The sequence below is a fragment of the Oryctolagus cuniculus genome, chromosome 17 (genome assembly GCF_051225735.1).
Source record: "Oryctolagus cuniculus isolate XC-2025 breed Fujian yellow rabbit chromosome 17, ASM5122573v1, whole genome shotgun sequence".
Lineage (NCBI taxonomy): Eukaryota > Metazoa > Chordata > Mammalia > Lagomorpha > Leporidae > Oryctolagus > Oryctolagus cuniculus.
Window position 1 is genome coordinate 9613682 of NC_142883.1, and position 138669 is coordinate 9752350.

General features: G+C 39.0%; 1 protein-coding gene across 3 annotated transcripts; it reads right to left on the bottom strand.

The window, feature by feature from the left end:
• Positions 1-4774: 4774 nt before the first annotated feature.
• On the bottom strand, positions 4775-67905 carry KCNJ16 (potassium inwardly rectifying channel subfamily J member 16). Of its 3 annotated transcripts, XM_008271761.5 has the most exons (3): positions 66452-67905; positions 54498-54622; positions 4775-8311 (listed from the first exon to the last, which is right to left on the bottom strand). In XM_008271761.5, exon 3 carries the CDS (start codon positions 8238-8240, stop codon positions 6981-6983), a length of 1260 nt encoding a protein of 419 aa, XP_008269983.2. In that variant the 5' UTR covers positions 8241-8311; positions 54498-54622; positions 66452-67905; the 3' UTR covers positions 4775-6980. The 3 variants fall into 3 exon arrangements, with proteins under 3 accessions (XP_008269983.2, XP_008269982.2, XP_051681862.2); XM_008271760.5 differs by lacking the exon at positions 54498-54622; XM_051825902.3 differs by lacking the exons at positions 54498-54622; positions 66452-67905 and adding an exon at positions 31878-32380.
• Positions 67906-138669: the final 70764 nt, after the last annotated feature.

A 138669-nucleotide genomic window follows, 5' to 3' on the forward strand; every position in this document is an offset into this window, starting at 1 on the left:
TTCCAGAGTGTCTTGGCTTTCCATGCCTGAAATACTCTCATGGGCTCTTCAGCCAGATCTGAATGCCTTAAGGGCTGATTCTGAGGCCAGAGTGCTGTTTAGGACATCTGCCCTTCTATGAGTCTGCTGTGTATCCCGCTTCCCATGTTGGATCGTTCTCTCCCTTTTAAATTCTATCAGTTAGTATTAGCAGACACTAGTCTTGTTTATGTGATCCCTTTGATTCTCCCTTGGTTTGGTATTGCTTGCTAACTTTTATATGTCTCTTAGTAGAGTAGAATTTTACTCTCAAAGCACCATTTTACTGAGCATGTTGCCTCACACCATGAAGAGGAAGTGTGACTTAGGTAATCAGAAGTGATTTGGGGAAGACAGTTCAGGAATCATTTACATTAGGATGGGAATAATTTATATTTCTTCTGTCAAATGACTGCATGATCACTCCTTTTAAATTTTGTTTGTTTGCTTATGTTTTGGCCTAGCTCAATGTTAAAAACTGAAAAAAATACAAAATGACAAAGCCTAAAAGAGAATGAATTTGCAGCTGGCAATAGTACTGATAGTTTATATTTTATTCACTCTTCCTTTGGGCCAAGCATTGTTCTCAAGGCTTACAGATATTTTCCCACTTAATCCTTACAATTATCAAGTGGGGACTATGATTTTTCTTATTTTATAGCTGAGGAAACTTGAGTACAGAGAGGTTAAGTAAATTACCCAAAGTCACACAGCAAAAAAAAAAAAAAAAAAAAAAAAAGAAATCATATTCAAGCATTGGCAATTAACCCTGCACTTTTAATGATAGCTTTAAAAAGCAACAAAAACTGAAGATAAAAAAAAAAATGAAAAACCAGGGAAGCCAGCTGAGCTGCCTCAGGTCCCACAGTTCCTAGGATGATAGGATGAGCAGCTGTGCCAGCGCAAGTCTCTGTCAGTCTCAGGTCAGGCTCCTGGAAGAAAAACCTGCTGTTCATTGTGTTTGCTTTTCCCTAAAGCTGGCCCTTCCAGAGGACTGGATGTTCCAGCTTCCAAGGTGAAAGGCTTGGCAGCAATGGATCCGTGTACATGGATGTGCCTTCCTAAGCATCAGCATTTCCCTAACAAGGGGCAAGTTTGTTTTCATTCAATCGTTTTTGTTTGAATACATTTTGAAGAAGATGACCCTCATTCATGGTGACTTTCCCACCTATTTCTCTCATTTCCCTCCTTGCCCAGCCTCCATAAAGTATTGGACCAGTCAACACTTTGGTAATAACTTGTACTTAACAAAGAATCTTAGAATGGTCATTTCTTTTAATGACTTAGAATAACAATATCTTAGCTTTGGGGAGCAAGAGGACTGTTTATTTCCTATAGTGATTCAAAGAGCCCGTGGCTGGTCATTGGTAACCATGGTTCTGTCACTCAAGTTGTCTCTCTTTGGACAGAAAAGGAGGCTTCTTCCTTTGTAAACAGATCTGGTTGAATAAGTTGATGTCCCACTGATGTCCTACAAATCTTGGTCCTAGAACTGGCAGCACGCAGAGGCTATTTCTGCCCTTAGCCTGGCCCCTATGGCCAGCCTCTCTTCATTCCCCAGGCAAACTAATGTCAGAAAGCATCAACCAGCAGCACCATAAATAATTGATCTGCAACATGTGCTTCTAATTCAAGCAAAGGGAGTTTAACCACAGAGAGCACTGCATGTGATTGAAGTATTTTATGTGGAAATTTGAAGGTTTCTGATAACTTTTTGTAAAGACGGTTTCACAGTGACTAAACCTCTTGGGCCTTTTCCTGTCTCAAGTTCAAGTTACTTAGATAGTGATTAAGGATGTTTTATGGGCCCCTGGAGGTAAATGATAGCATAGAGAAAAAGGTTTTCTCAGGCTGTGTAATTTAGCAAGACTTAATCTATTTGTTTGAGTTTTCATCCGTGGGGCTTGCTTAAATTCTCTCAATAATTAACCTGTTTCTCTGCAGCCTGAGGAGTCTTCAAAGTTTCCACCCAGGGCTGGGGATGAGCGATTGCCCTGCACAGCTTGCCTTATTTATTTAGAGGACTCTCAGTCTCAGCCAGCTGCTTTTTGCCTGGGACGACAGACAATTCTAGCCACAGTATCCCCTTCCCTTAAAGTATTTATAAAATAGAATAAATCAATGCAATCAAACAGCCAAAGGCAGGAGCTTATTTTATTCATTTTTTTAAAAAAAATTTCTCTGCTAGGTATTCAGCAACACAGAGTCTACAGAAATGCAGGAATACATATGGGCCGATCTAAGCTTCCACACTCCTCACAGAACAGCCCTTCGGCAGGTGCAGACCTTCCCAAGGAAAGGAATATGGAGTTGGATGCTGTCCCCCTCAAAATCTCGGAACCTGGCAACATAGTCCTTAGAAAAGCGTGTTAAGTTGCTTTAGTAAATGGACAGCAGTGAAAGAGTGAAGCAAGTGGGAATTCACATGGAGTTAGTATTCCCTACTGAAGACACTCTCCACCAATGCAGCCCGACAATGACTTCTCAGCATCGCTATCATTCTGTCTCTTTAGGAAAATGACCCCTGTTGGGGCCTTGCTTTCTCTGCGCCTGCAAATGTATCTGAACCGAGTCTGAGTTACTTGCCGTCATTTCCAAAGGTCTCAGATTCAGGAGAAGCTTTGCCGAGCGTCTGCCAGGTGCCCCTGCTGCCTAGTCTGTGCGTGCTGTGTTCCTCCCTACTTGCATGTGGTATGTGGTGCCCAGAGTCCTTTTCTCTGGAGTGCAGGTCATGCTGCTCCTTTAAAAATGAAAGTGAGAGGAATGAAAGTGATTTCAGAACGAAGTCAGGGCTCTGTGATTTAGAGCACACTGTGGGTGTGTAGGCATGGTTTCCAGAAATCCACAGGCAAGGCTTACCTTAAAAAACAGAGAACTCATCACAGGCCTTGCAGGCCATTCAGAACATAAACACCAGGGTTTGCAATGGATGGGACTGATAGAATGTTTTAAAATGAGTAAAATTTGATGCTTAGTCATTTAAATAGGAGTGGCCCTTGCACACAGCCCAGGCATTCAGAAATCATGCGAGCACTTAGAATAAGGTCCTAGGGTCCTTGGCATGTCTTTCAGCTCCCTTGAAATGCTAAACTGATGCATTTTGCTCTCAGTAGGAGGAAAGGGGGAGTCTTGAGACAGTATTAGCAGAGTTTTCTCATGTTTTAATATTTCTTTTTTTTGCTTTCTTTGGTTTTTCTTTTTCTTCTTCTTTTTGTTTAATTTGGAAGGCAGAGTAACAGAGAAGGAGAGACAGAGATTTTTCCATTAGCTGGGCCAGGCTGAAGACAGGAGCCAGGAGTCCATGCAGGTCTCCCATGTTGGTGACAGGGACTCATGCACTTGGGCCATCTTCCGCTGCCCCCCAGGATGCACATCAGCTGGACTGGAAACAGGGTAGCTAGGACTTGGATATGGGATGCAGGTGTCCCAAGGGGTGTCTTAGCCTGCTGCCCCATGCCACCCACCCATGGAATTTTCTTGTTTGCCCAAGCCTTCCAATGCTTGTTTTGTCTGGGGCCTCTGTGGATTTCAGGCCATTAGCTCAAGTGAAAGTCCCAGGAAAGCCTGGAATGTCGTTCTGAGTGGGAAAGGGAGAAGATGAAGAGCAGTCTGACAGCGGATTTCTGTCCAGGCCACTCAGTCATCCCTGTCTTAACAGGATTTCCAGGCCAAAAGCAATTAATTTGTGTTTATTTTACAATAATAATGGCATTTCCTCAGCTTCCCAGAAAATATGTGGTTTCTCCAGTGACCAGCTCCATTAAACGTCATGTACAAGTTGCACTTAAGTTGCACCTCATTTTGCTCTCAGCGGCCTTATATCCTGGATAGTTCCCCTTGGACACTGTGCTCACTGTGTCAGTTAGAGATCGTGTTTATGTGTGCACAAGAAGTCTGGAGGCAAGCCATCCCCGACTGCTCTCTGCTCCGTCTTTCCCTTTTCCCTCGTAGGAGATGTCTTCGATTTACATTCTCACAAAATGGCCACAGGGGTGTCAGCTGTCAAGTCTGAGGCCCAGACTCTGGGGAGAGTGAAAGGGCAGTGCCCACTGCCAGCGCCTATACGAGAGCTTTCATAAAGACCACACCCGGGACTTTCTGCTGACGTCTCATGGTCTAGGATTGTACCACTTCAGCCCCCCAGTTGCAAGGGGATTAGAAAGCATGATCATGATTTTGTCAATCTAAGCACATTGTTGTCCAGTTAGGAATTTATTTTTGGAAAAAGCAAATTAATTGGAAGTTTGATGGAATGTCTTGTTATGGGAACTCAATACATCTATAAAACTTAGTAACCCTTAAAGAGCTGGTGACATAAAAAAATCCTATTTCCTTCTCTCCCCTTCCTTACTCACTCCTCAAGGTCCCCACTCACAGGCCACAACACACAGCAGATCAATGCCTTGATGCCACACTTTGTTTTCCATCTAATTAACTCCACTACATAATTTCATTTTTTAGGGACAAAGTAAATGGTATAAGAAAAAATATTCAGTCTACTTATCATTGATAGAGTGTCTGAAACTGGGAATACCATTTTGCACAGGGCTTTTTTTGGTAATGCTTACATAAGCAACTAATTGTTATTTCACATATAGGTGTTCTAAAAGCTGTTAAAAGCCCATAAAAATGGTTTATGATGATGCCTATGGTCTGATTATACGAAGTAGCATTCTCTTTTTTGGTGCACTGCACCCAGTGCTGACCAGCTCAGCTGAAAGCATTTGTACAATGGAAGATAGGATATATGCACACATTTTCTGCCATGTTTTAAGACCTTTATTAAGTTGCTCATTTGAAGGTATGTTTTAAAGTATGATATAAATCTACTTGGAAATTAAAGATGAGTATTACATGTGAATGCTGATTTAACATTCTACTTGGGCTTTGAAGATTGGATTGTGGGGACATATTTAATTGACTATTAGTGCTCCCATTATAATACCAGCAAGGCAAGCATCATGGACAGGCAAAGTACAAGAAGCAAAGCAAACCAAAATATAACTAGATGTGAGTGAACAAGCTAACAAAGGGGAAAAAAGCAGTTTTGCTTACTGTCATGGTGATTGTTTTCCTACTGAGGAGACTGTAGTACTCTAGCTAAGTAATTGCTGATAGAAAATCCAAATTGACACTGTGTGTAAAATTTTTAAAAATGGAGTTGGCATTCCCGAACTAAGATAGAGAAGTGCATTATTTAGATTTGTGATAATAACCTTGAGGACTGCCTAGCAACTTACAACCTAAACCTTTTATTCATGAAGCAATAGAAATAAAAGATTTGAACATATACATGTATATTGAAATGTAACTTTATTGCTCCTAGGCAAAAGAACGAGGGAAACAAGAAGGAAGAAAGGCAAGGAGTGAGGGAGAGGGAGGAAAAAGAAATAAGAAGAAAGAAAACAAAAGTATTTTTCATATCTATATATTTTGCTTTTATTGGCAATCTTGGACTATATTATTCAGTTTGGTTTACATGTGTGGTTCATTTAAATTAACAAACACACATACAGACACACATGCACACACACACTGAAAGGGAGAGAGAGAGGAAAAAAGAAAACTTTCCAGAAAATACAAAAGACAATGTGTGTATTTAAATAAAATAAACAAATAAAAGCAATTACTGCCAACTCAGTAACAATTTTAAAAGTGCACAAATGAATCTGAATGTGCCTAATAACTCCTTAATTTACAAAGCTTAAAGTGACTTGGTGATTGGCTTTTTACTTAAAGTAATTAGGATTAACATCTCGTTTAACATGGCAATACAGTATACATATTTATCTCAAGTCCTATAATTTAAAAAATTCCATAGGACTCAGATTATCCAATTAATGTGCATTAAAACACTGATTTTATTGTATTTCACAAAATTGCCCACTTAAATTATTGTTGCAAGTTCAGAGAGTTTCTCAAAACCCTAAACTCAAGTCATTTACCTACTTTAAGGTGATAAAGATGGAAAGTGATTGTTTCTGAATACAAATAAATACCTCCCTTGCTCTCCCCTCCCCCATCCAAAGAAAGGTTGTATCCCTTACCTAGCAGCCAAAAGTTTAGTGTTTCAGGACACAGGAGGGTAACATTTTCTCCCAAAGGATTTGGGACTGTTTATTGCAACTCTGCAATAGCTACCTTACCTCTGTCATCCTGTCCCTTAAAAAAGTGAGAGGTGAGCTAGGACCTGCCCTTATCAGAGAACTGAGAAAGGTTGACTTGTTTCTGTCCCTGATTTTTGGAGTCAACAAGGACATTTAAGAGAGAAACACTGCTCCAAATAGTGATGCCAACTTTTCTTCTCCCGCGTGGATTAAAGAAAAAAAAAAAAAAACAGCTTCTAGAACTCATTGAAAATGCATTGACTGGACAAGAGGCTGTGGAAACTAATTTGGTGGCATTGTCAGTTTCCCAGGGCTACTACCTCTGCCTGCTGATAGCAAAACACTATGAGAGAAAAACACAGTGATTTGAACTGGTCAGTAGATTTCAGAGCTACATATCTCAACAATACTCTCTGCTAAATGTATAGCTTGCATTGCATACCTTGGTTAGATGATATGGAGCTTTTTATGGGAAATCACTCATATTATTAATTTTGATACATTTAAAAATTTATTATTTATGTTGGCTTTATGTTTCATAATTCAATGTTGCATCTCTAATTTAAGATACATAATAAAAGATCTAATAAAAGGAGCTGAAATTTCATCAATTAAGCTTCTTCATAGTATTCCTAATATAAAAAATTTGATAGCAAAAGCAAATTTTAGTCATTGAAAGTCATGGAATTTTTAGATTTTCTATTTTGTGAAGTTTCACCTACTCTATATACCCATCATCCCCATAAGACATGGCTATCACATTTCTAAAAAGCTCTGTGTACACATACTTGCCTTACAGTGATTGGCAGGAAGGTCAAATGATTGGAGTGGGAGCCCCCAAAATGACAAGGTAAGTTACATTTGTGATTCTACAGAGATTCTATTTAAAGTCAGCACAGCCTTCTGATAAGGTGGTTCCTTACACTCATCAGTGGAGGAGGTGGTCGTCTCTTCGGGGTTTTCACAGCTGCTGACAATGGCAACTGCACTAAATGACCTTCGCCTGACCTTGGTGTCTGATGTACAGGATCCTCGGACTGGAGGGGCTTTTTCCATGTTGTTGAGCTGCTGGTCTTTCCAGTCCAATTGTTTGGCACTGCAAAAAGGAGCATACACTTCAACACTGCCCTCAAACTGTAAGCAGTTCACTTTGTAGTACTTCCTCTTAACTTCTAAGACATCATTAAACCTGTGACCCCAGAGAATTTCTCGGGGAACATAGGAACTTCTAGATTGGTGGGATGTACCAGTGGAATCACCAGTATAGATAAATGTTACCAAAATTTCGAAGTTATCTTTGGCCACTGCTTTACGGTCAAGGGCATACAGAGGACTCTCATGGTCAATTTCATGAACGATAGTTACTGGGGTGACCAGGATAATCTGGTCGTTGACTAATTTGAGATCTTTAAATGCCATTGTCATCCGTCCTTCACTATCTTCTGTGTACCGGAGAAGCTGGGCTCTCACTGTTCCTTCTACCACATGGTTTGGTCGGAAATCACCTATGCGCCACATGAGGCACAACTTCCCATCTCGCATGCCTATGAGTGCAAAATAACTGAAGCGAATGGTTTGGGCTCTCTTCCGAGCAGTTGCCATTTTGGCCAAGGCAGCTCCAATGATGAAGGTATTAATGATGCAACTTAAGATGGACTGAAGGATCACCATGAGCACGGCCACGGAGCATTCTTCAGTGACACAACGGTATCCATACCCTATGGTGGTCTGGGTCTCGAGGGAGAATAAAAATGCTGCTGTGAAAGAATGGACGTTGTCCACACAAGGGGTGATGTCTGGGTCATTTAACAGATCTCCGTGATGAAAGGCTATCAGCCAAAAGATGGAGCCAAATATCAACCAGGAGAGAATATAAGATAAAGAAAATATCACAAACATATGGCGCCACTTGGTGTCCACAAGCGTGGTGAAAATGTCGACCACGTAGCTCCCCCATTCTCCAAAAATGTGCTTGAAGTACACGTTGCAGCTGCCGTCTTTGTGGAGCAGACGTCTCCTGGCTCTTCGCTTCTCAGCTATGATGTGCTCTGGGGGGTAGCCTGGGTATTTTGTGTCCACGTTTACTACCTGGTAGCTGCTGCCGTAATAGCTCATTCTTAAGGCACCCAGGTAAGCTTTGTATTAGGAGTTATGGGTGAGTTGGTATTAAAATTTTCAGTTAAAACCTGAAAAAAGAAAAAAAATGATAAGTTAAACATACTTTAGCTTTAGCATTCAATTTCCATCTTTACAGCAATTAGCCAAATTTGGAGCAATTTTATGCCATCTAAAACAGCTAAGACTGCATCTGAACCCTGGAAACACTCAGTATTGATTACTCATTTCAGTTCAGAATTCAACTCAATCATTACAGGAACAAAATATGCAATTAGAGAAAATAACATTTTTATATATGCACAAAGCTTGAATAAACATTATCATTATCCCAAATGACGCCTCATTGCCTTTTCTGACCTAACATAAATAAAAACATTTACTTTACTTTTGTAGACTCTTCTTGCATGAGGCCATTTAGAAAACACAGTAATCTATAATATAAAAAGGCAAAATAGAATCCAGATATTTTTCCTTGCAGTCTTATAAACTTTCTGTTAAAATTATATGGTGTTTCATAAAAGAAGGGTGCCATCGAGAGTTTCTGCCTTCATGCTATGATGGACTTATATGCTGGCTGCTATCACAGGGAGCCCCTCACCTTCAGCACCTGTCACGTCCTCTCTCTTGCATGGAGCCTTATCTTCTTCCTGCACTTCTCAGGACAGCACAGGACCTACAGAGATACTCATTCCAGAATAACCTCTTTTCCCCTAGCTCCACCTTTAGTCTGCAGTGGAAAAGTTATCTTTAACCTCAGAGGAGTTAAAACCACTCCCATGTAAGCTTTCAATAAGGTGTAAAATTGCATCTGTCTTTGTCTCACATTCATCCTTTTTGTATTCAACACTGGCAACTCTTCTCTTTCTCTGTGAATAGAAGTCGAAAATTTGCCAAAGTTGCTAATCTTGCTTTCCTCTTAAAGGGCACATACAACACTCTGACTCTTCTCTCTGGCTCTTCAGTGTTTTCATGATGCTTTCAATCCATGCCTAGGAAAAAAAAATTTTCTCCCTCCAAAAATTCAATCCTGAAAACATGTAGTTCTTGTCATTTTTAGCATCCATGGTATAGGCCAAAGGTTTCCCAACTAAAGTCAAAAAGCAGATTTTAAAAATGCCATGTCAAAATCGTCTTTGGTTATTTCAGGTTAAAATAGAGAAAGTGAAGTAACTACAACCCAATTTCAACAGTTTGGTAATTATTAGTGAATTTGGTAATTAATAGTTTGGTAATTATTAGAAATCCTACACAGTGAATTTCTACTAAATGGAAAAAGGGAAAGTAAAAAGGATACTTTAGACTATAGGATCCTGCCATTCTGCTGCATAGAAAATTCAGTATATGTCTATACTATTTCTAACACTGAAATCCCAGGAACTAGCCGGGGAAATTAATCACTAAATACTTATCCAGCACCTTCCTTGATAGGAAAGGGCAGAAAGAGTTAACTTCTCTTCAGTGAAAAAGAATCATTTTTCTCCTCTGAGGATCAGGCCCATTTACAATAAGCTCTTTGTTTAATGAACCACTTGCAAGGATGGACTCTGCTTACAGGCAAAAAAATTCCTGTGGTGCATGGGTGGATTTCTCTGTCCTGTCGCCCACCCCTCAGCCATGTCACCTGCCCATCCTCCTTATGGATTTTGAGAAGTTCCATCCTGTCTCTGATCTTTCTGTTTCCAGAACATGACCCAGAGCTGCCAAAATGCTTACTAGCATATGGAGCAAAAAATATTCCTACAAGTTTTATCTGTGACATTCACCAGTCATTGAAGGTGCCCGTCTGTCTTGTCATTGGATGACTATTGACAAACAGAAGAAGCTGTTCCAGGATTCTCAGTCCTCGTACTCTTTCACCTAATCCTACAAGGCCTGAGAATGGAGGGAATCCTATCAAAGGCACACAGGATTTCTCATCAGGAGGCGGATTTGGAGATAGAGTTGCCTTTTTGTGAAAGGCTTCCAACCCATTCCCTAAAGGGAGCTACACACATCGTGGGAGGCAGAGAGTTAGAAAACACAGTTCATAAATCAAGAGCTACTGTATGACTCTGCTTTTTCCCATGCCAAAAGAAAAAAAAGTTTTTTTTTTGAAATGGCATTCAACTGGCATCATTCTGGACTCCAGTGGTGCCAGCAAATGTTAGAAACAAGCCACTTCTAAAACACCTTCCCAAGTGTGCTAATTACTGAATGAAGTTTCAATTAATACAAATACAAAGTGAGAAAATTGGAGTGTGTAGAAAATTTGTTTGCAGAGCAGCGTAACTGTTCCACAGAGACGAGTTACCACTGTGAAAATTCTGCCCCCAGTTCACCCCATCTTCTGCTCTGTATCATCATTGTGAGTTTTAATGCCAGTTATCCAAAGATGAGAATTCAGACTGTGAGTAGTTTTGAACACTATCTTTATCTATTCTTTGAATCTTTTTTTAAACTTTTATTTAATAAATATAAATTTCCAAGGTACAGTTTATGGATTACAATGGCTTCCCCCCCCCCCATAACTTCCCTCCCACCCGCAACCCTCCCATCTCCCACTCCCTCTATTCTTTGAATCTTTAAACACTTAGATTTTTACAAAGCAATCTCAAAAATGACTTTTTTTTTAAATGTAATTGTGTTTAAGCAAAACAATTGTTCATAATCAAACTTATTGTATTCTGTCTTACTCATTTCTCAGTCTACACAATAAGCCAAGAAGTTTATGGAAACCCCTTCATCAAAATGGCTAGACATAATTAAAAAACTTACTAATCTCTTGCTTATATTACATGAACTTGGACACTTTTCCAACTGTTTGCCATTCAGTAACAGAGGATAGCGCTTGTCAGTTGCTTGGAACTTTATTTTTAATACTTGTGTTTCTTATGATTCAAAGTGAATCTTAAAAGTATCTTAGTGCTTTGATAATCATCTTGTCATCACCAATCCTAGCACAAAAAACATTTACAATATTCCTATTTCTGGATTGCTTTTTGCATGCTGCTCTCTACAGACAGCTGTTGGCTATTTCGTAGGTTTCAAAATTCCTTTTTAAATTTTTTTTAATTTATTTGAAAGGTAGAGTTACAGAAAAAGGGGGAAAGAGAAAGAAAGAGAAAGAGAGAGAGAGAGAGAAAAAACTCTTCCATCTGCTGGTTCATTTCCCAAATGGCCACAATGATCCAGGCTGGGCTAGGTCAAAGCTAGGAGACAAGAGCCTCCTCCAAGTCTCCTGTGTAGGTGCAGGAGCTCAAGAACTTGGACCATCCTCTGCTGCTTTTCCTAGGCCATTAACAGGGAGCTGGATCAGAAGTAGAGCAACTGGGTCTTGAACCAGTGCCCAGATGGGATGTTGATGTTGCAGGTAACGGCTTTACCTGTTTTGCCACAGCATTGGTCCCCAAAACTCATTTTTTAATTTGGAATGGAAATTAGGTCAACTACAATTACAAAGTTGTGGAGTACAAAGTTCAAAGGTAAATGCTGAATCTGGTAAAGTCAGTTTTCCGGGGAATTAGTAACAAAGCATTGTGATACCTTTGCCATGCATGGAGTTCTTTGTATAGATAGAGCTGGAGTAAGAGGCAATACATAGCCAGGGTGATGGATCCTCACCATGTAATGGAAGCTCACTGAAATGTCCAAACTTATTTACAAAGCCATGCAGGTTCCACTGGTTGCCTCCATCCCATAATGAGATTTGAGAGAAAGAAAATTAGAAGGGTTACCCAACCCTTCTAATTCTTATAGCCACTTTCCCCCTCTCTTGCCATTGTATTGAGTGCAGACATAAAAGCAGTGTTTTCTAATCTACTTTGACTAGTAGGATCTGTTTTTAAGCTTTGGCTTTCAAAGACTTAGTGTGGATTTAAGGAGAAAGTTTTACCGATTTAGCACATTTCAAGTGGGCTATAAACACAGCAGGGAACATTTTCAGAAAACAACTCTGCATCCCACATCTTTGTCCCAATTTCTCAACACACAAGTGCCTCAGTCAAACTCATCAATTTTGAAGTAATTCTTGTGCCAGTTTGTCAAAGCCTCATAAACTCAGCTATTTATCAGGTAAACTACTCCTGTAGATACTAAGCTTTGCACTATCATGTTGAAGGTATGACACAATGGCTAAGACTACACAAACTTGTGTCACATTAATGTTAATATTCAATGCTTTCTCTAACATATACTTATATTCATTGTCAATTTTCTATAAGGTGAGATGCTCCACAAAAGAATAACCTAAAATACTTTTAATAGAATCCAGTTATTCATATCTACAGACTGAGAGGTTAGTTAACACTTGAGGTCATCTGTCATTAAGTTACTTTCTTGATCACTATTAGATAGGTACGTGTGGATGGAAATGTGAGAGCTGATACGGCGGAGGGTAGAACAGATGGCCTAATCCCATATGCAGGTGGCCTGTTGCCCTAGAAGACAGTCTTGGGTGTCTCTTAGTGGGGTGCAGCAGGGAAGTGGTAGAAATGGGGTCAGGACAAGGTGCATTCAGGTGGCACATATGGGTGGGCTCTGGTTGCTTGGGAGGAGAGAAAGAGGGATGTTCACTAATTAGGATAAATCCCCCAAAAGTTAGGCAATTCTGCTGTTTTGTGCAAAACCTGTTCCACAACTTCTTGGCTTGGAATTATGCTGGAGCCTTATCTTGCCTAAACTCCTCTGAAGATATTCAGAAAAACTTAGGTGGGGCTCGGCATTCATCCAGCGAACACCTGCTTCACCCAGAAGCTGCTGGGTACTGTCTGTACTTTTCCAAATTCCCCCAATTCCATAACTTCCGACAGTTTCTCCTTTATTGAAGACTCTGCATCATTCTCGGGTTTTTTTCTCAGCTGTTCTGTCTGCAGACTGGCCTAGGGAGACCTACAGCTTTTCTTTCCCTCTGTTCTTTTCTCCCTCTCAATGCTACTCTCTAACCCTCAGTGACGGCAGATTTCACCCCTGTCCTGCTATAGCATTGCAATTTGTCCTCCCAAATCAATATAACAAAGTGTTGTGCCAGTTTGTTATACAAGAACAGGTTATCATGTGTCGGGAGCAAACAATGAAGCAGAAAACAGAAGCGGGAAGAAGCACACATCAACCTTGCATCACTGATATTTTCTAGAGACCCTGCTTCTAGCTTAGTTTTTCTTTAAATAACACCTACATCCTCACAATAAATCCCACCTCACCCAAAATACCACCGTGCTTCATAAAGAAGAAATTCAAAAAATGGGATTATGTTTATTTCCTGGATGTCCAAATTGTGCCTGCATCAATCTAATCGTTACACATTATACATGAATAAAAATATCACATTTCTCTGCACTCACTATGTTGATAATTATATTTTATTGACAATAAAATTAAAAATCATTTCAAAATAATAGGAAATATAATTCCAAATTATCTGAGTTTAACTAAATTAATTAACTTAATAAGAAATAGTCTAAGATCTAGATGAAAAAAACATATTTTACATTCAAGGTATGCATTCCCAATTATGTTAGTTATAATTTTCTCTAATGTTACCCAAATAAGAAATTATATTTACTATGACTTATACAGGTTTAACTACTATACTTATGTTGAAATTTTGCTCACCTAATTTACAATGTGGGTGGTGGTAGTAGTGGTAATATTACCTATTTCACTGAATTGCTTTGAGTTTTTAATGAAGTCATTAATAGGAAGCCACTGTGCACAGTGCCAGGCACAGTATAATTACTCAAAAAGTATTGCTTGAATCTGGACCCCATGAGGACTCTCATGTCCTGCTTTGTAGAACATCGGAGCATTTGCTTTAACCCTCTCAAGGAGTTTTCCACTGCCATAACACTAGAGAAGACAGTACGTGGCTCCCAAGAGATTTTCTACCTAATTCAGGGATGGTATCACTCACAGGGGCCACTTCCATCTTTCCACAAATTGCCCAAATCCCGAGAGACCAGGCAATATCCCTTTCTTTTTCACAACTGTCGCCATATGGAAGGTACCTTGTTTCTTGTTTTATACACACGTGTGTGCACACAGACACACATCTGTACCTTCAACTCGGTTTAAGAATCTTATTGCTATTTATTCTGAGGAACGAGCCTACAGGAAACAAGACAGACAAGCTTGGCAAAGTTTTAACAGGTTAAAAAAATGTCACAAGGTGATTATCATGGCTAATTCTTCGTCTTGAATTGTGTGTACATGTTTTGCTAAGGTGGTTCTGAAGATTTCTCTTGTTCTTATCTTGAAAATCAGCCTGCCTGCCCTTTCTTGGTTGGATGCTGGCCTGCCTTGCCTGGATTTTAGCTTAAAGTGGAACTGGCTGTGTGCAGAAGTCAGAGATCATGAGATCCTATGTCATTTTAAAAGCCCACAGTTCAATTTCTCCTCTTTGTGTAAGGAAACAGTCCCCCGATGACATCTCACTTTCACATTGGAGAATTTGTTCCTGATTTGTCTCATCCAAGTTTTATTTTTAATTCATGTTTTTAGGCTGAATTTCTATCATGTGCCAGACGCCCACTTCTAAGGCGCTCAGAACAGAATAATCAAGTAGAAATGTACTCCAGTTGTGGGTCAGTTCTCAATTCCTGACAATGTTGTGCAAGTGACTTTCCCCTGGTCCTCAGTACATTTATCCATGCTATGGGTGGTGGCAGTAGTGATAATATCTGTATCGCTGAATCATGCAGTCTGCATTTGAGAGCTGGGCCTGGGTAAACATGAAAACAGTAAAGTGAGATGCTCTTTGATGGTAATAACTACCACGGAAATGGCAAACTAGAGCGCTCGTGTGGAGAATGCTGGGAGCAAAGAAGGAGGTGGCTGTTTAACCAGGGGCATCCCAGAAGGTTTGGTCCAATACCTGGCATTCATGTTGAGAACAAGGTGTTCACACCTAGCTGTGGGTAGAAATGCCCTTCACTCAGATCTGTTCTCTATCCTATTTTGTTTGTTTGAGGCACAGTCACTGTCTGGTTGTTAAGGCCGTCATTTTTTATTTTATTTATTTATTTATTTTTTGACAGGCAGAGTGGACAGTGAGAGAGAGAGACAGAGAGAAAGGTCTTCCTTTGCCGTTGGTTCAACCTCCAATGGCTGCCACAGCCGGCACGCTGCGACTGGTGCACCGCACTGATCCGATGGCAGGAGCCAGGTACTTATCCTGGTCTCCCATGGGGTGCAGGGCCCAAGGACTTGGGCCATCCTCCACTGCACTCCCTGGCCACAGCAGAGAGCTGGCCTGGAAGAGGGGCAACCGGGACAGAATCCGGCACCCCGACCGGGACTAGAACCCGGGGTGCTGGCGCCGCAAGGTGGAGGATTAGCCGCGGCGCCGGCCAAGGCCGTCATTATTTATAGGTATAGCTTAGCTGCTGCATCCCTTGCTCTAAGCTAATTTTGAGACCTAGTTCTCAAAAGAACTTATCATTACAGGAACTCACGTGCATTATTTATTTTATCACTGAATGCAGGCCTTCTTCACTCTTTGCTTGCTTCTCCTGGTTTAACAGCCTTCTCACTCAGTTTCTAGCCTCTCTCATCCAGTGTGATCATTCCCATCCTGATTATAAGAACTCTCCTCCTGCTACCATGGGCACTGTCCATATTATTACCTTACAGTAGAATGGGTAAAGACTGGGATATGGATTGAAGACTTGGATTCTGGCTATGGTTCTGCACATTGTAGCTGTGTGATATCAGTCTCTTTCAATTATCTTTAAACCTCATTGTATGCATTAAAAGCATTCAATCATCGATTTGTCTCAAAATGTTTTTGTGAAGAATTAGTGAAAAAATATGAAATTACAATAGTCAGCACCTTTGAAGCTCTCTCCTTCTATAGTCTTCCTTTAACCCTTCACTTGAATAAATCTCTCCACTGGTAGCTTATCATCCTATGTCCTTATCTAGTCTGGGTGAGATAGATGTTCAAGATATCATCTGAAATAAGAATAGGGGCTAACCAGATACGTCAAGGACATAGCATTTGAAAAGTCTCTAACTCAAAGATGCATAGGGTCTGCTTTCCAAAGAACATGGACAGGAGTTGAGTGGGGAAAAAATAGAGGCTACAAAGAGAGAGAGAGCAGAATGTAAAATATTTTGTTGGTGGAAACAAAGATTTGGGCCGTTTTTCCACAAGAACAGAGAAAACTCTTAAAGTACAAGACCACTGGAGTCCAGGGAAGCAGACATAATTCACAGTTCCTTGGGGGTTGATCCCTGAGACCATTTGCTTCTGCCCAAATATGGTTCTCTCTGTCTCCTATAAGTTATCTCTGCTTATGTTAGGGAGGGACAGATTTTGTTGCTTGAGCAACAATAAAATAAGTTAAATTTCAGCTTAACAAGTGTTTAAAACATTTCTCCTATGTACAGGAGTACAGTCTAATCACTGTCCTTTATTCCTTTGTGCAGTAGGTCCTGGGAGTTTACCTTTAAAGCAGGTCTTTGGGGATGGCACTGTGGTGTAGCGGGTAAAGCTGCGGCCTGCAGTGCCGGCATCCCATATGGGCACTAGTTCAAGCCCTGGCTGCTGGCACCGGTTTGAGTCCCAGCTACTCTATTTCTGATCCAGCTCTCTGCTATGGACTGGGAAAGCAGCAGAAAATGGCCCAAGTCCTTGGGCCCCTACCCCCACGTGGGAGACCTGGAAGAAGCTCCTGGCTCCTGGCTTTGAATGGGCCCAGCTCCTGCCATTGCAGCCATCTGGGGAGTGAACCACAGGATGGAAGACTTCTCTCTGTGTGTCTGCCTCTCTGTGACTCTGCCTTTCAAATAAAAATAAATAAATATATTTTTAAAAAGCAGGTCTTTTTTTAAAGATTTATTTATGTATTTATTTGAAAGGTAGAGTCACAGAGCTAGAGAGAGGGAGAGGCAAAGAGAAAGGCTTCAATCTGCTGGTTCACTCCCCAAATACCTGCAATGGCTGGAGCTGGACTGATCCAAAGCCAGGAACAAAGAGCTTCTTCCAGGTCTCCACTCTGGGTACAGGGGCCCTAACAGTTGGGCCATCTTCTACTGCTTTCCCAGTCCATAGCAGAGAGCTGAATCAGAAGTGAAACAGCCAGGACTCGAACTGGCACCATATAGGACGCCAGTGCCATAGATGGTAGTTTTATCTGATATAACCACAGCGTCTGCCCCTAAAGCAGGTCTTAAATCTTACCACTTCTCATTGTCAAAACCACCATGTTTTCAAGGAGCCTCATCTTCGGTGGATCATGGTAATAACTTCCAAGAGGCCTTCTACAGCTACCTTTTGTGCCCTTCTATCCATCCTCTTGTAAAAATAAAGTCAAAGCATGCTACAGAGCATGTAGTGAGTTTAGGATGCCTGCATCCTATGTCAAGAGTGTCTAGGTTTGATTCCTGGTTCTGGGTCCTGACTCCAGTTTCCTGCCAATGCAGGACCCTGGGAGTCAATTGTGAGCTCAAATAATTGGGCTCCTGCCACTCACATGAGAGACCTGCATTGCTTGCCTGCTCTCCTGCTCTCAAATGAATTGTAAATAATTGAACAAATAAAAACATGTTTCAGAGAGGTCACTAAGCACAGTGGTGAAGAGATCTGCATCCTACACCAGAGTGAGTTTGGTCCCTGGCTCTGGGTTTCTCACCCGTGCAGACCTAGGGAGGCTGTGCTGACATCTCAGTAACTGGATTACTGTTTCTCATACGGGAGACCTGCACTGCATTCTCCACATCTACCTCTGGCTCCAACAATGCCATGGGTGTAGTGGGCATTTGCCTTTTCTGTTTAATTTTTCTGTATTCAGCTTTTGTAATAGACTCAGTTATTAAGCCCTAAAGGCAGAGGGAAGTTTTTCCCTTCCCTATATCATGTGTACCTGCAGAGTCGAGTAATTGCAACAGAGACCATGTGGTTCACAAACATAACATATTTATTATCTTAACTATTATCTTATTTTCTTTGGCTCTTTACAGGAAGGTTAGTCAAACCTGCTTTAATACCCAAATATGTTCCCCTGGTGACTGGTTTATTTGTCTACTGGATTGCCTCATGTAATAAATGGTAAGCTTCATGAGAAAAAAATCTCAGTTGTGTGATGCAGCACTATATTAGAGCAATAGGTGACACAAAGACATTCAGTAATTGCACGTTGAAGGAATGAATGGATAGATAATTGAGTGATATATAAAGATGATATTTATCCTCAAGGAAATTTCAGAACTAGTAAGAGAATCAAATTCTCAGAAATGAAGAAACATCAATGTTGACAATTCTCCAAACACCAGCTCTCAACTCCTTCCATTAATCCCATCTCTCCCTTTTCACAGCAGTCAGTTAATAGACAATTAAGCAAAAGTCATACTATTGGGTTTTGTAGCAGCTTCAGTAATATTGACAATAAATATCAGTATTATGATGTTATTATGTTGAAGAAATCTCTGGAGATCTGGAGCTCTAAAAACAATGTGCCTGGCATGAAAAACTGGGGCAGGTTTATGGTGTGATGGCTTAAATCCCCCAATTGAGATACTCATATCCTATATCAGAGACACTTGCTAAGTTCTGGCCATTGCTACTTCAGATTCGGCTTCCTGTTAATGCATATACTGGGAGGCAACAAATGATGGCTTAAGTATTTTATTCTCTGCCTCTCATGTGGGAGACCTGGGTGGAGTTCTAGACTCCCGGCTTCAGCCTGACTCTGCCCTTATTGTTTCAGGCATTTAGAGAGTAACCAACTGATGGAAGATACCTCTTTCTCTTTCTCTTTCTCTCTCTCTCTCTCTCTCTCTCTCTCTGTCTGTCTTTCAAATAAAATGAAAATAATCTTTATAAAAATGATTTAATTGAATTTGTTATTTGAATTATTAAAAATGTAACTCCTTCAATAATAAAGTACATTAAGTTGTCATTTTGAAGCTATAATAACAATATATGTATACATTTATTGTTAACTGTTTCTGAAGGTGCTGTAGTTTGTATATGATTTGGCTCCCCAACTCATGACAATGTTTAAATGCCAAAGTTTCATGTTAATGGTACTAAGAGGTACAGACTTGAAGCAGTTATGGTGTCTTAGTGTGGGGACTTTGGGATTGGATTGAGCTGCTGGGGTACAGCCCCATCACTGACTCACGATGCCTTTATAAGGGGAGACCCTGTGGAGGATTGCGCTGCCTTTGCCTCTGCTTCCTGGATCACCTTGTGATCCTTTTTCTGCACTTCTTCCACCATCCACCACCTTCGTAGGTATCAGACCAGCAGGTTTCCCAGTCTGGACCATGAACCTCAAAAAGTGTTAGGTGAGGGACAGGTGTTTGATACAGTAGTTAAGGCATTGTTTGGGAAAACTGCATCCCTTATGACAATGCCTGGGTTCAAGACCCAAGTCCAATCCAGCTTCCTACCATTGCCTACATGGGAGGCAACAGATAATGGCTCAAATACATCTATGTCAGAGACTTGGATTGACTTTTCAGCTCCTGAATGCAGCCTGGCCTAGCCACAGTTACTGTGGGCATTTGGGGAGTAGAGCAGCAGATGGAAGATTTCTGTCTGTCCCTCACTTGCTGTCTTTTTCTCTCTATCTCTCAATCATTCAAATAAAAAAAAATAGTGTAAGCGGAAATAAACTTCCATTCATAAATACCTTCTCCTAGATATTTTGGTTACAGTAAATAAAAGCTGACAAATACAGAAAGTGCGTTAGTTATATGTGATAATAGTTTGTGAATGTGTTATACTTTCCTCGCTTAGCAGTACACTGGCAAAACATTTCTTCTAAAGAAACCATCAAAGATGAATACAAGAGCCCGACTACACTGAGGTCGATTTGTAGTGACAAAATTTGGCTGTGACCAAGCCATCTAATAAATGTAAAATTGGTCACATAGGTAATGGTACAATCATATAATCACAGTATACCCATTAAAAGTGAGGCAGTAGAAGAATGACAGGAAAAACTTAAACCATGTGGTTCAATAAAAATAAAAACAGAACCATAAAACAGTTTGTCCAATATAATTTTTAAGTTTGAATATATTTAAACACAGAGGAAATACAGAATGATATACAACAAAACGTTGAGGTCCTGTTTGTTTGGTTTGAATATTTTATCTCCTCTTTTTTCTTCTATTTACTTATTTCTATTTTTTAAATGTTACAATAAATATTCGTGACTTTTACAAAAGCAAAACAGCTACTTTCAGTTAATATGGTGAAGCATGCCCATGCCGAGGCTCCATAAAGGGAAAACAAACCAATAGTAATCTAAAAGCATTTATTAGACCTTTTAAAAGGCAGCTATAAATAGCCAGAAAGGCAGACATTCTTACAGACGTTTAAAGTCAGACGTGGATGCTGTAATTTTTGCTGGAACAATTCACAGAAACAAATATAGTGACATTTAATTCATCTAAGTAAAACCAGATCTCATTTAAAACAAGGAGGTGGGGGGAAGAGGGAGTCGGATCAGATTTGGCCACTGGAGACCAATTGGAGAAATCATGAAAGCAGCTGGTAACAAATCAGGGCTACATAAAGCAGAGTCAGAATTAAACAGGCATCAAAATACAGTTCCCCCTCGCAGTGCCCCCTTTTGTCTTTCCCCATTCCAAACCATATTAAACTGCCAATACCTTCATTTCTTGGCTTGGTATAGGAAAATCTGTTTTAGGAATCTTTTATCTTAATATTTGCAATAACTTTGAAAAGAAAATGTTAAAAATCATGGTATTGTGCAACTTTATTGCTTTAAGGTCCACACTGATAGACTTTTAAAACCCAAGGAAATATCTTTTAAATGGATAAATGCTGAGGAGGGTAATTGTATGTTTATGATGCAGATTTGCCTAAACAGCTGGCACTACCCAATCCTGACTAAACACATATTCAGGAACTACTCCCTTCAGTGGACTAGCAGTGTAGTGTGGCCATGTTTTTGAGAATGTAGTCTGTTAATCATGTGCTTTAAAAGTTCCAGAGAGCATTTTACCCATGAAAACCTTCAAGTTCTACCGCAACTGTTCCCACCTGGGTCCTCCCCAGTGGATTCCTATGTCTCCTCAAGATTGAGATCTACTATCTAAAAATTTTAAGAGGGAGACTCTGGATTCTTGTTTAAATTATTACTAATTTATTGATTTAAAAGGTAGAGATACAGAGAGAGAAGAAGAGAGAGAGGTTTTTCCATCCCATGGTTCACTCTCCAAATGGCAGCAATGGCTGCAGCTGGACCTGGACTGATCTGAAACCAGGAGCCAAGAGCTTTTTCCAGGTCTCCTATGTGGGTACAGGGGCCCAAGCACTTGGGCTATCTTCCACTGCTTTCCCAGGTGCATTATCACGGAGCTGGATCAGAAGTGGAGCAGCCAGGACTTGAACCCTCACTCATAAGGGATGCTGGCACTGCAGGCTGAGCTTACCCTTCTATGCCACAGCACCATCTCCAAGTCTCTGAATTCCAATAGACATGGATTTGAGGGCAAATGCCTGCTTGATCGTTTGATCTCTTTTTTGCATAACTCAATCAGCCTCTTGAGCCCTTATTTGCCCACCTGAAAAGTCAAAGAGTCACATCTCCAAAGCTGTGACCTGAACCCTTTTAGCCACATTTAAACAATATAGGAAAGTGCTGGATTGCTGAGAGTAGGATAAAGCTATGCTCCCAAATCTCCTTTCCTAGTACCTGGTATTCAATGAGTATTCAATCACTGTGCTGTGGCTCTCACTATAATCAAATGATTCAAAAAATGAGAAATGGAACCATCTTATGCAGATCAACATTTTCATTCAAATAGAGATTCAAATGAAGAGCCAGAGAAAGAGAGAAAGAGAGACAACTGTCATTTTTCCCACTGTGAATTATGAAATTGGCAATTTCCCAGATTTGTTGGAGAGCTTCTTTTAGCATCTCAACACCTTGACCTTTATATCCTCTTTCAGGCAGACATGACAGAGTTGCGCAGAACTGCAGGTATTACTAAGCAGAAAAGTCATTGTACTAGTTACTCACTTTGCTTTCTTCAGCTACCTGACAAGCACATACCCCATTATGTTCTTAAATGCCAGGTTATCTGTGATTGATGTTTAATAGCTCTCATATAGATTTATTTAGGAGCTGCCTTGGTTAAACCTAACCATTCATTCCAAAATAAATGTAATTTATAGAAATCATTTGTCTCATGAGTTTTGGCTTTTTCAAAGTTTGGTATTTATGGTATTTCAACAAAAAAATCCAAGTTATTTATTTTTGTTATTATTTTCCTATTTGTGAGAATTTTCAGAGAATCTATGTATTAGTCTATTCAGTCTTCTGGGAATCATTGAACTCACAGATGTGATTTGCTTATAAGACCGGGAACTCCCTGGATAGTTCCTACAACTTCTTTGACATTTAAATGATTGAATTTCTGCTTTCAACTGTCAAAATGAAAACTCAGGACATCTTTATTGAGGTGGAAAACAAAGCAAGTGTTATTGGCTGTTGGCTCAATTTCCATGTTCCCTGTGGATGCAGATAAATTGAAAAAACCTTAAAGTCCAAGACAAAAGGTCTTCCTAGGAAGATTCAGATACCCAGCATTTTGAGACAATACTGTAAACTGTATGTTGTCTGTCACACAAGATTAGCTTTCTGTTGGTGCGTGCTTCTCAAGGCCATTTGGCTGGGAAGTATTGCCAAATACAACAGATAATAGAAGATTTAAGTAATTGACAAGACTTAATGTATTTGATAGACTCTTGAATTTCCACTCATCTAATTTTGTATGCTTCTCTACCAGTTACACTTTTGTTTCTACTACAGTGCTGTAGAAGAATGAATCATTTTGTCTTGATTTGCAAGGTTTGAATTTCATTATCCATGAATGCCTATACAAACAGTGGCAACCCAAGATACAAATGCTTTTAGTAACACTGTTCCCAGTGTTTCACTGACTGAAATACTCATTTTGATGGGCACTGGAGAGCTGAGTTTGGGGCAGATAGAGAACTTTTCTCTTAAACTTCACGGTAAGATGTTTAAACATTCACTGTGAAAGTCTCTGTAGTTTAGTTAACTATACCAATGCCTTTCATGGTGTAGAAGCAATCAGGGAAGTGAATTTTGTGCTTTCTTTAGTTCAATGAATATTTAACTATATCTGAGACATTGTAAAGACTATGAGTAAGGAGTACAAGAACTGCTACTTGGTTCAGTTCTTGATCGACCCAGTCTTACCACATCTCCTTCTGAGAATACAGAGTTACTACAAGGATATTGCAGGAGAATATTATCTAAATGAGCATCATGCTATCAGATCCAACAGAAAGGTGGTTAAGGTTGAGAACTGTAAAACATTTAAGGAGCAAAGGAACTTTCCCAGCACTCTGTGGTTGAGGTTTTTTATTGATTTCTAAGTTAATGAAGTAAATTATACCATCGGCAAGCTATAAAAAAGTAATAAGACATCAATTTGCATTTAACTTAGAATAAATCATATACTTTGGAAAGAATGCTGTATTACTATACATTGCTGATTATTAAAAATGATTTTCTATTTCATGATTTCATGCTGTAAGAACAAGATATAATCAAAGTGAATTTTTGGATAGTTAAGCACAAGTCAGTTTAAGATTTTTAATTTTAATTAATCGAGTTTCTTCATCCAGTAGATAATCTCCCTAGGGAAATCTGAGTGCTGCTTGGCTTGTACAAAGAGATTTCCCATATCTACATCAAAATTCTTTCATATACATGAATGCACAAAGCATACTATTTGGAGGAAAACTTATAATATATTCTGAAAAGTCAATAATTTAAAGTACTTATCTTATTAAAATTATTTATAACAATTTCAGTATAACTCACATGGTTTCCTTTTATTGAAATCTGATTGAACAGGAAAGAGAAATTAGAAACATGTTTTTTCAGGTAATAAAATTACTTTTTGCTTTTTTTAAAGATTTATTTAAAGTCAGAGTTACACAGAGAGAAGGAGAAGCATAAAGAGAGAGAGAGAGGTCTTTCATCCACCGGTTCACTCCCCAGTTGGCCGCAACAGCCGGAGCTGTGCCGATCCAAACCCAGGAGCCAGGAGCTTCCTCTGGGTCTTCCCACATGGGTGCAGGGGCCCATGGACTTGGGCCATCTTCTACTGCTTTCCCAGGCCGTAGCAGAGAGCTGGATCAGAAATGGAGCAGCCAGGAATTGAACCAGTGCCTAAATGGGATGCCAGTACAATAAGCAGTGGCTTTACCTACTATGCCACAGCACGCGCCCCGCCCTTTGCTTTAATTTAATCAAAATTCCATTTTGTACCCCTGAGTGGTAGATAATATTTATGAAAAATTCACTCAACTGATGAGTATTTGCAAGAATTTAAAAGATTATGAGAAAATAATATAATGCAAACTAATTTTTTCCCATTCATACAGTTTAGGACTTCTTAGCTATGAAGTATAAACATCACTGGCATTTGAACTCCCAAATCTCATGTAACTTTCCTGTAGAAAAATAGATTAGACCTCTCAGTTGACAAAAAATTAGGAACTCATCCCCAAAGACAGATGTACAATAATTTGTGAGTATGTTTATGTAAGTTCCCACACCCACAAACTTTTAACAGAAGATGTCTAATAGTCTGAGTGAATATTTGTCCCGTTAGTCATCTATACTTAGCTAAATGGCACTAAAATCTCATGGAAACCACAGAAAGTACAAGGTCCTGCCCCTCACCTCCCAGTTCCCCAGAGCTTCCACTTGGTTCTTCCATGCCTGGGCTATCGAGCAAGGCGGATCTCTACTTCTCTCCAGAGTAGGGCCACTCATCTTCCCTATCCTCATTGGAATGAAAGCATGCTGTTTATGAAAAGCAATGCACCGAGATTCCCAACCTCACCTTTCTTTGTTCATGTTTGCCTAGTCCTTTTTCTTAAGGGAATTTTCTGTTTGTTCAATAAAATAGCATTAATTAAAATCTCAGCTCTCTAAAGAGTGATGGCCCAGAAGTTGAAAAGTATAACCTAGTATTTGGTGGGGTGCAAGCTGAGAGGTTCAGTCCATAGGCAACTGCTGATGCTAATGAAGATGTTTCTATGTGCTCCTGATACTCATTTTTACAAACCCTTTCCCCTCCGCCCAGAATGATTTCTTCTTTTAGAAGCTCAGTGCTGTGCCACTCTCCTCTAATTCTAACAGCAATCTTGGAAAGAAAATATTATTATATCTTAGTTTTTGTTTTTGTAAACTAATAATCTAAGCCTAAGTTAATTGTACACCATATTCTTGCTAAAGAAATGGAATTACAACCTAAGTTTCTATAACAAGATTTTAAATGGCACGTAAATGTTAGTATTATGCCCTTGGATGTATAGATCTTCTGTATATAAAGCTTGATCCAGGTTTTCTACAATTAGATTATGTAGTAGTCTAATAATTACATAGTAGTCTAATAATTTCAGACACTAGGCTCCAGGAAATATAACACTTCATTTGAGGTGGTTTTCAAAACTTCTACTAATGAGATCGAGCTTTGATAAACACATCAATACACTGTAGTACAAAAAGATAGCCCAACCAGAAAACCTCTATCAGATCAAATCACTAAGGTTCAACAGATACCAAAACTTGAGATAATATGATCAATGAGAGTTAACTAGGTGATGCACATTCTTGGACAAGAATGTATCCAATTGTGAGGTTAAACAGCTGGTGGATGAGCTAGAGGGAAGGCTTGTTGTCTTCAGAAGTCCTCTGGAATTCAAAGTGTTTTAACACAAAGAGAAAAACAATGCAGTTGGAGTGATGTCACAGAGCATCCTGAGGAAAGCTGCAAGGATAAGGCTTCCTACTGCGTGGATCCAATGTACACAGAATCATCTTGACATTATTCCCTTTGCAGCCAAAAGCTTGGCTCATATGGCAGAATTAGCCCTAATCATAAAGACTCAATGCTGCAAAGGAAGAGTGTGTGTGTGCCTGTGTGGTTCCTGATAAGTGAAGTAGAGATCAACATTCAATCTCTCCTCCACACAAGCTCCAAGTTATCACTGAGGTGGACAAAAAATTGACTTGCTCTTCCTAGGGGTATTTTTAAACTGTGTTCAGAAATTTTCCTTTGGATTGTAATGCTGATTATTATATATGAGAAGTATGGTGGTGGGGAAGAATGAGCCAAAATGAAAGGAGCGTATGTCAATGGCAGCCCAGTATCAAAAAATAAAGGGAAGTTCATCACATCACACGTGACTAAGAATGATCTGTTTGGCTGATAAAATCAGATGAAAAAAATACCTGCAGTTTCTGTTGGTCAAAGGACAGAAAATGTCAGTTGTGCAGAAAGAATAAGTTCAAGAGATCTATTATATAACACAGTGACTACACTGTGTTCTTGAAAATTGCTTAAAAAGTAGATTATTAATGTTCCTATTGCACCAAAAAATGATCAAAAGGTGAGATGAGATTATGCTATTAACTCCATCCAGCCATCCCACAAAGTGAGCACATTATAAAATATGTGTACAATGAATATATGTAATTTTTATTCATTAATACAAAATTATAAATAAGTAAATAAATTAAACCTAAGGCTGGGAAGTTAAAAGCACATTTCTAGGCCGGCGCTGCGGCTCACTAGGCTAATTCTCCGCCTGCAGCACAGGCACACCGGGTTCTAGTCCCGGTCTGGGCGCTGGATTCTGTCCCAGGTGCCCCTCTTCCAAGCCAGCTCTCTGCTGTGGCCCGGGAGTGCAGTGGAGGATGGCCCAAGTGCTTGAGCCCTGCACCCCATGGGAGACCAGGAGAAGCACCTGGCTCCTGCCTTCAGATCAGCGCGGCGCGCTGGCTTCAGTGACCATTGGAGGGTGAACCAACGGCAAAGGAAGACCTTTCTCTCTGTCTCTCTCTCTCTTACTGTCCACTGTGCCTGTAAAAAAAAAAAAAAAAAAAAAAAAGCACATTTCTATCTTCATTTTCTAAGACATTCTGTGAGAATAAAGCACAAATTATCACTATAGCCCAGCACAGAACTTTACTGGTGAAACAGCACCTTCCAGTTTGGTGAGGTGTTATCTGCCAGCATTGTACACTGAGGACAGCTTGTGTTCTGAGTCTTTCAGCCTTGAGAGTCCATTGCTTAGGCTAGTCAGGCCACAGGTTGTTGATTGCCACTGTCATGGCTCCTTCTCTACAGCTCGTTGGCCTGGGGACCTGAGAGGATGATCCCAATGGCTGGGTATATTTATTTATGAAAACAATAATTTCATCTTGTAAGCATAAAACCGGAAGCGTCTGGATTAACAGGAAATGGAACACCCAGACTACTGAAATCCGAAGCCGAACTTTAGGATAATCCATCAAAGTGGGGCATGTGCTATACGTGGGGCAGGTCTGGGCTTTTATTTTAGGAGGACAGAAGTCCAGCTCAGCTGCTGGAGAGTACTATAAGGAGAGAAGGGTGGCAGTGCTTTAGTTTATCAGCTTAACCGACATCCAGTGGTAGAACAAGGGAACAAGAGGAAGGGATAATAATGTTGTATGGGGAAGTGAGGGTGAGCAACACATGGATATCCAGGAAGACAAGCATCCCACACCAGAGGGATAAGTCCAAAAGTGATCCCGCAGGCACCAGGTATGGAGCTGGGGTTTAGAATCTCCATGCTGAGAGGGAGATGAGGACCAGATGCATTTCTCAGCCAGAGAAGAAATATTATGCCCATGCTTTTGTTTAAACTTCCCAGTAACCCTGAGAACCAAGTATCAAAATTATCTCTACTTTAAGACTAAAGTGTAGAGGCTTCATGAGTTTGATAAATTCATTTGGGGCCACATAGGCAAGGTTTAAGCCTTAATTAGAAAAGGTGTTATTGGAGGCAGAATCAGAATGAAGATGAATCTTTAGGCCTGAATCCAGGAAAAAGAGAAAACTAGGGCTCAAGTCAGCTAAAACCACTGGCTGAGTCCCCTGCAATGAGTTTTGGAGACACTTATTTAAGGGTCTGAAGAAATGATCTATCTCAGAACACAGAGCCCAGGGTCTGCTTGTGAGATCATACAGTGCTATGGTTTAGAGAAATTCCTATGCAGGGACATTTGGGGAATTGATTACACTAAAACCCAATCAATATTCACTTTACAAGCCTAGCAAAGATGAACAGCAAGAAAGGAAGGAGTAGTGGATGGGGTTAAAAATATATCTTTTCAAGAAACTCAAGGATAAGATTCAACAAAAATAGTTTTTCATCCACACAGAATTTCCAGGGAAAGTTATAAATGTTTTGTTTTGTTTCATTTGCAAGGAGAGACAGAGAAAGAGAAAAAAAGAGAGACAGAAAGACATAGAGAAATTCCCTTTTTCAATGGTTTAATCCTCAAATGCTCACAACAGCCAGAGCTGGGTCAGACCAAAGCAAGGAGTCTGGAACTCAATCTGGTTTTCTGACATGGGTTAGAGAAACACAGCATTTGAGCCATCACCTCCTCTGTCCCAGGGCACACATTAGCACAAAGCTGGGCATGAAGCACAGAGGCAGGAATTGAACCCAGGTCTTAGATATGGGGCAGGGCATCTAAACTGGCACCATATACTGATAGGTCAATTATCAATCCTAAAAATTTGTTTTATTGGAGATTTTATATCTGAGGTGTGGTGTCTAACTCTTGGTAGTGTCTTGTTCGCTAAGCGAAGTCAAGAAGTTTGTCAAGAGAAGTTCAGGTGAAGAGGTAGAGCAGGCGTTCATAGAAGAAGAATAGAAGGAAGGAGGAACTATTTAAAAAGATACGCACTCGTGTATTCAAAGCCTTTATTGAGCACCAACTGTGTTCCCTAGATATTCAGAGATACATAAAACATTAAGCTGTTCCAAGTAGCTCACGCCCTTGAATGTAGGGGTGGGATACCCAATATTTATGTAATAGAGATGAGACCCTTCTGTGTGATGCTGGAGGGGGTGAGATTAAGATCTGCCTATGAACCTGTAGGGATGTAGATTTAATGTCTTTATAAACAAGAATGTTGTTACCAACAGCATCTGCACTGATGAAAACAATCCATTGTAGATAAGGACTGTTTATTCAGAAGTCAGATAATCAGCTAGAAGAATTTATGCAACAATTTCCTGAATTTGTTGGGAGGTTAAACTAGAAGACTCTGAAGCTCTGTTTTAACGCTAAGACATAAAGGTTTTATATTATCTTATTCTCACTAATTAATAAATTGCATTCACACCAATTTTATGAGTGGCATTCAGTATCTCCTAGAGGATTAAAAATAAGCAATGTCAAAATGACTTCATCTTCTCAGTAAAGTCAGAACACTGGAATCTTCTATTTTTAAAAATAATTATAAGCTGTATTTGTCAAGTCAACAGGAAAGATCACCCTGCTTCACATTTTCATAGCATCAATGCCTTTTCTCATTTCACTGATTTAAAAAAAATAGCTAGCCCATTTTCATTGTTTGTTTTGAATTCTGTGTGTGTGTTCAAATCTCAAAAAAAAAAAAAAAAAAAAAACTCATACTAGATCACGGATTTTGTGAGCAAGAGTTAAAGGAAACCCAGGACAGTGGCTGACAGAGAAATTTCCAAGGATTGATGGTTCCTGATGTGCGACGTGTGTTCCAGGGTGCCCTTGAGGCCCAAAGTGATGTTGGGTGCTGCTTCCTGGAGTGAACCAAATTCAGGTCTTGATGGTCTGGATCTCATAAGGGCCTCAGTGGGTTCTTATTGCAACTTGTCATTCCAGATATATGATTTGTGTAATGCAAACAAGTTATGCCTTTACCTTAACACTGAGATTTGATTTTTGGAGTCAGACTTAGTTGTGTTGGAATTTCATCTCTGCCATTTACAACTATATGAACTCAGACCAGTTATTTTACCTCTTTAATCCCCATCCATTTAATAAGGGTAATTATGAGAATTAAATCAGATAGCATTGGAAAATAGTAGGTGTCTCATACACGTCTGTAGTTTTCACCTGAAGCTGAATCACTCGGACAAAACAAAACTTCTACCTTGGCTGATTTGAATCAGTCACTATGACAATGGTAAAAAAGGCCATTGGAATATAGCTACATTAAGTCAGGAAAGATTGAAATGTGAAATAACTAATGTGTCTTTATTAAACTATGTACACACAAAAGAATGTCCTTGGCCAAAATTCTCTTCTTGACCCTCATTACCCCTCTTGCCAGCCCATCCCAACATACCTTCCCTGACCTCAGCTATTGCCTGCAGACACTCGGCTCATCAGAGGGGTGAGGCTCAGGGATGGAATGTGGATGTCCAAAAACCAAAAGCTGAATACCACTGGTCAGAAAACCATGGCAGAAGCAGGTCAGGGCTGGTATAAATTGCCTGAACTACCTCTGATATTCCCACTGTACTCTACTTTCCTTGTTACAGAATTACAGTTGCCTTGTGTTTTCTTAAACCTGAGAACAAAACATGTGTTCCTTGGAGTTGAGCCATTTAGAGTATTACTCCAGGCTTAGCTATTAACTCACTATCACTCTATATATCAGAGTTTTCCTTCTCTCTAAAATGGAGCTAAGAATTGTCTCCAATTAGTTTATGTTCCCTTTGTGTCAGACATCATATCAAGTTAGATTAAATACTATCTAAGAGATAGACACAATTAGGTGGTTTTGTAAGGAAGGTAGACAGAGGCTGACTAACCTAGGAAGGTCACATTGCTATTGAGTAGCCAGGTTGAGCTCTACCTTCTGGATTGTGAGCTTCTACAATCCATGGGAATATTCCTCCTGGTTCATTCTGAGTGTTCGGATTATTTAAAGACTCACAGGAAACAAAAGAAGAATAAAACAACCTTCAAATAGACAAACTTAAGATTTTTAACCAATCATAGCCTTATGTTTAAACCCATGGCCATACATCTATGTCTTAGAATTTCCACATAGACAAGCTGTTTTCTTTCAACCTGCGTTACTTTTACTAGGGAAATTAAAACCTGAAGGTATTCACTTCAGTAGGTATTAGTTACTATATATTAACAGTTCAGATTTTAAATGGAAGGAAAATGCTAAGTAGAAGAAAAATATTAAAAGCTAAAATCCCAGTGCTTTTATACCTAATCAGACTTCAATACTTGAGCTGCTTAATATTTATTGAAGCAACTTTTCTGCAGTCATTTCCATACAGATTTTACAGTATTTCTGTCTGTATTTTTAGTTGTGAAGATGTAATTAATTCCAAATCGATGACAACACATTTTATCACGCAGTTTCAGATTTTTAATACCACTCTTGTCAATTTGCGACAGAGCAGGAGAGACAGAGGGAAAAAATGGTTTTATGAATGACTGTTTCCACAGGAAATTAAAGATTCACTTCTTCCACGTTGTCCCACGTCAATAACTAATATTCAGCTGGTTAAGTCATCATCCTTTTAAGTCTCTCTCTCTCTCTCTGAATGTTACTTCCCTTAATAGATCTATAAATGGCCCTGGCATTCTTAATCTCTTTAGTTCAGCACTCCCCAGAGATTATATGAGAGAAAGAATAACTATTCCCAGCCCTAGACGGCACAGCAAGAAAGCATACTACTGAGCCAAAGGGAGCATCATAAAGGTGCCTATTAGCAGACATGCCCACAAAAAGAATGAGTTTATGAGAGCAGACAAGCAATTAGTTCAGGTTGGGATCATTTTGCAATCCACTCCATGGTCTTACCTTAGTTACAGATAATGAAGTTCAGATTCAAACCCTTTGTCCTTTTCATCTTGTAGGAGCACCGCACTCAGGCATCTCAGGACTCTTTCTCTTTGCCCTTTTCCTGCTCTGTCTGCGGCTGTCGGCACCTACCACCATGGAGATGAGAAGCCCCACAGGAGAATCTCACTCCTCTTTGCCTTTCCGCACACATTCACCACAGACAAAGGCTACTGAGTTCTCAGCTTCACTCCAGTGAATTGACACTTTCTTTAACTGGTTCCCATGCCTACACATACTTGACAGTTTCTCCAGTGGTGGCTGACAGAAAAGAGAAATCGAGGAGAAATATCCTTCCTCCATACTCAGTTACATCTCCATATTTTGATCCAATCTCTGTGACCTCATTCAATCTTATTCAAGGATCTCCCCAGATCACAAAATAGCCACAAATTGCTCCTAGACTACTTATTGTGTTCAAGAGGGCTAGATTTTCTCTCCCTAAGAACTCCAGGGCTTGTCCAACTTCTACAGAACATATTCTTAAGTGTAGGCATTCTATTATTGTCAGAGTAAAGATTTTTCTATGCAAACACACACCCTGTCTGACTATGCAATTCTACACCTAAGACAAACAACCTCTTGCCCAACATCATTTCATCTGGGTCCCAAGAAAGTGTGTACCCCTAGGAAAACTGTTGGTAACTTCAGTGGCAAAGTTTAATAGCTCAACCTCAAGGGCAAAGTTTAATAGCTAGCTTTCTCTTGTAGCTTTCTGTTTGCTTTTTCTTTTGTTTGGGTTAAGAAAGGGAATAAGTAAATTTGTTGAACATCCATCTCCCACCTATCTAGAGATCTTATAATTTAGAATGAGCTAGTCATAAAATGTTGACTTTTAAATGTAGGTGCCATTTATTGAGATGATAGAACTGGATGAGAAGGAATTTAAAGTGGAAGACTCAGTAGTTGACATTGTGTTGTGGTAAATTTGATATGCTTCTAATAACACAATGAAAATGTCATGTAGGAATACACTATTAATCTGGAACTTAGGAGAACATTCTAGAGTGGCAGCATAATAATGGAAGTTATCAGTACATACATGATATTTAAAACTAGGAACATGGAAGAGATCCGACTTGGAAAAGAGGGGCATTAAAATGACTAAGATCTGGGACAATCCAAGCTGAAGCTGAGAAGATGAGGAGGGTCCCATAAAGATTTCTAAGAAGAAGGATTGTCTGAAGTAAGAGTGTTATCACGAGGTGTGGCATGAAGTGAAGAAAGTGCTACAAGAATAGGAGAGTGACCATCAGTATTGACCAATGGATTAGGCAACGTTGTGTCCTTGGTGACCTTGATGAAAGATGTCCCAGTAGAGTGTAGTAGAAAAATGCCTGATTAGATTAGAAATAAGAGAACAGCTTGACAGAAAGTTGAGAGAGCATACACCAAACTTTCAGTGACTTCTGCTGTCAATTGGATTTGAAAATATGGTGATACATGGGAAGGAATGCAAGGATCGAGAGTAGCTTATTAGCCGGCACTGCGGCTCACTAGGCTAATCCTTCGCCTTGTGGCGCAGGCACACCAGGTTCTAGTCCCAGTTGGGGTGCCGGATTCTGTTCCGGTTGCCCCTCTTCCAGGCCAGCTCTCTGCTGTGGCCAGGGAGTGCAGTGGAGGATGGCCCAAGTGCTTGGGCCCTGCACCCCATGGGAGACCAGGAGAAGCACCTGGCTCCTGCCATCGGATCAGCGCAGTGCGCCGGCCGCAGCACGCCGGCCATGGCGGCCATTGGAGGGTGAACCAACGGCAAAGGAAGACCTTTCTCTCTGTCTCTCTCTCTCACTGTCCACTTTGCCTGTCAAAAAAAAAAAAAAATAGAGTAGCTTATTTTTCAAAGAAAAATTGTTTCTTATGTTTTAATGTGGGAGATGTAATTTGACACATCTGAACAATATTGCTAACTTATTAATTTTTAAATTAAGTAAATATTCTTCAATTATTCTTGTATGTCATTTCTTTTTGTAAACAAATGTACAATGAGTGCATCTTATACTTTATTTTATTTTAATTAATTTACTTAGGCATTTGAGAGGCAGGCAGACAGACAGAGCTCCCATCCAATGGTTCACTCCTCAAATGACACCAACAGCTGGGGCTGGGCTGGGTGAAGACTGAAGCTGGAAACCAACCACAACTCCCACATGGATAGCAGGAACCAAGTTACTTGAGCCTTCACCTGTTGCCTCCTAGGGTCTGCAGTAGCAGGAAGCTGGAGCCAAGAGCTGGAGCTAGGTAACAAACCCAAGTACTTTGATATGGGATGCAGTGGTCTCATCCATGAGGCCCAACACTCATTCTCTGCATGCCATTTCTATTAAAAATCAGTAGTTTTGGTTAACATAAAGATATCCAGTTTGTTCTCATAGCTTCATTGAGAAGAAATAGAGAAAGAATGGAATATGACTGTTGGGTGGATTAATGGGTCATCTTTGTGCATGTGATGTAACTATTAGTTTTAACTAACTGTGTGCAAAATGAATTATTAATCAACTATTTTCAATCTTTGTTTTTTCCATATTGCATAAAATAGATTACTTAATTTAATCTAGATAAAACATTGATTGCTTTTATAATTGTGCAAAACAGCATAAACTATGAACGACGTAAATCTTTTCACAATGAATTTTCAGTAACTCTTAAGGTAATATACACACAAATCCAGATATCAATCATAACCTAACCTTAAAGTACTTACACACCTAGAACATTGCCTGGTGTACAGTGATGTTTGATACTTATTTCTTCTTTAAAATTAAAAATGAGTGTATGAGTGAATAGCAAAGCACTTAAGAGATATGCAATTATAACCATTTACCTTAAAAGTTACATGGGTAGTGACTGGGGGGGAGGGTGTTTGGTGCAGCAATTAAGTTCACACTTGTGAACTCACATCTGACATTGGAATGCTTGGTTCAAGTCCCCAGCTCTGATTCAGAACTTCCTGCTAACACACACCCTGGGAGGCAGTAGGTGATGGCTCAAGGTCAAGTCCCTCCCGTATGGAGGCCCAGATTCAATGTTTGGCTCCTGGCTCAGCACTCACAGTTGTGGGTATTTGGGGGGGGGGGGGGGAGGGTGGCGGGTAGCCCAGCAGATGGCAAATTTCTTTATCTGTCTCTCAAACATTTTTTTAATGCACTGATTGTACTGAATATCTTAGACCTAGGCCTTTCAATCTAATATTTTGGACCAGATAATTCTTTGTTCTGAAAATACGTCCTGTTTTTATAGGATGTTTTGCATGCCTGTGAACTCTTCCCACTGGGTGCCAGTATGACTCAAATCCCTGGTTATGACTTTGCCAAATGTTCTGTGGTGAGCAAAATTGAGAAATAATTGTCCTTAAACTCAAAGAAAAAAGTCAATGGATTTTTTTCTTGGTTTGTCAAATCTATAATGCATAAATGTCATTTCTTTCATTAAACACTATAAAACTGTATTCTTGAGAGTGCAAGTGTAAAATGTGTATGACATCAACTTTAGCACTAGTCTGTGGTAAAGTTTATGAAAATTTGCATTATGTAGAAATGACTCTAGGTAATGGGTTTGTAATATAGCACATTTCCATGGGGGGAGTAATTTTAACACTATTTTTTCAGAGAATCATGTTAAGATTGGTTTAATTGCCAATTAAAGCAGAAACAGACATTGTGACACACCCAAATAAGCCACCTCTTGCATTCCAAATCTGAATGCCAATTCAAGTCCAGTCTGCTCTGCTTCCCACCGAATTCCCTGCTAAATGTGCTGGGGAGGCAGTGGATGATGGACCAAGTGCTTGCATTTCTGATGCTCTAATGGTGTACCTAGTTCCTGGTTTCACTTTGACTCTATTCCAGCTATTGTAGTCACTGGTGAATGAATCAGCAGGTGGTAGCTCACGCTCTCTCTCTCTCTTTCTCCCTCTCTCTCTCTTTCTCTCTCTCTCTCTGCCACTCTGCCCTTCAAATAAATAATCTTCTAAAAATAAATAAAATACAGTAAAAAGTAACACAGTAGTTAAGAATTGAGACAGAGTGCTACTCTGCCAACCAGAATCCTGTTCTTAGCTGCTTTATTTAATAACCCCTTGACTCACCACCCCATCTGTAAAAGAAATATTATAAAAATGTCTAATTCATATAGTTCTTAGCAAAACCAAGTGAATTAACACTTCTAAAGCACTTAACACAGTAACAGGCAAAAAAGACCAATCTAAGTGTTTGTTTAGTAAATATGATTGGGAGATTTGAAGAGAAATACATGGAGGTTGGAGGATGAGCATAAAGCTTTACAGGTGATGCAAAGACAAACAGAAAATGGAAAGAATTGGAGGAGCTTATATGGCTGAGGGCATGGGCAGAGGAGTGTTAGGTAAAACTAAAGATATGCAAATGAAAGGAATTGATCTTGGAGAAAAATCATACAAAATATTCTTCTGATCATCATATGATAACCAAACTAATTCAATAAAGTAATTGGAAATAGAGGGAAAAAAACCTGACTGACGTTTTATTCATGTAGACATTAGATAATGAATGGAATATTTATTTAGTTGATTGCTCATACCCAATGAAAATTTTAAGTTAGTACTTACAAGGGAGTCTATGCTAAAACCATGATTTCAGACAGACCAAAACAAACTTCACAGGTGCCATTTTTGCTGGTCTGACGGCTTCCTGTTATTCTAACTGCCTGGCTACCGTAGGATATGGAGGAAGTGTCTAAAGTTGTCACTACTAAACAGTGCGTTCCTTCTGAAAGTCTCCCCCACTGCTTATGATTCTAAAGTAATTTGAGCCTCACTGATGCATTTTCCTTCCTTTGGCCAAACTGTGTTGCAGTAAATTATTCTAATAGATTGCAAAACCTGAAGCCATAAATAAATCAGTCATGAGATGACTAGTGTGTCATTCCTCTCAAACACCACTCAAAACTGAAGAGTTAAGCTTCACAGGAGTTTCTGTTTGGTATTTTCATTTTCTGAATTTTAATGAATTGTTTGACAAGCTGGTCATTGTGCCCACTCACAAACACACAAATTACTGGCAAAGACCCTCCCATCTGGGAATTTCAAAATGAGAAGATTCAACTTGCAATATGAATCAGCAGAAGGGCATTGATACAGCAAGAATTCATTGCAGGAGCCCCTCTACAGTCCCCTCTCAGGGTAACTCTCAACCTCTCCTTGATCATTTCCAACAGCCAGAACTCCCTGACCCTCACGTGTTCTGTTTCTTTTCTATGATGACTCAACAGCACCAAAGAGGAAGTCCTTCCTTAAACTCAGATAAAAATGTGTCTCCCCATAGCTTTCCCAAGGCTTTCCTGGCCTCATGTCGTTTCCTAAAAGTCTGCAAAACAAATCTTGTACTACTTCCAACAGCCATTTCTTCAGATAAATTAAGATAAGAATCATATAGCTGTAACTTACCTACTAACTCAGGTTTCCTACTAACCAATATTAATCAGTGTCTCCTATTTCTGATATTGATCATGACAATTCTACCTGCTACTTTTGATGGTGAAAGGCCAGGAATAAATTGTAAAATAATGAGTCACCAGAATAGCAAGTTATCAACTAGGACTACTGGACATATGGTCAGCTTACTCAGAAGTTGACTGTCTAGGGTGGAAGAAGGGGCTTATTTGTAGTTTCCTATTGCTGGGGTATAAATAATCCAATCATGGCTGATTTCAAGTTACTGATAAAGAGTCTTAGAAGTGTACACAATTGGCTCTTGAGTGTTAGTACTGGAGCTGGCACAACACTGTAAGCTATGTAATGTCTTAGAATTTTTTTAATATCCTTGTTGTTCTCAGGAAGGCTCTCTTAAGATGTGATACATTGAGGGCTGGTGCCATGGTGGAGTGGGTTAATCCTCCGCCCTTGGAACCAGCATCCCATATGGGCGCCGGTTCTAGTCCCAGCTGCTCTCTTCCAATCTAGCTCTCTGCTATGGCCTGGGAAAGCAGTGGAAGATGGTCCAAGTGCTTGGGCCCCTGCACCTGCATGGGAGAACGGGAAGAGGCACCTGGCTCCTGGCTTTGGATCGGCACAGCTCCAGCCGTTGTGGCCATTTGGGGAGTGAACCAACGGACAGAAGACCTTTCTCTCTGTCTCTCCCTCTCACTGTCTGTAACTCTACCTCTCAAATAAATAAATAAATTTTTTTTAAAAAAAGATGTGATATATTTTTATTTGTAATTATTAGGTTGTTCTTTGACTATGCCAGAATCAGATCAGATTCCAATCAAAATTTCACTGAAAAGGTCCAGTTAAGCTCAAAATTCAAATACAAAGCTATTATGTAGAGGGGAAGTATCTAAAGTCACAGAGAGCCTCTGGCTTCTAATTTTTGGATTAGATAAAAATGGTCTTTGCTGTCAGTACAAGAAAAAAAACTGGATTGAGTTAATACATCAGTGTATGGGCTCATTAAATTGTGCATACCTCTGAGCAATTATTTTACACCACTAAACTATAATTAAAGTTTTTTTTTTAATGAAAGAGAACAGAAACTGAATTTAAACTATTGTGTTGTTAAGAATGATTTATTTTAGCTTCTAAATATTTTCTTATAATCCAGTAATCATTTAAATCTTTATTGTATATTAAGAAAATTCTATAAATAATCTACTTAAACCCTACTAATGAAAAAACTTACTTTCCTGTTTAACCTTTTCCACTCTTGGATGAGTTCCTAATTTCTTAAAAGCCATGAATATGTTTGTTTTTGTTCCCTACTGAATGCATTCTACAGTAGTTACTTGTTGAGTCACATTTTCCCAAGGGTGTAATTTTCACCCCTACTCTATTCATACTGAATGAAACTGCTTCAGATAAACTGTTAGCACTGAATAAGAGGTAGCTAGAAAAATAAAAATGTTTATTTGGCTTGATGCTGGGATCTAAAATGCAGAGAACTCTGAAAGAAAGAGATGGAGGAGTAAGCAGCATCTAATTAGTCATTACAAATAATTCGTGTCATTCTAAGGGAAAATGAAAAGCCTTTGATCAGCAAAGTAACACAATTGGATTAGTATCAATATAAGATTAGAATTTACCATTCTGATTCTGTTGGTGAAAGAGATAGGGACAAGACTGTTGGACCAGAGATAGGGATGGTGGTAAGGAGGACATTGTGCAATCTCAGGGAATAAATCATGAAAATCCACAATCCGAGGTGGGGCACAGTCAGTGGAGGGAGGGAATCCAAGGTGCAGGGTGGACTGTGGAGGGAGGAGGCTGAGGTGCAAGTGGAGGGTGGAAAAGTGCCAAGAATATTTCTGAAGAAGCAATGGATTCAGATGTAATCGATTCTAGGTTGGGTGACATGAAATTTCTGTTGTTAAGCAGAAAGGGTTGGTGGTTGGAAGACACAGTAAAGATTTTAAAAGAATGGAAAATATTTTAAATAGTCACTGTAGGGTAGTTGAAAAATAGATTATATGGGAATGCTTTGAGGGCTTGTTCTAAGTTGCATTTCTTCAATAATGTAATAGAATATGTTTAAAAAAGAGTCCTGGTGCTCCTGAGATGCCTCACCATGGCTGAGCTGCTCTATGAATTTCTACTACTGAGACCAACCAAACATAATAAACTTATTTTGAGTTAAGAATTTTAATATGGTAACTCATTCCAGTCCATTCTTGGTTTCCGGTTTGATCACTAAATAGCCTTTGTGACAAGGAACAGTGAAATTCCCACAAAATATTTGTTTCCAAAACATTTGCTGGAGACCACCTGGAACAAATCACTGACATCAGAGATGAGACAGGAGCACACAGGCAGCGCAATTGACACTGCCCTTTGTGGGCATCCCAGTAATTTAGTCAAGGAACAAATCCCCAGTGAGGTCATGTCTCAGTTGGGATTGAATGGCTAACTCTGTATCTATGATCACATTAACAAAAATGCACATAAATTGTCCAGGAATTTTTCCTTTGTTTGATTCACAAATTAAACTTGCATACGTCATGTCTGCAAAATGAGCACTTCAGATTATTTCTTTGACTGTAATGAGGTTCAAGTGAGAATAAAGAGCATTTAATACATTAGGACATGCTACCTCTTTGGTTGATTGTGTCATGAACCTGCCTGCACTTAATGAGCATTGGTTTTTAAATGTAGATTAGTCTAGGTCTTCAAAAATAGTTTATACCTCAAAACTGTGAAAAAATGACTAGCTGTAACCTGCTTAATCAGTAGAAGCCATTGCAAATGCTGAAGTCAAAATATGTTCCTAATTATCTAATGTCAAACCATACTAGTTCTGAGAGGCCTGATTTCAGTAGTAGAAAGTTTCCATCTACTAAATTATAATGATGCCTTCATCCTCCACATCACTTAAAGTCTATATTTTCTTTCAGCAGTGCTGTGCAATGCCTAATAAAATCTGAAAAAGTATCATGCTTTCAGCATTTTTAAATCTTTACCTTGAATGCTGTGTCTGGTCAGATGTACAAAAGATTGCTTATCTGGTTTTATATTATGCAATAATAATAGTAATAATTATAGTAATAGCTTATTGAATAGGTATTACCTATTAAAACCTCAGTAAAAATTTTATAGAATTTTAATTCTTAAGCAATCCTATTAGGTACTATTGTCACTATAGCGATATTTAAATAAGCAAATTGAGATAAATATGTTAACATATTCTTCTAAAGTTACATGATGAACAAATGTTGGCAGAATTTGAATGGAAACTCTAAATATCAGACAAAAACTTCTCAGTTAATAAAGGCAAGGTAGACCTTAAAGAAGTAGAGCTAAGGTGAACTATCTACAGATGAATGTCATATCATCTCTGAGCAGTTCCACAAGAAGAACATCCAACCAGAGTGTATGCTGGAGACTCACAAGCAATGATTCTTCCTGAGATAACCTGGAATGAAGACTGAGTAATGCAAATGTCAATTGAAGAGTTCTGAGCTAGGCCAAAGGAATCTTGACACAAAGTTGAGTCTGTTCTAACCATTTTTCTACCTTCCAGAATCGTTGGTGATGCATTTGATATTCGGTGGCCCTAAATGATTTTCTAAACCTGAGCAGGGCTAAGCTTGCTATTTAAAAAATCTGTGTAGAGATAATAACAAATATGATAGAAATAGACAGAGGCAATCGTAATCAGAGAAAGCAGAAGTTATTTTTCAGAGCTTGCTGCAACCAGGGAGTCAGGTACTATCATTTCGTTTGGCAGAGACACAAAAGCAGGCAGAGGAGGGGGAAAGCTTTGTCATGGAAACAAGGGAAGGATTCGTGTGTGACCTGTTCAGACATTGCAGGCATGGGAAATGGGAGTTGAGCTAACCAGAAGCAGAGTGTCCTTTGTGGTTGGTTGGAGCAGCATGTTTTCCTTTTCTCGTTTGTCCTGACTTCAAAGTGGGGACAAAAATTAAGGAAGCTGGCAGTCACAGCCAAATGTTAACCATTTGGGGCCAGTTGCTGCAAATGTGGTGAGGGGGCTTCCCAAGACAGTTGTTTCAGAAACTGTGGGTCAAGGAGTCAGTGCTATGATGCAGAGGGTTAAGCCACCGCTGCCTGCAATGCTGCCATCCCATATGGGCACTGGTTTGTGTCCAGGCTGCTCCACTTCTGACCCAGCTCCCTGCTAATGCACCTGGGAAAAGGAGGAGAAGACGGCCTAAGTGCTTGGCCCTCTGCCATCCACGTGGGCAACCCAGATGAAGTCCTGGATCCTGGCTTTGGCCTGGTTCAGCCCTGGCTGTTGGGGCCTTTTGGGGAATGAACCAGTGGACTGAAGATCTCTCTCTCTCTCTGTCTTTCCCTCTTTCGGCCTTTAACTCTGACTTTCAAACAAATAAATTATTAAAAAAGAAAGAAAGGAACTGTGGGTCCAAGTTGTTTTGTCTGACCATCATTCAGCCTCTCAAGTAAACAGCACAATATGGTGGCAAACGAAGTATGACACAGCTACTTTACACATATATACTTCTTGAACATATAGCCTCCAACAAATACTTATAAATTTATTTATTTGTGAATAAAACAAAAAATAAATTATTCAGAAGCTGCCAAAAGCAAAAAAAAAAAAACAAGTATTGAATGTAATTATAATCGAATCTTTCTGATATTCTCTTTAAAAGTTTTTATTTATTTATGTGAAAGTCAGTTATAGGAAAAAAAAAAGTAGAGAGAGAGAGATCTTCCATCTGGGGTTCACTCCCCAGATGGCTGCACTGACCAGGGATGAGTCAGGCCAAAGCTAGAGCCAGTAACTTCTTTCAGGACTCTCATGTGTGTCACAGGGACCCAAGCACTTGGGTCATCTTCCACTGCTTTTCCCAGATCATTAGTTGGGGCACATTAGGTAGAACACAAACTGGCACCCATGCAGGATGCCGGCATCACAGGCAGTGGCTTTACTTGCTGTGCCACAAAGCTGGCCCCAAATCTTTCTGATCTCAGTGAAAACTACTGTAACAAATGCTCAGTGATGACAATTTTCTGTGGACAAATTCTATGCCAATACAAGGATTTTGGGAGCAATATTTTCTGCTATCTCTTGGAACTGGTAACCTGTGGCAAGTCATAAGCACCATGTTCAGGAAACATGACATTGTTCCTACTTAGTATTTACTTTCAAGTGTGACTTCTTGTAGTATCTATGGGGACATTGGTATAATACATTTCAATCTTGTTAAATCTATCAATTATAATTTATTTAAAACACAAAGATGTTACATAAAAGTATTTTACTATGTCTGCCACCTTGTTTGCTGGTTGTATTTCTCTTCCTTATTCCTTTATTGAGTCATTGGATTGTTATAGTGATTTAAATATCTTTTTTTTTTTCTTTTTTGACAGGCAGAGTGGACAGTGAGAGAGAGACAGAGAGAAAGGTCTTCCTTTTGCCATTGGTTCACCCTCCAGTGGCTGCTGCGGCTGGCGTGCTGCGGCTGGCGCGCTGCGGCTGGCGCACCGCGCTGATCCGATGGCAGGAGCCAGGTACTTATCCTGGTCTCCCATGGGGTGCAGGGCCTAAGTACCAGGGCCATCCTCCATTGCACTCCCTGGCCACAGCAGAGAGCTGGCCTGGAAGATGGGCAACAGGGACAGAACCCAGCGCCCCAACCGGGACTAGAACCCGGTGTGCCGGTGCCGCAAGGCGGAGGATTAGCCTAGTGAGCTGCGGCGCCGGCTGTGATTTAAATATCTTACTAGCCTAACTTTTCAATCCAGAAGGCATCTGACTATACAATACACACTTTCACTTAATGCTAGCCACTCAAATTCTTTCAACTTCAAATTAACAAATGCAACTCTGACTGACTAATCAATAATCTTTTCAGCTAGAACATGTTTTCTCATAGAATATTCAACTGATATTCCTACTTTTCCAACCACTAACTCCCTTCACCGCCTGAGAATATTGCTATTGCTGCCATGAAAATAAGGACCAAAAGGTAGTCTTGGCCAAAATAAGTGAGTTAGTTATTCCACAGAGACACTTCTTACGGTTTCTTTTATTTTCACTTTGACTTTTTCCAAAGCCTTAAGTAAATGCAAATGTTCCTATTGTTATTTCTCTTTAGGCTAGGAAGTCTGGAAAATATAGAGGAAGCTTCGGAACACAGGGCTGGCTGGGACCTAAGAGAAGTTATGGAAGAAAACCTGAGTCAGAGCTGTTGCGTCAATATCCAAATCCCAATTTTCTCCATGTTTATGGGATAACTATTTTTGAGAATGTGGTATGTCTTTCACCTTTATCCAAATCCACGGTTAATTGTTCCTTTTTTTTTTTCTTTTTATTTGGTCTTTCTCTTGTGAGACTTGTTCTTCCATTTCATTTATTATACGTACTAAGATTGCCTACTTACTGCCATCTAGTCAAATTCAAATAGTAGTGACAAGTTACAGAACGGTGGTCAGCATGCTAATAAGAGTCATACAATAAATAAGTAAACAAGTGTTTTTGTCTTGCATCCCATAAAATCCAAGAACTCAGAAAACCCAAGAACGGAAAAAAAGAATTATTAGAATGGAAATGAATGCAAATTCCTTCTTCATTTCATGGCATTTCTTTACTGAGGAACATGTTGAGTCTCCCGTCTGCATCACCATCTTTTACAGGTTGAATGTGGAAATGGATCTTTGTAAATGTAATTAAGGTACGATCATGCCAATGGTGTGGGGCCTCAATCCAATGTGCCCGGTATCCTTGTAAAAAAAATCTGGACACAGAGAAGGCCACAATAAGTTGGATGCAGAGATTGGAGTTAAGCGACCAAAAACCAAGAAATAGCTGCAGCTACCTGACGCCAGAAGGTGTAAAGGACCATCCAGAGGAGGAATGACCCCATCAACACCCGGATTAGATTTCTCATCTCCTAAATTCTCAAAAAATAAACTTCTGGGGTGGGCATTGTGGGTGGTGCAGCAGGTAAAGCTGCTGCTTAGAATGTCTGCCTCTCATGACGAAGTGCTGGTTGGAGTTTCTGCACCTCCATTTCTGATTCAGCTTCCTGCTAATGTGCATCCCAGGAGACAGCAAAGACAGCTCAACTGCTTGGACCCCTGTCACCCATGTACGAGACCTAAATGTTGCTCCAGACTCCTGGTTCTGAACTGGCCCAGGCCTGATTATTGTGGGTATTTGGGAAGTGAACTAAAAGATGGCAGATATCCTCTCTCTCTCTCTCTCTCTTTCTTTCTGTGTCATTTTGCCTTTCAAGTAGATGAAACTGAATAAATAAACGGAAATAAATATTGAAAAAGAAATTCTCCTTTCTTAAGCCATCCAGTTTGTTGTACTTTGTTATACCAGCCTTAGGAAACTAGTATGGCATCCACATTTGAATTTGAAAGGCTATTTTACATTTTTAAAATTTTATTCCATCTACCCCTTCCTTTCTGAAGAATCTTTTACTACCTTTCAACCTTTGCAGATTGATGGGTGTAATGATTACTTTTAGTTCATCAACTTGACTGGGCTAAAGGGTGCTTAGCTGATAAAGCATTCCAGTTGTTTGTGAGAATGTTCCCAGAAGATATTAGCCTTTGTATTAGTCAACTGATGGAAAAGATCATCTTCACCAATGTGAGTGGGCTTCATCCAATCCATTCAGGACTGGACAAATAAGAAAATGGAGAAAAAGTGAATTCACTCTCTATTCTAGAGCTAAGAAACCCCTCTTCTCTTGCTTCCATACATCAGAGCTCCAGGTTCTTAAGGCTTTGGACTCAGATTAAATATTTCACTAATGGCTGCCCTGGTTCTAAGGCCATTGGAATCAGACTGAATTACTCACCGGCCTGCCTAACTCTCAAGCAGCAGATGGTGTACCCTGGGAATTCCTGGCTTCCATAATTGCATGAGTCAGTTTCCATAATAAATCTCCTCTTTATCTTATCCGTCTGTCAATCCACCTACCTACCTATCTACGTACCTATCCATCCATTCATTCACCGATCTATCCTACTGTGTCTGTTTCTCTGGAAAACCTTTATAATATGATTGACTAGTACATATTTTAATTACTTCCAACTGTAGAACTAGATGTCCAAGTATGTAACTCATACTCTGGGTTTGTTTTCCACAAATATGACTCTAGGTATTTGGCTTAGTCTTAAGATGTCACATTATAAAGAGGTGATGGAAATGTTAAGATATTGCTCTTTGACCTTATACACTTTCTACTGATCACTGGATATGTCTTTCTGGGGAATAAACCAATAGTTTATTCCACATTCTGAATATGCAGGCTAATGGTAGCAAAAGCATACCTGATAGAAGTTAAGTTATTTTGATCCTATATGAAAACTAAGATGAATAAAATGATTAAAACAATAAAATTAAAAATAAAAGGTTTGCTATTGTTCATCCCAATGTGTTTCTAGGGAGATATTTTAGAATTATATAATTTATACTGAAGAACAAATTTTGAATTTTTTATATTATTCATTGTTCTGGTTTGTGAATCATGCATATAACATTCTTTCCTACCTACCCTAAATTTCATCTCTCATCAAGGCTGATGTAGTAAAAGGGTAATTCAAAAGACTTTGTGAAAAAACAGAATTAAAGTTTATTTTAAAGCAAAAATTTTTGAAATCCACAGATAATTTTTTCCAATATTCATTTCCATGAATTTTTGAAGACAATTGTATATAATTTTCAAAAGTTTTTTTCACTGAAAGATACCTTTAATTTCATTTTCCATGAACCTTCTGAAGTTCTCTGCTACACACTTGACATCAATTCATTGAAAGATTGATGTCCCTCAACCCTCAAGTTAAATGAATATATCGCATAGAAAGGTGAATAAAGGAGAGGAGAGTCTTGATAGAGTGGGGCATCTGGACGATTCGAGGGGATAGGCTCAGCTCAAGCACAGCAGCCTCTAAGTGTCTACTAATGCCCTGCTGAGTAACAGTAGGGACTCAACACCCCTCTGGGACAATTGCAGAGAACTAGTCTTGCAAACTGCAGAACAGATGGAATAAAAGCATCAGGAGGAGGGCAGTGTGTGTGTGCGTGTGTGTGTGTGTGTCTATGATAGTGTGTACACGTGTGTTTTAGTGTATACTGGGGTTAGGTTTCTTGAGAGAAAGAAGGGCTCCAAATGAATACTGCATGTTTTCAACTTGTTTGCCGCATATGCTGTCAATTAGAAAATCCTATTATATGTCATTCCTAGGTCTTATTTTTTATTCTTTACCCCAAAGAAATAAATGTGATTCATTAGACTTCCCCATTATACTGAAGGAAGGTAATGATGTTAGAAAATTCAAGTTTTCAGAAGTGATCTGTGTACACAGGAAGTTAGTAAGCAATTTAAAGACAAGGTTCAAACAATAGAAACTATCTTATCGTCTAAATTGTATTTTCATTTTGGTTTTACTTTAGATAACAGTCAAATGAGTGGCAGATGGTCACAAGAGAATATAGTATTAACAGGAAGGGAAGTAGATACCATGAATGAACTCAGTGGAGGACATACACCTTGCTTAATTCATCTGGGAAGACATGATGTCAAAAGCAGGTTTGGCTATAACTCTGAAAGACATGCTTAGATGGGTGAATCATTTGGAAGGGGAATTATATTCTAACAGATGGGAGGGAAGAAGACATTTTTATAAAATCGGAAAGCTGGAGTCACCTAAGAGATGTGGCAGCAGCGAAGGCTAAAATATGACACTGGATCCAAACTGAAAGCATTCTACTTCCTGGTTAAGGATTTGGAAAGCTTTTCAACAGTCTTGATGGAATAGAGCATCTGGATGACTCAAGGGAATAGGCTCAGATCAAGCACAACAGCACCTAATTGTCTATGAATGCCCTGCAATAGTAGACACTTCACAGTTTTGTATTTAATTTATTTGAAAGAGGGAATTAGAGAGACAGGGGCAGACAGAGAGAGAGAGAGAGAGAGACAGATCTTCCATCTGCTGATTCACTCCCCAAATGACCACAACTGCTGGAGCTGGGCTGATATTACCCTAGGAGCCAGAAACGTCTTCCCTGTGACTCATGTGGGTTAAGGGGCCCAAGGACTTGGACTGTCTTCCATTGCTGTTCCAGGTGCATTAGCAGGGAGCTGGATCAGAAGAGGGCCAGCCAGGACTTGAACCAGTGCCCAAATGGAATGCTGGCACTGCAGGTGGCAGTTTTGCTCACTATGTCACAGTGCCAGCCCTAACACTTACTATTTTTAAGATGTTTATTTTATTTCCACCTACTTGATAGGCAGAGAGAGAGACAGACAGAGATCTTCCACCTGTTGGTTCACTTTGCAAATGCCTGCAACATACAGTGCTGGGCCAAGCCGAAGCCAGGTGTCTTGAGCTCCATACAGGTCTCCAAACAGGTGACAGGGGCCTATTCACTCAGACATCATGTGCTGCCTCCCGGGGTCTCATGAGCAGGAAGCTGGATCAGAAGTGGAGTAACTGGGATTTGAACTCAATACACATGTAGATGTCCCAAGTGGTCCTTAACTTGCTGCACCACAATGCCTGCTGCAGTAGCCACCTGTTATTTCTGAGGAAATGAGTTAAGCAAAATGAAGACATTTGCATTTTACAGGTGCTGTGTCTAAAAGGGATAGCAAAATTATGCAGGAACACATTCCTAGTCACCTGGGTATATCAATCACAGAATACTAATGAGAAGGTGTAGGGCCTGGTAATTCAAAACAACAGTTACAGACTTTAAGTGTTTTTCTTATGAATACATTAAATGTACCCAATGAATTGGTAACTCAGTCTGAAAGTAGAGCTATGTGCCTGAATGAAATCCCTAATTCAGGCCAGAAAAGTCCCTAGGAAAATAATGTCCTCGTATTTTCATTGACCTGCATTACCCAAATACAGAATGCAATTTTATCCTGCAGACATGTAACAAAGATCATCTGTTTTCTACTAGGTAAAGGTTTGTAAGATGGCCAACAATGTTTTTAGGTAGACTTTCCTCTTAGAGCTTTCAAACCTGTAGAATTCTCTTTAAAGGGGAAAAAGAAAACAACAGCCCAGAACAATCACCCCCATTCAATTATAAAATCACTGCATCAGCCTTTCTACCCCTGACCCCTTGGACAGAAGCAGAAGCAGCAGGCTGTGCCCAGATCAGGTTGCTCTGTTGTACCAGCACAAATTCTTGGGCAGGAAGATAAGTCAGTGATTAAATCCGAGGCAGAGCCTGGAGCATGAATGCTTGGACAAATGATTGAACAGCATTCTTGTGGAGCAATGAGGCAGCTGAGGCTGGACAGAAGTGGCTTCTACCAGTTCCCCTGTCAAGGTCTCCTTGTTGAAAACACCCGTGCAGAATTCAGTACCAGACCCAGGGTGATGTCAGCAGTTATTGCTAGGGTCAGGGAGTACTGAAGCAGTCTCCCATTCTGCCTTTACCCCAAGTGTGATGTAATTAGAGCTTCAGTTAGTCAGAGCTGTGTTCTCTGTAAATATTGGAGTGACTTCCTTTTACTCTTTTTATCTACATGTGTATTTCGTAAACAGAGATGTGTTAACCTTTCGAAAAATGTTACATGTGGTTGTTAGTCTAGTTTATAGCTAAATATTTTTGCTCCTTCCCAGTCAGTTAAGCTTATTTAAGAGTGTGTCCTTGGGTTATAGACTGCCACAATTACAGAAACCCTGTAGTTTTACACTTCAGGAACTTAAGGCATTACGTTTTTCCCACTGGCTCCTCCGAGTCAGAAACCCAATTTTTGAAACAAATAAATCAAAAAGGACTTCGGGTGGTTGTTCCCTTCTTGCATTACGAATCTGGGCATTCTGAGAGTTGCATGGAAGCAAGCACACTTCTGCTTCCTAGCAGTTTACAACACGGAAACGAGACACAATTCCTAACGCAATCTGGGAAAAAAAAAAAAAAAAAAAAAAAGCTCAGGTGGAGAATACTGGTGCTTAGACCACCCCTGCCTCTTAATTGTGTTATAGAACAGACTCCATTAAAAGACCGGATAAATGAGGGGAGGGTGGCCCCAAGCATACAGCACAGTGCTTGGCATACAGAAGGTATTTAACATCTTCTGCAGTTCTGAAGATTTTTGTAGGTCCAAGAAGAGGACAAAAATGGGGATCTGAAGGAGAAATTGGCTTGATTTCCTGTGCACACCTCTGTCCTTCTTATAGCACCATGGGGACAAAGCAGCTGCTTTAAAATGACAACAGAATAAAATTCTGAAATGTCTTGGTGAAAAAAGATTTGTAAAAATATTTAATTGAGTCTTTTTGTTCAATATATAAACTTTTTAAATTGAGGACTTTTAACCTACTGTACAATAGTCAGATATACACATTTTAAATAATTTAAACCCTGGGACAAGAACTGGCCATTGCGTAAAACTACTGTGATACAACAGCCAGAATAACATACATGAACAACAAACAAAATGATGGTGGCAGATAAGTGGTCGTGTACTCTCCAATATATTGCTAAAATTCCTGGATTAAAAAAAACTTAACTTGACTTCATTTGCTTCATTTGACTTCTTTTTTCATAAATTTATTTCTTTTAGTTTTATCATTTTTCCACATTCTACCACATTCACTTCATTTGTAATTTTTTTTTTTTGACAGGCAGAGTTAGACAGTGAGAGAGACAGACAGACAGAAAGGTCTTCCTTCTGTTGGTTCACCCCCCAAATGGCCGCTACAGTCGGCGTGCTGCACTGATCTGAAGCCAGGAGGCAGACGCTTCCTCTTGGTTTCCCATGCGGGTGCAGGGCCCAAGCACTTGGGCCATCCTCCACTGCCCTCCTGGGCCACAGCAGAGAGCTGGACTGGAACAGGAGCAACTGGGACAGAACCAGCGCCCCAGCTGGGACTAGAACCCGGGGTGCCAGTGCCGCTGGCAGAGGATTAGCCTAGTGAGCTGCGGCGCCGGCCCCATTTGTAAATATTATATAATAAACAAATATTATTTTTTCTTAAAAGTAGTTATTAATATCATACTGTGAGAGATTTATTATTATGATCATAACTTTGGAAAAAGGGTATTTTGTCATGTACATGGTAAATTCAGTGAGGCAATATTTATAACTATATGCCAAATGATATGACAACTATACAATTTTTGTACTCTACATATGAACATCCACAAACAAGAGAAATTACATGATATTTGGATTTCTGGGTCTGGTTTATTTCATAATGATCTCCACATCCATCCATTTTGTTACACATATGAGGTTTTCACTTTTTATGGCTGAGTAATATTCCATTGTTTATAAATACCACGTTTTCTTTATCCAATCAGCAATTGATGGACATTTTTGCTATTGAGAATTGTGGAGTGAAATTGACATTTTGAGATTCAATGATTGCTTACAGCCCTTGTCTCTACTATTGAAGAACAGTGTTTTTTCTTCATACACTATATATTTGTTGAATGTTTTACTTATACTTAGTGTAGTGTTAATCTTATGAGTATAAGGTAAAGTGAAAATGAATCTTTGTAAAAATTAAGAATGGGTATAGGAGAGGGAGGAGGAAGAAGGGTGGGAATGTGGGCAGGAGGGAGGGTAGGGTGGGAAGTATCACTATGTTTCTAAATCTGTAATTATGAAATGCATGAAATTTGTACACATAAAATTTTTTTTTATTATTTTTGGACAGGCAGAGTGGACAGTGAGAGAGAGAGAGACAGAGAGAAAGGTCTTCCTTTGCCGTTGGTTCACCCTCCAATGGCCACCGCGGCAGGCGCGCTGCGGCCAGCGCACCGCGCTGATCCAATAGCAGGAGCCAGGAGCCAGGTGCTTTTCCTGGTCTCCCATGGGGTGCAGGGCCCAGGCACCTGGGCCATCCTCCACTTCACTCCCTGGCCACAGCAGAGAGCTGGCCTGGAAGAGGGGCAACCGGGACAGAATCCGGCGCCCCAACCGGGACTAGAACCCGGTGTGCCGGCGCCGTTAGGCGGAGGATTAGCCTAGTGAGCCGCGGCACCGGCTTGTATACATAAAATTTTAAAAAGAGAGGGTTAAGCTGCTATAAACATGAGATTGCAAATATCTCTTCAATATGCTGATTTCACTTGCTTTGAATATATTCCCAGGAGTGGTAGATCCACTTTTATGATCTGAGGAATCTCCATACTGTTGTACCAAGGGTTGTACCAATTTGCATTCCCACCAATAGTATAGTAGCGTACCCTTTTCTCCCCAATTTCCATTTACTTTATTTTCAGTGACTGTCACTGACCACCTTGAATATATAAGAGTATTTCAAAAACTTTGTGGAGAATGGAATTGAGAGCTGTCTATTTTGGTGTAAAAATGTATCTTTTTTTCGTAATATATATTTTCATAGACTTTTTGAGCATTTTTGTAGGCATAGATTTCAAGTTTTTTTGTATGAAAATAAATTTATCTTTGAATTTCATTTTGTACAAACTTTTTGAAATATTCATGTAGCCAAAGTGTACCCGTAAGTTTCCCACCAGTAGAATTATTTATGTCTACCAAGTTTAAAAATAGTGCTGCCCACCCAGGAAAGGTGAACCTTTTGCTTCTTTTCCCATAGAGAACCATTTAAATGAATGATTTGAAATTACTCTGCCAAGAAATTTCAATCGTCCAGGAATGTTTCCATTTTTGAAGTACATTACATGTGTTAGTTGCTTCAGGTTCATTATTCCAGCCCTACTATGAGGTTTATACTGTGTGTCTCATGGACCCAACTTAAAGATAAAAACAGAAGTTTTATAGTGGTAAACTGCCTTGGCCTAGATCAGTGGTTTCCAAGCACGAATGGATACCAGGATCAGCGGGGGGATTTGTAAACAGATTTGCAAGAGGCTATGTCCAGAATTACTAAGAAATCAGGTTGCACCTGCAACCTGAGCATGCCTGTTTCTTAGAGGTTCCCAGGTGATGCTGACACTGCTAGATCCAGACCACACTTTGAAAACCACACAGCTCAGAAGTGGTAAAGTCTAGATTAGGAGCTAGGTCTGCATGATTCTAAAACACATTTTGAAGCGACACTGAAAAGGCATTTGAGGACTTCTCTACTGGAATAGAAGAGAAAAGCAGTAGCTTATAGCGATGAGATGGTGAACCCAAGAGAAACAGATACTCAAATCAAAAACTTGGGGTCTGAACTCCTGTATCTGCCATGTACTAGCACCTCATTTAATTTACCTAATCACTTGTGTTTTCATCACTGCAAAAAGAGTCCTACTATTAAACTTTCACTACTGTCATTTAATTGTTTTAAAGCTAAAATGTGACAATTGATGTAAAAGATTTTGCTTAGCCTCAAAGTACTACAACAAATGTTGTTTGTTCTTTTCTTTAGGAACCAAATCAGAGAAGAAGATGAACAAAACAAGAAAAACAAAAATACACCAGAGAGTGATCTAATCTTTGGTTTAAAAGCTGAGACTACGTAAAAGGAAATGCCAAACACAACAAAGAAGTTTATTAGAAACTTCAGAAGTTCATTCATCTCAAGATGAATGCACTAATAGTTTTTTAGGGTGGGGAAATTGCCAGATTTTTTCCCATAGTGTATTTTTATAATTTAAAGTGCATACATGCCATTTCTTTCTTAAAGAGGAATTCTTTTAACGAATGTTGAAAATTTATCAATAGGTAATCATTTTGATGTAATTATTTTTTAACCATACAAATTTAGTGCTAATAGTTTTCTTCTTTAGGCAGTGTGATTTTCTTTCTATCACAGAATACTGAAAATATTTTACACTTAAAATAAAATTTTCTTGTACTGATTACTGGCTTTTTGCTTGATGTTCTCTCTGAAGGTGTAAATTTTAATTCACTAGTAACATATGCTTTGAACCAATGAAATACAAGATTTGCTGTGCAGTAAATGGCAAACAATATTTTATAGGTGACTTCATATCATGACTACTCTTTATTAAGTAATTGAAATAAAGAATAAAATTTGAATTGCTTCTACTTTCTCATGCAAGCTCTCATTGTAAATATCTCCTTGTCATCAGACATAATTTCTAATTAAAAACTAATACTCACATATTAATAATTGTCTTGAATTAATTAAGGAGAGACTTTCTATTCTATACTAAAAAAGCTGTGGAGGTTCATTGAGCTCTATTTTTAGCTACAATTTCCTGCACAAACAAATTATGTCACTGTTCAATATTTGATATTAAAGTCAACAAAATTCCGTATGTTATTAGGACCATAAAGAATGATTGCATTTTCCCCAACAATGAAACATTATATCCTTAGATTAGATATTAAACTTGTTCAATGACGTGCAATCATTAATGATCAGCGTTAAAGTTTTATTTGTGTTTATTAGCTGTGTTGAAAATGAAAAACCCCTGTGCTGGGCTATCTAGGATTCTACTCATTAAATAAAATATACATATCTTTTCTATTTCTGAATTGTGTGTTTTTATACTTTAAGTGCCTATAGAAAGACAGAGTAATTTAAAATGTTTGATGTGCAAAATAGAATACTTCAGTAAATCAACAGGAAGAAGCATAGAATAGGATAGTGGTGGTAGGATTTGATTCTATCTTATTATAAAATGAGCATTTCTCGGAGTTCACTTTGCATTATCTACAGAGATTTCTTGACTGTTGGGTACATGAGGCCACTTCAAAAAGTTTATGGTAAAATGGAGTTTAAAGATAAGTTTATTTTTGTGTCAACAAATTTTGAAATCCACAACATTTTCTTCATAAGATTTGTTTTTTATAAAATTTTTGAATATTCCTTGTAAAATCCAAATTATGTTGTAACGTAAATTAGTACAGATATGAATTTATGGGGAATTGAGTTTCTTCAGAGGGCATAGATTAAAGGCTAAAACAAATACTTTAGAGAAAAACAATTCCAAATTCAGCTATGTCACCTACTAGCTGTGTGACTTTCAACACATTATATGACCTTTCAGTGTCCCTGCTTCCTTGTTTGTAAAAATGAAATCTGTGATAAGGATTGAAAGATCAACATTTTTAAAACACTTAGAACAATATACAGAAAGCGTTTAGAAGCCTGTGTTTGTGAAATAAAAATCAAACATACATTACAAATAAAAATTCTTCTGTAATATGATACATGTTTCTTTGCTATTTGTAAATGAACATTTCATAAATTTGTCTACGTACTCTTGTATTGTTCATGAAAGATTCCAAAATGTTTCCTTTTGATGACTTAGGAGATAGAACACATGGGATGTAGAGACAAATCCTTCAGTGAATTGTTGAGATCAGCTGTTATCATGAAGCTATCTCTGTGAATCAAAAAAATATGTCTGAAATACACAGCATCTACCAACTAGATAAAATTGATCAAAGGAAAATTGAGGATGATTAGGGTGAAAAGTTGATCAAACACATTCTAATAATGAAATAGAAAGAAAAATCTATGGAAGATGACACTGTTAAGCAAGTACTTTTCATGATGAAGCTTTGGCATAACAATAAAATGTGTTTATTCATTTTAATTTATTTGAAAGAAAGAGATAGAGAGATCTTCCATCTGGTTGTAAACTCCCCAAATGCCTGCAAGTTCTGAGCCAGGCCTAAACCAGGAGCTGGGAACTCCATGGGTCTCCCATGTAGACAATAGAAACCCACATACTCAAGCCATCATCTCTTGCCTCTCAGGGCATGTATCTACCGGAAGCTGAATCAGAGTAGAGTTGAGACAGGATCCCGGGTGCTCTGATAAGAGATGTGGGCATTCCAAGTGGTGGCTTAACTGGATGTGCCACAGCACCCACCCCCAACCCAACATTTTGAGTACTTTTTCCTATCTCAAACTTTAATGTGTTTGTATATATATATTATATATAAAATATGCATATTATTTATATATAATGAGTGGTCAAGGAATTTTGCTACTTTTTCTTAATGCATCTCTGTTGGTTTTCTCAGCTTAAAAGAGTTATAAGCTACACAAAAGTGAGACATTGAAAGAGTGGTAGGTGGCTTAGAAAAGTAGCATAATTACGTGAATTGTAGGATCTGGGTTTGTGTGCAGATTTGGTTGCTATCCATTCAGCACCACCACTCTACAAAATGATATAAAACAAAGACCAGAGAATCTTACAGAACCCAAACTTATTAAAATATCAACAAACCATTCCCTAATGTTTTGCTTTTAAAAGTGAAAGCAATCTGGCATCAGATAGCCAGAATGAGTTTCTGAAAAACCATTAAAATTTTAACACTCTGAAACTTGTTCAAGTTCAGTGCTCTTAATCCATCCTTGTAGCAAAACAACTTCATTTCTCTCCATATCTGAATGAATTAAGATTCTCTCCAACCTTTCAGTGAACTCTTTGGTATCAGAATCAATGTCTTAATTGTTTTTCTTCAGAATGGGAGTGTCAGAGGTACATACTTGGATGCTATGAATTTAGATAAATTGGACTAATTATACCAGAATTCCTTTCCCTTCCTCTTTCTGTGCTAGCCTGGGCCATGAGAGATACTAATATCCATATAGTTTTTGACAATAAAGCATAGGAAATGAGTAGATACAGAAGAAAGAATAACCCTGATAAACATATACCATGTTCTTTTGTAGAGTTAGCTGTACAATGATTCATTCCTTTGGGTAGTAGGCAAATAAAGTTGAATTCATTGGTTCCTTGCCATTGGGAAGAAACTAATAGGTTTGGAAAGTATGAGAAGTGCAGTATGCCTAGAGTGCAGAAGCAGAGCTAGAGGGATTCCTTTTGCTATCAATATCATTTGGGGCAATATAGCACAAGGAGTGAGCAACTTGAGAAGGAAGAAGAGTCTTGACAAGTAATAATCACTTTTTGTTAGAGATAGTTCTAGTTTTTAGAAAAACCTACCTTCCATCTAAACAAAAGTGTTTTCTACAAAGTGAAAAAACACCATTAATTAGCTTCTTTTATCACTTCTGCCTTCTCCACATTTCCTATTAAATTATCCCCCATTCCCAGATTCAATCCCAGTAAGAGGTAAAAGAGTTCAGTTTTAGGACTGCAGTTCTAAGCAACTTGGAAATAGAAAGGATGATGATATTAATGTCCTCCTGCATGTGCTATGACCTGGGTCCTACCCTCTCCTGTAGTCTTTGCTTTACTATTCTGCTTCCACATTCACTTCAAGAAACCTTACCAAGTGCCAGATTGAATATCTATGTTTCCTCAACACCTGTTAAGACTCTTTCAATTCAAGTAATCTTATTCTTTAAACCTAGAACACAGGAATGTTGTACTTCCATCATAAAACTTCCTTGATTCCCCAGTTACTGTGATTGTTCTGCCAATGCCTTTATCTGCTAGACTTTGACTTTCCCAAAGTAAAGGAACTGATGAAATAATCTTTATATACCTAGTGCCCAATGGACTAAACCATGGAACATACTTAGAAGGATTGAGGTGACATTTGCTCATTTCACAAAACCAAAGAGAAAAAGATAACATTGTGTCTGTTGAATTCACCATGATTACTAAATGCTAATTTTTTTAAATTTATTTATTTGTTTATTTGAAAGTCAGAATTACAGAGAGAGGAGAGGCAGAGAGAGAGAGAGAGAGAGAGAGAGAGAGAGAGAGAGGTCTTCCATCCTCTGGTTCACTCCTCAGTTGGACACAACGGCCAGAGTTGCGCCGATCTGAAGCCAGGAGCCAGGAGCTTCCTCCGGATCTCCCATATGGGTGCAGGGGTTCAAGGACTTTGGCCATCTTCTGCAGCTTTACCAGGCCATAGCAGAGAGCTGGATGGGAAGTGGAGCAGCTGGGTCTTGAATTGGCACCCATAGGGGAAGTCAGCATTTGAGGCCAGGGCATTAACCCACTGTGCCACAGTGCCAGCCCCCTGAATGTTGTATTTTGATGTCTAGAACAATTAGGTTCACAGTACTGTACTCATTATAGTAATTATCTTGTACCGTTTTGTGCACAATTAGTGTATTTTACACACAGAGACAGCCACTCACACACCAAAGGCATGGTGATTGAGTTTTGGACGTTTTTCCCTCTCTACCTGCCATCTCTGTTCACTCTGTAACCTTCTGCATCTGTTATACAAACTGCTCCAAAATATCAAAACCCAATTCCATGCATTACTGGAGAAATGTATCCACTGTTTACATCCCCAAAGGACAAGGATGAGCTGACACAGTTGTTCAGGAGAAGTACATGAGAATATTCTGCCAACAGAGTATCACATAGACACATTTTTCTGACTTTGCTGTACTTAATTGCTGTGAGTGCAAAGCAGAGTTCATTTTGCTAATGTTATGTTTTGTTTGGGTCAGTTTTTTGAAATTTTACCTTGTTCAGCTTTGTTTTTCTGAATGTTTCTTTAGCTTTTAAATTCTCAGTACAAATGGTGTGACCTCAATGTTGTTATCTAATACAATTAAATAAGTGTTTAGTCACAAGGAAATGAGATTACCTTCCATTCCCATAAAGCCCTAATTTAAATATGTGTAACTCATAAAGTCTTAGATAATTTGCTCAAATTAGCTACATGGCTTTCTCCTTGGGTGTTATATCTAGCCACCCACAACTTGGCCTAATTCCAATCTAAAAAAAAGTTAAACATACAAAAGCAGCAATCTTGATGTGACAATCCTGGTGAATAACTCATAGTGTCTCACATTCTGGCACCTTCATAAAGTTCACTTGCAAGTACAGGAAGGGTTTCATCATGTCACTTACAAATAGAACTCAATAATCCAATTACAAGAGCATTAAAAGGTCAGTTAATAACTTAATTAGTTTATCAGGGATGACTCAGCGAGCCTTTCTGGAGCTAGTTGGTGAGGATGTTCAGTTCTTGTTCTGCAGACCTATTGTGCTGCCCTCTGTTTAGGAGAGCCTTGAATCGGAGATCGGCTGGACAATTTTTGTGGTCCAGTTATTAGGTGCCTTGTTTTGTTAGGTTACTTTGGATTGTTTTACCAACGTAGAAACAGAATGTTCAGAATCACCCATTGTTTGGATCAGGCTCACATGAGATTAGAAGAGCACACAGTTGGGAAAAGCCTGGTCCAGTTTGTAGGTGAGTAGATGTTTTTCTGGAGCAGAGCCAAGTAACTAATCAAGTAGTAACCAAACCCAAGAATTTTGTCTAATAAAATCATCCTTTAATAGTGCTTCTCAAAATTTTCCATTGAAAAATCTCACAAAGTAGAAGAGAAATCAGAGTATTGCCCTTATCCTTACCAAAATCCTGAGATATCTGAGGATATAACAAAATGAAGTGCCCAAGCTCAAAAATATTCAACAGTCTTGCTATTTTTCCATGAACTGTGTGCTAGTCTTGGACTTATTACCTGAATTACAAAAAATAGTTACTGAAATTACTTGTTAGTTAAGTTATTTAATTTCCCTTACTCCCCATCCAACTATTGAGTTAAATTAATGCTACTGAAAGGTATACCATATTTATTCTATGGTTTCTTATAGCTACTGGTATACTGCTGCTACTGTGAATAGTTATTTGTAGGTTGGACTCATTATATGCAAAAAAAAAAAACAAACAAAAATGCAGTAGAGCGTGTATGATACCCAATGCATTTTATAGTCAGTGAGTTAAATGACAGAGGAGGCAAAGCCACTAAATAAAGTGTTGGACTGTAGGTTACTGTAATTTTTTAAAAATTTTGTTTATTTAGTTAAAAAGAAGGGTCTCTCTCTCTCTCTCTCTCTCTCTCACACACACACACAGAGAGAGAGAGAGAGAGAGATGGAGGTAGTATTCTGTCTGATGTGGGATGTGAGCATCCCAAGAATCAGCTTAATGTACTATGCCAAAGCACTTGCCCCTAAAATAATTGTACTTAGTCTAAATTAAAAGACATTGTTTTCTCTTTGATCAAATTGCATTATTAAAAACTATAGCACCGGGCCAGCGCTGTGGCACAGAAGGTTAATCCTCTGCCTGTGGCACCAGCATCCCATATGGGCTCCGGTTCATGTCCTGGCTTCTCCTCTTCCAATCCAGCTCTCTTCTGTGGCCTGGAGAACAGTAGAAGATGGCCCAAGTCCTTGGGCCCCTGTACCCACTTGGGAGACCAGGAAGAAGCACCTGCCTCTTGCTTCAGATCGGCGCAGCTCCAGCCTTTGTGGCCAAACGGTGAGTGAACCAACAGACGAAAGACCTTTCTCTCTGTCTCTCTCTCTCTCACTGTCTGTAACTCTACCTCTCAAATAAATAAATAAAATCTTTAAAAAAATCTATTGCACTGAAAATTCTGCATTAAATTATCATCTATGTCCACATGCAAATGATGGTGTTTTTAAGCCAATCAATATTGTGGGATTTTACACTCATATAATTAGTAAAAAGTGCAACTTTCAACTTAGGACGCCTCAAGACTGGATGGCACAACACTTGGCTCATCAGGTTGATCAAACCCCAGTCTGGATGCTGCTATAAAGTTCTGTGTTAGATGTGATGAACAGTTATCCCAAGTAGACTTTGCATAAAGCAGATGACCATTCATCATGAGTGGGCCTCATCCAATCAGCAGAGTGCCTTGAGAGGCAAGACAGGTTTTCCAAAGGAAGAAATTCTTAAGCCTGCAATTTCCCCTAAGTTTGCTTATTTGCAAATTAAGCCTCTAGACTGCAAATCTGGCCTCTAGACTACAATGTAAACCCTTATTAAAACTTGTCAGCTCCTTCACCACATAAATAAATTCTTCAAAATAAATCTTTCCTTCTCCCCTTCTTTTCTCTCTTTCTCCCTCTTTCTTGTCCTCATCCTCCTCTTCGCCATCTCCCCACCGCCCTTTCCGCTTCTGGTCTCTCTGGTTTTCCTTCTTTCTTCTCTCTAAGGACCCTGTTGCTTCTGTTCCTCTGAGAAGCCTGTGTCATGCACACAGTTACCAAACCATAGGAGGAAAAAGACAGCAACTTCAGGGTAATTGTCAGAGTGACTTTTTGCCAGTGGAAAATCCTGTAATAGAGTTGGCGATAAAAACAATATTTCAGTGTCTAAATGCTTTGAATTTCAAAGTCATGAGCAGGATAACATCAGCCTACCACAAACTTGATCACCTTCCTGCTTTCCTGGAAAAAAACTGCAATTTTTAGGGAACTCAGCACATTTCATATCATGATCATAGTAGACTACTCACTGCCCTTAATTATTTACAGATCTGTCTTTCCTGCCAGTCTCAGGGCAGGGACAATATCTTGATTATCATTGTACCCAGACTATGTAATACAGTAGGACTCAACAAATGATTCTTGATTGCATAGAAACATGGCTCTGATTTAGAATATAATTAACTTCAAACATTTGACAAAATGAAGTATATGCTTATGTCACGTTTGGTAAGACATACCATTTTCTATAAAATAATAACTAAATGTTTGTTCACTTCTGGAAAGAACAAATCTTACAAAATGTAGTCTAAAGCCATGAAGTCATTTGGAGTCTTTAAAAGTGTACTTATATGAGCAAACTGAAAAGACGAATTAGTGTGATATGTAGAACACATCAAGTTGAAAGTCACCTTCTTTATGTGGAGTTTTTGGGCAAACCCAATTTGGTGCTGTTTCTCACCTAAATAATTGACTTTTTTTTAAATAAAAGATTTATTTATTTATTTATTTATTTGAGGGGCAGAGTTATAGACAGAGAAATGGAGAGACAGAGAGAGGTCTTCCATCCACTGGTTCACTCCCCCATTGGCTGCAATGGCTGGAGCTGAGCCAATCTGAAGCCAGGAGTCAGGAGCTTCTTCTTGATCTCCCACATGGGTGCAGGGGTCCAAGCACTTGGGCCATCTTCCACTGCTTTCCCATGCCATTAGCAAAGAGCTGGATTGGAAGAGCAGCAGCTGGGACACAAACAGTGGCCCATATGAGAGGATGGCATTGCAAGTAGAGGTTTAGTTTACTATGGCACAGTGCTGGCCCCTAAAATAATTTGTACTTAGTCTAAATTAAAAGACATTGTTTTCTCTTTGATCAAATTGCATTATTAAAAACTATAGTGCCGGGCCAGCGCTGTGGCACAGAAGGTTAATCCTCAGCCTTTTTTTTTAAAAAAATAACTTTTTCTTTACACTTGTGAACAATTTCAGATTTCTGGAAGGGGTAAATGCAGAGTCAAGGTAACTGGAAAAAGTTGTGTTTACTAAGGGAAGGCCTCTAACAAAATGATACATCTATCTTACATCTGCTTCCTTGATCTTAGATAAACCACAGGAACAAGAAGAGGAATGAATTTGATTTCATCTTTTAACTTAAAATCAGCTGTAAGGAAAACAGTCATTCCCACATATGTTTAATGGAGTAAAATAGCTATGAAGCCCAGGACACAAATATCCTAAAAACGGTGATTAAGGAATTCTGTTCTCAGTCTGCAGAGCTGAGCAGCTGAGAAGGTGGGATGCAGCTGGGCCAGCACAGGAACCTTGTGCACATGATTTTCTGAGTGTAGAAAAACTATTTTTTTCTGCAGCTGGGCCCTTGGGCACAGAAACTGTAACCCAAAGTCTCTTATTTGGGGTTATTTTTTGTTTTCCGCAAGTATCTCAGAAGGACTGCTTATCTGGAGTCCCCACTACCATGATTTCCAACAAAGGAACCGATTGGAGACACCACAGCTGATGACTGTGCTTAACTGCTCTCTTCTCAGCAGAACGTGAAGAGAAGGCACATTCTAAGCAGGAGAGTTACTGGGAGAATTCACTGCCAAAGAAATCCACTTTTACTTCGTAGCTGCCCATCTGTCAGCGGCATCTGGGATGAGCCAGAGAGAGCCTGGTTCAGTCAATGGGGTTTGTGCATCCTGTATAAGTCTCCTGTTGGGGAGCACATCTTTATCTCTTCACATACAGTGATAAGACATATTTCATTTACTCTACTGGGCATGCTAGAAGTACATGTCTTCATTTACACTCAATATACATACTAACTGTGCTCATTCTCACATTTGTATTTTGTTCCTCTGCCTGTCCTGCCTGTCATCCACAATATTCTTCTTCCTCTCCCTCTCTCTCCTTTTCCTCTCCTTCCTTCTCATCACCCTCCTACCCACATTCCCTACCTCCCATAAATCCCCCCTCTTCTGGTATTTGTCAGCATCACAAAAGCATTCTCTGACACACCTGGCTTGCAAAATCTTCTCTATCTTATAAAAACTATGGCATACCCGCTGGGCCTCAGCTATGACGACTGTCACTCTTGCAACTTGGCTTTAGTCACGCTGGCTTCATTGCTGGTTCTTAAAAATGTCACAGGTACTCCTGCCTCAGGGCTGTTCTGTCTGCCTGAGTTGCTCTTCTCCAGGTCATTTACATCTCTCAACTCTTTATCACCACAGAGTCTTGGATCAAATATCATCCGTTTAGGGATGCTGGCTTATAATTGCAAATCCATTATAGGCAATTTTGAAGATGACTTCCAATGACCTTCATCTCCAGATAATAATAGATCTTTGTAAAAATTAATAGTGGGAATAGGATAAGAAGGAGAAGAAAGGTGGGGGCATGGACAGGAAGGACGTAGGGTGAGAAATATTACTATGTTCCTAAATTTGTATATATAAAATACATGAAATATGTATACCTTAAATAAAATTTAAAAAAATAAACAAATAAGAGTGTGAGCTCAACTAAGAGAATCATTTCCAGTTAAAGGTATATAACTAAAATTAGGGGCTGGCACTGTGGCATAGTAGGCAAAGCCACCGCCTGCACTGCTGGCATGTCATATAGGAGCCGGTTCAACTCCCAGCTGCTCCATTGCTTTCATTGCAGCTCTCTGCTATAGCCTGGGGAAGCGGTAGAAGACGGCCCAAGTCCTTAGACCCCTGTACCCATGTGGGAGACCCAGAGGAAGCTCCTGGCTCCTGGCCTTGGGTTGGCACAGCTCCAACTGTTGCAACAAATTGGGGAGTGAACCAGCAGATGGAAGACCTCTCTCTCTGCCTCTCCTTCCCTCTCTGTGTAACTCTGGCTTTCAAATAAACAAATCAATCTTTTAAAAAATAAAACTAAAGAATGTCAGTTGCAGGATTAAATTAGAAGATGACTGTGGTTCCTGTCCTTCTTACTCACTTGCTGTAAGAGAAGCCGGTTGTTACATGGTGAACTGTTCCACAGAGGCTCATGTAGCAAGGAACTGAGGGAGCACTCTAGTGAGTGATGAGTGGAGAATGGAGACATTCATTCAACTGAGCATGAAGGCACCAAATCCTGCCAAATACCAGTGAGTGGACTTAGTGGAAGATCACCCCTAGGCAAGACTGGAGATGCTTGCAATTCTCATGAACACTTTGACGGTAGCATGGAGCAGACTCAGACCCAAAGGATCCAAACAAGCCTGGATTCCTGGTCATAACAACTCAGATTGCAAATGCTTGTTTTTCCAAACCACTGTTTGGGGTAATTTGTAACATAACAATAGAAAACTGAAAAGTAATACAGGTATAATATTTCCACTACTCTGCCCCCACCAACAGTTCTTACTCTCATTTTATTTCTCTCCATGTCATTGACTACCATTAAGCATATTATATATTTATCTATTTATGTTATTTAATGAGTGTTCCCCAACTTCTACTAAGTTTCACAAAGGCAAGATGCTTTGTCTTTCCCTATTCATTGATATACCCTTAAGGTCTAATCAATATCTTTTACAGGGTAGGCAATCAATAAAGATCTGTAAAAAAAATGAAGTGCTGTGCTACTCAATGACAAATTCCTTAGCCTTATAACCTCAAGAGAGTGCTTTCATCAGAATACACAATGTGTCATCGACTCATGATTTAGAACTTTCTTCATCACACATAAATATTTATGGAGAGGATCAATCCGTGAAAAAATTAGCAGAAAATGTCTCTTCAGTACAGTACCAACCAAATGACTGGATGACCCATTTCAGTACCTCACAGTGGTTAGTGACCTAGAGTTTATTTTTTCCCCAAAATTTATACATCCTCCACTACAGATCCAATGATTGTGTCAATGTGCTTAGGAGAAGGGTGCTTTTGGTTACTGCAGTGAAAGCAGCCATGGTAGGTTCTCAAGGCCTAAGGCTTTGGTCACTTGGAGAGATATAGACTCTGTAAATTACAGCCACTCCATCTGTTGAAACCAGTATCTATGGAGAATATCACCCAGAGGTTCACAAGGATAGGCTATTGGCACCAGCCACGTCCATGCAGGATGAGCACACGAGGGAGATCTCTGTGTAGCTCTTCCTCTTTGCACTTTGGATCAGTGCATTAGAAAAGTTAGAATAGATTGTGACAGTGGGAAACACAGACGTTTGCAGATTCAGACAAGAATAAATTTGCATCTTAAAGGAGTTATATGACTTTTCCAATAATATACAGCCAGAAAGTGGAAAATCCAAGCCTCATGTATAAATGAATATAACAGCTCCTTTACAAGATTGAGGTGAAGATCCAGTGAATATAACATGTAGGCATCCACAGCACGGGAGGCACTTAAATGCTTATTTCCTCTCCCTGCTATAGAAACATTTATAGTCCATGTGATGCTTGAAATAATGACATTTTCCACGGACTCTTTTCTAATGTTAAGATTGAGTCCACTTTTTCTAAGACTAGGAAGTAGTACAGAGTACTGGAGCATAAATCTCATATAAGACAAAAGCTGACTGATGTGTTCAAGGATTGGTCTTTACAAACTTAACAAAGAAAATGCATAGATCTTTTGGGGTAAAACATTTACTTTAAATATACTTCATGTATCTATTATATATATTTTTCCTACAAAGAATACTATTACCAATTCCTCATTTTCAACAAAATTAAACCCAAGTGTTGTACTCTCCACTAACCTACATAATGGAAGAAATAGTTGTTTTTTTTTTTTTTTATCAATGTCCTTGAAAACTCTTCTTTTCTCTCAAGTCAAACTATTTACATAGAAAAATTCTTTAAGATAGGGTATCAAATGTCTCTCCCACTCCAATCTTTTCCTCCAATTTCAAATATTGTCATGGTTTTGTTTTGAATTGGATTTATCATAATTTATTCTAAAAATAAACAAGATTATATCTCTCCATTACTCAAGTTCTCACTCTTTTATTCTTTCCTCTGTTCTGTCATGATTTATGTTGGACTCTGGACATTGTACACTTTTAAACTCCTTCTTGGCTTAATTTCCGAAATTCCTTAAGTATATTCCACAAAACAAGTGTGGTTTAACTATTTTGTGTTACTTTGTTACTTAAAATCTGACATAAAGAGCAGCAGTCTACATTTTCTATAGTAAAGTAGCAAAGATACATCAATAGATTATTTTATTCTTAAGGACCTGACTCTTATCTGGCTGTAAGGTAATATTCTGCAGAAATAAACCAGCCCTAGTTTTCCTAAATATTTTTCAAACCATTTACTCTATAGGAGTAAAATGACATGATTAGAATTCATCTGGATTATTGAAAAGTTCTCGTCTTCCACCAAATCCACCAGCAAGGAAAATTGTTCAATTTTATAGAAGCGAATCCATGTCATTCAGAGAGCAAAGATTTTTAAGTCCACACTTCTTTTAATAGACCCTCAATGATAAAATTCTAGGATTATAAAAATAGGAGAATAAAGACATCTTTAGAGGGATTATGATGTACACAAAAAAGGAAAATTCTTTTCTTTCAATTTATGTTAAAGTAAGTCTAGAAGTATGGATGCTTTATTCCCCCTCATATCATTACATGGAACTATAGTAAAACATTAACCTATTTATAAAGCCGTATAAACTTGCATATTTTTCAGTACTGGCAGTCACACATTTATAAATGCATACACAGACAGATACAGTGATCTGCTTTTGAAAGAAGCCATAGAGTACTTCATATGGTATGCGTATGATTAAGTCACTTTTGAATGTTGACACATACAAAGGCACATAAGAGCTCCTTTTCCAACTTGCCCAAAGCTTCAAGATAACTTGAGGAATACAACACATTGTTTGACTCCTACTTAAAGTACTTGGATAAGAAATTAAATCATCTTAATTGCATTTAATATGACATAAATATTTTCATTGCTGGACACAGAGCATTGCTGCACCTGAAAGAGAGCATCAGGAGAAACCACAGGCCAAAGGACTTTGTATAACAGAAAAATAGAGCAGTACTTACCTTGATTCACTCTCCCCACAGAGGATCTGTCAGCTGGGTGCTCTCAGCTGGGCAATGGTAAGAATGTTCTTTAGTTAATGATAAAGGAAAAAAAAAAACCAGGAGACCAAGAGCCTGAGTTAACCATTGACACTGGTTTGTTCCTACAGTTTCACCCTGGTAATCCACATAGGTAGCCCCTGGCATCTTATAAAGCAGGCAACAGCCAGTCAGCTGAGACAGCATTACCTCACTGCCTCTGTGCCTCTGTGCCTCTGTACCTCTGGAAGAGGTACAGTGTGAAGGTCATTCAAGTACACCCTGACTAAGTGAAAACTTAGTCAGGGATACAAAGGAGGAAGGTTTCCTGGGCCAGAAACACACTCAACATTGCCAGTAAGTGATTCAAATATTTACAAGCAGGGTTACTGGGAACCAACCTATGGAAATGTGCATGCCAATTATCAGACACAGTGAGTGGTGCAATGGAAGCCTTCTCAGCAGAACTTTCTGTAAACATTTTAGCAGGTAAGGAGTGGGACTGCCTGCTAATGCAACCTGAGACAGGATGGCTGGTAATAGCTCAATTCATTCACTGTTTCATTCAACATGCCTTTGTTGATTATTTATCCTATGCAGCACGGTTCCATAGAAATAGCATCCTCAGTTGATTAGCCCTGATGAAGTGGAGGAAAGCAGTTGAGGATAGACAGTCCTTCCCCCAACCCCAGGAACCAGAGCTTGTATCTGAGAAGGTAAAAAAAGTGCAGGCTGTGCTACAGGTTCCCAATGAGGCTTCCCCTCACCGCACCTGTGGCTGTTCCCACACCCCCTTGAGTATTCCAGGAAAAATACCATGGAAGAACTGCACTTGAAATTGGTACACATTAGCACAAAGCTGGACTCAGAAGTAGAGTGGGCCTTGAACCCAGGCACTGCAATCTGGGGTGCAGGCATCCCAAGTAGGGTCTTCACCACTGTGACCAATGCCCACCCTTAGTTTTCATTTTTGTTTGTCTTTTGTCACTATCACATGAGTTAAATGAAATGATAAATATCTAAGTACCTAGCATAGTGCCAGGTTACTAGAACACACTGGAAAAAATGAAACTCATCTAAACTCCTTCCTATAGAAAGGCTTCTAAAAGCAACTGCCACACCTGAAGAGTTTTTAGCTGTGCTCCACAAGGCAGGGGTGCCATATCACTGTGACAAACAACATTCTCACAGAACTAAATATGGAAAAGACAGCCACCGAGGGGAAGTGAGGAAGTGCGATTTCCATTTCCCACATTTCTTTGCCATCACTTACATATGTGTGCATACACACTTTGAAAAAAAAAAAAAAAACATAGTCTGAAATTACTCTGCCTGGCAGTAAGTCCTAGTGGGTTAAACTAAATGTTAAGGTAGTCATGTAGTCCAGTGGCTCGCCCAGAAGGCAGAACCTTGAGTGATAAGGGAATAGATGAATGTAAAATACCAGAGTCAAAAGAGAGCTTCAAAAAATGTGAAAGGCAGCCATGAGGAACTAAAGAAATAAAAATCTCAAGCTCTTCTGAACCTAGAGGAGTTCAAAATTCTGGAGAGTTCAATGCAAGTATTACCCTGGCAAGGAATTAGCATGCGCTTTCCTTCCAATGAGCGTGGGCAGCCAGGGGACCTAAATCACATCTGGCTCAACTTACTCTCCAGATCTAGGGGGACTTTTCTAAGTGCTGGGCATAGTTACCATTTGGAGGGTTGTTCCATTTTTGCATCCCTCCATTTTTGTTGAATGAATACTGAGGAAGTAAGACTGGATATTAATGTTGGTACTGTCTTTTACTATCCTGTGACATTGGAAGCTGTTTAAACATTCTGCATCCCAGTTTCTTCATCTGTAAAATGAGGGTGATTAAAACAGTAATAACAGCAGCACCTACCCCAGATAAATCATCAGTGTCCTAACCTGCTATCCTTTAGTTTTTGACATTCTGATGAGAGCACGCATTTTGCAACCTGTTATACAATATCTGTAGAAGAGGAGTCTGGACTCGCCATGAGTCTTATCTTTCCAGTCACCCTATCTTTTTTTTTTTTTTTTTTGATAGGGAGAGTTAGACAGTGAGAGAGACAGAGAGAAAGCTCTTCCTTCCGTTGGTTCACCCCCTAAATGGCTGCTATAGCTGGCACGCTGCTCCGATCCAAAGCCAGGAGCCAGGTGCTTCCTCCTGGTCTCCCATGTGGGTGCAGGGCCCAGGCACTTGGGCCATCCTCCACTGCCTTCCCGAACCACAGCAGAGAGCTGGCCAGTCACCCTATCTTTTCTATCACCTGTAAATGTCAGATTAGCAGTTGAGGCAACTTTCACCGTGATTTATCCATTACAAGTCTGGCTTGATTGTTTAGTGAGTGTTTACCAATTACATTGCTTGTTTGAAAGCTGAACTCTGTTAATTAGTGTTCCACATCGAAGGGCATTTCAATGAACACAAGGAAACACACGGCTTCTACTGCTCTGGAAGGAAGATGTTAGGGACAATGGCTCTGTTTGATTGAACATTTTCATTGACCTGAGTCAATGAAGCATCTAAAATTAGCGTAAAACAAGATGACAGGAAAGATCAAGACAGGAAGCAAGATAGGGAAATGGGATGGTTTCCCAACTTCAACTGAGTCAGATGGCCTTAGAGTGGCTTCATTCCTTTGTTGGAAGTAAATTCCAAGAACATCAGACATAACCATACTCACACGTAAGTAGGAAAACACTGTCCAAAGCCAAACAAAAATGATATCTGGATTGGCTTTTCTGTTGCATGTCTATGCCTCCTCAATCTACCTGAACTGAAAATCAATCTTATTGATGTTTAACATTTGTGAACTGTAACCCTCATTGAAGCAGAAATGGAAACTGAGGCAAACTGAAGGAGCATGCTTGTTTTAAGATTTGTCAAATTACAAGATAATGAAATAATATATTATTTCAGTGTAAGAACTTTAAGTGATAGATGATTCACTTTTCAAAAATCTGTATTTTCTTATTGTCCAATGATCTTAGTAGTGGTTAGAGAGAAGTTTATATTATATTAAGGGTCTGCTGATGATGTAGGTTTTGCTAACTCTAGCTATAGCATTAGCAGACTGGCCTAATTTCAGTGCTTATAAGAACTACTAAAAATGTTTTTCACATTTTTGAATGCAAGAGAAAAAACTAAAAGAAGAACAACATTCAATGACATCAAGATTATATGAAATTCAAATTTCAATGTCCATAAATGAAATTTATTGGAACAGAGACACGCACAATCATTTATATAGTGTAATTACATACTTCCATGATACAACAGCAGAATTCAATGGTCCTCAAATTCTTGACAGGAACTGACACTCAAATTCTAAACTATTCAATATCTTGCACTTTATAGGAAAATGTGTCAACCCCTAATCTAGCCAAACCATGCAACTGACTATATTCCAAGGCAATGCTTCTCTTCCTGATTAATGGCTTTTCACACACAGTTAAATCAAAGGCAAGCCCATGTCTGTAATTTAAAATCCTGTCTTTCCTTGAAGATGCCTTTTACCAACTCCTTCCTTGCCTACTACAACCACCAACTAATAGTTTATTTTAAAAGATAAAAAGAACCAAACCTTTATAAGGCATTATTCCTTCCTATTTATATGTTATAGCTCTTTGTTACACTTATTGTTACACTTTAAATATTAGTGGGTAGGAATTCACCAAGCTATTTCCTAGAATCTAACTAAATGTCTAGAAATAAAGTATTGGGAGTGAATGCCTTCTTAATTAAGCAATATACCATGGTTGAAAAATGGTATTTTATTTTTCCTCCCCTTGACTCTTTTATTTGGTTTACTGTCTTAATGAATTTCCGAGTCATCCCTTGTATATCTCTTTTCTCTCGTGAAACCCAAGACGCCCCACCTGATATTATGATCACGACACTGTGCTTGGTGTATCCTCTCTCTCATCATCCCAGCTCTCAGAGTGGCAGCCCATTTCCACTGGAAGGACCGTGTGTGATTCAAGCCAAAATATACAGAAGAAACCGAAAAGAACAGGAAAAAAAAAACACCTTGAATTTTCTTCCTCAAGGAACAATCCAGTTCTGCATTTTCATAAGAGCATGTAAAATACTTCAACATTGATTTAAATTAAAATATTGAAATTTTCTGTATCATGCAAATGAGTCTGATATATTGATTCGTGCTAGCCGGTGAAGCTGCGTTATCTTTCTCAACTGGAAAGGGGTTGAAAGAATATTATTAAAAAATCTCTTCTAAGGATTATGTATATATGCCTGGATTCCAAAAATGTTTGCACTAAATTAAACATCTTTTAATTTCATTTTCATGAAATGGTTGAAGTCCTATCCTATGTGTTTATTGTAGATCAAATGAGTAAGTGGCAAGAACAACTAACCTCCTATTTCAATTTCCTCTGGCAAAATTATGTCCAATCTTTACCCTTATTGTTTTCAGACAAAATTGAGATTTAACTTTATGTACAATTTTGAATCTTGCTTTCTTAATCTTTGCAAAGCACTCTTGATTTAATGCAAAGGACCATATTTCTAACCATGGAATGTCCAACACCCAGGAGACGTCAACCAAGCTGTCTTTTGTAGCATTTATATTTGGTTTGTAGTACTCTGCAATCACACCCACATTTACTGAAATGATTTAGACTATGTTGTGGGGATTAAGTGGAACTATACCTTGGGAGAGCTTTATAAACTATCAGGCTTGCACTAGATGTGACCTGAAGAACATGCTCAAATAGCAGGTAAACATTATTCCTCTGCAAGAAGTGCCGGCCAATTAAAAAGGTATCACTCTCCTCAAGAAGATGGTTTCCTTGCCAGTGGGGGGTTCCTTAAAGGAGGCTAATTTGATTTCAAAAGATGCCTTTATATTCTGTCTTTGTCTATCCAATGGAAAACTTCCAGATAAATACTTGGGCATTTCAAGCTTCAGACTCTATTTGACTTCATCACCATATTGATTACTTCATTAAGAAACACATGAGGGAAATTTAGTTACCTGTGTCACTTCCTTAATTCTTCTTTACTTTTCATAGGCAGGTTTAATCCTTTTCTTCCCAACTTATGCCTTTCTTGTTCTCTTTCAAACTTCAGGAATGCCTCATTGCCTCACTCTCCTCCAAGACTATTTTTTTTTTCCTAAAGCTTTCCTTCCCCCCAAACTGAGAATTAAAAGCAATATTTCTTTTGACAGCTGGTAACTAATCCCACTTTAACAGGAAGGAGAACAGGAAGCCAGCAAAGGAATTTTCCACTCCTGTCTCTCTCAATTTTTTTCCACATCAGGTACTTTTCAAAATCTAGACGTTTCCAGTGACTCTGTATATCTTCTTGTTTTGTCTACGAGAATCACGTGTTTTTTCACTTCTCCTGTGCTGATGAGAAACCTGACCTAGCTTATGTTTGATTTTGTAGGAGGGAGAACTTGAGAACTTTTTGGTCTCAAAAGGGAATATAACTGAAATGTGATGCCTTTGCTGATGCAAACGGATTTTTTTTTTCTTTTGAAAAGATAAAGTTCACAAGCTGGTCCATCAACCACAAATCAAAGTGTCTCATATTATGATAGAAACTACAACTTCGATATCTTCAGTAAGGCTCTGTTCAACCATCTTTCACCTGCCCCACTATCTTCCTCTAATCCCTTTCTCCTACCTCTCTTCATTACCATGTTTCTTTTCAGTTTAATTACTAAAAGGCTCTATTTCCTTGTGCTCCAAACCCTCCAGAATGTATATCAGATGCAAAGGAAAAAAAATAAACTTGATTTTGTGTCTTCAGGAAGAATTCCATTTCAGCATTTTCATAGGACCACATACAACATTTCAGTTAATGATTTTTAAAGTGATGAAATCATATTTTGCTATAGCAAGTGGTTTGCAGAAAACATGAACAAAAGGCATTTGTGTAAACTGATACAGCTTCAAGTGAAAGTACTTAACTAAGATGATGTCTGCTGCAATATGTTAAATTCTATACAAGTTACTAAAGGCATTGCCTTAAACTCAAGCAGATTTTTCCTGAAATGTCATTCTGTCCTGTTTGTACCACAAATGAGAGTGAAGTAGAAGGAGCAATAGTCAATGTTGAAGTTAGAGAGCCAAGGGAGAATTAGGGAGAAGTAAATGGAATAAAATGTCCTTTAGCAACAGATAAAATTAAGCAAAATGAGAAACATAAGGAGTCAAAGATAATTCTAAAGTTTCATTATCTGATTATATGGGAGGAATTACTCTGAAGATTTTTCAGTTTTTAATGGGGAGAAAGTTCTTCAATAGCATGGACTAATTAAAAGCCACCAAGTGCAGAGGCAGCATCACTGGAGAATTAGTCAGGAAATCAGTTTCTGTTTCTGGATTGATAACTATCCAGAAGTGTGATCCTCATCCAGACATTATTTCCTCGGATCATAGCTTCCCAGTGTTTAAAATAAAAGATGCTCACTACTATCCCTTCTACTTAGTTTTGTTCTTTTATCATTAAAATGAATGAAGCTATGCAAATAAGGACATGGATTATGTGTTCTTTTGTTCTTATGGTCAATGCTTAGTAGTATGTCTAGTGCATAATACTTATTCAATAAATATATGTTTAATGAATTAATGAGTCTATGGAAGATTTTGTGCTTTGACAGATGCAAAAGAGTTGACAGGATTTTAACAAAATTAATCTAGAACTTTGAACATACATAGATGACTGTGTTAGATCTGTGTAGACACAACCTGTAAGACAACAAAATGTGGTCATACCTATAGTCTTACAACTTAGGTCATTTGTTATTGCTCACCTGTAAATGTTCTCAGTAATCATTAGTTTTCAAAATGGAAGATTTAGGTTATTGTGCACATGCCCTATTCCCATTGTCATCTTTATAAGATGCTAACAATACACTGTATAAAATGTAGATCTTACACTGAAATTAAAAGAGCTACTCTGCTATTTAAAAGCTCAGAAACAGTGCATTTGTTTTTTTTTATTTGTTTGGTCTTTTGGGGGGATGAAATTGCATCTTCAATTTTGTTTTGTGTTTCTAAAAAATTGACTGCTTATATTTATAATGCAGTTATTTCAGTGTCTTGTAAACTACAATCCTGCTTAGAAAGCAACATATTTCAAAATTCAACATTTTGCTTCAATTTATATATGGGGGCAAAAAAATGAATGAAACAAAATTTCACAGAATTCTATAGACAAACCCCCCACATCCAATTATTCTGGAAAGTTTGCTTTGCACTCATGGTTTCTTTTTTATTTTATTCTTTTTCCTTATTTTTATTTATTTGAAATCAGGAGTCAAGAACTCCATCCAGGTCTCCCACATGAGTGACAGGTACCCAAGTACTCAATCCATCCTGCTGCTTCCCAAGGTGCATGTTAGCAGGAATCTGGACCAAAAGCAGAGTCAAGACTCAATCCTAGGCACTCTAATATGGGATGGAAGTGCCCCAAGAAACAGCCCACCATGACACAACACCTATTCATGATTTTTTTATTCTAATAGATGTGTTTTTAAAAGATTTCAAAATCCTAATCTATACAATTCAAAAATATATACAACATTCTCTCTCTCTCTCTCTCTCTCATATGCACAAACACATACACATGTACACACAGACATGTATTCCACACTAGTATTTCAGACATATACATATTATAGATTAGTTGAACAATAAGAGATTTGGTACACACACCTATAATTCACATTAAACATTAAAGTCTCATCAAATGCTAAATTTTCTTAGAGCTGAAACATTTTTCTTTGCTATCCAGAGCCAAAAGGCATACATTGTTTTAGCAACCTCTTCCTCCCCTAGAATTAAATTTCACAAAATGGAATCTAAGGAAAGAATACACAGGGATCCCCAAATGCATATTGAGAAGGAACCCAGTTTTCACCCATCAGATAACAACACTCAATGACTTGGGTAACCCAACTTCACTTCCTTATGGCCTCAATGAAAAGAGCATTCATTTCTTTAGGAAATCAGTGAGATGAATTGTAATGAAAACCAAGAAATTCTGCCAGGAATTAGCAAAGACCATGAATAGCCTAGTTTAAAAGTTGAATTTCTTGTTTTCCTTCCTGTGTGGCACTCTGAAAAGACAAGAAAGCAGTACATTTCGTCTTTGGAAAACCCAATGCAGTGTGTGAGACGCTGCCAACTAGTTAAGTTCATCCTGGGTGAATAACAACTATGGGGACATTAAGAATTAAATGACTAGAGAACAGGTTTGAAAATGAAGACATTTTATCATGTTGATTTTCTTGCTAGTGTAGAAATGGGAGTAAAAAGGTCCTGTTTCATAGGAAATAGCACCTCCAGGGCTTGAAGTTGTAGCACATTAAAAAATTTAGCATCCCACATACCCATCACACATGTGTTCTCTTCTTTGAATTCAGCATGCTAGTCACAGGAGTTACATCGTTAACAGTTAGAATGTGACATTTGTGTTCCCAAAGCCACAATACAGCACATGATCTGCAACAAAAACCACAGGACTTGGAAGGAAATTAGATTGAGGTTCATAATAAATAAAATAAATAAAAAATATTATGTTATGTATATATACACCTAACAAAAATAAAAGCTCACTTTTTCAGATTGTCATTGTTAAAGAAAGCATCAAGCATCAATGTGACAATAAACATGAGTACATATGGTACTTTGCCATGAAGAATTTTAAAGTTGACCTGCAGAAGTGGGAACTGGAAGAAAGATGAGCAGATTATAGGTTACTGGGAAGTGGTGGAAGGCAAAATATCTGAAACCCAATAGGTAGCTGGAAAGCAGGTGTGGGTGAGCTCATATCACACAGTAAGCAGAGGTGGCTGGTAGAGTCAGAGGTTTTTGAGTGTGTTTGATGTATTCTTTTTTATTTTATTTAAGGTATACAAATTTCATGTATTTCATATACACAGATTTAGGAACGTACCCTTCCTGTCACCCATGTTCCCACCCTTCTTCCTCATTCCTTTCCTAGTCCCTCTCTTAATTTTCACAATGACTCTACTTTATACTCATGAAATTTACCCTACACTAAGTAAGAGTTCAGCAAATAATAATCAGAAAATAACACTCTTCTTCAATAGTAGAGACAAGGACTGTAAACAATCATCAAATCTCAAAATGTCAATTTCACGTCTATTCATTACATTTTTGGTACTCAGTTAGCAAAGATCACAGAAAATATATGATATTTGTCATTTTGGGACTGGCTTATTTCACTAAGTATAATGGTTTCCAGTTGCAACCATCCTGTTGCAAAAGACAGGATTTCATTTCTTTTTACTGTTGTGTAGTATTCCATAGTGTATACCATAATTTCTTTGTTCCAGTCATTAGTTGATGGACATCTGGGTTGATTCCATATCTTAGCTATTATGAATTGAACTGCAATAATCATGGGAGTACAGACAACTCTTTCATATGCTGATTTCATCTTAGGTGAGTTCTCAGGACTGGGATTGCTGGATCATATGATAGATCTATTTTCAGCTTCCTGAAGTACCTCTATACTGTCTTCCACAATGGTTGTATGGGTTTACATTCCCACCAACAGTGGATTAGGGTACTTTTCCTTGACATCCTTTCCAGCATCTATTGCTTATTGATTTCTGTATGAAGCCCATTCTAACTGGGGTGAGGTGAAACCCCATTGTGGTTTTCATTTGCATTTCCCAGATGACGAGTGATCCTAAACACTTTTTCATATGTTTCTTGACCATTTGACTTTCCTGTCTTGAAAAATGCCTGTTCACATACTTTGCCCATTTCTTAATTGGATTGTTTATTTTGTTGTCGTTGAGTTTCTTGAACTTTTTATAGATTCTGCATATTTACTCCTTATCAGTTTGCAAATATTTTCTTCCATTCTGTCAATCACCTCTTCACTTTGCTGAGTGTTTCTTCTGCAGTGCAGAAGCTTCTCAGCTTGATGTAATTCCATTTGTCAATTTTGGCTTTGATTTCCTGTGCTTCTGGGGTCTTTTCCAAGAAGTCTTTGCCTATGCCAATGTCTTGCATAGTTTTACAAATGCTATCCTGTAGTACTTTGATGGAATCAGGTCATAGATTTAGATCCTTGAACCATTTTGATTTGATTTTTGTGTAAGGTGTAAGGTATGGTTCTTGTTTCATACTTCTGTACAAAGAGATCCAATTTTCCCAGCTCCATTCTCAGAACAAAAGAAGAAATTAGAAAAATTAGAAACAGTGTTAGAAATTTATGGGCTATTATCAAACAGCCCAACATAAGGTCTTAGGAGTTCCTGAAGGTGTGGGGGAAAAAGAATGGATTAGAAGGCATATTCAATGAAATAATTAAGAAAACTTCCCTGGCCGGCACCATGGCTCACTAGGCTAATCCTCTGCCTGCAGCACCGGCACCCCGAGTTCTAGTCCCAGTCCCTGCACCGGATTCTGTCCTGGATGCTCCTCTTCCAGTCCAGCTCTCTGCTGTGGTCCAGGAAGGCAGTAGAGGATGTCCCAAGTTCTTGGGCCCTGCACCCTCATGGGAGACCAGGAGGAAGCACCTGGCTCCTGGCTTTGGATTGGTGCAGTGCGCCTGCCATAGCGGTCATTTGGGGAGTGAACAAATGGAAAAGGAAGACCTTTCTCTCTGTGTCTCTCTCACTGTCTAACTCTGCCTGTCAAAAAATAAATAAATAAAAAAAAAAAATAAAGATTAAAAAAAAAAGAAAACTTCCCCAATTTGGAGAAAGAAAGGAGTCCAAGTACACGAGGCACATAGAACTCCTTGTAGACATGACTAGAAAAGATCTTCAGGGTCCAGTGCCATTGCTCACTTGGTTAATATTCTGCCTGTGGTGCTGGCATCACATATGGGTGCTGGGTTCTAGTCCTGGTTGCTCCTCTTCCAGTCCAGCTCTCTGCCCAAGTGCTTGGACCCCTGCACCCACATGGGGGACAAGGAAGAAGCACCTGGCTCCTGGCTTCAGAGTGGTGTAGCTCCAGCTATGGTGGCCATTTGAGGGGTGAGCCAACAGAGGGAAGACTTTTCTGTCTGTCTCTCTCTCTCACTGTCTAACTCTACCTATCAAATAAAAATAAAAAGATCTTCACCATGACACATTGTAGTCAATTTTTCAACAGTAAACATAAAGAAAAGATTCTAAAATATGCGTAAGAGAAATACCAGATTGCTTTCAGAGGATCTCCAATTGGACTCCTAGCTAATTTCTCATCAGAAAACCTACAGGCTAGGGGACAATGAAAAGACATAATTCAAGTCTTAAAAGAAAAACCTGTCAACCAAGAATACTGTACCCTGCAAAGCTCTCATTTATGAATGACAGTGAAGAAAGCCCTTCTATAACAAACAGAAATTGAAAGATTTTGACCATTTATAAAGCCTTACAAATGATGCTAAGTATATATTACACACAGAAACACTGAAAGATAGTCATCATTATGAAAGGATGTGAACACAGAAAATCTCTCAGTACAAAGGAAATCCAAAGCAAACAACAGGAATATTTGCAGAAAAATGGCAGGACCAAGTCATTACTTATCATTAATAAGTTTGAATGTAAATAGCCTAAATTCTCCAATTAAAACATAAATACTGGAGGAATGGATTAAAAAACAAGACCCATCTCTTTGCTGCCTACAAGAAACACACCTCACCACAAAAGATACATGCAGACTGAAAGTGAAAGGATGAAAAAAAGATATCCCATGCTAATGGAAAGCAAAAACAAGCACATGTAGCCATCCTAATGTCAGACAAAATATACTATAACACAAAAACTGATGGATTCTTACACTGCTCAATTGAGCTGATAATAGTTGTGTACCTCTTCCTAATGATTCTTATAGACAAAATAGCACATAGTTTTCTCATGCTTCCTGCTAACTTCAGACAGACAGATGTTATGTTAATTTTTTATAAAATTATTTATTTATTTGAAAGGCAGAGTTACAGAGAGGCAGAGAGAGGCAAAGAGAGAGAGAAAGAGAGAGAGAGAGAGAGAATCTTCCATCTGCTAATTCACACCCCAGTGGTTGCAATGGCCAGAGCTGGGCCAGTCTGCGGTCAGGATCCAGGAGACAGGAGCCAATAGCTTCTTCCAGGTCTCCCACATGGGTTCATGGGCCCAAGAACTTGTATTATCTTCTGTTGCTCTCCCAGGCTCAGTAGCAGGGAGCTGGATAAGAAGTGGAACAGTAAACTGGCGCTCATATGTGATACCAGCACTGCATGTGGCAGCTTTGCATGCTACGCCACAGTGCCATTCCCAGATGTTAACCTGTTCCCTAGTACTTCAAAATTGTTCCTTATACTTCAAAAGATTTTTGAGAAAATGGAATTAAAAGCTATGTTTCTGTTGGTGCAAGATTTTTGAAATTCATACCATTTCTTCATAACACATGTTTTATATGGACTTTTTGAAAACCCATCATATGCATAGGCTTCAAATTTTTTACACCAATGGAAACTTACCTTTTAATTCAATTTTCATATATTTTAAAAGTGCCCTAGAGCTGGCGCTGTGGCACAGCAGGTGAGGCAGCCGCCTGTAGTGATGGCATCCAATTTGGGTGCAGCTTCGAGTCCCAGCTGCTCCACTTCAGATCCAGCTCTCTGCTATGGCCTGGGAAAGCAGTAGAAGATGGCCCAAGTCCTTGGGTCCCTGCATGAACATGGGAGACCAGGAAGAAACACCTGGCTCCTGGCTTCGGATGGGCATAGCTCCTGCCATTGTGGTCAATTGGGGAGTGAACCAGTGGATGGAAGACCTCTCTCTCCTCTCTCTCTCTCTCTCTTTCTCTCTCTCCCTCTACTCTCTCTCTATGTAACTCTGACTTTCAAATAAATAAATAAATCTTTTTAAAAAGTGCCCTAGGCAGGTGCCACTGCTCACTTGACTAATCCTCCGCCTGCGGCACTGGCACCCTGGGTTCTAGTCCCGGCGGGGCGCTGGATTCTGTCCTGGTTGCTCCTCTTCCAGTCCAGCTCTCTGCTGTGGTCCGGGAAGGCAGTGGAGGATGGTTCAGGTGCTTGGGCCCTGCACCTGTGTGGGAGACCAGGAGGAAGCACCTGGCTCCTGGCTTTGGATCGGCGCAGTGCGCCTGCCGTAGCGGCCATTTGCGGGGTGAACCAACGGAAAAGGAAAAGGAAGAACTTTTTCTCTGTCTCTCTCTCTCACCGTCTAACTCTACCTGTCCAAAAAAAAAAAAAAAAGTGCCCTAGTGTATGAAGTGCATTAGAACAAATTTGTGTTTTCAAAACAAGTGTTATAGCAGAACTGACTAAGCCTGTTGTCAGTTTATAAATACATATTGAATACCTAACAGTCACTAAGTAATTAAAATGTTCTTATCTGTGTGGTGATTTCCAAATAGCTCTTTGATGTTGTATAGATATATAAATAATTCGATATCCATGTTTTTCACCTTTCTCCAATAATACTGTTTTTCTCCTCAAACTAGTAGACTGTAAATATCATGGTCAATGAAATTGTTCAAGAGCTTCTTTTCTAATGTGATGGAATGTGTTTGACTGGATCATGTTATCCTTCCCACTCACCTTCCATCTTCTACCTCAGGCTCCAGTTTGAAGTTTTCCATTTGTCCTAGAACTTAGAATATTCTAAAGATGTAAATTCTCCATTGAACATGTATCTAGCAATTACTTATCCTTCAACTGTTCCTTTATTGTTGTTCATTTAAACTTGTATTTTGCTGTTGTTGTCTTGTGCTTTTTAACCCCTCAGTTCTAGGAAGTACTTTGCTTACACAGTGTTCATAGTTCAGAATTTGCCTTGTAAATATAAAACAATAGGAACACTCACACCATGCATGGCTTCTTTTTCATTATGCTTTTAATTCTAACCCAAGAAAACTAGCTATAAAACATGCACACAGGTATGTGTATTTCAGATCTTCTTGTAACCATCACTTCTAAGATTAAATTGATTCCTGAGGAATTTGCTAAGATAATCAGTACCGAAGGTTGTTATCAAAACTTCTTGTGCCCTTGAAAATTCTTTGTGTAAACAATATGCATTCATTTTACTGTCATTTAAGAATACCTTTTTTGTGTGTCAAACCAGACTCAGACAACCAAGATTAAAACGAAGGGAAAAATCCTATAGCACTTCTGTGGAATCTAATAAATGCAGATTTGTGGAAATATAAGAAAGCTAAGCTTTGAAAGTTTCAGTAAAAGACTCGATCTCTTGAGATTTTTATCCCAAACCTTACAGAAGAAAGCAACAGGAAGCTGTGCCATGTGGGGCAGAGGCCATGGATTGATCTGGACAAGATGACAGATGAGGAACAGGGTAAAAAGTTAAGATCAGAAAATAAAACAAAAACAAAGCAGAGGAAACAGGTTCCCCCTGTTAACCAAACTAGCCAAACAGAATGGCTTTGTCATTCTTAAAACAGAAAATAAAAATTTCAGAGAAGCTCCTTCACAACATTTAGAAGAATATGTTTTATTAATTTTCTTGGTAAGAAATAAGTAAATGCCTATTGATCAACCAATCCAAGACCCTTCCTAAAAATTCTTTTACTATCAAATGGGGATATGATGTAAGAGCAATATTTGCCTTCTAGATTTAAAAGGAAATCAGTACAGGTTCCCTATAGGGAGATCTGACATTATGAAAGTATTAAACTTTCTTATCTTTATGCCTTTCAGGATAAATGTTTCTATTTTCTTTAGAAATCAATTTACAGATAGACCTCAAGGTATGACAGTTTGACTTACAAGTTTTCAATTTTATGATGATTGCAAAGGTGATTCACATCAAGGGGTAAGTGTTTGGTACAGTGGTTAAGACACTGCTTTGTATACTCATATCCCATATTGGAAGCCTGGGTCTATTCCCAATTTCCAGATTTTTGCTGATGTTTCCCTGGGAGGAAGCAGATGAGTCTCTGCCACCCATGTGGGAGACCTAGATTGAAGACCTGGTTCCCAGTTGCAGCCTGGCCCCCTGGGTGTTGGATGTATTTGAGGAGCTGTCAGTAAATGGGAGATCTCTCTCTCCCTCTCTCTCTTAGTTTTTCTGCATTACAAATAAATATATTAATACTAAGAATATAACAATGCACATTCAGTAGAAATGGCACTGAATTCTGAAATGGGATCTTTTCCAACAGTTTCAGTATTTAGTTGGAGCCTCTCTTGTGACGCCGGGCATGCTGGGAAGTGCCATGTTCCCCATCAGCCATGTTGTCATGAAAGATTAACAACTGATTCCCTAAGCTATGGTGTTCAGTAGCTTGGGTGTATTAGTGTGTCTTTGCCTTATGATATATTCAGCCTACAAATGAGTTTATCGGGATGTAATGCCTTCTAAGTCAAGAAGTGCCTGTATTTCACTTTCTCAGAGTAACACAAGACAGTTTCATAAACCCTAGAGGACCAGTAAGTAACTTTCTTCCTTTATTTTCCTTGAAAAATAAAGCCCCAAATTTGATTGCTGTGTAATTGTCTGAACTCTCAATATTACCCACTTGCTTTCTGAAGTTTTAAGCAGACAAGGGATATATGCTTCAAAAATCAGATTATTCTTAAAATGGGAACTCAATTTACCAATGCCCTGCCCTTATTGAGTTACTGTTGTCATACACTATAAGAGACTTTTCTCATATGATTGTAATTACCAACATAACCAAGCCATTAGAGTGTGGCATCAGGCTGGCCTGTAATATTGCCTAAGGTGATTTGTTTAAAGAGAGAGAGCTACAGATGAATGAACCATAGAGATTCCAAAGGCAGAAACTTTGACTTGTGCAGTGTATTGGATTTGGCAGCATAGTCTCAATCCCACTCACTTGATCCAGCTCAGGTATCAGTAACTGGAGAAGAGCAAAGACCAGCGTAATCAGCTGAAACTACCCATGTCTGATCAGGTTTGGGCTTGTGACAGGTGATGTGCTGCCTAGATTCTTGGGGCAGAGGGGCAAGAAATGAGAAAATCCCAGAGGTGGGAAAAGCTCATTGAAACTCTCAAACATGAGTGCAAGTTATTTGAATATAAAGGAGAGGGGAAAAAAAGATAAAAGAAATAGCACATAATTATATACAATTGCTTCATCATTTCTACTTCAATAATTTATTTTTTATTTGTGAAATTAGACACAAATGTTCTTGCCAATTGCTAATTTTCCCACTTCCTCTAAGCCTTGAGTGCTGATATGATTATTCTGCAAATTGTAGTTGGACTATTTTGGTTGGATACTGTGATGCTAAGTGATTTGCTTATTGCATACTACCTAAAACCTACAGATGTTCCATCTCCTGGCTGGTCTTCTGGTACTTCAGCACTTGTCCTAATAAAGCATGAAATTTTTTTCCTTTCTTTGGATTGCCATATTCTGTATCCATGTCTCCCTTCCAAATAGATTGGCACCATAGCCAGGTTAATTCTTCAATCCAAGCTCAGTCTATTATTGGTTTTCTGTACTACCTTTTAAGTCTCTAAAAGGAAAATTCCAACAACATTGAGGAACATTCATTGAGTGCCTGACACATAGCCAACACTTGAATATATCAATAAGTCAATATATTAAAGTTTATTTGACAAAATCAAGACTCAAAATCTATTGAGTCATCTGAACATGAAGACATAGCCTGTATTTGTTGGCACCAGTCCACAGGCAACACCTTGTTAGAGGAGGAAAACTGCTACCATTTCTCTCAAGATAGTCAGGAATGTACGAAACAGCTTCCACTAATCAAAATTTCCCTGGAGTGCCTCTGTGTAGAGGACAGTGTGGAGAGGAAAACCAGGCATTTTATCTCTGGAGCACCTGACTATGACATGTGATTGCCAATCCTTCCACCTGACTCATGCAATGAGCTTTCCCATCATCAAACTGGTGATCCTGAAACAAAATGAAAATGTATACAATATATTTTTTGAAAAACACAAAGCTATAACTTGAGAAGAATTATTGTGCAATAAAATAAAAGGTGAATTATGGATCATTTCCTTAAATTGAATCAACCAGTTGATAATTCTATGTTTTAGAGAAAATCCATATAAAATGGAAGGAACTAACTTGGCATGGGAAAATGGTGATTCTTAAATTAATCAAATGGAATTGGATAATGTTGAAGAGGAGTCACGATTTGATTATGTGCTTTGAAAAACACTGTTTTAAAGTTGAGAGATACAGCTTGTGGTTTCAACCTTGTGACTTACAAGCCTTTGACCTTGAAATGTTATTTAACTTCCCTTTTATCTGTAAAATTAAGATGATTAAGATGACTGAGCCAAATCTGAGATTCCTTCCAGTGTAGAAATTCTGTATTCTTGGATATGTCCTTCTTACATTCCCATAATTTGTTTGCAATTTGCTTGTTAATGAAATTAAGTTAGAACTTTAAATAGACACCTCTTCCTCTTCCCTTGCTTTTTTTAAAAAATGAATCAAATTATCATGTAATTTAAAATTCAGTGGATTCAAATGAAATTATTTTGCCTTAAAATGACGGCATAATTTAATTCTGATATTCAGTGATATTGCTGGCTTATGATACACTAATTGGTCCATCTCTGAAAATCATACATCAATCTGTACCCTATTCAGGCATAGAATAATTCTCTATCACAAATAATATGTACTATTAATGAAGTGACTTAGAAATGTTTTCAGCTTGAGTTCAAATAATTTTAAGAGGAGTATATAATCTATGTCTGAAGCCTGCTTCATACCAAAGGTGAAACTGGATAGTGACAATGATATTTGGAAGTATGGAAAAATGTACGTTCTTATGAAAAATGGAGCAGGAACCTTTCTGAGGTACATACCTATCTTGGTAACTGGATCATGCTAATTTTTGCTCAAAACTGTATACTATCTGTTGAGTTGATCAGTGGACAAAGGGAAGTTATTCCAAGCAAACCAGATGGAAAATTATAAACTCGATGAAACATGAGGACTTGAACGAAAGCTTCATGCACCGGAGTGCCAGTGCCAAAAGCAGATTGAAATTTCCTGAACCATGAAATGGTTATCTATCTATCATCTATCTATCTATCTATCTATCTATCTATCATCTTCCATCAGCTAAAAGCAGCATCTGCTTTGCATGTATAAGGAGCTGGTATTTCCATATTTCCAGCCATTTCAGTGGGCATCAGAAATGAATAAGTCAAGTCACTAAAACAGTAATCAGTAGAAATACTATTAGTAAGGCAGGTTATTCACTCTCTAGGTAGCAGAATATTCTTGCTCAGGGTTAATCCTAACAACTACACTAATTCTATGCTAATTATGCTAATTGCAGCAATGAGAACTCACCACTATGGGCACTGGTTTGCTGCTCCACTTTCCATCCAGCTCCCCGCTAATGAGGCTGGGAAGGTAACGGTATAGGGCCCAAATGCTGTGGTCCCTTCTCATTATGTGGGAGAACCAGAAGGGGCTCCTAACTTAACTTTGGTATGGCTCAGACCCATCTGTTCTGGCCATTTAGAGAGTGAGTCAGCGGATAGAGGATCTATTTGTCTCTACAACTCTCCCTTTAAAATAAATAAATCTAAAAATAAAGAAAGGATAAACTCACAACTAAGCCTAGTAAGCTCATCAACTGAAGACTGGATAAAGAAATTATGGGATATGTACACCATGGAATACTACACAGCAGTAAAAGAAAATGGATGCAACTGGAAAACATCATACTTAGTGAAATAAGCAAGTCCCCAAAAGACAAATACCTTATGTTCTCCCTGATCTGTAGTAACTAATAGAGTACCTAAAAGGTAATCTATAGAAATGAAAATAACACTTTGAGATGCAATGACTTTGAACAGTCCTTGTCTCAACTGTTGAGGAGCAGTTTTTTTTTCTTTTTCATATTATCTTTTGAATTCTGTATTTAGTGTAGGGTTAATCTTATGTGCATAAAGTTAATTGAAAATAGATCTTAGTAAAAAATAAGAATGGGAATAGGAGAGGGAAGAGGAATAATTGGGGGAGTGCGGGTGGGAAGGAGGGTAGGATGAGAAGAATCACTATGTTCCCAAATGTGTATTTATAAAATGCATGAAATTTGTATACCTTAAATAAAAGATTTTTGGGAAAAAGAAGTAATATGCCTTGGCATGTTTCTTTTGATCATTAATTCAGATAATTATTCATCAATAATGAAACTGCTTAGCCTAGGTCTCCTTCGTTCTGTCTCTTTTTCAAAGAAAAGCTTATCCATGACAAAGGAATACAAATTAGGTTTTTTTCTATGTGTCCTTATTTTTTTCTAAAGTAGACACCATCTAGTTAAAAGAGAATTAGTGGAAATAACAAAAAAAAATCCATGAGAAACAAGCCTCTAGAGCTATTAGTGGTAAATATCTTCTATGCAGCATTTGCTAAGGGCCAAGCATTATACTAAGTGCTTTAAGTGCTACATCTTATTTAGCCCTCATAACCTTGTGAGTCAACATAAAATTATCACTCCCATTTAACAAATAAAAAGATTAGCCTGAAGTTGACCTCAAGATCACATAGTTCATAAAGGTCCCAGGATCTCTTTATCTTTGGCTTCCTTCCCACTCACATTCTTTCGCAAATGGCGTCGGGGGCAGACTAGAAATGACCTTGCCAGTCTCTTTAATGCGAGACATTTCCCTGTGAGTTAAAATTGAGTTCATTCAGGTATTCCTTCAGGAGGAAAATGCACGCTGGCGGAGCCCAGGTGTTGATTGAAGGGTAATTGTCCTAAATGTTGCAGTTACCTTCAAAGTAATGAAGCTCGTATATGAGGTGACTTGAAAAAGTTTGTGGAAAATGGAATTGAAAATGCATTTATTTTGGATAAAGAAAAAAGCTTGAAATCCATGTATGGGTATATACTGCACTTCCATGAACTCCTCATGTGCCAAGCCTCCTTTATGTCTCTTCTTCACCACGAGTCAGCCGCTGCATCGCGAGTCACTTTTCTCCCTTGAATTCTCACTATTTCACGAAATATCTTTCTTTCACTCTGTGCATTGGCACAGGCTTATGTTGTCAAGGAGATGATTTGTGCACTTGTCCTGAGATGATACCAAGCTCTCTTGATCCAGACACATGTGCTAAAGGTCAGCTGGGGCAATTCATTTATTTCCTGGAGTTACTCTAAGCCCCTGAAACTGATCCTGATCTGGGTGTTCCTGAATGTGCTGAACACCCAAACCACAGTGTAATTGTGAAAAGTGAAAGTCATGAAATGGTTCCTTGGGATTATGCGAGCGGGGTTTTCATTTGACACTACAGTGAGCAAGGTGAAATTCAAGAACTTGAGAAGAGCTCAAAGAATTGTAAGTCTGGACAGTTCGATCTGTCTCGCTTCAATATCTGCCAGAGTTGTTGCCTGGCTTTATACATTCCTTAACCTTATTTTAATGCTTAAGAACCCTTTATGGTGACTCCTTCAGAGGCTTATGTCCATTCAAATACTATCTTTTCTGAATTTTAAATCACACCCAAATGTTTACTGTAGCATTCAATATTCTGAGTTCTGCTACTTCATTCTATTGTACTCATGGGTAAGTCACCAAGTTTTTTTTTTTTTGGGGGGGGGGGACCAGTATATGTAGCTCAGCAGATTCTGATGTAGGAGTCCACTTCCAAATAAATCAAATCTAATTATCCTTTTAATAAATTACCTTTACTGAAAGGAATATGAGGTAGCAGAAGCAAATTGCCACAGAAAACTTGATTTCCTGGTTATAAGACATCTTTGCCAAGCCAAAAACATAGTCACTACCTTGTCAAAACCTTAAAGGCTTCACTAGTTCAATATTCTAACACTAAAAAAGAAACAAAACAGAGAGAAAGAGAGAGCAGGAAAAAGACAGAGACAGAGGGAGAGAGAAAAAATAGAAAGAGAAAGATGTCACCTATTATCACCTTGAAAGTAAGGAACACATTACGTATTTAACAGCACATTACAAATCAAGTAATTATTTGAGTTCAGTAAGATGTGTTAATCTTTTTATCAGTAGCTATTAATTCTAATATTTTGAAATCCATGGCTCAATTTTATTTAAAAATGCAAAGGATTCTCATATATTAACTCATTAATATAAACAAAACCACTCAGAAGTTAATTCCTTGGCCAACTGGGTCTATGTGATCTTGTTTATTACTTAGGAGCATCCAGGTGGAATGTGAGAAAGGGAAAGATAGGATTTTTTCCCCAGCTACCATTTAGTAGTTGTAATCCATTTTCATTCCAAATGCTTTTCACTTTTTCCCTCTATTTGCTTGCAATACGTTAGCCAGTGGTTTTCCAGGAAGATGGGTTCCATAAACCATCAGGAACAATAAAATCTGGAGAGGAAGAAAAACCCAATGGACCAAGAGGACAGAATCTGCCCCATGATGGAAAAATTGACTTTTCCTCCTTTTCATTCTTATTATTCTCTTCTCCTTGCCCAGTGATTTCTTCTTAGCTTCTCAAACTTTTGGCACAAATCTACATAGAATTGGAAAACACACACACACACACACACACACAGACACTGGTGCCAGTGAAGTGAGAATGTCAGCATTTTAAACCTCACCAATAGATTTAGTAACAAGAATAGGATGCTATAGATGCCAGTGAAAGTGTGTCCATTAAAGTATGAGTTGGAGCCATTTCTAGAGGGCAAGATTTGGTGTATGTTACTCACCCAATACCACAGAACTGATTGACACCACCAGAAACCAGAACTCAGGAGGCCCTGGAAATCTGGAGTTTTATCATCCCATACCACCTACTGTTCTCTGATTTCACATTTCCAAGTCTCAGTTGGGCTGCTCCACCATGCTCCTGACTCAGTTTGAAATGAGCAGGTGATAGAATAAATATATTTAGCACGAAAATACTTGTACCAAAATTGAGCAAAGTATTTTTGTCTTTTACACCAGAATTTGTCCGATAAAGTATCAAGCCTACAAAATCTAAATTTACTGCCCAATTTACTTACCAGAGGCTCCTGAATTCTTTATAAGACCCTCCCTTTCTTCCTAGAAAAAAATGTTTCCATAGCATTTTGTTCAAGACTCCATCAACATGCTTCTTAAAGTAAATTCTGATTCTTTTTTTGTACATTTCTCTTCCATACTGGGAGCTTCTAAGGCCCTGTCTATCATGTCGGCATCCACTACCCACCCTTCTCTATCTCTCTAACCCTTCATAGTAACAGAGAGGGGCAGAGGAGAGAGAGAACATGCAGGCATTTAAATAAATACAAGAACACATGAATAAAGGAATTTTTGGTTGTCCTTTATGTGACTTAACGCTTTGCTCTAAGAAAAAAGCGTAGCATGCATTATTTCAACACTATCCTTTCTCAGAAAGTAGGTAGGCACCACGAGTTATGGATTACTTCCTCCTCTGAGTCTAGCTAATTTTTATACTGAACTATGAAGGAAAAGCTGCAGGCTTCCTGTTTGCTGAAGGCTGACTTGCATGCCATTGACGGCATCTGCCTGCCCTCAGCCCCTCCATGACTCCCTTGACACAGACACACAGCTCCGTACTTTGGCAAGGTTGTATTGCTATAAGGAAATCCACATTTTCTAGCCTATTAAAAATGACCTTTATTCTTTATTGACTCTATTCAAAATTAATATGCCTTTGAGACATATTAAATTGATTTTGGGACTCAGAAAGAAAAATAGACGCATAACTAAATCAATAGTTATTCACAGTGACTAGATACCTTCCAAGACTTGCTTTTAACCAGGAGACTTCAAAAAGTTTGTATAAAAATGGAATTAAATGGTAAATTTATTTTGATACAATTTTTTAAAAATTGCTCCATATTTTTTCATAATTCATAATTTCTGCAAGCGATTTGGACACCCCCCTATATTCTTTATACAAAGACTAAATTTTCTTCAGAAACCAGGCAGATATGTCTTAAAGAAGACTTGTTATTTTTGTGGCAGGTTTAAAATGATTACATAGCCTGGATTTTCAAAGTCAATCACTTCTATTTTTGTGGGAATGTCCAGGAAGAGAAGATGTTGCTAAAGGCAGAGGGCTCATGGTAAGAGGGAAAAGTCTACAGATCTAGTTTCAAAGACACTCCCTGCCTTCCTCCATGAATATGACATCTAACAACACAAAGACTTGCTTCTACAGAAAAAACAGGCTTTCAGAGAGCAGGCAGAACATGAGAAATGAGGTATCAAAATGAAATCATCTCTGCAGCTTTGACGCTTTGGTAATAACAGCATTTTTAAGTGTCTTTGACAACACTGGGTGAAGAGATACCGTAACCTGAATTTTTAGTTTTTCTATATGCAAAAGAAAACCTAAAGGCTGAATTGTAAGTCAAGACTATAGCACTGCCAAAGGGTAAGGAGAGTGAAGGAAAGAGTTTAGCTTCTGCACATGATCCAACAACTTCAGCAGCAAAAACTTAGAATGCATCAGTGAATCTCCTAAAAGCTGAGCAAATTTGCCTCTGGCAGACTAGAGACAACCTGGCTGATGTATCATCTTCTAACTGATGAGCTTCATTTAAGAAAAAACATTTTAAATGTTCGCCCAGGCAAGTAAGTTTCAGACAGAGAGAACTGTGGCTCTCAGAGCTTTAAAGAAACATTTTTAGAGGTTGAAGAGAGATAAACTATTGCAACTCTGTTCTTACCAGAGCAACAGTATCCCTGGATCTTCTGCAATATTAGGGTAAAATACATCACAACCAAAGGTAATATTATCTGAGAAACACTGGAAGAATCACAGATTCCATCACCTGGAGACTGATAATGATAAATCTACCCAAAAGGACAGCAACAGCAAAATAAATCAACACAATATCTGACAGACTGTAAATACTATCCTGACTTCTTAGATGCTAATTCACTTTTATTTCCTTTATGTTCTTCTACAAAGGGGTAAGAGCAAGAATAAAATATAACGGTGTAGAGAAAAGCAAATAGCCTAGTAGTTAAGACACCTATTGAGGGGCTGGTACAGTGGTGTAGCGGATGAAACCGCCACCTGCAGTGCTGGCATCCCATATGGGTACCGGTTCGAGTCCCGGCTGCTCCACTTCTGATCCGGCTCTCTGCTATGGCCTGGGAAAGCAATAGAGGATGGCTTTGGAACCCTGCAGGTGCATGGAAGACCCAGAAGAAGCTTCTGGCTTCAGATCAGCACAGCTCCAGCCATTGCGGCCAATTGGAGAGTGAACCAGTGAAAGGAAGACCTCTTTCTCTGCCTCTCCTAGCTGTATGTAAATCTTACTTTCAAATAAATAAATAAATCTAAAAAAAGACACCTATAGAGATACCTGTGTCCTATCCCAGAGTACCTGGGATCCATTCCCAGCTCCAGCTCCTCACTTCAGTTTCCTGATAATTTGAACCCTGGGAGGGAACAGTGATGGCCCAAGTGGTTGGACTCCTGTTTCTCACATGGGATGCTTGGGTTCAATTACTAGTTTCCATATTCATGTCCAGCCAGGCCATTGCAGGCATTTGGAGGAGTAAACCAACAAATCAGGAGTTCTGTTTGCCTTTCTATATACATATTTCTTTATCTTTACCTCTCAAATAAATTTAGCAGGAAAAAGGCTTAAAAATCCCATGTAACTTGCCTCATTCAAAACTCATTGTTGCTCATTAAAAATTGCATGAACACACACACATCGTGAGCCACCAGTGTTCTTTGAAGGTTGAAAACCGATTATAAACTCACCAAAACTTATAATAAAATTCTCTTAATAGATTTTGAGCTTTTAATTTTAAGGCATTTAAAGTGTAGATTAAAAGCAATTTGGACTTAAAGGTTTACAAATAGAATTTCACATTCTGCTTTGTTTACTTAGGTAATTAGATAGAAATTCTTATTTCCAAATATATTTTCTTTCTGAATCTTTATTACATTTAGAAATTAGACTATGGGCTTTGGATGATAATGCTATGTCAGTATAGGTTCACCAATTATAACAAATGTACTGTGGTGAGGGGTGTTGATTTTGGGAGAGACTATGCAGGTTTGAGGGCACTAGAATATGGGAAATCTCTGTAGCCTTGGTTTAAAATTGCTGTAAACCTAAAAGTGATCTATAGAGTATGCCAAATAAATTGAAAACCAAAACTAATGGCGCATTATATGATTTCTACTCAAAGGAAAATCATTAGATGTAAAATATTAGTGTTAAAAAATGAGTGTTAAACGCAGATTGTCAGAGACTTTCGAATGCTAATCTTTCTACTGAGCAAAGTGTTTTCCAAGATCATGTACAAGAAGTAAATAATGAACTTCCATGTGCTGTGCTAAATATATCCTGACCAAGAAGTGGGGTTTTCCTCTGTAACAATCCCTAGCTTCCAACAAACACTGTTTTCTTCCTTGCCTCCACCCTCCTTTAAATGTTAACTCCTTGTTTAATGATGTGCAACAAGAGTAAGTATTCACCAGAGATTTTGTGAGAGAGAAGAGTAAAGAAAGCTCCTGTCCACTGGTTTATTTCCCAAATGCCTACAATGACCAGGGCTGGGCTTCAGTCAAAGTTGGGAGCTAGTAAAAGCTCAACCCAGATCTCCCACATTGGTGGAAGGAACCCAATTGTTTGAAACATTACTTCTGGCATTAGCAGGAAGCCAGAGCTAGGAGCTGGAGCCAGGAATCCAACCTCAGCTCTGTGATATGGGATTTGGGAATCTTAACCTCTAGGCTAAACATCTGACCTGCACTAGGTTTTGGAAAATAATTGCTGTCTTCTTTGCTACTCAAGAGACAAAAAGGACATAAATGTTTATTTTGTTTTGAAATCATCAAGTCAGAAATTCAGCTAAATTTCACTTAGAGACTTCCAATTGTTGGTAGTAAAATACAAAATGCAGTCCTGCAACACCAGGCTACATTTTCCAAGCAGAAATAAACATGAAATTCAGACACTAATAACACCAATGCTCACTTCCTGCTCAGTTTGTGGAAGGCCTTGGGCTACGGTGTTTTTAAAACTGATCTCACTAGCCTTGCATCCTCATTTCACAGAAGAGAAAATGGAGGCTTATAAATGTAAAGTAATTTACCTAAAATTCTACAGAGAAAAAGTACTGGAGCTGGAATTCAAAACCACATATTCACTTAAGTCATATTTGAAAATTCACACCTTATCCATTAGAAGCATTTAAAATTTGAACTTGACCTGACCTAAAAATATATCAAGGAGAAATACTGAGTTGGGAATCATGGGATATGTTAGCATAGAAAGCATTTATCAGCTGCATTGCTTGAAAAATTATTTCATTTCTCTGAGCCCAGTTTCCTTATAAAATGAATAAGTTTACCCAAAATGATCTTTAATTATGATATATTTAAGCTTGAAGTAAATTATAAAAGTAAAAAAAAAATTAGAAACAATACTTACTAAGGTTCATCTTAAACACAATATAATAGGTAAAATACTTATGACAGAAATATTTAGATAAAAGCTGATGGCACAAATTTAATTCAATAAATAGAAAGGGAAGTGTTTACTATTATTACAAATTATTAATGTTTAAAGTCTTTATCTATGTCCAGGCATAAAATTTTCTGCTTTAGCTGTTCCTTTAAGTTTCTCTTGTTATCTCTCAACCAAACACTTTCCTACTCTGGCTAATCCCTCTATCTCTTTTTATCAGAACCTCAGTCTGACATCCAGTGCAGTTGCTCTCTCGGGACATTCCGATGTCTGTGAAGCTCTGAAACCCATTTTATGCTGACAAATTGCTCAGCAAACTTTCCTCCTTCCAGAGAAACCCGAGGGTCCCCATGTGGTTGAGGGGATGCACGCATCCTATAGCTACCATGGCTCACCCTGGAGAGTCACGCCCTTCTGCCAGTAGAGGCTGGAGACAGCAGTATAACTCGGCAATATCACGTGGCTTACTTTTAGTGGCCTTAGAGTCTCAGGTTATCTTACAAGTTGCGTGTGAACTTCACAGTGTCCCTGATTAATGGAGAAGCGTAGACTATGTTTCTCACAGCATCCTCTCCCTCACACTGAAGTCCCATAATGCTCATTGCCGTTTTAAAATCCTAGAAAACTCTCTGTCTCTCTGTGCTTGGTTTCATCAGCAGCAGCTCTCTTGCAACCCTGTCTCAGTAACATGACAATCAACCACCTGCCAATTATTGGCTCTTAATGCCCTTTTAGCTTGACATCGGCCATATTGTAGTAATTAGATTTTTATAAGTATGTCTCTTCTCATAGTCTAGAAGAACCTCAGTGACAAAACTCATAGCTGAGTCTTTCTCTAAATTCTTTATAGAACCTTACAGAATTTATGGCATATAAGAGGTTCAGATAAAATATTTAAGGAGTTATTAAATGTGCAAAAAGGTCAAATCTGAAATATGTTGTTCTACCTTAAAACAACTTTAAAAGTGAAGAGATAATTTGTCTTTAACATCTTCCCCTGGCAATTTTGTATCGTTTATCCAGAAAATATTTATTGGACACTTACAATCTCTTAGAAGCTCTTTTCAGTTCTGGTGATACAATTTAAAAAATAGCTTAACTTGCTCAATGGGGCATTGCATTCTATTGGGGAGATAAAAGCAGTACAAGAAAAATGGATTATGCTACAAAGTGAGAGGTCCTATAAAAAGAGCAGGGAATGCAAGTATCAGGCGTGAAGTAGAAGGTAGTCACTGTAAACAGGATGGTCAGGTAAGCTGCGTGAAATAAGAGCAGTTGTACAAATAAGAGGGAGGAGGAGGAGAAGAGGAGGAGAAGAGGAGATGAAGAATGGGTATAGGAAGAGCAACAAAACAAATAGTAGCCTTTACTTGTCTGGTGCATTGACTCACGATTTCACATAAACTCTCTGGATCTAGGCAACTCATCATATTTGTCCATAGCTCATCTTTCTCATTTTAGCTCCTGGATATATATAACATCAACTCCTTTTTTTTTTTTTTTTTTTTTTTTTTTTTTTTTTTGACAGGTAGAGTTAGACAGTGAGAGACAGAGAGAGACAGAGAGAAAGGTCTTCCTTTTTCCATTGGTTCACCCCCCCAAGTGGCCGCTAAGGCCGGCGCGTTGCAGCCAGCGCACTGCGCCAATCCGAAGCCACGAGCCACGTGCTTCCTCCTGGTCTCCCATGTGGGTGCAGGGCCCAAGAACCTGGGCCATCCTCGACTGCCTTTCTGGGCCACAGCAGAGAGCTGGACTGGAAGAGGAGCAACCGGGGCAGAATCCAGCACCCCGACTGGGACTAGAACCCTGAGTGCCGGCGCCGCAGGCAGAAGATTAGCCTAGTGAGCTGCGGAGCCAACCCTCAACTACTCCTCTTAATCTAAAAAGATACACCTAGGACTGGAAACATAAATCTGCTATCACTGAGATTGATGGCCTGAGAAATTATTTTGTATTTGGAAAAATGACAAATTCTAATTTCTTTGGTTTTGTAGGTATCTGTATTCTGTGAAGATCTAATCTCATATTCCCTGATTGGTGTTAGTATAGCAATAACAAACTGCAAAGAAGTTTTCTTCAAGGATTATTTCCAAATGGGTGGTCTTTTAATTGTTCTGAATAACTGTTTATCAACAATGGTGGATTTCACTGCTTTGAATGCACACACCTGCACATCTGTGAATAGGCACCTATAGACATCATAACATTCTTCAAGGACAACGAAGTTTTGAAAGAAGGATGAAATTTAACAGATATAGTTAAAAATAAATACTTAATAGTCACAAATATGTCATTAATTTTTTCTGGTAGAAAATGGAATGGAAAACTTTGAGAAAACTACACTACAGCAGAAATTGCTAACGGTGCTTTTCTCAGTGTTCGCAAAACAATGGTGTGATGTAGACCCTCTTATTTACTCTATTTTAGACATGTGGAAGTAGAGAAATAAGAAAATTTAGGAACCTGCCAAAGGTCATACAGCCAAGAATGGCAGAATTACAATATGAACATGGACAGTCTAATTCTAGAAACTCTGCACCTAAATATTTACCATCAAAAATACAAATAGTAGAAATAACATTGGAAAATAAAAGATAAAGATAAAATGATAAGAAAAGAACAAATAAATGATGTGAGATATAAACAAAAGCATTGAAATAGAAAAAATGCAAAAGGATAATGAACAAGAAAAAAAGTTGAACTTCTATAACTTTCCATAACTCACAAACTTAATACAATAATACACTTTTTTTTAGAATGTAAAATCCATGCAGATTTTTATTTGTTTTCCTCTCCAAGTGATCATATTTAGAACTTTTAAGATCCTGGGAAAAAAATCACTTAGGCATTGCAAACTTCTTTCCAGAAATGACACATTAATTTACACTCCCGAGAGGCAAAATATAAGAAGCCTTAAAAATATTTCTAGCTCTTGACCTAGAAATTCCTCCTCTAGGAATATATTCCAAGGACAATTTTGGAAAAGACAAAGTTTTAATAAAAAATGTTTGTTGGAATTTTTTTTGTTAGAATAGGTATTTTTTTTTTCAGAGACAGAGAGAGAAAAACAGAGAGAGAGAGGTCTTCCAATCTTCCATCTGCTGGTTCACTCCCTAAACGGCTACAACAGTTAGGATTGGGCCAGCTCGAAGCCAGGAGCCAGGAGCTTCTTCCTGGTCTCCCACTTGGCTGCAGGGGCCTGAAGACTTGGGCCATCTGCTGCTGCATTCCCTGGCGCATTAGCAGAGACCTGGATCAGAAATGGAGCAGCTGGGATGCAAACTGGCACCCACAAGGGATACCAATGCTGCAGACGCAGTTTTACTCTCTATACCGCAGCGTCAGCCCCAGAATAGATACATTTTTGCAATGCCCAATAATAAAAGAATAGTTGAGTAAATTATGATGCATGTCCAGAAAATTATACTATAATATATTATAATATAGTATAATATAATATTATGTTATGTGATAACCCAAGAATCAGAAAACTATGGCCAGTGGGTCAAACTCCAGCCTACTGCATGTTATTTTTTTGCTTTGATAAAACTTTGATAGTTTTATTGGAACACATCCCATTCTTTCTTTTACAAATGGCCCCTTGTTGTCTCCATGATGCAAGGATGAAATCTAGTTGCTTGGCATAGACTGGACTTGCAAAGCCTAAATTAGTTATGATCTGGCCCTTCACAGAAAAAGCTTGCTGACCCAGCCAGTACTGTGTCTGTAAAGAATATTTAATGACAAGACTAAATGTGAAATTTTTAATTAAATAGAAACAGATAATTATTCTTAACTGTTGATATGACATTTATTTAATAATGACACCAATAATTATAAAGTTATGGTATAAAAATAGGCAAGGCATGGCCATATGGCCTATTTGTTATGCTGCTACTTGGGACGTCTGCATACATCAGAGTGCCTGGGTACAAATTCTGGCTCAGCTCCCTATTCTAGCTTCCTGCACAGCCCAGGAGGCAGTAGGTAGTGACTCTGGTAGTTGGGTCACTGCCACCCACATGAAAGGTGTGGATTGAGTTCCTAGCTCCTGACATTATGGCCTGGTCAGACCTGGCTATTCCAGGTATTTGAAGAGTGAACTATCGGATGGAAGTGCTCTCTCTCTCTCTCTCTCTTTCCCTCTCTCTCTCATTCTCTCCCCCTCTCTCTCTTTCTCTCTCTCTCTCAAAAATGCTAATTAAAAAAAAAAAATAGTGCCAGTGGAGTGGGACTACATTATGATTTTAGAGTCATTTAAATTGAATTATCTTTTTTTGGTAAATTCTTTCCCAGTACTAGTAATTCCTACAATATGCATCATATCTTTTTGCCTCCACACAACCAGTGCTGCACAAACACACAAATATTCATCTGTGATAATTTATGAAACTTGAATCTCCAAAGGCCAGCAAGGCTGCAGCCAATAATTATGTCATCTATTTTATCCTTAAAGGGCAACTCCCCCTCCCCTTAGCTGATTTCTTGATGAAATAATCATACTTTTTCACAGTGCATCAAAATATGAAATTAGCTGACTGACCTATTGGGTAACTGTCGCCTGGAAAATTAGGTCACTGTACTACTATGTCTGTTTTCAGGGTCTTTACAAATTCCAAATATGAGCGTAGACCATCCCTAGCTGCTCCGCCTTGGAAAATAAACAGGGCCTTCCAGTTAATAAATCACCAGGAAGGAGCTGACAGGACAGAGATCTGTGTTCACTTCTCTCAGTTGTTTTTGTCTGGTTCAGAAATCATTAGCACCTGATAGTGGTTTCAATGCTCACCCAATGGGAAACAGCAATTTCCAGGCCAGGTTTCTGTCAGATAGAAGACAATCTTTTAAGACAACACCCTGGAGGCAAGAGATTTGCAAACTTTCAGAGTGTGTCTGAGTGCCTTGATAGATGGGATAGCTAATGTAGGCTTCATAGTAGAAATTATATAATAACAGAACATCCAATAAAAATAATTAGTTCTTTTTTTTTATTTACTGAAAGTATAATCAAAGAATAGAGTTGCTGGTTTCAAGAAGAACATAATGTTTTTTACAATTGTTTCCATTAACTGAACTAAAAAATAGGGAGATGAAGCCTGCATTATGGGAGGTAATGCCAACACCTGCATTGCCAGCATCCCATGTGGGCACTGGTTCATGTCCCCATTGCTCCACTTCTGATCCAGTTCCCTACTAATGCACCTGGGAAAGCAGTGGAAGATAGCAAGAGTGCTTGGGACCCTGTACCCACATGGGAGACCCAGAGGAAGGCACTGGCCCCTGGCTTCAGCTTGGCCTACCCCTGGCAACTGCAGCCATTTGGGGAGTGAACCAGTGGATAGAATCTCTCTCTCTCTCTCTAACTCTACCTTTCAAATAAATAAAATAAATCTTTAAAAAGAACGGAGTCAAAATTGGCTGTGAATTCAAATACCACTTCTGGTACAAATTGTAGCTCTGTTTGGAAATGGATGCTATATAATATTTGCCAAGGCAATTGATGCATCTCAGACAGTTTCTTTATCAAGTACAATATGAACAATTTTGAATGTTTAAGTTTTTATTATTATGGTACATTTACTTGATTATTTGTAGAAAAATAAGCATCCAACATATCCTACCTTTAAGTGTTTTATAAAAATAAACTTACTATATCACTAATTTTTATATGCATGGTGAAAACAGAGTAGTAAATCACAACCCCATTTGTTAGGGAAGTCAAAATCCAGAGAGAGAGGAGCTGAAGTTGCTGCCTGAGACAGCTGCACTCCATATGAGCACCAATTCGTGTTCCAGCCACTCCACTTCCTATTGAACTCCCCGCTAATGTGCCTGGGAAGGCAGCAGAGGATGGTCCAAGTGCTTGGGCTCCTGCACCCATGCTTTGCATGGGTCCAGCTCAGGCTGTTGCCGCCATTTGGGGAATGAACTAGCGGATGGAAGATTCTTTCTCTCTCTTTCTCTCTGTCTCTCCCTCTTCCTCTCTGTAACTCTGTCTTTTAAATAACTACATAAACCTTTAAAAAAAATCCAGAGAGAAATACCAAAAAGTAGAGTAGAGCAAGAAGTGAAGTTTTGGTGAGACCAAAAAAAAAAAAAAAAAAAAAAGCTTAAAGGATAGATGTCAAAAACTTCACACAGGGGTGCAAACTGTTGAAATCTTTACTTAATATATACTAAATTGATCTTCTGTATATAAAGATAATTGAAAATGAATCTTGATGTGAATGGAATGGGAGAGGGAGCGGGAGATTGGAGGGTTGTGGGTGGGAGGGAAGTTATGGGGGGGGGAGCCATTGTAACCCATAAGCTGTACTTTGGAAATTTATATTTATTGAATAAAAGTTAAAAAAATAAAAAGAAAAAAAAAACTTCACACAGAGACATTAAAGCAGTTTTTGAGGATAAAGGAGGAATTTAGGGGGGATAGACAGTGTGAGAGAAGTCATTTCAGGAGAGCAAGGGAAAAGGGTAGAAGCATGAAATAGCTCTTAGTAGCTGGAGTCTGTGGGAATAGAGAGAAAGGAGTACAAATAAAGCCTCGAATGCTATTAAACATAAGACCACAAAGCTCTCCACACCAAGATAAGGAGAGTGGGTTTATCCTCTAGGTAGGGGAAAACAGATTAAGTTACTTCTAACATCTTGGAAGTGTCAGTCAGGTAACAGTGAGATGGATAGAAAGGGGATTCCTCAAAGGAGAATCAGGGGCAGAGGCTGGTTGGATGGCACAACAATAACAAGAGAGATAGGCCTGCGAACACACTCAGCAGAAGAGCAGTGAAGAGAAATGTGTAAGACAGCACTGCTCAATAGAATTATAATGACAGCCACATATGTACGTTCAAATTCCCTTGTAGCCACATTAAAAATGTAAAATAAGGGAGCAGGTGTTTGCCCTAACAGTGAAAATGCCAATTAGGGCACCCACATCCCCATCAAAATGTATGAAATTGACTCCCATCTCTGGCTCCTAACTCTACCTTCTACCAATGCAGACCTCAGTGGGAGGCAGGCAGCAATGATGGCTCAAGTAATTGGGTTGCTGCCACACACATGGGAGACCTGGATTTAGGCCCTGGCTCCTGGCTTTGGCCTTGGTCCAGTCCCAGCTGTTGAGAGCATTTGGGAAGTGAATCTACAAATGAGAATTGTCTCTCTCTCTGTCTCTAGTAAATAAATAAATAAAAAAAGTTAAAAAGAAAAAAGTTCATGCAAAATGAATTTTAATGTTACTGATACTATTGAAAATAGTATCACTTTAAACATGCCATTGATATAAAAATTATTAGTGAAATATGTTATATTCTTTTTGGGTACTAAGTTTTCCAAATTCAGTGTGTGTTTAAACTTGTAGAACATCTCGAATTTTGGCTAGCCTAATTTCAACTGCTCAATTGCTCCATGTATTGGATGCTACCATTTTGGACATTGCAGATTGAAAAAAATTATAATCTGCATGGAAAATTGCCAATTGGAAAAATAATTACAGCAAAAAAATATTGCTATTATTTATTGAGTGCTAATAAAATGGCATTAATGAAAAATCTGGTAAAAATTTCAGGCAGGAAGTAAAGGTTTAGGAATGACCACATTTAGGATGCAGTTAAATATATTATATTGACAAAGGTAATATAAAATCATGTATACTGAGAAGAAAATGGAGTCAAGAAGGATAATAGCCCAAGTGGGCTTTAGAGGAAGGGCACAAGGAAAAGCAAATTAAGAAAGACAAGTCAAAGAAGTAGAGGAAATGAATGAAAAAATTGCATTGATAAACTCAGGAGCTAAGAGTTTCAGAAGAAGGGACTATGACTCAATGTGAAATAAAGAAGTGATGTTGGGCCAGCGCCACAGCTCACTAGGCTAATCCTCTGCCTTGCGGTGCCGGCACACAGGGTTCTAGTCCTGGTCGGGGCGCCAGATTCTGTCCCGGTTGCCCCTCTTCCAGGCCAGCTCTCTGCTGTGGCCAGGGAGTGCAGTGGAGGATGGCCCAAGTGCTTGGGCCCTGCACCCTATGGGAGACCAGGAGAAGCACCTGGCTCCTGCCTTCGGATCAGCGTGGTGCGCTGGCCGCAGTGGCCATTGGAGGGTGAACCAACGGCAAAGGAAGACCTTTCTCTCTGTCTCTCTCTCACTGTCCACTCTGCCTGTCCAAAAAAAAAAAAGAAAAAAAGAAAAAGAAAAAAGAAGTGATGTCAGCTGCATAGAGATTACAATGGTCCACTGAGTTTGGAAAGATGAATTTCACTGGTCATCTTCAGAGGAGTAAGATAAGTAAGTAAGAGGATAGAAACTACAAAAATCAAGTTGTACCAAGTTGACAAATTGACTTACAGCCAGCAGTTGACAGAATTAATAAAGATGCTTGACTATGCACTGCTAATAATAATGAATGTCTGGACACAAAACAAGTTTCAAAAATAGGAGACTGGGTAACTAATTTAAGGTAAATCTTTATCAGTGAAGCAGGCACAGTTCTTGTAAGCTACTATTTGGGTACACAAATGAATCATTTTGGTTTCTACACTCAATTTTGACTCTTTCAAGAAGAAAATAGTACACTCAAGAAATTCTCCTCCACCCTTTTGTCATATCTAACTTATTTGCAAGACACAACTGGCCAACTAGAAAAATAAAACAGCAACAGCAAAAGAACAATAGCTACCATGTATTAAGTGCTAATAAGATAATATTGTCCTTTTTGTTCTAGAAAACTACTCTTTGAATGTAGTCAATGAACTCCAGTTTCCAAAACCCAATTCTTCAGTAAAATGGGATGAAAGGGAAGTGGAGGGCTGAAAGGCAAAGCAACTATGTGACCACTGCTTGGCTTCTGTTAGTAGTATAGGTCATACCTTTATGGTTCAACCTTACTCTCAGATATGGAGGCCCCTTTGCCATGCATCTCCTGTGCTGTCCATATATCTGTCTGGTCTAAGGTGCTGCCACTAATGCAGATTTCCCATGTTGTGTACCCTTGGTTCAAGATCATTTTGTTTAGCCAACATTTCCTGGCTCATCTAATATCCATATCCTTAAAAGGTAAGTTGTACCTTTCTCCCACACCACCAGAAGTCATGATGTGCTATAGCAGGTGATGCCTCACTTCAATACTTACTTTTTTCTAATAAAGATTTATTTATTTATTGCACAGAGAGAGAAGGAGAGGCAGAGAGAGAGAGAGAGAGAGAGAGAGAGAGGAGAGGTCTTCCATCCAATGGTTCACTCCCCAATTGGCCGCAATGGCCGGAGCTGTGTCAATCCAAAACCAGGAGCCAGGAGCTTCTTCCAGGTCTCCCACGTGGGTACAGGGGCCCAAGGACTTGGGCCATCTTCTACTGCTTTCCCAGGCCATAGCAGAGAGCTGAATCAGAAGTGGAGCAGCCTGGACTCAAACTGGCACCCATATAGGATGCCAGCACAGCACACAGCAGCTTTACCTGCTATGCCACAGTGCCAGCCCCTGACTCACTTCACTTCTGCTCAACTATTCCTTATCATAGTGGTACTGGGAATTTGGGGATGAAGATCCCAATTCCTGTCTATTTTGAGATCACACCAATTCTGAATTTTGTATCTCCCCTAACCAAGGTTTACTTCAAAGGAGGCAGAACACAAGCCCAATCATGCCAACTCCCAACCTATTGTCCATGAGAATCCTAGTTATCGTGACCATAGATGCTGTGTGTAGTTCATTTTTCAAAATCAGATCTTTGAAAAAATTATGAACTCTAAAGCTTTTTTAAAAAAAATTATCTCTAGTGTCTCTTTGAGTTGTGAAAAGCCTCTTCTTAACATTCTGTCTGCATTTTTCCAGAAACAAATCCAGGTTAAGAACATTAAACAGGTGCAAGAGATAAGAGTGACAAGAAGGATGTGCAGGGAAGAAGCACATTTCAAAATATTTTCCAGCTACACTATTGAATACTGTCCAGCTGCTAAGGATGGCATTGTTATTTAAGATACTATGTATTTAAATTATCCTAAAGTCACACAATATTAAAAATGTAACAGTCAAGGCCAGCGCCATGGCTCACTAGGCTAATCCTCCACCTTGCGGCACCGGCACACCGGGTTCCAGTCCCGGTCGGGGCGCTGGATTCTGTCCCGGTTGCCCCTCTTCCAGGCCAGCTCTTTGCTGTGGCCAGGGAGTGCAGTGGAGGATGGCCCAAGTGCTTGGGCCCTGCACCCCATGGGAGACCAGGAGAAGCACCTGGCTCCTGCCTTCGGATCAGCGTGGTGCGCTGGCCGCAGCGCGCCGGCCGTGGCGGCCATTGGAGGGTGAACCAACGGCAAAAGGAAGACCTTTCTCTCTGTCTCTCTCTCTCACTGTCCACTCTGCCTGTCAAAAAATAAAAAAAAAATTCAAAAAAAAATGTAACAGTCAGGGGCTGATGTTGTGGCATAGTGAGCAGGTTAAGCAGTCACCTGTGACACTGACATCTCTTATAGGTGCAGATTCAAGTCCCAGCTGCCTCACTCAAGCTCCCTGTTAATGCACCTGAGAAAGCAGCAAAAGATGGCCCAAAGTCATGGACCTCTGCACCCACATGGGAGACCCAGAAGAACCCTCTGGCTCCTGGCTTAGGCCTCAGTCAACCCAAGGCCGTTGTGGCCATGTGTGGACAGAATCAGCAGATGAAAGATCTCTCTCCCTCTCCCTGACCCTGTGCCTGTTCCTCTCCCATTCCCTCTCTCTTTCCCTCTCCCTGTCTCTCTGTAACTCAGCTTTTCAAATACATAAATAAATCTTTAAAAAGAAAAGTAACAGCCTGGGGTGGGCATTGTGGTGCAGCTGATTAGGTTACTACGTGAGACACCTGCATCACCATCAGAATGCGTGGGAATGAGTCCCATCTTCACTTATGATCCAGTTTCCTGTTGATGCACGTAGTTGGATACAGCACACAATGGCTCAAGTTTCTGACTTCTATGTAGACAACCTGGATAGGGTCCCTGGCTCCTGAGTTAAGCCTGGCCTATTCCTGGCTGTTTTGGGCATCTGGGGAGCAAACCAGTGGATGAAATGTGTCTGTACTCTGATTCTCTCTCTCTCTGCCTTTCAAATAAATTCATAAATTCAATGAAAATGTTTAAATGTGGCAGTCATATTATAAAAGACGATGAATAGTACAGATATGTTTAAGCTTATAAAATACACTTATGAATAGAGATCTGCTAGATATAGATGTTTAAATCAATAAGCATCTGTAGTTATGGATATTGTGGTTGTGCCCCCCTTTTCCCTTTTTTCAAGTTCTCCCTTGTATAGTTTCTAATTTTATATAATGAGTATGTGTTTCTTTTGTCATTCAAACACTGCTACTGTGGAAGGCAGGAGAGTGATAGGCAGTAGCTGGAACAAAATGCAAGGCCAAAAGAAGGGGATTTTTTTGGAATGGCAGAAGTTTGTCATGTTAGTAATTGAAAGGAAGGAGCCAGGAGAGAAGGAAAAGCTGAAGATAGGGGAGAAAGGGGTCATTGTTGGGGCAGGGTCTTAGCGGAAAGGAGAGAAAACAGAGCCTAGGATCAAAGGTACAGTTGGAAGAATTGCCAGGATTAACGAAAGAAACTCTTCTTTTTAGAAAAAAGATATGTGTCAACATGTAGAAGAGGCAAAAAATGGGGCCAAGGAGAGGATGGGGAGGTCAAGTGGGAGTTCATCTTCCCAGGGTTGGGCTCTGGTCTCTAATGAGGGTTCCAGACAAATGCCTTGCCTGAGCTGCTGGAAGAATGGAGGAGATACTTGAAGACAAGGAAAAGCATTGCCATTTGGGAGTATTCGGTTCCTAGTTGAAGTAGGGCCTATACTGTTCAGCGGCACTAAACCTCACGTCTGTGAAATCCTCCCTGTGCTCTGAAACTTGGGTAGAGGAGCAGAGATAGATTCAGGCTCCCACGCAAGGGAAGAAAGGACTTGGGGTGATCTGAATGCTCCACAGATGCAAAATTGCCTAATAATACATGCGAAGTCTTTGCAGGATGAAAAGCCAAGGACAGTTCAAAAATATTTGTGTCTCCTCTTTCCATGGCTGAGGTCACCTCCCTTTAGAAGGAAGTCACCAATAAATAACTAGTTCCTTTTGCTAAATGATCTTTTCCTCTGGGCAGTACAAAATCAGATTCTTGTTTTTCAGAGAAGACAATCATCCTTTCTAGGAATTTTAGACCTTGGAGTGATCCATAAAATAGTTATTGCAATACATTGGCTTCTCAGTATCCTTAGTATTCTTTCTGTTAGCATCAGAGGGAAACGCCTTCAGATGAGATTATAATGTTCCTAATCAGAGTGAGCAATGTCTTCCTATGCAGTAGATGCTTGTAAGATTTCCACCACAGTTTCCTGTGGCCTGTTATGATCTGTCCATATCATGATGTCTCAGTGATCCTGTCTTTCTGATGGGGATTCCAGGACTTTTGCAGCTCCCCCTTCTTTGTCTTGGAGCCATTCCAGAAAACAGTTCCAATCAAAAGGAATATTTATATCTAGCATCTTACATCATTATCAAGTAAAAACAACTGCAGGCAGGTGTTGCTGTGCCTTTCCCATGTGTAGAGACACTCCTAATGACAAACCAGTGCCTTAAAGGTATCAACAGATGAGCCGGGCTAAATTTTAAGACCACAATCTTTGCTTTCTGTCACTCTTGGCAAGCCTGATTGAGAGATTAATTTATCTGAATTTTTACTGTAAATTTTACTTTGCTGATGATTTAAAACATTTGTTTCCCAAAGTAACAGTGTCCTCCATTGTATAGCCTCATCAATTAAAATCTATAGCTTACATTATGTTTTGAATTATTCACCCATCCCTACCTCTACCCTCTATGGCTCTCTTGCAAACCCTGTGGTGCCAGCAAGCTGCTGCATTCATTATTCCTCATGCAGGCCTACAAGCAATGACACCTTAATGTCTGTTTACCCAGAATTGCTCCACTTATCCTCCAGCCCTGATACATGCTCTATCTAGGGGACCTCCACAATTACCCACTCATCCTCTGAAATCAATGCTTTTTCTAGACCATTTGTGTGCAGAACATTCTAGAGTCCAGTTACACATGTAAGTCCACATTCCTAATAGTAGTTACCAGGGTCTCAGGATGGGGTTGGGTAGAGAAATGTTTGTTAACGCACACAAAATTTCAGATAGATAGGAGAAAGTAGTTCAAGCCACTTATGGTGACGATAGCTCATAACAAAACATTGCATTCTTGAAAACTGCTGTGAGAATAGATATCCAGTGTTTGTACTCTCCCAAAATAATAAATATGTGAAGTCACACATGTGTTAGTGAGCTTGGTTTAGCCACTCCACAATATATGCATATTTCAAAATAAATTGAATATGATAAGTATGTCAAATATATATTTGTCAATTAAAGCAATTAAGATGAACCAAAAATTCAAACAAAATAAAGCCAAAGCTCTTAACTATTACATTTAAAGAAACAAATCCACATTCCCAGAATGCTTGGAGCATTTGTTTATAGTCCAGATTAGTGCTTCCTCCACTTTAATGTATATATGAATCATCTAGGAAAGTTTGTTAAATTTACAAATTTTGATTCAGCAGGTCTAGGATGGGGCCATAGGTCCTTCACTTCTCATAAGTTTCCAGGTAATTTGGACAAGGCTGATCCTGGGACCACCCCAAGGGGAAGGAAGTAGGACCAGGAAAGCTGCATTTCAATGCAACCAGTGAAATGATGTGCATTTAGGACCTGCTGCTCTCTACCCATCTGGATGGTTGCATGTGCTCTCCTGTTTCATTGCAGTTATTTGTCTATGCATATGCTTAGCACCCATCCCTACCTCTACCCTCTATGGCTCACTTGCAAACCCTGTGGTGCCAGCAAGCTGCTGTATTCATTATTCCTGTAAATTAGTAAAGAGTAACAATACCCCAGACCCGCTTGGATCTGGAATGTTCTGCAGCCACACCCAAGTCACATCATGTTGATGAAAGAAAATAAGTGCTACTGCTGCTGCTGCTGAAATAAAGAACTATCACAGAGAACTTGATTTTGACAAAAAAAGTAGTGTAATGGAGAAAGGTTTTAACTTTGAGATTTCATTTGAATTTCAACATAGGAAGTTTCCATTAAGTAGGACAGAATATACATTAAAGCCCACCGCTCGGCCCCTCTGGTGACACTACCCTGATGTTTCTCTACCATATTTATAATTCATCTGGCCCTGGATTTCTGTTAATTTCCAGGTGTCTTGTTTCTTTCTGCCCACACCTGATCTCAGGCTGCTGAAGTCAAATGCTCTGCTTTTCAAGTTCCCTGAATCACACTGTACTCTGTTGTGAACACCTGAAATGTATAAAATCTTAGGTTAACATGGATTTTATGTGGCCCTTTGGGACAGGAAAATAAAAACCTGAGCTCCAGGAATGGCATATTTCCTGTTTTTATTGGTCATAAAGCTTTCATTGTGGAAGCAGGTGGTGTAGAGACGGAGAATCAGCTAAGCTCTAGAAAGTGTCTTTCCTAGATGAGGGCTGGCCCCTCTTTCCATTCTGAGAACATGCTAGCATTATACCTGCACAGAAAACTCACCGCAGTGGTCAGCCTCATTGAAGTGTGAAATTCAGTGCATCTGCCATTGTAATCCAAATCAACTTTCAATCACAGTAAAATACTCCAGACTCCTTTACACAAAAATTCCTTTAAACAAAATATTCCCACCCTATTCCCAGGTACCCAATCTATTTTGAAAGGCAGAGTGACAGAGAGAGACAGAGAGACTGAGGGAGAGAGAGAAAGATCTTCTATGCATTGGTTTACTCCCCAAATGGCCACAATGGCCAGGGCTGCATCGGTCTGAAGTCAGAAACCAGGACCTCTATCTGGGTCTCCTACATAGTGGCAGTGGCCCAAGTACTTGGGCCATCTTCCACTGCCTTCCCAGGCACATTAGTAGGTAGCTGGATCGTTAAGTGGAGACTTGAGCCAGAGCTCTCATACAGCATACAGATACCACAGGTAGCAGCTTTACTTGCTGTGCCACAATGCCAGCCCCTGTGACATGGTCTTCTGTATCTGGCTAATTTCACATTCAAAGCTCATCAGTGCTACAGACTGTATCAGTCTCTTACTATTCTCTTTCTTCTTCTTCTTCTTCTTCTTCTTCTTATTATTATTATTATTATAGTATCCCCCTGGATAGAAACAGTATATCTTATTTACCCTTTCACCAGTCAACGGGTGTTTGAGTTGTTCCCACCATTGTGAATAACGCTGCTGGAAACACTCAAGTACATGTTTTATGTGGACTGACGTTTTCATTTCTCTTAAATATACATGTAGAGTGGAATTTCTGGGCTGTACGGTAAATGTATGTTTTACTTATTAATAAATTGTTGAAGTGTTTCCAAAGTGATTGTACCACTTTACATTTCCACCCGCAATGTATGACAGTTCCCATTTCTCTTCATCATGTCTTTTGCAAAATTATTATTAGTATCATCACTATCTTCATAGCTAGGTGTGAACTAGCATTTCACTGTGACATCAACCTGTGTCTGCCTGATGATTAGTGATATTGCACATCTTTTTGTGTGCTTCCTTGCCACTCATAGATCCTCTTTGGTGAAATGTTTTAATTGAGTTAGTTTCTTTATATGTAAAGTGGGCACAACGCTTCCTTCTCCAAACTGGTTCCATTTCTATTGTGAAGACAACATAAAGCTTACGAAGGCCAACTACCCTGCAAATACAAAAGAACTTAATAGTGTCAATGACAGATCTATTATTAAATTCATGTCAGGAAATTTTATCCTTCATTTTAAAGTGTGCAGTAAAAATGCTTTATTAACCTGAAGGTTTTCCATTAACTAACTTGAATTTCAATTGGCGTAGTTCATTTCTTCCCTTTTGAAAAAAAATTTTTGCTTCCCCCCCAATCCCAGTCCCACATCCATAAACCTACACTTCACGGCACTGGGGGCAGATGGTGAAGGTTCTCATAAAAGAGCAAAGGAAGCAGACCTGAGTGGAGTGAGATGAGTAAACACAGAGCACATGAATGGTGAGAATTGAAATGGAGTGTTAAGTACAAATTAAAAATAGAAAGCACAACTACTAAACTTGTTTTGGAAAAAAAATCCCTTTAGAATATGGATAATAAAAAGTGTGCATCCGCCAAAGATTGTTTTTATTTACTTTTGTAACTCAGCCATGCAAAATTATTGCAGACAATAGGTAAAATATTCACCAACAGTAAAAGTAGAAGAGATTGCTAGATAATTTAGAAGTGATACAAATTTTTAGGAGGGGGGTTCTTATTTTTGTCTTCATGGAAATAAAAAAAATGACCTTTTATATAATCAAAAAAGAAATGGTATTCTCCAATTTTCTTTTTATATACAAGCACAGCTATTGAAAATAAGACAGATGAATGGCCATTTTTTTCTTTTTCTTGTGTTTCTTCTATTAATAAGAAGAGAAGTGACAGAATAATTGCCATTGTTACCTACACCATAGGTTGTTGCTTTGAATTTAGCAGAATTCCTAGTTTGTTTGTAGCTATTGTTATTGTTGTGGCTTTTGTTCTCTATATGTTGTTTGTTTTTCTGATTTAATATTTTGAAGCAAACTATAATACTTCAGACTTTCTCAAAATTCCCATTTCCTCTTCACAAAATAGAATAAAGAGGAAATTATGAACTCTTTGTGTTGGAAGGAAATTGTTTTTAACTTTGGGGTCATGTGTTGTCTTTGTGCAGAACTTCAAAGTGGCTCTACCTGTATGGGTGCTCTTAATTACTCACTGTGAGAAAGAAGAAAGAGCAAAAAGGAAACATATGTGTCAAACTTGCACACAACTGAGTCTCCAATGTCTAGACCCCTGTCTCATACCTGGTGGGCAATCAATCTAATATCTGATGACTAATGATTGACTGAATGAGAGATTGATAAGGACAAATGAATGAAAAATTGAAATAAATTAATTCTTATCTGATTTGATTGGAAGGCTACTTTTTAGTATTAATAATAAATGTATCTCCAAGGGAAAGGTGAAAAATAATACATCCAAAATCTGAAATTTTAACCAGGAGATATAGAACATCTGTTGAATATGAACAGTCTCTGAGCTGCGGTTCAGGCACTTCCCATTATGAGCTGACTTTCCATTAAATGGCAATTTTGCAAAACTCTGTATGTCTTTGCTTCTCCGCTCCAATCCCCAGCCTTACTCACTCGTAAACGGGAGAGAAGAGGGTACTTTATACCAGCTGATGTGTGATGTGAGTACAGAGCCGACAAAAGTCAGACAGCTGATAATTTCCCCTGTTGCTGTGACTTCCAAACATTATATCCCCTCTTCTCAAATCTACTTCTGCTTGTAATGTTAACCATTTATTTACACACTGAAAAATAAATTTGAAATTTTCTAATAATTATAAACATTAATTATTAAGTAATTCAATGCCTACAATGTGCCCAGAATTCTGCTGACTTTGCTTCTCCAAAGCTCAGATTATCTAGTGAGCTATGAATGAAGCTAATACTCATTCATATAGATGAACGTTTAATTGGATTAAGAGTAGGAAGAAGTAGTGACTAATTCCTAAAGCAAATAATTTTTCTAAATGCCAATCTGACCTTGAATTCATTTCAAGATTTTTCTTTTGAACCTGGCAACGCTCCCTAATTATTTAATTAGGCTAGTGTTACGAAGGAGCACTTAACTGATGTAAGAAAGGAAAAGACAAAAATCTATGATAAAAGAACGATACAGACTGCTCTGGGATTTTAAGAGTTACTTTTCTTATCACCAACTTGGATAATCATAGGCTCTGTGTAGAGACTATACACATGTTATATGTGGACAGCATTAAATTATGGTTATTATTAATAATCCCTTACCTTTGTGGACTTTCCAATGTACTGTACTTTTGTGTATATTACCACACATAATAATATATACCTCCCAGTATAATTATGGGAGTCATTATACCCATTTACAGATTAGAAAACTGAGACTCACCAAACTTAACTAAGCAAGGAAATATAAGAAGTGAGGAAACCAAGGCGTAAACTCTGCTTTATCTGATTACAAGGATGCAAGCTTTTGATATGTGTTTTTTGGTTCACAGCTAGGAGAGTGCCTAAGAGGATTTAGAATAATAAGTCAACATTAATTAGTCATTTAAATAATTTACACTTACATAAAACAAATAATTACATCTCTAAGAGGTACAATGGAGAAACATTTCTTGCAAATGTTTCTCTTCATTAAAATTCTCTGGTTGTGAGTAGAATATTTTGAAACCAAAAATCAAAGAAATAAAGACTGAGTGAAAGTTAATATTTTGTGTTCCAAGTTCCTACATACCTTATTCAAACTTCTCTGTTTATATTAGCATATCATTTATTTCTAGTAATACGTAAATAAGAAGTGACTAGTGGGCATTGAGGAGACAGGGATGAATACTTTAATCTGCACCTTAGAAATGGTATAATGGCCTTGAAATTTCATGGTTTTGTTTATTTACTTTTGTCTTCCTGGAGGCAGAATTCTCAGTTTCATGATTGGCCACACCATTGTCACTTGTGAATGAGAACCACATGAACCGTGAGATCACAGAACAAGCTAAATTACTTGGACAGATATCATCTTCCACATAGCCCAGAAGGACCAGTTCTGGCTAATTACTCCAGAGTTTTTCCCCATGGTAGTCAACAAAGTGAGGCTCCCACAGCCAGGGCTAGAAACAACTTGAAGATCATCAAATTGGCTTTCTATTAGAAGTCTGAGGCAAACCCTTCTTACAGCCTGGGACATAAGGTAATGTCTACCACTCAAATTTCAACTAAGATGATAGAAACTTATCACTGATCAGGAGCATCCAGAATGCAATGTGGCAGAATAGGAGAGCTTAGATGTCTGGCTCAAACAGCCTTAATCTGGAATTCCAACTCTCCCACTTAGTAGCTGTGTGCAGTTACTTAACTGGAGTCCAACCCTAAAATGCAGATGTGAAGATCAAATGGAAATATTCTGTGTGATTGTCACATTACCAGTGCATGTTGAATTTCTTCCCTTTCTGTACGAAACAAAGCATAAAATTGAAACTTAAGTACAGTGCATTGGAAAGGAAATGAGAAAGTTAAAAAAGGAGAAAAAAGATGCAGTTGCTATATCAGAGACTTCATGCTTACAAAGATAATATTTGGAAGAAAGTCCAAAGATTTTATCAAGGTCAGAATGAGCACATGACCTGCTCCCTGCTGACTTTCTTACCTCATCTCCTACCACTCACTCTCCCTATCTCAGCACCTTGCTTCCTTTGGAAGAGGATACTCCTTAGGACAGCAGCTTGAAAGACATCTTTGTCTTAAAATTCTACTCAATTTTCTACATGACCTCTTTCTCATTAAACCTACATCTGACTTTAGGTCATAGCACCACTATACACAATTTATCCTACTGTCCACTTAAAATTAGTAATCCCTAACTCCTTGACAGTGCCTTGGTCTCCTTGTTTCATATTTTCAAATGTGCTTATAGTGACCTGTAATTATATATGAGAATACTTCAAAATGTTCATGAAAAATGGAATTAAAAGAAAAGTTTATTTTGGCAAAAAAATGTTGAAAGCCATGGGTAGTCTTTTCATAATTTGCATTTTCATGTACCTTATAAAGTGTATTAAGAGTCATAATCTTTTATAATTTAAATAATATTTAAATATTTGTGATATTTTAATATTACATGATTATTTGTTCATTTATTATGTCTCCATCCCTATTCTCTCTCCATTATATTAATATTCCAAGAGTGAAAAGAAGACCATCTGGGTGGGCATTTAGCATAGTGGTTAATACACCACTTGGGATATTTGCATCTCATACCAGGTGCCTGGGTTGGAGTGCTGGCTCCATTCCTGATTCCAGCTTCCTGTTAATTCAGACCCTGAGAGGCCACATGGGATGCTTCAAGTGGTTGGATTCCTGCCACCTACATAGGAGACCTGGATTGAGTTCCCAGCTGCTGGCTTTGGCTTAATGTAAGCCCAGCTGTTACAAACATTTGAAGAGTGAATCAGCATATGGACAATCTCTTTCTTTCTCTCTCTCTCTACCTTTAAATTAAGAGTAAATACGTTAAGATTTTAAAAAATCTTGTTAATTTTTGTACCTGTATATTCTAGAAGGATGCTTTTCACATAATAGACACTCCATGATACTTGTTGAGGAAATGAAGGAATAAATATCCACTTCCTCATTTCAGATTCAGATCTAGGAAAAACTTACATTTCGACAACATTAAACCATACTTTATGATGAAATCCCATATATGATACAAATGCAAGCTTTACTTGAAAGTAATTTCATGAAGATAGGTAAATACAAGGGAACATGATGCCTTGTAATTGGCCATGGAATCCTGGCACAAAACTAACATTGTGTTTCCATGTTGAAGGCCTTCCTGTGTGGTCACCAGCTTCTATGTTATCAGTTCATAGGAGTCTACACCTTTTTCCTTTGAGTCATTTCCTACGAGCTGCAGACTTGATTACGATAATTAAAGAAAATGTCTTCCTATGTGAAGTAAGGTGTGAAAGAACAATAAAAATGTAAAATGGTGAGAACATTTCTCCAAGCAAAAGCAATTTCCCCTGTGAAAGAGCTTACCTACTAAGATCTCTATGGAAGCATCTATTTTCAGTTTCTTACGTCTCCATCGTGAAGAATACACTCATTTCAGGAAACTAAAATACCAGGGTAAGTCACAAGACCAGTTTTTAATTTTTGTCAATCAAAACTCAGAAGATATAACATCATTAAACAAAAACTAGAACAGTAATTTCCAGGACACCAGTAGGGTTCTACGAAAAGAAGACTGTACTGCTCACCCTACTTAATTGTGTTATAGCAGTGTAACACAAACACATATCCCAAGATTCCTACTCTGTCTCCTGGTGGAACCTAGCTAATAAAATCCTGAGGATCCCACATCCAGTATCTTCAGAAATTTATGTAATTTCAAATGGTGCTTTATACTCAGAATTCTGTTCAATCATTCAATATACACTTTGAGCCTTTAATATGTACATGGCACTGCAGATTGTAAAATTTTAATTGCACATTGCAATGATATAAATATTTTTGATAGTTTTTGCATACAAAGTACTATGTCAGATGCAGCTAGAAAAAAAAATGATTAAGCTATGGTTTACTACTTCAAAGAGTACCCAATGTAAGTGGTCTGGACTATAAAGGTATGTGTCATCTAGATAGGGAGAAAGGATAATGCCACTACCAGGAAATGGGTAAAACAAAAAGTCAAGGAATGCCCCAGAGAGAATGGACTAAAAAGGTAGAGAAAAGAGATGTCACTGCAGCTTTTGGTGGGCAAGAAGTTTATCTTGATTGTCATTCCAATTGTGGGTGGCTGAAAAGAAATTCCTTTTATCTTTTGATCCCACTAAGCTCATGTAAGCATAAAACAAACTACTCTAGGTACTCTCTAGAAAGCTTTCTTATCTGACCACATCTTGCTTTGGTCACACAAATGATGCTACTTAACAGTAGACTATGTGTACTGAATTCATGCTATGAGATTTTGTATGAGAGGACTTAGTTGCTTTCAGTCTCTGCAGCTTATCTATAGCAAGTGTCTACAAATGAGATGCACCTTGCTGGGAAAAAAGGTGCCAATTTTTGTGCTTAGTTAGCATGGAATGTTTACCCTGCTCAATGTAATTAAACCTTAAAGTGCCTAAAAAATGTAGTGATATGCAATAGCATATATCCATCCCATTTCTTTGGGAGAAAAAAGATAAGAGGCATCAGTAACAAATTGCATATTGGTGACAGACAAGGAGTTATAAAATCTGATTTCCTAGCATCTAAGCACACTTTTAATATAGGGGGCAGGGCTATAATAGGCAGGGCAAATATGTCATTGATCACCCAAACCTGGATACATTTTAGAATAAAGGGAACAATTAATTATTATACCTGAACAACAGGCTTAAATCTCAATAATGCCAGCAAACAGGGACTTACGGTTATTAAAAAGATAAGGAGTGGTAGAAGTGCTGGGAATACACTTTCTATTATTAAAACAAAAGGGGCACCAAATATATCCTGCCTTTTCATCTTAGAAGTTAGACTTGGACATGAACTAGGATATGTTACCTAGTTCAGCCAATCAGATGCAGTCAGCACGTGGTCCTTGAGGGGAAAAGGGAGTGCCGGTATGTAAGTAGAAGCTGTTCACTGTGATGTAGGAATTGCAGTGGCACAGCAGTGAGTTTTCCAAGACAGTGGAGCCCAATGGAACAGCAATTTCTGGGGCTGAAGGCACCCATGACATCAAAGATCATTTGGTGAGGTCCACTGGGGACATCTTGGATGTACCCCTTCTTCATTGATTCTAATTAACTGGAATTTGAGAGTTGCTATAGATCCTATGAGCTATCAGTTTTCTTCTTAAGTTAATCAGAGTTGGATCGGTTATTTCAGCTTCAACCAAGAACTCTAACTAGAGCTGGTACAAATTGGATTTCTTAGATGACAACAATGATGATGACTTTCTCTTGGTAATTTTAACTTGAGTGCCTCAGTTATGAACTGAGGGTTGCACTGACCATATGATAGAATTCTTATTCTTATATCTCTGATGATCTCCTTCAAGTTTTAGATAATTTTCTAAAAATAGCTAAGAATTTTGTAAAGTAAATCCTCCATCTTTCTATTCTCACAAAAAAATAAATAAATAAATCAATAGAGGCATTCATATAAGTTCTATCAAAGAGCCTGAGATATTTTTAGAAGTCATATTATTCAGTTGAAATGAAATATACAAGGCTTTTATGTGTCAGCTGAATTGCTGAAATAAACAAATATTCAGTTTGAAGATTACAGATGGTGAATATTAATTGATGCATATATCAACTTCTAATGGAGTTTTGTAATTATAGTTAATGTATTTGTAATTGTTAGAGGCCTAGAGAAGGGTAAAAATGCAAAGGATTCCAGAAAACCAGGAAAGATAAATATCTGTGGGAATGAAAATGTATAAAGCATCCCTTAAAGTTTTCTAATTTAGTGAAATATGGAGGGGGGAGTATACAACTCCTGTTTGTGGATTGCAGGTACAATAATTTAAAATAAGCAAAAATTACATATCTACACCAGAAGGCAATTGTCAGAATACTTCAAATGGACAACCAAGAATGAGAACTTCACTTCTATTAATTTGATTTATTAGTTAGTAGGTTATTAACAATCACCTGATCGTATTACAAAAAGCATGAGAGGAGGTGCGGCAGCATGAGTGGCCTCCTTTTTTTTTTTTTTTTTTTTTTTGACAGGCAGAGTGGACAATGAGAGAGAGAGAGACAGAGAGAAAGGTCTTCCTTTGCCATTGGTTCACCCTCCAATGGCCGCCACAGCCGGCGCCCTGCGGCCGGTGCACCGCGCTGATCCGATGGCAGGAGCCAGGTACTTCTCCTGGTCTCCCATGGGATGCAGGGCCCAAGGACTTGGACCATCCTCCACTGCACTCCCTGGCCACAGCAGAGAGCTGGCCTGGAAGAGGGGCAACCAGGACAGAATCCGGCACCTGACCGGGACTAGAACCCGGGGTGCCGGCGCCGCAAGGTGGAGGATTAGCCTAGTGAGCCACGGTGCCGGCCATGTGGCCTCCTCTTAAAGAAAATAGCATTGGAACAGAATCATAGAGCCCTGGACTTGGATTTGAACCCTCATAAGATATATCCTGATTATTCAGAGAATACCGTAGTCCCCAAATCAACCTCTTGTGAATGGCTAATAAACACAAGGAGCCCAGCAGGTGGCAAAGTGTGATCTAAGATTAATTACTGAATATTCTCACCATTACATATGATGTCCATCTCAAGGGGAAAAGTCTGAACTATAAGACAACACTGCTCTGGACCAAGATAGGGAAACCAGGGTGTAAAGAATGTTCGTATCACTTGTTGGTTCTCAACCCATGGAAGCCACATGGTTAGAATTTTTTTTTTTTTCAAAGAGACTCATGTTAAGAGTGCTGAGTTTGATCGGCCTATGAATGTAGGTTAAGAACTGGGGAAAAAGCCTTATTCATTCACTTATTCCTCTAGTTAAATTGCACTTAAAAAAAAAGTCACAGGGCCAATGCTGTGGCATAGCAGGTAAAGCTGCCGCCTGTAGTGCCGGCATCCCATATAGGTACTAGTTTAAGTTCTGGCTGCTCCACTTCCAATCCAGCTCCCTGCTATGGCCTGGGAGAGCAGCAGAAGATGGTTCAAGTCCCTGGGCCCCTGTACCCACATGGAAGACCTGGAAGAAGCTCCTGTCTTTGGATTGGCCCAGCTCCAGTCATTGCAGTCATTTGGGGGAGTGAACCAGCAGATGAAAGATCTTTCTCTTTCTCTCCCTCTCTCTCCCTCTCTCTCCCTGTCCTCTCTCTCTCTATCTCTCTCTCCCTCTCTATAACTCTGCCTTTCAAGTAAATAAATAAATTTTAAAAAGAAGAAAAGTCATTGGTTACCACATATATTGGATGTAAACAATAGTTACAAAATTTAAATAGTTCATCTCTTTTTCACTTTTTCAGTAAGTAAGAGGCAATAAGATATGAAGGAAAGAATAACTGGTTAGAAAATAGAAACCTGTGCTCTCGTTTTTGTCTTTCTCAGCTTGGTATTAGCCTCGAATGGTGTTGACTAATACTCCTTCCTTCTCTCATTCTTACTTTCCACATTTCTCTCTCTCTCCCTCCTATTTTTTAAGATTTATTTATTTATTTGAAATTCAGAGTTAGAGAGGAGCAGAGGCAAAGAGAGAGAGAGGTCTTCCATCTGCTAATTCACTCCACAAATGGCCACAATAGCCAGAGCTGGGCCAATTCAGAGTCAGGAACCAGGAGCTTCTTCTGGGTCTCCCACATGGGTGCAGGGGCCCAAGCAATAATTCTTTCAATTTCAAATGATTCAAGTAAGTCATGATGCTAAGAGAAGCTATGGCTCTGGTGTTGTTTGCAGTCTTAACAAGCTTTTGACATCCAAGAATTGCATTTATTTCATTTCCCACACCAGGCTTCCAAAATATCTCCCTGCCTCTTACCATTCCACACAAGCTAGAAGCTGATTGCAAATGGTTTAACCGTTGAGAACTTTATGGCACAATAAGTTTTATAAGTAACAGTTTGTTGTTCTAAGAGAGTATGGGTTCTGAGAATTTAAGGATCAGATTTTACAATTTTTTGTGTTGTTTTGGAAAAATCCATAAAGTCTGATTCTCTTAGACAAGGAACCAGGATTCTTCAGCTGATTCTTACTGTACTTGAGACAACACTAAAAAAATAATGAGTCATATAAGCTCTTCTCATGAGTAGGCTTGAGCCTCCAAGGTTACAACTATGTAGAGAAGTAACCATCCCAGTTTCCCTCCCATATCCCATGATTTCCTGATGGAAAAGCCTACTGCCAGGTAGGCTGAATTGAGTTTGGGTGCAGTGTCAGATCCAGAGTTCATTGTCCTACTAGATGTTCCTCTGGGAGGTGGAACGATGGAAGAAATTTGCAGCGTTTGTCAAGTTCTGTGATGTAAATTCCCCCATCATGGCCAATTCCAAACTGCCAATATGAAGTTCAACAAATGTGGAGATAAGAGGAGATATGCACCAAGGCCTCTTTGAGTTAACACCAGACAGTTTCAGTGTTCACCTTCTGCAACCAACTCTTCATATAAGGACCAGCTCGTCTACTTATACTTGTTTCTTCTGTTAGAGATTTTGATCCCAGAGCCATTGCACCCTCCTTCGACATCAACGAGAAATAAAGGCCATCCATAGGCCAAGATGTTGGTCCAACCTCACTAATTTCATTAACTAGGAATTTCAGAGAGGAGTTAATCCAGTTGTTTCCAGTATACTATGTTTCTTGGGTAAATTTCCCAGAGTCTCATCCAAGAAACAAGACTTCATCACATCCATGGTACGAACAAGGTTATGTCCCCAAAGAACTCAGATCCTAATTTAATTGACATGCATCAATTTCTTCCCATCAGGAAGAGTGGATTATTATCTATGTGCATTTTAAGCAATTTTCCAAGGAAGCTCCCAGACCAATAAGTATCATCCCTAAATGTAGTAACTATGGAAATTCCAAATGATGGCTAATTCAAAAATGCTGCTCTTCAGGGCAAGCAGACAAGCATTGGACACAGCAGTTAAGTCACTGCTTGGGACACTTGCATCCCCTATCAGTGTGTGGCTCCACCACTTCTGATCTGAATTCCTGCTAATGCACCCCCTAGCAGGCCGCAGGTGATGGCTCAAGTAGTTGTGTTCCTGACACCTACATAGCAGATCTGGATTGAGTTCTAGGCTCCTGGCTTAGGTCTGTCCCAGCCTTGGCTGTTGTGAGTATCTGGGGAGTCATCCAAAAAGATTTCTCTTTCTCTCTCCCTCTCTCTCTCTCTCTCTCTCTCTCTCTCACACACACACACAGAGAGAGAGAGAGAGAGAGAGAGAGAGAGAGAGAAATAAAATAAAAATAAATAAACAAAATAATTTGGCTGTTGGGGAGTGAAGCAGTGGATGGAAATTCTCTCTCTCCCTCTCTCTCTTGCTCTCTCTCTTTCTCTCCCTCTGTCCCTCCCTCTCTTACAGATAAAATGGAAATAAATAAACACAGAGAGTCTTAAATGCCACTTTTTTCAGTCAGTACATAATAGTCCATGCATACGAGGGAGTCTTCAAAGGGTTCATGGAACAAACATTACATAGAGATTTGAAAACTTTTTACACCAACATAAACATATCTTTTAATTCATTTTTTAAAAAATTTTTAGATACCCTTGTAGGTTATAATTATTTTCAACCACAATTAATGAGCAATTTGAGGATGACAGCAGGGAAGGTACTTTAGATTTTTGAAAATTATGTAATTTTCTAAGATTACACAACCTTTAATTATAGAAGCTATAAGTTATAATCTAAAACTACAGCCTTCCTTCCTACTAAAACATATCACACAATGGTTTTTATCTCCTGAAATCTTTGTTATTTATTTATTTTATTTGAGAGACAGAGAGCTTCTATCCACTGATTCTATCGCCAAATGCCCATGTGAGCCAGCACTTTGCTGGGCTGGCCTGGGCCGAAGCTGGAAGCCAGGAACTAAGTGCAGGTCTCCCATTTGGGTGACAGGGACCAAATTGCTTGAACCTTCACTGCTGCCTCCCAGGGTGCACACTAGCAGGGACCTAAACTCAGGAGCCAGGCTTGAACTCACACCCAAGCACACTGATATGGAATGTGGGCATCCCAAGTAACATTTTTTTTTAAGATTTATTTATTTATTTATTTGAAAGTCAGAGTTACACAGAGAGAGGAGAGGCAGAGAGAGAAAGAGGTCTTCCATCCGCTGGTTCATTCCCCAGATGGCTGCAATGGCCAGAGCCACACCAAACCGAAGCCAGAAGCCAGGAGCTTCTTCCGGGTCTCCCATGTGGGTGCAGGGGCCCAAGGACTTGGGCCATCTTCTACTGCTTTCCCAGGCCATAGCAGAGAGCTGGATCAGAAGAGGAGCAGCCAGGACTAGAACTGGCGCCCATATGGGGTGCCGCTGCTTCAGGCCAGGGCTTTAACCCACTGCGCCACAGCACCAGGCCCCCAAGTAACATTTTAACTGCTAGGTCAAACATACACCTGAAATAGGGAAAGTTTTCATCTCTTTAAGAGGCTTTCGAGGCCTAGAACCTTGCTCTGATGAGAGGATAAATCAAATGAATTTAACCATTCCCATTCCCTTCCTACAATGACTTTACTATTCAATTAGACAGTTGCCTACAATTTTTATAGCCTTGGAAACTTCTATATGTATTCTCTGAATATTTTCATGCAAGTCATGTAATTCAATTTGTATTATACAAGACTGGGCTGTGTTTGGGATTACTTTTCTAAGGAAAATACCACATAATGAAATCTAACTTGCTAAAGGAGACTCCATTGACAATAAAACCGTTTACTGTAGTGTGTTATTAATAGAACTGTAAACAGATTTATTGGTATAAAAACTTTAAAGAATGACAGGATATATTGGAACAACTTATTTTTCTGTGAATAGTTAACACACAATGGGAAAACAATTTCCACTCTGCCTCTAATCACACATGGCTACCACAAAAGAAGGGGTTATTTTGTTTGATTTGTTTAGTTTTGAACTAGTTGAACTCTTATTTTCTATTTTTTGATACAAAGAAATTAAACTCTATTTCTCCTCTCCATATTGTTTTCTCAAGCTCCTAGTAGACCAAGTGTATACTCCTATTACAGAAAAGATGATTGAAACCAGCAACATATCCCAGACCCAAAAAAAAAATTGCCTCCTCTAAATCAAGACAAGTGTAGATCAAGATTAAGGCTTGCAAGACTTAAAAACTGCAATTCATGAGGACATCAAGCAAGCTCAATGCTAAATTAATGGCTATGTATTCCAAAATGAGTCCTATTTGGGCCTCATTTTTGTAGTGCATACAAGTTAAAGATTGCAGTGTTGAACACATAGCTATTCCCTAACAGATTTCTTATCTTATGGGGGGTGGGGCGGTGTAAGGCAATTTGGAGATAGGAGTTTCATTGTGAGAAATCAGCATGACTATACATTGGTGTTAAGAAGTCTGTGAAAGGAATAAAGTTGCTTGAACTATCCTAGACCAGGCACCCGTTTTCCAGCAATCACACATCATTCCAGGTGGCATTGGAAGCCTACGCAGTTGCAAGGGGCAGTAGAGTTGCTTGAACATCCATGATTTCCTTTGTAATCTTCATGCAATATGTGTGCAGCCTTCATCCCTTTCTCCGTTGCTCTCAAATTGTCTAGAAACATCACTCTGAGCTGCACTATAAAATTAGATTTACTACAGAAGATACGCGCTGTCCCTAGTGGAAAACAATTAAAGCTTCTGATAATTCAGGAGATTTCAAGTCAAATTGCTATCTTGTATGAAGTATCAAAGTTGATTTGTAAATTTATAAACATGCAGCAAAACAGATGAATTCTTCTCCTTTCACAAAAAAGTCTATCGTTAAAACAAGAAAGAGTACTTGTATTGTTTTCTGTTAACTACACTGTCCTTGCTTAAAAATTGAAAATCGAATTACAAGCCACAGCTCTAAAAAGGATATTTAAAGGACTAACTACTATCTTCTGAAGGCAATGAAAGAGGCAGACCAAGCTGGGAATCCCAAGTGTTTCTAAATCTGTTCAATTTGGGGTCAAGTGGATGTTAAGAACCCTGCTTTCAGAAAAGCGGTTATTCCTGCCAAGAATTACACTTCTTCTCGGGCTCATTGTATCCTTTCTTGGGCACAAAAATTATAAAGGCAGGCTGATTATTTTCCGACTTTCTCTGAAATGTTTAGGTTTCTCTTGCAGCATGTAAAATTCTGTTACCAGCTCAGATGAGGAAAAGAGGGTACACTTTCTATTGGATAAATTCACCACCCATGGCCATACAGTTTACACAGAATTACTCCAAAGAGGTACAACAGTGGCATATCTTACAAAATAAAGATGTTTTCAAAAAGAAAATTTAATGTTCATTTAAAAATGGTATGTATTTATTTGAAAGGCACAAAGAGAAAGGGGCAGAGAAACACACACACACACACACACACACACACACAGAGAGAGAGAGAGAGAGAGAGAGAGGCTATCTACCCACAGGTTCACTCTCCAAGTGCTGCAGTATCCATGGCTGGGCCAGGAGCCAGGAATTCCATCTGGAAATCCCACATGGGTGGCAGATATCTGAATTTTGGGGCCAACACCTGATCCCTCCAAAGGTGAACTAATATTAACAGGAAGTTGGAATCAGGGATGGAGTTGGGACTGAAATACGGTGTGTGGGCATCTCAAGCAGTGTCTTAAGCACTATGCCAAATGCCACCCAAAGGAACTTTAAAATGATCCCTGAACATTTATTAAGGGCATGAATTAGCTTGTATAGTTACAGAAAGGATTAATTTGGATTGCCCTGTGAATCTTTACTTTGAAATTAATTTTTAAGAAGCATTGCAAGTAATCTCAGCCTAAAGCCTTTAACTATGAGAAAACCAGTTGGGAAAGGAAACAACCTTGCTCAAAGTCAAAATAAATCTAAACTGCAGTCACATTACACTTTATTCACATGACTCCTATCAAAATCCAACTGTGACTTGAGATGGGGACAAATGAAAAGAGAGAATATTCGCATTTATGATGCTCAGGCATAACCTGTTTTCTCACTTTGACCTGTCTGTAGAGTTTTCCAACATGGTATAAACTGCCGTTAGCATCATAACAATTCCTCAGTTCCCTATCTCAGGGTGAAAACACTGAAAATATGTGGCTTTTCAACTCAGTTTTGGTAGTAAACATATAATAGATTAAAATGAAGTTTATAAAACATAATCAAGATGATAGCAAATTCTCTGGCATGAATTCTTGTAGGTAGCTTTCTAAATGCTATTTAAAACTTCCTATTGTGCAAGTGTTTGGCACCTGTTCCCAGTTAGGACTCCTGCATCCCATATCACAGGGTTTGGGTTTGAGTCCTAGCCCTGCTCCCAACTTGAGCTTCTGGCTCATGTGCATCCTGGGAGGTAGCAGATAATGGCTCAAATAATTGGATCCCTGCCCCCCATGTGGCAGACCTGGACTGAGTTTGCAGATCCCAGTTTCAGCCTGGCTCAGCCCCCGCCATCACAGGCATTTGGTGAATGAACCAAAATATGGCAGCTCTGTCTGTTATTTTGTCTGCCTCTATAACCTCTCCAAAAAAAAATTTAATTAATTAATTAAAAAATCCTCGAATGGAACTTGAAGTTATAGACAAACATTTTGTGCAGAAATATTCTTCTGGAAGGTGTTGCAAAAAAGACAAAGTTATCAGGAAGTTGTGCCAGAAACAATCAGATTTTAGAAATAGGGCTTCAAGTTCATTTACAGAAGAAGAGTATTGTTATCTGTTCTAACTACAGGATCAGCACACAGTGATTTCACACTAGCCTATGGCTATGATTTTGTAGGCAAATCATAATTAAATTGTGATGCACTTAATACTAAAGCTTGATGAACAAAACTGATGGGAGGAAATTAATCCAAAACTTTGTTAAAGTCAAGATAGATCACGTACATCCTATGTCCTTCAGCAACTGCATCTGTCAGTCAGTCACACAGGATTAGGATCACGGAGCTACAGAACTTCAGAGCTGGCAGAGACTCAGAGATTAGCCTGGATGGGTTGAACTTAGTGCAAAGAGACAGGGAAATGTCATATCTATCAATGGGGCTACTTTGGAGCAGGGCATGGGGATTACTGCACTAAGTTAGGAAACAAGGCAAATTTATAAAAGAGAATTAATTATGCCATGATTCATAGTCACTGGCTGTACTATAAATACTTTTATGGAAGTGTTTTTCTTTTCTTTTTTCCTCCTCTTTTTTTCCAGAAAGTCTGCGTGGATGAACATGGCTTCCAGGAGTCACATAATTGCACCTAAAATCATAGAATGTTAGAGCTGGAGGATTCCTTAGAGTTTGCCCAAGATTCTTCCCCAGCATTTTCCAAGTGAGGAAATTAGAGTGCAGATACATCAAGGAACTTTGTGGAGGTCATAGAGCTAGTGCCTGGCAGGCTGCGAGCTGAATCCTTGAATCCCAAAGCAGAGTGCATTCCACTACACCTTGTCATTTTCCAGTGTAGGCAAAGGAAGTGCTCTGGACAAGGCACTGTTTCCTACAATTAGACCTCAGCCCCTTAGCCATATATAGTGGGAGAACCTGAAGAATTTCTCTTCTCAAAATTTGCTGATATTTTTGATCATTATTTTAATGAGAAGGTATTTTAAGCTCTTCTCCCATGAACATTCTTCCAATTCATTTTCAACACTGCTGGATCAAGTTTATGGGCCAGAATAACTGATTATTATCATTTTTTTAAGAATATGATTTAAATAATCCTTTAGTGAATGCCTTCCCTTCATGAAGCACTGAATTTTTTGTTTTGTGGATGTAGATATGAACAGAATGGAATCTCTCTTTCTAAGAAGCTTATAGGCTATTGTAGAATAGACTAGAAGGTTTCATCAAAGAAAAAAGTATGACAAACACATCTGGAAAGCTAGAAAAATAAGACACTGGTATCAGACCCTATTAAATCAGATTTAGCTTCAGTGTCACTTTCCCACTATTTGCTATGGAAGAATGATCCAGTTGCTCCGATGTGCTGTGCCTCAGTTTCTAATTCTGTAAAGTGCCACAGCTAGGACTTACCTTCTAGAGTTGTCATGAACATTAAATGATGCAATACATGAAAAGTGCATTAGGCACATGATAAAAAATACAATGAGTATTGTTCATATTTGCACGTATTCAGGATGCAAAATCAACTGGAAAAGTAGAAGCTGCGATTGTGGTACAGAGTAGATGGAGAAATTGACTGTTGGGAAGACTCGATAGAGTAAGTTAGCTTGAATGAGGGTTAGAACATCCATAAATAAAGATGTAGAGGAAAGACGTCCCAAACAGGTTCAAGAACACAAATGCAGCGTGGAATCAGGACTACTATGAATATCTGGATGCCAGGACATGTGAAGCGGACTAGAAAGAAGTGAGACTGGTCCGAGAATCTGAAGCATAGAAAGTCTTTGTGTCTAGTAATCTTTTGTATAGTTCTAAAATTATATTCTGTATTATTTCAACATTAGCAATATCGAATCAAAGTCCAACTCTCTAGCATTCTCATCATATGCACACAAAAAACAAACCTCAGCTCTTGAATCCCCTAGTGCTCTGACTCAGGGAACCTTAAGTTTTTCCTGGTGCCTGTTGATTTGGGAACCCAGAATTTAAAAGGATGTTACAAACTCTCATAGTCAAGACCTCCCTGATAAGATATGACTAAATATAATGTATCCTGGGAGAGTAAAAGAATGTTGGGGAAAAGCCCAACATTGGAAGAAAGCCTAGACTTTAACAATTAATTAGCAATATTGGTTCATTTAATTGTGGCAAAGGTAACATACAAATATGATGTATTTTTAATAGAGGAAACAGTGCAAGGAATATGGGAATGCTTTGTACTCTTTTCACACATTTATTTCTATAAATATAAAACCATGCTAAAATTAAAAGTGTATTTTTTTAAAAAAAGATGTAATATATGAAAGGCAAAAAAGTGTTCATGGAAAGATGTTATCTTGATTAATTTTCTGGTATGGTATATATACTTATCAACGGAAATATTCAGAAGTATTATTTAAGCCGTTCCACTTTAAAGAGCATTTAACCATGAGAAAAACATACAAAAATATTTTAAACATACCTCATTGTAGCAAACTATTTGAGTACTCCCTTTATACTTTTTTTTTTCAGATGATTCTTTTATTTAACTGCTCTTAATTGCATCCAGTTGTGCTGGCCCTATCAAATTGCTTTTAATAACACCTCTGGTAAACAGAGCTGCAAAGAAAAATCATGGTTGGTACAGGTCACTGGGAGGGAGACGTAAGCCAAAGATGGATGCATTTATCATGCACAGATAGCAGTAACACAGTTGTGGGGTCTGCAATTGTGGGTTTGGGGGGAGGCAGGAGAGGTATTTCAGTTCTATTCAAGTGCTTCTCAACCGGGGCAAATGCTCGTCCTCCAGGGATATTGGGCAATGTCTGGAGAAGTTTTCAGATGTCTCAACTTTGGAAGTAGGAGGGAGGGGAAATTGCTACTAGTTTCTAGTGAATGGAGGCCAGAGATACTGCTCAACACCAACAGTGAACAAGGTAGCTCAGCACCCAAACAAAAACTTATATCTAGCCCAGAATGTAAATAGTATCAAAGCTGAAAACCCTGTGTTAGGTAGAATAGGGAAAATAATGCATTTAGATCCATTAGTTGTTCTCCAAAGAAAGCAATGAATCTCTAAGTTTACAAGCATTTTAAATCCTACTAGAAGTGAGCTACCTAATCCAATGTTACTATTAACCCACTGTTAGGGAAAATGCTCACAGAACATTCATCTTGGTCAGGTCACACATCTTCTTAACCTCCCTTTCACTATGACCATGGACAGCTAGCAAACAGCAGTGTCCTCTGATAGCCCTTCACTTCAGCTGCAGTGTGTATCTTTCACTGTCTGCCCTGGGGCCTGTCTCACCCCCACACAGCAGGAAGATTACAAGAACCTTCCCAACACTCATATACCTCAGCTGGAAGCTCTAAGGAATTATCACCCCATGGTCAACACTTGAACACTGGGAGATGACAGCCAGTGAATAAATTTCCTCTTCTTTGTTGAGAAAGGCAATTCTAGGCACCACTGCACTAGGGGAACACAGAGGGAATCAGAACCTGAGTTATTGAACCCTATGCAGACCAGCTCCAATGTGACTATTAATTGGCATTCCTGACATCTTCATTTCATTTTCCCTAGTTGTTCACTTCTTATATCTAAGCTATTTCTGGAAATGATCTATGCCCCTATGATCTTTGCCTCGGGCTTTGCTTTCTGAGGAACCAAAGTTAAGAACTGGTTCTCCAAGATTTTCTCCATGAGTGGTTGATGTGGATTATTATGGGCATTTCAGACTCTCTGAGCCCCACTCTCAAATAATAAGAAATATTAACAATACTAAAAGTGGTTGTACATGGTAGTCTTCCTTACAGAAAAGGAGGCTGAGGTTCGAGGATGTTGAAACTTGGCCTAGCAGAGAGCCAGGATTTGGTCCCAGTCCACCTAAATGCAAAATTCTTACCACACAAAATGGCTAGATGTTTTCCTAGAAGCAATACAATATCTGGGTACAATATTAGAGAAAAAAATTTATCCTGAAATAAAGATGTATTGTCAAATTCCAACTCACTGAATTTGCCCTAGATATAATACAAAGTCTATATATTGGGACAAGACACTATCGTGTTGGACTTCCAAGTGTAGCACCACTACATATAGTTAACTACTAGTTATGAGTGGATAACAGCACCAGAGTGGATCTAAGAAAGATGTTAATATAGGGAAAATTGTGCATATTTGTCTAATGGTTTGTGTGTGTAAGAAAAAGAGAAAGAGAGAGAGAGAGAGAGAGAGAGAGAGAGAATATGAATCCCAAGCCCTGATGCTGAAATCCAAATTGTAATTAGTTTTTGTAACTCATTGTTTTGTATTTTCAAAACTATCGTCCTTCATTTGTGTGAACACTCAAGAACTTTCTGTAGCTGTTAATTGCAAGCCACCTCACAACAAGTGAGATTGTACAGAAAGGGAAATGGCTTGGCCTTTACAAAATTATGAGATGCCAATGCCCTAATTTACCTCCTTTGACACTGTGGTGGTAGTTTCCTATAAATAATGTTGCTTTTTGTGTTTGCTTGTTTGTTGCTTAAACAACCAGAGTTTGGGGTTTCTAAGACACCAATCTTTGAATCAGAAAACTTTACATCTTCTAAGTTGATTAATATAGCTCTGAATAATAGTAGTAGTGGAGTTAGTTGTTGTAGTAGTTTTTCTATTTAATCAAACAAATGTTCAGAGGTAACCATTTGGAGAAATGCTTAACTCTACTTGGAATGCTCACATTCCATTTCAGAGTTCTTGGGTTTGAGTCCTGACTTTGCTTCCATTTCTAGCTTCTGCTAATCCACACCCTGGAGGGCAGCAGAAGATGGCTCAGGTATTGAGTCCCTGTCACCCACATGAGAGACCCACATTTAGTCCTGGGTTCCAGGCTTCAGCCTTGTCCAGTCCTGTTTGTTGTAGACATTTAGCCATTTATCCAGCAGCTGATCAATCTTTCTCCTTCCTCTCCTTCTCTTTCTCTCTTTATCTTTCTCTCCTTTCCATTTCCCTCCCTCCCTTTCAAATAAATAAAAATAGCTTTACAAAACTTAAAAACATACACAAATGCTTACTGACCATAGATTGTGTGTCAGTTGTTATTCATTCTGCTAAATGTACTATATGCACTACCTCATTTAAACCCTGTATGGTAAACACCATTATTGTCACTATTTAAGATTTGGTTTATTAATGGAAGGCAATTATGTTAACTCATAGAAAGTTGTACGGCCACCATAGGAGATACTCAGGATCCAAATCAGGTGAATCAGGTGTTTCCACCCTTCCAACTGTTTTTATTTTATTTTGATCTGTAGCTATATAGATCCCTCCAAGCCTCAATTTTCTTACCCATAAAATGGAGCAGTAATACTTTCTCCAGGTAAGGGTTTTTGTATCTGGTATATTTATTTCATGTGGTGGGGGGAACCATTTACCTAACTGGAAACTATTTCTTGGCATCTACAAATCAGACTGGCATTTGTAAGAATCATTTTTTAAAATGCATTTATTTATTTTAAAGACAGAGAATTTGGCAGAGAGAGAAAGAGAGAGTAGAGATGAGAGAGAGAGATTTGCCATCTACTGGTTCACTCCTTAAGTGCCTATTACAGGCAGGCGAAGACAGGTTAAAGCCAGGAGCAAGGAACTCAATATCTCAATAGGGGTCTCCCACCTGGGTACCAAGGACCCCAGTATTCAAGCCATCACCTGCTGCCTCTCAGGGTCCATATTTGCAGGAAACTGAAATCCAAAGTGGAGCTGGGACTTGAACCCAGGTACTGTGCTATGGCATGAAGGCAAACTATCTAAAGTCTTAAGTGCTGTTCCAAACACCTGCCCATGGAATAACACACACACACACACACACACACACACACAGCATAGTAGTTTAGGCTCACCTTAATAAACTCATTACAAATTACCTCCTTCAGGATGACCCAAAATTTCCTGTGTGTTATGGCTTCTGCTTTTCTACTTCATCTCCTCTTGCCCTTCTTGTCTATCCATTAGGGTTTATTGGCTTTTTCCCCCCAAAATATCCCAACCTCAGTCATAATTCAAGAAGTTTACATTAAAAGCTATTGGAGCCTTCTCTCTGCATCCCCATCCCCACCCCCACCAAACCAAAAGGGAGAGGAACTTTCAGCAATATCACACTGGTTAAAATATAGACATGTAATGTAGCGATGAAGCCCAAGTAAACGGAACGTAATTCTCCCAAAAAAATATTTTTCTGGCTCAGTATCATATCAGACCCAAGCAATAGGGACCCCTACTCAGATCCTGACAGTGTAGAAAGATTCCTTCTGCCCCTCCTTCAGCACTTCTCCATTCCACAGGGCCAAACGGTCATGCCTTGCTGGTGTCCACACTTCTCCCTTCTAGACTACACTACAGGTACCCGATGCCTTGAGATTCTTGTCTCAAATGTTCCTGAGCTTTCTTCCACAGCCTGCACAGACCCCTTTCCATGTCTCAGGATCGCAAGATCACATGAGGGGCCATGTCACAAGCATGTGCACCTGCCAGGCCCAAGGAGTTGCCAGGGGTTGGCTAAGAATGAAGGTAGACAGAGCTTTAACATATGGATTAAGTTTCTACATGAGCATGGGGGCTGCTTACACTGTGAGATGGAACCATGGATGTGACAAGAAATGGGAACAGGTCTAGAGATGTGATCAGTGATTCCCCACGCCATCGTCTGCCAACAAAGAACTTCAAGTCCAAGAATCTAAATCCCAAGTAGGCTTTCCAAGCTGCTGCGAAAATTCATTATTTATTTATTTATATTAACAGTTTATGAACTTCATTTGTAACTTTAACATGTTCAGATAGGGAGTACATAGACCACCATTTGTACTATTGTCATGAGACTCAAAAAAAAGTTAGGGGAGGACCTCATCCCATTTTTTTGATGTTAATGTCTTTTCTCAGTCTTCAATTAGGAGGTTCCTCTTTATCTTTTTTCTTTTTTTAAAAAAGGATTTATTTGGGGCTGGTGCTATGGAGCAGGTTAATCCTCTGCCTTTGGCGCCAGCATCCTATATGGACACCAGTTCTAGTTCTGGATACTCCTCTTCCAATCCAGCTCTCTGCTGATGGCCTGGGAAAGCAGTAGAGGATGGCCCTTGCACCTGCGTGTGAGACCTGGAAGAAGCTCCTGGCTCCTGGCTTCGGATCGGCCCAGCTCCAGCTGTTGCCGCCATTTGGGGAGTGAACCAGCGGATGGAAGACCTTTCTCTCTGTCTTTCCCTCTCACTGTCTGTAACTCTACCTGTAAAATAAATAAAATAAAATCTATAAAAAAGATTTATTTATTTGAAAGAGTTACACAGAGAGAGAAGGAGAGGCAGAGAGACAGAGAAGTCTTCCATCTGCTGGTTCACTCCCAGAATGGCCACAATGGCTGGAGCTGGGCCATTCCAAAGCCAGGAGCCAGGAGCTTCTTCCAGGTCTCATAAGCGGGTGCAGGGGCCCAAGGACTTGAGCCAGCTTCTGCTGCTTTCCCGGGACATAGCAGAGAGCTGGGTTGGAAGTGGAGCAGCCAGGACATGAACTGGTGTCCATATGAGATGCCGACACTGTAGGCTGCAGCTTTACCCACTCTTTATCTTTTAGAAGTCTGCATAAGTGTTACCTTCGGAGAAGGGTCATCTCTAACCACTGTGTCTTAAGAACTCTTCCAAGGACCCGTGCTGTGGCACAGCAGGTTAAAGCCCTGGCCTGAAGTGCCGTCATACAATATGGATGCTGGTTCTAGTCCTGGCTGCTCCACTTCCAATCCAGCTCTCTGCTATGGCCTGGGAAAGCAGTAGAAGATGGCCCAAGCCAAGACACTCTGGAAAAAAAAAAAAAAAAGAAGACCTAAATGAAAGATCTCCGTGAGTGAGATCCCAGTGGAAAGAACGGAGCCATCAAAGACGGAGGTACCTTTCTCTGAAGGGAGGAGAGAACTTCCACTTTGACTATGACACTGTCGGAATAAGATTGAAGTCGGCGAACTCAAAAGGCTTCCATAGCCTTGGCAACTCATGACTAGAGCCTAGGGTGATTACTGATGCCATAAACAAGAGTGCCAAATTGTTAAGTCAACAACAGGAGTCACTGTGTACTTACTTCTTCTGTGGGATCTGTCCTTAATGTGTTGTCCAATGTGAAGTAATGCTGTAACTAGTACTGAAACAATATTTTACACTTTGTGTTTCTGTGTGGGTGCAAACTGATGAAATCTTTACTTAATATATACTAAATCAATCTTCTGTATATAAAGATAATTGAAAATGAATCTTGATGTGAATGGGATGGGAGAGGGAGCGGGAGAAGGGAGAGGTGCGAGTGGGAGGGAAATTATGGGGGGGGGGCATTGTAATCCATAAACTGTACTTTGGAAATTTATATTTACTGAATAATAATAAAAAAAAGATGGCCCAAGTCCTTGGGCTCCTGCACCCGCGTGGGAGACCCGGAAGAATTTCCTGGCTCCTGGCTTCGGATCAGCGCAACTCTAGCCATTGCCGCCATCTGGGGAGTGAACCAGCTGATGAAAGACCTCTCTCTCTGTCTCTACCTTTCTCTGTAACTCTGTCTTTTAAATAAATAAAATAAATCTTAAAAAAAAAAAAAAAAGGTCTGTGCTGTGGCTCAATAGGCTAATCCTCCACCTGTGGCACCGACACACCGGGTTCTAGTCCGGGTCAGGGCGCCGGGTTCTGTCCCGGTTGCCCCTCTTCCAGGCCAGCTCTCCACTGTGGCCTGGGAGTGCAGTGGAGGATGGCCCAAGTGCTTGGGCCCTGCACTCCATGGGAGACCAGGAAAAGCACCTGGCTCCTGCCATCGGATCAGCGCGGTGCGCCTGCCGCAGCGCGCTGGCCACGGCGGCCTTTGGACAATGGCAAAGGAAGACCTTTCTCTCTCTCTCTCTCTCTCACTGTCCACTCTGCCTGTCAAAAAAAAAAAAAAAAAAAAAAAGAACTCTTCCAGTACAAATTAACAGCTCTCTATTTCTTTTATCTACTTTATCCATAGAGCTTATACAATTTGTTTTCATGTTTACTGTAATTCTATGCTCCTTGGAAGCAAAGATCTTGTTTCCTTTCATCATTGATGTATTCCTAATACCTAGAACCTAAATCAAGTGTGCCATAGATTCTTCTTTCATGAAAAAAAATGAAATATGGTCAATAAATATATTTGTTTATATATATTTCAAAAGTACATTATTATATATTATATAATATGGTCAATATAATTATATATAATGTATAATATATAGTTATATGGACTATATATAGTCAATAAATTAATAAGATATATTCATTTCTATTCAATGCCACCTTATCTAATATAAATAAACAGTTGTATTGCATCTGGTCCTTTCTAATGCCACTGTACGAGCCATTCTTATTTCTTTTAGATCTAATAGGTGACCAGATAATTATAGAGTCAACACCTTCAAGTAATTATTATGAGAATGGAGCAGGAAATGGGGGCAACAAATCCAAGATTCATTCATTTGTATTATGCTAAAAAAATGATTAGCCCACTATTTTAGCCACCATCCTCCCAGCCTCTGCTGAGGCTAAGGCAACAAACAAACAAAAAACTGGCAAAATAGTCAAACAGGATTTCTTCTTGGCCTTATAAGATTTCTCTTGTCACAGTTTTCTTGCTGAAAATATGAGTGGTGCAGATTTTAATAATGACAGAGAAAAGATACTGTTTAGTATACAATTTCATTTTCTAATATAATATACACATTATTTTTGGTCTTAAAATAGGTGCTGATGCTGTGATGTAGTGGAAAGAGCTGCCAGCTGCAAGCCAGTATCCCACATGGATGCTGGTATGAGTCCCAGAAGCTCCAGTTCTGATCCAGCTCCCTGCTAATGTTCCTGAGAAAGCAGCAGAAGATGGCCTAAGTTCTTGGGCCCGTGCATCCACATGGGAGATCCTGAAGAAACTCCTGGCTCCTGGCTTTGGCCTGGCCCAGCTCCAGCCATTGTGGCCATTTGGGGAGTATGCCAGTGGATGGACGATCTCTGTTTCTTTCTTTCTCATCTCTCCCTCTCTCTCTCTCTCTCTCTCTCTCTCTCTCTTTCTCCCTCTCTGCCTCTCTCTGCAACTCTGCCTTTCAAATAAATAAATCTTTTTTGAAATGATCTTAAAATAGTTTATGTATTTTGGTTATTCCAGAATTACTGAAATATTTTTAAATGCCAATGATTATAGTATTTGATATCAATATTCCCACAAATTAAATTTAAGTAATAAATGTACTTTTGAAGGGAAAGGATTCAGGATGAGGGGTATATTTATTAATTATTTGCTTTGGTCATTGTTGCTACAAAAATCTCCCATGTCAAAATCTCTGTCAAAGGATAGACCTGGAATCAACAACCTATTAATTTATTCTTCAGTCAAAATTAAAACTGGTAGACAACGACCACATCTTGAATTTTTATAAAACTGAGCTTCGGAATATACTATTTTTTTCTGTTAAAAGTGAAACTGAGATTCATGAAAACTGCTTCATTCTCAGTAAGTTAAATCTGTTGTTTTAAATACACCAAGTTATGTGTGTTCACTCTTCCCCAACCCACTTCACTCCCCTTCTCTCTCCTTTTGAACTGCTGACCTGAGTCAGTAGCCAAAAATAATAATACAGTGTTTGATCCTCTGGAAACCCATAAAATTACAAACCAGCAACCACCAGGATGCTGGCAGAATTTCCATGGACAGCAACCAGCATGGCACTTGTTAGATATACATAAATGAAGCAGTTTACTGTGATACGCAGCACACGGGTAAAGAGGTAAACTTCTTCCCCCAATATCCCTGCCCCCTACCTGGGTCTTCTAGCTACTGGAGATGGAAAAAGAGAATTCATATATTTTAAATACTACTGGCTTCTTTTTTCTAACTCCTACTATTTAAAGCTACTTCCTTTTATTCACTTTGAAATTAATTCTGCCTATTTTTATTAAGCGCTAATGGAGTTTTATAGTACTGTGCCAAGTACAACAGAGGATAAACATAAATAAAACACACATCTGCATGCCTTCAAGAAAAATAAAATCTAATAATGGAAAATACAATGGGAACTTTGGGTTTAAATGAGGATTAGGGACTCTCTTCTCACTACAAGAATATGTGACAAATCAAATGGCTAAATCTAAATGAACAATCATGGAATTCCTAGTTTTCAGAAATAAAGAAGCAACCTGAGCCAGAGAGATATGTTTATTTGTGGATGTCCTGGAATCCCAGCAATGGAGGCCAGAACTAGATCACCGACACCAGGGGTTGCGATTTCATTTCATACACAAAGACTGGAGATGGTGCACACTGTTGGCATTCAACAGAAAATGAGGCTGGGATCCTTACATCAGTGTGGGGTCTATTGAGCTTTGGTTCATTTGAAAGAGTGGGCTAGGGACCTGTGTTTGACACAGTGGTGAAGGCATTACCTGGGATGCCCACAGCCCACATCTGAGTGTCTGGGTTCGAGTCCTGTCTCTGCTGCCAGTTCCAGCTTTCTGCTAATATTAGAAATGTTTTTACCTTGTGAGACAGAACATGATAGCTTAAGTGCTTGGGTCCCTGCCACACACATGGAAGACCCGGATCGTGTTCCTGCATCCTGACTTTGGCCTGCCCCAGTTCTGGCTGTTGTGGGCATTGAGGGAGTGAAACAGAGGGTAGGATTCTCTCTCTCTCTCTCTCTCTCTTTTTTCTCAAATAAGTTGAGGATATATAAAAATTGCAGGTATGGACTAGATAAAACCCATTCAATGGTCTGAGAATATGGCAATAAGAATGCACATCTTTGGCTGTGTTTCTCTAATAGAGGGAGGTAATAGCATCTAGTAGAAATCAAACATTTCAGGATAGTACTTCATATTGATACAGAGCAAAGTTTCTAATCCCCACGTGTTTTTTGTGTTTACACTCTGTAGACAAGTCGGCATGCTAGATGATTTACACACATGATCTTATTTAATTCTCACCCTACCTTTAAGATAGTGTTTTGGAGTAGTTAACTGAATTAAGTTTGGCCATGAAGAACATGAAATAAACAGGGCCTTCTTTCACATCACATGCAAATAAACCCAAAAACATTCACAATAGGTGATAGACTTAAATGTTAAGAACAAAAACTATTCAACTTCTAGAACGCTTACTACATCTCTGACGTGTCTGATTCAATTTTTTATATGCTATTCTGAATATAGAAGCATTTCATTGCTTGATTTCACTTTAAAAATTTTATTATCTCCCTTAACCAATTTTTTTTACTGACTGCCTTGCAAATAATGTATTCCTCAGGATTTCATTTTTGGGTCTTGTTTTAAAAGTGCCTTTTTTGGAAGATCGGAGTTCTTTTCAGCTCTCTCTATCCTGCATTTGTTGCCAACTCCCTACACAGTTCTCAGGAACTATCAGCCCTGAACTCCAGATTCATTTCTTTCAACTGTGAATTTTCTCCACCTCGCTGTCACTTGGACACATGAGATTCCCATATGTTAACTGACCAAAAATTGCCCTCCTGCATGTCTGCTTTTTTCTCTTTTGCTCAATGGCACAACATCACTTAGCTCTTCTACAAATCCAAGCCTTCTCCAGACTCACTTTGCTCCTTTTTTTGCAACATCCAAGGAGTTATCAAATTATGTTAATTTCAAGTCCAAAGTTTTATTGAATATTTTACTTCCTTCATTTCTGCTGAAAATTTTTTTGTTTTGTTTTTTGGTTTTTTTTGTTTTGTTTTTTGTTTTTTGTTTTGTTTTGTTTTTTTTTTGTTTTTTTTTTTTTGTTTTGTTTTTTTTTTTTGACAGGCAGAGTGGACAGTTAGAGAGAGAGACAGAGAGAAAGGTCTTCCTTTGCCATTGGTTCACCCTCCAATGGCCGCCGCGGCTGGCGCACTGCGGCTGGCGCACCGCGCTGATCTGATGGCAGGAGCCAGGATCCAGGTGCTTTTCCTAGTCTCCCATGGGGTGCAGGGCCCAAGCACCTGGGCCATCCTCCACTGCACTCCCTGGCCATAGCAGAGAGCTGGCCTGGAAGAGGGGCAACCGGGACAGAATCCGGCGCCCCGACCGGGACTAGAACCCGGTGTGCCAGCGCCACAAGGTGGAGGATTAGCCTATTGAGCCACGGCGCCGGCCCTCTGCCTCTCTTTTCTGATGGAATTTGAACATACTTTGGGATAAACCTAAAGCTTACTTACAATGACAATCCCTAACGCACTGCCTGGGGTATAATCAGGACTCAAAATACATTGAGTAGGGGCCAGCGCTGTGGCTCACTTGGTTAATCCTCCACCTGTGGTGCCAGCATCCCATATGGGCACTGGGTTCTAGTCCCGGTTGCTCCTCTTCCAGTCCAGCTCTCTGCTGTAGCCCGAGAAGGCAGTGGAGAACGGCCCAGGTGCTTGGGGCCTGCACCCGCATGGGAGACCAGGAGGAAGCACCTGGCTCCTGGCTTCGGATCAGCACAGCATGCCAGCCATCGCGGCCATTTGAAGGGGTGAACCAACTGAAGGAAGACCTTTCTTTCTGTCTCTCTCTCTTTCTCTCTCACTGTCTAACTCTGCCTGTCAAATAAAAAAAAGAATACATTGAGTAAATGTATCTAAAAGGATGAATTAAGAAACAGATGCCATTTTATTGTCCTTCTAGAAGCACTTCCACCTCTGAGTCAAAAATGTTTCTTTGCTGTTGACTTTGAACATCAAACTCAGTAGGCTCTTTTCATGGATCAAGGTCTTTAGAACTTCAGTTGTCATGAAAAAAGGGAGGAAATGAATGTTTATTTTACTTTCCATTGACAAGTGGTATGCTACCTGATTTACATACATGATCCTGCTTGATTCTCACATTTTTTTAAGATTAGTTTCAGAGCAGTTAACTCAGGTTTGTCCATGAGTAAAAGAAAACATAACAGTGGCTTAAACAATCATCACAGATGCAAGATCATTCTGTCATTCCCTACACTTTGATACAAGATGATTGCTCGAAATCCTAGAGGAAGGGGAAAAGAAAAGAGAAAGATTAAGAGTCCTCATTCCAGGAAGTGGAGCCACCGCCTTCACTTCTAAGATATTGGTTGGAACTTCATTACCAGTATACATGAACTAAAGGGATTATAGAAAGGTGGTTCTTATTGAATATGTTGAGAGTTCAACTCGAGAGATTTATTTCTATAGAAAGAGGGAGAAAAGAGATTTTTGCTGGTTAAATTATAGTAGCTGCCCTGAAGGAGTCAGAATTCAAAGGTATATCTCTCAGACTTCAGGACAAACCCCCTTCAGCTGGTAGTCTTTGGTGGTCAGCCAATCTTGTCATATCAGAGTTATTTCATTTTTTGGTTGAATATTGAATATTTATGTTAATCTGTTTGCTTCAGATCCATGAACACTTAGCACATGAAAATATTTATGGGATCAGGGATGAAAATCCCAAATTGTTTGATATCTGAAAAACCTTGAATTAATTTCACAACCAATTTTCATCTTTAAAGCATGAAATCACTCTTTGCTAAGGGGTTATTTTTAATCACACAATTAAAAGAATCAAGCAGTTTTAAGGCCCTCAAATGGCTTCCCTCAGGATGAGAGAAACTTGCAATTGCTAAGAAACCTACACTACACTTAAAAATTCAGATTTTGTTAAGAAATGTTCAATTTCCTAAAATTTCCATATATAGTAGGATGTCCACGGTTATTATTTAAGTTGGTATAAGTCAGCATTTGGAAAAATGAAGATAAAAAGGCTAAATATTATAAAAATTTCCCCAAACCAGAAAATTTCTTTCAAGGATGAAACATAGAAATCAGCCTTATAAAATCATGTTTTATTTCAAGCCTCAAGCTTGAAATTTTTGCAGGAAAAATGTTAGATAACGCCAGTTTATCAGTGTCGATGCAAAGAAATTGGGATTTAGTCTCAGATGTGAA

Coding starts and splice junctions, on each gene's coding strand:
- KCNJ16 (XM_008271760.5), bottom strand. CDS start 8,240: ATGAGCTATTACGGCAGCAGCTACCAGGTAGTAAACGTGGACACAAAA.